Source organism: Oenanthe melanoleuca, chromosome 3 (assembly GCF_029582105.1).
Source record: "Oenanthe melanoleuca isolate GR-GAL-2019-014 chromosome 3, OMel1.0, whole genome shotgun sequence".
Taxonomy (NCBI): Eukaryota; Metazoa; Chordata; class Aves; order Passeriformes; family Muscicapidae; genus Oenanthe; species Oenanthe melanoleuca.
Genome location: NC_079336.1, coordinates 22,046,167 through 22,189,168, shown reverse-complemented (window position 1 = coordinate 22,189,168; position 143,002 = coordinate 22,046,167). Strand labels below are relative to the sequence as shown.

At 40.5% G+C, this 143,002-nt stretch overlaps 7 protein-coding genes across 41 annotated transcripts in view; 5 read left to right on the top strand and 2 right to left on the bottom strand.

The window, feature by feature from the left end:
• The window catches only part of LOC130251609 (glutathione S-transferase-like), a 9,468-nt gene extending 8,037 nt beyond the window's left edge, over nt 1–1,431 (top strand). For both annotated transcript variants that reach the window (XM_056488361.1, XM_056488360.1), the window contains exons 6-7: nt 871–1,002; nt 1,129–1,431. In XM_056488361.1, coding sequence (XP_056344336.1) covers nt 871–1,002; nt 1,129–1,251 — 255 coding nt within the window. In that variant the 3' untranslated portion in view covers nt 1,252–1,431. The remainder of the gene's footprint in view (nt 1–870; nt 1,003–1,128) is intronic.
• A 3,027-nt stretch (nt 1,432–4,458) lies between these two features.
• LOC130251612 (glutathione S-transferase-like) lies at nt 4,459–9,773 on the top strand. Its single transcript, XM_056488393.1, has 7 exons — nt 4,459–4,559; nt 5,630–5,742; nt 6,410–6,461; nt 7,358–7,490; nt 8,368–8,509; nt 8,906–9,037; nt 9,356–9,773. Exons 2-7 carry the CDS (start codon nt 5,656–5,658, stop codon nt 9,473–9,475), a joined length of 666 nt encoding a protein of 221 aa, XP_056344368.1. The 5' UTR covers nt 4,459–4,559; nt 5,630–5,655; the 3' UTR covers nt 9,476–9,773.
• Nucleotides 9,774–11,643: 1,870 nt separating this feature from the next.
• On the top strand, nt 11,644–16,909 carry LOC130251607 (glutathione S-transferase-like). Of its 2 annotated transcripts, none has more exons than XM_056488357.1 (7): nt 11,644–11,662; nt 12,728–12,840; nt 13,505–13,556; nt 14,421–14,553; nt 15,496–15,637; nt 16,038–16,169; nt 16,488–16,909. In XM_056488357.1, exons 2-7 carry the CDS (start codon nt 12,754–12,756, stop codon nt 16,608–16,610), a joined length of 669 nt encoding a protein of 222 aa, XP_056344332.1. In that variant the 5' UTR covers nt 11,644–11,662; nt 12,728–12,753; the 3' UTR covers nt 16,611–16,909. The 2 variants fall into 2 exon arrangements, with proteins under 2 accessions (XP_056344332.1, XP_056344331.1); XM_056488356.1 differs by lacking the exon at nt 11,644–11,662 and adding an exon at nt 12,467–12,557.
• Nucleotides 16,910–18,719: 1,810 nt separating this feature from the next.
• LOC130251606 (glutathione S-transferase-like) lies at nt 18,720–24,496 on the top strand. Of its 2 annotated transcripts, none has more exons than XM_056488355.1 (7): nt 18,720–18,813; nt 19,881–19,993; nt 20,661–20,712; nt 21,609–21,741; nt 22,620–22,761; nt 23,157–23,288; nt 23,607–24,496. In XM_056488355.1, the coding sequence occupies exons 2-7, from the start codon at nt 19,907–19,909 to the stop codon at nt 23,727–23,729; spliced, it is 669 nt and encodes a 222-aa protein (XP_056344330.1). In that variant the 5' UTR covers nt 18,720–18,813; nt 19,881–19,906; the 3' UTR covers nt 23,730–24,496. The 2 variants fall into 2 exon arrangements, with proteins under 2 accessions (XP_056344330.1, XP_056344329.1); XM_056488354.1 differs by lacking the exon at nt 18,720–18,813 and adding an exon at nt 19,692–19,710.
• A 1,078-nt stretch (nt 24,497–25,574) lies between these two features.
• Nucleotides 25,575–36,434, top strand: LOC130251610 (glutathione S-transferase). Of its 28 annotated transcripts, none has more exons than XM_056488367.1 (7): nt 25,575–26,041; nt 29,826–29,932; nt 31,331–31,382; nt 31,615–31,747; nt 32,314–32,455; nt 35,265–35,396; nt 36,094–36,434. In XM_056488367.1, exons 2-7 carry the CDS (start codon nt 29,846–29,848, stop codon nt 36,214–36,216), a joined length of 669 nt encoding a protein of 222 aa, XP_056344342.1. In that variant the 5' UTR covers nt 25,575–26,041; nt 29,826–29,845; the 3' UTR covers nt 36,217–36,434. The 28 variants fall into 28 exon arrangements, with proteins under 28 accessions (XP_056344342.1, XP_056344352.1, XP_056344347.1 ...); XM_056488377.1 differs by having other exon boundaries at nt 25,963–26,018; XM_056488372.1 differs by having other exon boundaries at nt 26,022–26,077.
• TMEM14A (transmembrane protein 14A) lies at nt 33,828–46,082 on the bottom strand. Of its 5 annotated transcripts, none has more exons than XM_056488394.1 (5): nt 45,840–46,082; nt 44,608–44,693; nt 42,878–42,979; nt 39,438–39,525; nt 33,828–38,439 (listed from the first exon to the last, which is right to left on the bottom strand). In XM_056488394.1, the coding sequence occupies exons 2-5, from the start codon at nt 44,681–44,683 to the stop codon at nt 38,400–38,402; spliced, it is 306 nt and encodes a 101-aa protein (XP_056344369.1). In that variant the 5' UTR covers nt 44,684–44,693; nt 45,840–46,082; the 3' UTR covers nt 33,828–38,399. The 5 variants fall into 5 exon arrangements, with proteins under 5 accessions (XP_056344369.1, XP_056344370.1, XP_056344372.1 ...); XM_056488395.1 differs by having other exon boundaries at nt 37,552–38,439; nt 45,877–46,081; XM_056488397.1 differs by lacking the exon at nt 45,840–46,082 and adding an exon at nt 45,767–45,799 and having other exon boundaries at nt 37,552–38,439.
• A 36,557-nt stretch (nt 46,083–82,639) lies between these two features.
• On the bottom strand, nt 82,640–135,503 carry AGPAT5 (1-acylglycerol-3-phosphate O-acyltransferase 5). Its single transcript, XM_056488353.1, has 8 exons — nt 135,002–135,503; nt 120,359–120,428; nt 120,030–120,145; nt 114,891–114,980; nt 107,398–107,488; nt 100,568–100,729; nt 86,360–86,483; nt 82,640–84,638 (listed from the first exon to the last, which is right to left on the bottom strand). The coding sequence occupies exons 1-8, from the start codon at nt 135,218–135,220 to the stop codon at nt 84,413–84,415; spliced, it is 1,098 nt and encodes a 365-aa protein (XP_056344328.1). The 5' UTR covers nt 135,221–135,503; the 3' UTR covers nt 82,640–84,412.
• Nucleotides 135,504–143,002: the final 7,499 nt, after the last annotated feature.

Here is a 143,002-nt window from a genome sequence, read left to right as displayed (position 1 = left end):
TAAGGGTGTGGTATTTGAACATCTGCAAAGCAGTATGTTTTCAGCTGTACAGAAAAACTTTTCAGTAATGTGCAAGCGAGCACATGTGATTATTTTTTGTGAAGGAATAGTTCTATACTGATATTTGTTTAAAGCCCATCTCATTACCATACTTAAATTAATTTGGAAAAGTTTCACTGGAGGAATGCAAAAATCCCTTGCACGCAAGTCAGGTAGAGAGATTAGGAGTGCTTTAATAAAACAACAATCACAGATTTATAAAACAACAAACCCAACCCATATGATTCATACATCTGGCAGTATTTCCCACTTTTGTAATATTTATCTAGTTTTCTTGGAAAAAAATGATAAAGGCTGAACATCACACAAGTTCTTAGCACTAAAATAACCTTTTGCCAAAGGCAGGGGTTTTCTTTACTTAGCTGTTGCAATTCTGCATTTCTAAGTTTGCTTCCTTATACCAGCATTGGACATCACTTCACATGAAATATCTAAATGGGAGTTCTATGAATTCCTTAAATTGCTTGTTGCTTCCTCCATTACCCCTATTTCTAATTCTAGGACTGTTACTAATCTACTTAAGCACATGGTTTTGTTTCTGTTCTGGGTGCCCATCATCATTCATTATTATCAAGTGACCAAAGTTTGTAGTCTGTGTACTGGAACACAAAATGAACAAAACTTCATTTTTTCCCAGCAATAATGAGATTATTTAGGCCCAGCTACAGTTGAAAAGTCCACCCTGAAATTTCAGGATTCAGGAATATAGAATTGCTGCTGAGCTCTGCAGCTGAGCTGTGAGGCTTAGCTGCCAAGGATGCCCATGTGTCCCAGTCTCATCTGTGGCTCATGTTTTCTTGTCTTCTCCAGGTTTTGAAACAACATGGCCAAGATTTTCTGGTGGGCAACAAATTCAGCTGGGCAGATGTTCAGCTAATGGAAGCCATTTTAGCAGTGGAGGAGAAAGTTCCTGCTGTGCTCTCAGGGTTTCCTCAGTTGCAGGTAATTTAATTACTGAGCATGCTGTATTCAGGAGCTAGAGGTCAGTCTTGAAGGCTGGGTAAACCACATTTTTGTGGCCAGAATTTCTCTCTTGTTCTGTTTCTTATTTTTTATTTTTTTTCTTAGGTGTTTAAAACCAAAATGAGCAATATGCCTACAATTAAGAAGTTCCTTCAGCCTGGAAGCCCAAGGAAACCCCCACCAGATGCCCATTATGTAGAAACTGTGTTGAAGGTTTTTAAGAAATGAAACCCTTGCCCTTTGGTGAGACCCAAAATGCTGGGGGAGTGGGGGAAAGCAGAGCAGCAACCCCATACCCTGAGCCAAAGGAGAAGGAAGCTCAGCAAATTAGTGTTGTTTTAGTTAAAACCAGTGCTAGAGAAACAAAGCAACCCATACTAGAAATAAAGCATTCTATTACACTGGCAATGTGATAGCAGCTTTGTCTTTATTATCAAATGCTTGGCAAAACATGAAAACAAAGGCAAAGAACTATTTGTAGGGTAGGGAATTTGTTAAGCTGGAGAAAGAAAAATGCAGTGTTAGTATTGTCAGAATGTAACTTATTGGAGAAGATATTTTCTACATGAAAAGAAGTTCAGAGTAAGAGCTATGGAAGAGAAGAGAGAAGACTCACAGGACCACTTTACTCTTTAAAGAAGTAGATTTGTTTCAAGTTGCCATTCTTAAATTTAAAGCTTGTGGGTAAATTGGATTTTTAAGGTCTCTCAGCAAAGATTTTGCAAAATTGTTCCTTTTTTCTCTATAAATCAGGTATTTCAAACCTTGTGAATGATCATACCAGCTACTCACAATCTTGAGGGCAAAGTGTTGTGAAAGAAAGGTGCAGTCTGTTTTGCATTCTCTGGCAAGGCAAGGAGGTATTTAGGATAGAACACAGAGCAACAGATACTCAGATTCCATTGAATTCCAAATAAAAATATTTGCAGCAGACAATAACAGTCTTGTGAAGTGGCCTAATGCAACAGAGAAGCAGCTCCTTAGAAGGAAACTGTTCCAACAACTGTCAGTAACCAGATCTGATGCTTAATAGTCTGTGACATGAATGGAAAAAAAAAAACAACAAAAACAAACTAGAAAAAATATGGGGAAATGAAACCTGAGGGAGAAAACAGAAGAACACCATTTTCCAGAATAGCTCAGTGAAGTGACATTTCTGAAAGTCAAGTTAGGAGACAGATTGTATTGGACTTAGTTGCCTGAAATCTCAGTGAACACTTGTGACAGGACAAGAAATGTCAGTGTTGGGATAAATCACAATCTGAAGAGTTGTACTCCTCTCCCCTGTAAATGTAGTAACTGCATCATTTACCAGTTGCTTGTCTTCATTTTCTTCTGTCTTCACTCAGAGTCAGGATTTAAAACTTGAAGGAGACGAATTTTCTTGTGTTCGGACTCGGTTGTTTATTAAATCTTATCTAAAGTACAGGGATTCTGCAACATTTCTAGCTACCAGCTAAAAGCAAGCAGAATGGAGACAAATCTAGCTAGTTACAAGGTCTTTTAAAGCCAAACACTCTAATAAAGAACTAACACCTACATTAGCTATACTTCTGACCCAATAACCAAACTCCCCTGACCCGCAGTGCAGCACTAACTATCCAACTAGAAACTATTATCTGAAAACAGGGGGAAGAAGACAGAAAAAGACAACACCCAAACCCCTCCATCCTGTCCCATACCTATTACCATATTCTAAAACCTTCAAATTCAAAACCCTTCACCATGTGAAATCACACACTTTTATTTTAACTACACGCTTGTGTCTCTAACTCCATCACCCAAACTTAGAAGCCTTCTCCAAGGTCTCAAGCCAAAAGCAGTGCTCTCCTGCAGGTCAGTGTCAGAAAGCTCAAAACTCCCAGGTTTCTGGATTCCACACTCTCCCCTATCTCTAAGTGAAGGCTGAAGGGACTGGCTTCATCTAAACTTTTAACTACCTCAGCTGAGATATTTTGAGTCATTCAGCTATAACTGAAGAGCATGCTGAGGGATTCCTCCTGAATTTGGACCTATTGGAAGGAGAGTAGACAGCTAGACCAGATGTGGGTGTCTACAAAGTTAGGTGAGATGAGTTTCCCCCAGCTGTCTACACTATTGTTAGCTGTCAGGCTTGAACTCATGTTTTCCTACCAGGTGGGCACTAGACCCATGATTTCTCCTGAAATTTATCAGAGGCAGGCCTACGAATGGTAAATCCAGACAAGCTGCCTAAGAGGGAGTTTGAGTTTGTGAAATTGCCAGATGCACCTTGGTGCAAGTGTCGCTGCATGAAGAACTTCAGTCTCGTCCTACATTATCCTAGGTTCTGTGTCATAAGTCATACGTGTCCAGAAGTGTGGGAAACGCTATTTCCAGCAGTGTCAGAGGCTGGACAGAAGACCTTCCCAAAATGTAAGGAGAGGGCAGAGGGACACAGAGCCCTAACTAGAATGGGGTGCTACAAGCAGTGCTCTCAGTAAGGGGGCACCTTTGGTGAAGCCTGGCTCCCCCTTACGTGCCATATGGGCTAGAATGTTCCACCTGGGGACAAAGAACCTGCTAAAAGACAACACATTGCAGCAGTAACTCTTTAGATGCCCTTTCCTTTTCTAGTGCTATCTCTAAATAAATTATTAAGCTTATTTTATTGTCAAGAATGGAACACATTGATGTAACAGGTACCAACAGTGAGGACTAATAGGATAAGGATCAATTCCAGCTACCAAGCAATGAAGCATGCACAGGAGGGACAGGGAGACAGCGTGCTGTACTGTAACAGCATGTGATGGTTACATAAATATTAACCACATAGATTAGATAGGCTGGAAGGTGCATGAGAGTGTATGCTCAATTGATTTTCTGAATTCCATTCAGTTGTCCAAAGAAAGCTGTCAGGAGTGCAGAGTACAGTTTGCCTTCTGGCGCTACACTTCATTCGCTGTCCCTTACAGTTGTCTTTGGTGTGTATTTTCACTGAGCCATAATCAGGGAAACATTCTTCACAGAAAAAAAAATTCAAAACTGACCTCAATCGCAGAGGTGAAATTCAGCAGAAGTGTCCTGCAGGAATATACACTAAGGCAGAGAAGCTTGTGAAAGATCCTAGCTGAATTAGTTGATGTGTCTTGTGTAAAGTGGCAATATGTTAAAAGTAAAAAAAACCCATAAAATATTTGAATAAAACTGTGATTGGTGTAGAAGGTTGTTTTTTTGTAAAACTGAGTTTTCAGCTGTTATAACTGTTTTTAACTAGGATGGTACCAAGCAATGAAAATAGGAGGCATATTACCATATTGTGCTGGCACAGATGATTCGTTTCTAATGATTATGATCTCTCATCTGTCTTACATTTCTACATAATCAGCATTATTCAGGAATTAATTTTCTGTAGGTGAGAAATAACTAAACTGAGATAGCTGATTTTGTTTGCTTAAGAGAGACGTTTCCAGTTTGCAGAGAAGGGTTTGGAACATTCGGTGTAGGAGGGGCTACAGAGTTATATAATCTCAAGGCAGAACTGCTGAGAGCTTAGACTGAGTTACACTGTGCACAAGGTGAGGGTTTTTTTCTTTACTTCCCCCTAAAAATGCAGGGAATTGTTGTACATGAAACTTAGTCAGTGGATGTGTTTTATAGATTAAATGTGTGAATGTACTTTCTCTCTTAACATGGTTATGTGTACCAAATGTTAAATTCTTAATCAGCTGCTTTTGAGTTGTACAGAATAAAGAAAAAGAAATGTAGATCTCAGATGTGGGGAGTGTTTTCTCTCACCTCCTCCTTCCTACAGTAGAGAAGCTGACATGTCATTTACAAGGGGAGTGTGGTGGGGTTTGTGTTTTCCTTTAGCTGCTGTTAATGCTTCAGCTTTGTTGCTGGCAGGGTGTCCAGAGCTGTGAGGCTGGTATAGGCTGGGCACTGTGTGTGTGTTTGGTGCTGATGTGCCCGTGGTTCTGAGTGGGGTGGGTGACAGTCTGCCTAGAAATGTTGATGCTGAGGTTCCTGCCTAGAAATTGTTGCTGCTTGAAATTTGGGCAGAGTTGCAACTGGATCAAGCAAACATTGCCCTGTGGCTGTGCCTGTGGTAAAGGCAACTCTGATGTTACCAGAGGCAAAATTAATTTCCATGTCTTTGAATGCTTGTCTAAAGAAATTACAGAAGCAAAGGGTGTTGTAAAAGAGGTTGACTGGGGGAAAGAATTCCTTCCTGGCTGATTATAATGGAGTATAATGGGTGCTGGAGAAGGCACAGCAATTGCTGAGTTTATAGCATGTATCTGATTAAACACTAAACTGTGTTCTGAGCTCATGCCAAAACACACAGAGAGCACGCTCAGCTCTTTGGTCAGAACAGAGCACTTTGGATGTAAATGGTTTTGATTCACAGGTTCTCTGACTCTCTGACTGGACCAATTGCTCTAAGTGCAGAGTTCTGCTTAACTGTTCTGCACGTGTAAGAAGCATTTGAAGGCAGAATGATTCAAGGCATCTCTCAATATAATCTAACTTTTTTACCTCCTCTATTAATTTGATTATAGACTTGAACTATAAGTGACAGTTTTAAAGAAGATAATTTTGAAACCAGTTTAGGCACTCAAAACTGCAAAACTTTTTTTCACTGCAGATAGAGGGGAATCAGGCACTGGAAGCATGTCTGGAAAACCCAAGCTTCACTACTTCAATGGACGAGGCCGAATGGAGCCGATTCGGTGGCTCTTGGCAGCAGCTGGGGTTGAGGTTTGCATCTGGTCTGTTATACTGAGGGCATGTGACAAATATGTGCTCCTACTCTTCCTTATGAAAAGTGTGACAATGTGTGACTGAGCAGCAGTTTCAAACTCTGCATTTAGTGTGTTGCTGAGTAAGCCAACAGTGACCACAAACTCACCCTGAGCAGGGGGCAAGTTCCTGTCTCCCTTCCACACATCATGTGCAATGCCCACTGGTAGCACCACAAATGCTTCTCCCCTGTAGCTAGTGAAGGAAGAGATTTAAAGCCCCAGCAGCAGAACCTGGCTTCTTATCTTCTGATTGCAAAAGTCAAGCACCTGCAATTCTGAATAACCTTCAGTTTAATTCCAATGTACAAAGTAGCGAGAGTTTATTATTGCTACTACAGTGTTCTTTACCCTTGAAGGTAGTGCATATTGTAAAACGCAGAGGGTTCTGGTTTTTTTCACCTCTGACATAATTTGATACGAAACCAGAGTTGGATTATGGGAATCTGTTTTTTTAAAGAGACGTGGGGTTTTATTACAGGCATGGCCAATGTGCCTGAAAGGATGTTTTTTTGTTTTTTTTTAAATAAAATTCAGCAAAGCACATCTATTTAGGTCACCTTTATCTAAATCAGGAAGAGGCTAAAACATGGAATGACAGAAAATTTCTATTGTATTTCCTGCAGTTTGATGAATGTTTCATAGAAAAAAAGGAGGATTTGACAAAGTTGCAGAATGGTAAGTTTTCTTCGCCTTTAAAAAATAACAGCAGCAATACTACAACTACTAATAATAAGAGTAATAATAGCAATAGTAATAGTAATAATAATAATAATAACAACAAGAAGAAGAAGAAGAAGAAGAAGAATTGGAATTAGAATTGAGATTGGAATTACTTGCCTGAGAATACCTAAGGATTTTTAAGGCTCAGTGTCTTAAAAAGAAATTCTCTTAGCTGATTGTACATGAGGAATCAGAGGTGCACACTGCAGTGTGTTAGGTTGTATCATCCATTCAGTTGCTTCAATTCACTGGATCACAGAAAGCTGAAGTGAGAAGGGACCTCTCATGATTGTCTGCTCCATGTCCCCTCTTCAAGCAAGGCCAGATCCAGCCAGTTACCCAGGAGCATGTCCAGCTGGCTTTTGAGTATCTGCAAGGATGGAGAATTTACAGCTTCCCTGGACAGCCCACAGTCAAAGAGCCTTTCTTTAATTCAAATGGTTGACTCTCCTTTGATTCAGCTTGTGTCCATTGCCTTCCATCCTATGGCAATAGAGGCTTTTGTCATCAGATCATCTTTAAATTCATTAGCATTTTAGGTAGCTTATAAAGCTATTGTTTTATAATCCTAGTGAAAACAGAGTTCCAGATTTCTGAGTTTACCTGTACCTCTGCTGCATTCCTGCCTCCCAAGGCAGCTGTGCACCATGTTGCTTCAGCTTCCATCTTTCTAGACAGGATGATCCTGTTTCCTCCAAACCAAATTACATGTCGGTGCTCATTGCCTGGCCTGTCCAGCCTAAATGATTCAGATTCCAAATAAAAATAATACATGTTGTTACATTGCCTAACACACTTAGGTGGTATTCATTCAGATACTGAGTCTCCTTTTGTCATTCCCTTTCTCCTAGATGGATCCCTGCTCTTCCAGCAAGTGCCAATGGTAGAGATTGACGGGATGAAGCTGGTGCAGACCAGAGCTATCATGAACTACATAGCAACAAAATACAACCTCTGTGGGAAGGACCTGAAGGAGAGAGCCCTGTACTGTAACAGTTCCACCTTTGCTTGTTAGAGCCCAGCTCACACTGTAGCTGAGTGTAACACAAGGAAATCCCAGCTCACAGCTAGATTCAGTGGGAGAGAGCAGTGCTTTGTGAGCATGATATGACTGTGACTGCAGGTGATGTCTACAGCAGTGATAGCCAGCTAGATGAGATAGGACAAGCCAGCCCATGGATCATCAATCAGAGGTCAATGCAGACATCAGAAGAAACTAGTCAGGGAGGCAGATTGTTTATCTGAGTCTGCTTTTCATTTTCTCCAGCAGTAATCAGCAGCATCATTTTCTACTCATCACATTCAGGGCAGTGTCTTTTGAGGAAACATAAAAAATCTTTCCTCTCTAAGAACCAGGAATTATTATAGAATTAGAACTAATAACTGGTTATTAAAGGACAGGACTCCTAGGGCACATGTTTTCACCTGAGGTATGTTTGAATGCTTCAAATTAATAAGCAGTGGGAAACGCATGTCGAGATATTTGCTAGGTATTCGTATGGAAGTGCTGTTAAATTTACCCTGTCTGATTGGATTTTTAGCACAAGTTTGGATGGCACACATGACAATATTTTAGTCAGGTTGAAAAACCCATAGTCCAGAGAAGTGTCAGTCCTAGTGAGAAGTGAAAGGGGTGCAGTGTTTAGGTTTTGCCTAGGAATTTTGCATTTGTATTCTACTCAAATACCCTGCTGTGTTCCCCCTGTGCAACTGCATTCCCAGAGGAACTTTGCCAGGGTATATGTGTGGGATGGAAGAGGCAGGGATTTCCCAGCATCTCAGTGAGGTTATGCCAAGAGTTCTTGTGCTGTTCAGACCTACTCAGGTGTTTGACCTGACCAAGTGGATCTAATCCTTTCAGAATCGATATGTATGTGGAAGGACTGTTCGATCTCAATGAGCTCCTCATGAAATATGAATTCCTTCCACCCGACCAAAAAGTGCCACATTTTCCTAATATGATGGACAAGGCTGAAAACAGATACTTCCCTGTCTTTGAGAAGGTATGTGGCAAAGAGGTTGTAGCTCAATTGATACTGTTACCTTGAACCTCCATCCTGTAAGCACACAAGTTTTATGGAAGGAAAACAGAAGAAAAACTACAACTGAAATATAAATGCTCTGGTTTTGGTGGTGCTGGGAGTAAGGTGGAGACAGGACAGTTCAGAGGGGATGGAAGGCACTTCAAGAAGGCACTGCCAGACAGAAATGTAGAAGAGAAAGAGCTGATAGATTATGCCTAGGATGGCAGTGCCAGATCATTGTTTGTACGACAGGTGATTGAATTGCATATCCTTCTTTCACAGACCATTCTGTGCAATGTGTGACCCTGCTTTGATGATACCATATCATGTAACAGAGAGTAAAGACATCATCTCTTTCTGGTTCTCTCTTTTTAGGTTTTGAAAGACCATGGAAAAGACTTTCTGGTTGGCAACCAGCTGAGCAGGGCAGATGTTCAATTACTTGAAGTCATTTTAATGGCAGAGGAGTACAAACCTGATATACTTGCCAAATTTTCTCTCCTGCAGGTAAATGAATGGGGAGTTTGAATGGATAATGAATGGGAAAGGAGCACTGATTTAAACTGGCTGAGAAATATGGGAGAGCGGGAGGGTCAGAAGTGACATGCAAAATAAACAGATACCCTAAGAACTTTCAGCTGGCCTCACATACTCATTGTTATTGCCACATTCTGTCACTACAATCCCAGAAACATAAGAGGGGGAAGCATATCGTTTCTTGTGCAGCATCAAGCCATGATGTGACTTTGAGGCATGGATGACATTGAAATGTCTGCCAGTTGCAATGATTCTTAAGCCCTGTGTTGTTTTGGTTTTGTTTTGTAGAGCTTCAAAGCAAGAATGAGTGCTATCCCCAACATAAAGAAATTCCTGCAGCCTGGCAGCCAGAGGAAACCACTAGCAGATAAGAATGCTGTGGCCAAAGTGATGAAAATTTTCTACTGAGCTGCACTCAAAAGCCACGGAACTTCATTTCACTGGATTTGCAGATAGTAGCAGAGTGAAATTAATGAAAGGAGTGGCAAAGTCAAATTAATTGAAAGAGTGAAAAAAGATTTTTGATCTCTCTTTCCTTAACTAGAGGATTGGTTTTAGCCTACTGCCGACATTTCCACCTAAAGCTACATGAGCCTCCTTGCAAAGGAAATAGTTCAGTGATTAGGATGTATATTGGACAAACACAGGATGCCTTAATTAACTAAAGAGAATACCTGAAATAAAGTTTCACTTTTGATATTCAAAACCTGGCTGTTCATTGATTTTCTAGTGCTACTTCAATGCCTAAGATCTATCTGGGTTTGTTTTTCTGGCATTCCCAAGAATTGTTGGAAAATTAGGAGAGATTACCCCAAACAGTAGGTCATGTATATTTTCTGGGAGATGCCAGGAAAAGCCTGCAGGTTCTGCTTAGATCAGGATGAAAGGTTTGGATGCAGCTTTGCTCTGAGCTCACCTGTGAGTACGCTTGGACCAGAGGTCCTATTGCACCTCCATTTTGTCACTAGACACATAAACTCTTGTACTGCAGCTTCCCCAATGTTTCCTTTATCAGAAGGGAGCAGCTAAAAGCACTTTGAGACTCTGAGCAACAAATGCTTGTCACCAGCTTACAGCTTATTGACAAAGGTGGAATCAGGATGGTGTCAGGTGTTACTTGGAATGTAGGAATCCATATTGACTTACATCACTTTCTATTAAACCAAGTTTTATACAAGTTGTACTAGAGTTGTTTGTTCTCATCACTTAAATCAAGCTCCACTGCTGAGGTTAGCAAGAGTGTTGAACTTTGATAAACATGCACATTTATGTAGTGAAATGCATTCCTGTCCAGGGCAGGAGGGATGGAGCTTGATGATCTTTAAGGTCCCTTCTAACCCAAACCATTCTATGATTCTGTGATATTATTTAAATACAAAATCCACCAAGTTTGTAAATGAAAGAGCCAGTGCCCTAAATCCAGCTAAAACTAAAGCACTGGCAGTTTTCAGCTGGGCAAACTCAGGGCACTGTAGCTCTTGCTGAAGCCAACAGCTCCTTTATAAGAAAAGCCATGTAGATGGAGCTGGTTTTTGTCATCAAGAAAAGAAATAAAGCCATGTTTTTCACCAGCAAATCATGTATTAAAGAGAGTTGTTGCCCAAGCTGCTTCCCTCCCACCTCACTGAATTGTTCAGATAACACTTGCAGCAAGAGTACAGGAAGGATCTGAAGGAGAAAGTCCCTCCAACTGTTGCAATCTTTTTTTTTAAAGTGACACACTTCAATTTATACCTGTGTAACACAGGAGCAATAACCTAGCTCACAGTTATGTTCATAGCAATTCAGCAACATTTTGCATGTATACATTGGCCTTGACTGCAGGTAATACCTACATCAATATTAACCACGCAGATTAGATAGGCACGATGGTGCATGGCAGTTCTTTCTGTACTGACTTCTTGAAATCAGTACATTTGACCAAAGGAAGCAGTCAGGAGTGCAGAATGCAGTTTGCCTTCTGGTGCTACACTTTATTCACTGTGCTTTACAGTTGTCTTTGTGTGTATTTTCACTGTCATATTCAGAGAAACATTCTTCACAGATAAAAAAATTCAAAATCACCCCCAATGTCCAGAGATAAAATTCAGCAGAAGTCCTTTGCAGGAAAATACAATAACTAAGGCATAGAAGGTTGTAAATGATCCTAGCTGAATTAATTGATATCACTTGTGTAAAGTAGCAATATATGAAAAGTGAAAAAAACACATAAAATATTTGAATAAAATTGTGATGGGTGTAAAAGTATATTTATTTCAACGGAGTGAGTTTTCAGATGTTATAATTATTTTTAATTAGGATGGTACCAAGCAATGAAAATAGGAGGCATATTACCATTTTGTGCTGGCAGAGATGTTTCTAAGGATCATGACTTCTCATCTATCTTACATTTGTGCATAGTCAGTAATAGTCAAGAATTTATTTTCTGTAGGTAAGAAGTAACTAAACAGAGCTAATTGATTTTGTTTGCTTTAAGAGAGAGGTTTCCGGTTTGCAGGGAAGTGTTTGGAACATTCGGTGTAGGAGGGGCTACAGAGTTATATAATCTCATGGCAGAACTGCTGAGAGCTTAGACTGAGCTACACTGTGCACAAGGTGAGGCTTTGTTTTTATTTTGCCCTAAAAATGCAGGCAATTTGACATGAATCTCAGTCAGTGAATGGGTTTTGCAGATGAAATGTGTAAATGTACTTTCTTTCCTAACATGGTTATGTGTACCAAATGTTAAATTCTTAATCAGCTGCTTTTGAGTTGTACAGAATAAAGAAAAAGAAATGTAGATCTCAGATGTGGGGAGTGTTTTCTCTCACCTCCTCCTTCCTACAGTAGAGAAGCTGACATGTCATTTACAAGGGGAGTGTGGTGGGGTTTGTGTTTTCCTTTGGTTGCTGTTAATGCTTCAGCTTTGTTGCTGGCAGGGTGTCCAGAGCTGTGAGGCTGGTATAGGCTGGGCACTGTGTGTGTGTTTGGTGCTGATGTGCCCGTGGTTCTGAGTGGGGTGGGTGACAGTCTGCCTAGAAACTGTTGATGCTGAGGTTCCTGCCTAGAAGTTGTTGCTGCTTGAAATTTGGGCAGAGTTGCAACTGGATCAAGCAAACATTGCCCTGTGGCTGTGCCTGTGGTAAAGGCAACTCTGATGTTACCAGAGGCAAAATTAATTTCCATGTCTTTGAATGCTTGTCTAAAGAAATTACAGAAGCAAAGGGTGTTGTAAAAGAGGTTGACTGGGGGAAAGAATTCCTTCCTGGCTGATTATAATGGAGTATAATGGGTGCTGGAGAAGGCACAGCAATTGCTGAGTTTATAGCATGTATCTGATTAAACACTAAACTGTGTTCTGAGCTCATGCCAAAACACACAGAGAGCACGCTCAGCTCTTTGGTCAGAACAGAGCACTTTGGATGTAAATGGTTTTGATTCACAGGTTCTCTGACTCTCTGACTGGACCAATTGCTCTAAGTGCAGAGTTCTGCTTAACTGTTCTGCATGTGTAAGAAGCATTTGAAGGCAGAATGATTCAAGGCATCTCTCAATATAATCTAACTTTTACCTCCTCTATTAATTTGATTATAGACTTGAACTATAAATGACAGTTTTAAAAGATAACTTTGAAAGCCAGTTTAGACACTCAAAACTGCAAAACTTATTTTTTCACTGCAGATAGAGGGGAATCAGGCACTGGAAGCATGTCTGGAAAACCCAAGCTTCACTACTTCAATGGACGAGGCCGAATGGAAACAATTCGGTGGCTCTTGGCAGCAGCTGGGGTTGAGGTTTGCATCTGGTCTGTTATACTGAGGGCATGTGACAAATATGTGCTCCTACTCTTCCTTATGAAAAGTGTGACAATGTGTGACTGAGCAGCAGTTTCAAACTCTGCATTTAGTGTGTTGCTGAGTAAGCCAACAGTGACCACAAACTCACCCTGAGCAGGGGGCAAGTTCCTGTCTCCCTTCCACACATCATGTGCAATGCCCACTGGTAGCACCACAAATGCTTCTCCCCTGTAGCTAGTGAAGGAAGAGATTTAAAGCCCCAGCAGCAGAACCTGGCTTCTTATCTTCTGATTGCAAAAGTCAAGCACCTGCAATTCTGAATAACCTTCAGTTTAATTCCAATGTACAAAGTAGCAAGAGTTTATTATTGCTACTACAGTGTTCTTTACCCTTGAAGGTAGTGCATATTGTAAAACACAGTGGGTTTTTTTAAACTCTGATATATTATGATACTAAATCAGAGTAGGAGTATATGAGTTTTTCTGTTTCAATAGCCATGGGTTTCTGTTACAATGATGGCAAATGTGCCTGAAAGCTTTCAAACATGATACATGTTGCAAAAAATCCAATTCCCCAAAACACATCTCTTTAGGCCTTATTCATCTAAATGAGGAAGAGGCTAAAACATGAAATGGTAACTTTTCCTCTCTCCTTCCCACAGTTTGAAGAATCCTACTTGGAAAAAAAGGAGGATCTGATAAAGTTACAGAATGGTAAGTTTAGATTCCTTCGACTTTAATCATTAACAGCTGAGATAGTAATCATAATAATAATAATAATAATAATAATGAGAATGAGAATAGGAATTAGAACTATAGTTAAAATTAGAATAGGAATTATTTGCCGGAGAACTCCTAAGAATTCTTAGTGATCCCTGTCTGAAAAAGAAATTCTCTTAGCTGATTGTACATGAGAAATCAGAGGTGCACACTGCTGTGTGTTAGGTTGTATCATCCACTCAGTTGCTTCAATCACTGAATCACAGAAGGCTGAAGTGAGAAGGGACCTCTCATGATTGTCTGCTCCATGTCCCCTCTTCAAGCAAGGCCAGATCCAGCCAGTTACCCAGGAGCATGTCCAGCTGGCTTTTGAGTATCTGCAAGGATGGAGAATTTACAGCTTCCCTGGACAGCCCACAGTCAAAGAGCCTTTGTTTAATTCAAATGGTTGACTCTCCTTTGATTCAGCTTGTGTCCATTGCCTTCCATCCTATGGCAATAGAGGCTTTTGTCATCACGGCATCTTTAAATTCATTAGCATTTTAGGTTGCTTATGAAGTTTTTTTTTTATAATCCTAGTGAAAACAGAGTTCCAGATTTCTGAGTTTACCTGTACCTCTGCTGCATTCCTGCCTCCCAAGGCAGATGTGCACCATGTTGCTTCAGCTTCCATCTTTCTGGACAGGATGATCCTGTTTCCTCCAAACCAAATTACATGTCGGTGCTCATTGCCTGGCCTGTCCAGCCTAAATGATTCAGATTCCAAATAAAAATAATACATGTTGTTACATTGCCTAACACACTTTGGTGGTATTCATTCAGATATTGAGTCTCCTTTTGTCATTCCCTTTCCCCTAGATGGATCCCTGCTCTTCCAGCAAGTGCCAATGGTAGAGATTGATGGGATGAAGCTGGTGCAGACCAGAGCCATTGCCAACTACATATCAACGAAATACAACCTCTATGGGAAGGACCTGAAGGAGAGAGCCCTGTACTGTAACAGTTCCACCTTTGCTTGTTAGAGCCCAGCTCACACTGTAGCTGAGTGTAACACAAGGAAATCCCAGCTCACAGCTAGATTCAGTGGGAGAGAGCAGTGCTTTGTGAGCATGATATGACTGTGACTGCAGGTGATGTCTACAGCAGTTATAGCCAGCTAGATGAGATAGGACAAGCCAGCCCATGGATCATCAATCAGAGGTCAATGCAGACATCAGAAGAAAGCAGCCAGGGAGGCAGATCATTTACCTGAGGCTGCTTTTCATTTTCTCCAGCAGTAATCAGCAGCATCATTTTCTACTCATCGCATTCAGGGCAGTGTCTTTTGAGGAAACATAAAAAATCTTTCCTCTCTAAGAACCAGGAATCAGTATAGAATTAGAATTAGAATTAGAATTAGAATTAGAATTAGAATTAGAATTAGAATTAGAATTAGAATTAGAATTAGAAATAATAACTGGTTATTAAAGGACAGGACTCCTAGGGCACATGTTTTCACCTGAGGTATGTTTGAATGCTTCAAATTAATAAGCACTGGGAAACACATGTCGAGATATTTGCTAGGTATTCATATGGAACTGCTGTTAAATTTACCCTGTCTGATTGGATTTTTAGCACAAGTTTGGATGGCACACATGACAATATTTTAGTCAGGCTGAAAAACCCATAGTCCAGAGAAGTGTCAGTCCTAGTGAAAAGTGAAAGGGGTGCAGTGTTTAGGTTTTGCCTAGGAATTTTGCATTTGTTTTCTGCTCAAATACCCTGCTGTGTTCCCCCTGTGCAACTGCATTCCCAGGGGAACTTTGCCAGGGTATATGTGTGGGATGGAAGATGCAGGGATTTCCCAGCATCTCAGTGAGGTTATGCCAGGAGTTCTGTGCTGTTCAGACCTACTCAGGTGTTTGACCTGACCAAGTGGATCTAATCCTTTCAGAATCGATATGTATGTGGAAGGACTGTTCGATCTCAATGATATACTCATGACATATGAAATCCAACCAGCAGACAAAAAAGAGCAACATTTTGCTAATATGATGGACAAAACTGAAAACAGATACTTCCCTGTCTTTGAGAAGGTATGTGGCAAAGAGGTTGTAGCTCAATTGATACTGTTACCTTGAACCTCCATCCTGTAAGCACACAAGATTTATGGAAGAAAACAGAAGAAAAACTACGACTGAAATATAAATGCTCTGGTTTTGATGGTGCTGGGAGTAAGGTGGAGGCAGGACATTTCACAGGGGATGGAAGGCACTTCAAGAAGGCACTGCCAGACAGAAATGTAGAAGAGAAAGAACTGATAGATTATGCCTGGGATGGCAGTGCCAGATCATTGTTTGTACTACAGGTGATTGAATTGCATATCCTTCTTTCACAGACCATTCCGTGTAATGTGTGACCCTGCTTTGATGATATCACATCATATCATGTAACAGAGAGTAAAGACATCATCTCTTTCTGGTTCTCTCTTTTTAGGTTTTGAAAGACCATGGAAAAGACTTTCTGGTTGGCAACCAGCTGAGCAGGGCAGATGTTCAATTACTTGAAGTCATTTTAATGATTGAAGAGTGGAAGCCAGATATGTTTTCCAAATTCCCTCTCTTGCAGGTAAATGAATGGGGAGTTTGAATGGATAATGAATGGGAAAGGAGCACTGATTTAAACTGGCTGAGAAATATGGGAGAGTGGGAGGGTCAGAAGTGACATGCAAAATAATCAGATACCCTAAGAACTTTCAGCTGGCCTCACATACTCATTGTTATTGCCACATTCTGTCACTACAATCCCAGAAACATAAGAGGGGGAAGCATATCGTTTCTTGTGCAGCATCAAGCCATGATGTGACTTTGAGGCATGGATGACATTGAAATGTCTGCCAGTTGCAATGATTCTTAAGCCCTGTGTTGTTTTGGTTTTGTTTTGTAGAGCTTCAAAGCAAGAATGAGTGCTATCCCCAACATAAAGAAATTCCTGCAGCCTGGCAGCCAGAGGAAACCACCATCAGATGATGAGGTTGTGGACAAAGTGATGAAAATTTTCTACTCCTGAGCTGCACTCAAAAGCCACAGGAACTTCATTTCACTGGATTTGCAGATAGTAGCAGAGTGAAATTAATGAAAGGAGTGGCAAAGTCAAATTAATTGAAAGAGTGAAAAAAGATTTTTGATCTCTCTTTCCTTAACTAGAGGATTGGTTTTAGCCTACTGCCGACATTTCCACCTAAAGCTACATGAGCCTCCTTGCAAAGGAAATAGTTCAGTGATTAGGATGTATATTGGACAAACACAGGATGCCTTAATTAACTAAAGAGAATACCTGAAATAAAGTTTCACTTTTGATATTCAAAACCTGGCTGTTCATTGATTTTCTAGTGCTACTTCAATGCCTAAGATCTATCTGGGTTTGTTTTTCTGGCATTCCCAAGAATTGTTGGAAAATTAGGAGAGATTACCCCAAACAGTAGGTCATGTATATTTTCTGGGAGATGCCAGGAAAAGCCTGCAGGTTCTGCTTAGATCAGGATGAAAGGTTTGGATGCAGCTTTGCTCTGAGCTCACCTGTGAGTACGCTTGGACCAGAGGTCCTATTGCACCTCCATTTTGTCACTAGACACGTAAACTCTTGTACTGCAGCTTCCCCAATGTTTCCTTTATCAGAAGGGAGCAGCTAAAAGCACTTTGAGACTCTGAGCAACAAATGCTTGTCACCAGCTTACAGCTTATTGACAAAGGTGGAATCAGGATGGTGTCAGATGTTACTTGGAGTGTAGGAATCCATATTGACTTACATCACTTTCTATTAAACCAAGTTTTATACAAGTTGTACTAGAGTTGTTTGTTCTCATCACTTAAATCAAGCTCCACTGCTGAGGTTAGCAAGAGTGTTGAACTTTGATAAACATGCACATTTATGTAGTGAAATGCATTCCTGTCCAGGGCAGGAGGGATGGAGCTTGATGATCTTTAAGGTCCCTTCTAACCCAAACCATTCTATGATTCTGTGATACTATTTAAATACAAAATAAACCAAGTTTGTAAATGAAAGAGCCAGTGCCCTAAATCCAGCTAAAACTAAAGCACTGGCAGTTTTCAGCTGGGCAAACTCAGGGCACTGTAGCTCTTGCTGAAGCCAACAGCTCCTTTATAAGAAAAGCCATGTAGATGGAGCTGGTTTTTGTCATCAAGAAAGGAAATAAAGCCATGTTTTTCAGCAGCAAATCATGTATTAAAGAGAGTTGTTGCACAAGCTTCTTCCTTCCCTCCCACCTCACTGAAGCATTCAGACAACACTTGCAGCAAGAGTACAGGAAGGATCTGAAGGAGTAAGTCCCTCCAACTGTTGCAATCTTTTTTTTAAAGTGATACACTTCAATTTATACCTGTGTAACACAGGAGCAATAACCTAGCTCACAGTTATGTTCATAGCAATTCAGCAACATTTTGCATGTATACATTGTAGGTATTACCTACATCAATATTAACCACGCAGATTAGATAGGCACGATGGTGCATGGCAGTTCTTTCTGTACTGACTTCTTGAAATCAGTACATTTGACCAAAGGAAGCAGTCAGGAGTGCAGAATGCAGTTTGCCTTCTGGTGCTACACTTTATTCACTGTGCCTTACAGTTGTCTTTGGTGTGTATTTTCACTGAATCTTATATATGATAATGTTCTTGACTAAACATAACATTTGATATCATTGTTAAAAAAAAAATTCAAATCAGTGCCAATATCCAGAGAGGAAATTCAGCAAAATTGCCCTGCAGGAATATACACTAACTAAGGCAGAGAAACTTGTAAATGATTTTATCTGAATTGGTTGATGTGATTTAAATAAAATGGCAATGTGCAAAAAGTAAAGAAACCTCATAAAATATTTGAATAAAAGTTTGATTAGTGTAGAAGAATTTTTAAAAACCAAGTGGGATTTCAGCTGTTATAATTATTTGTAACCAGGATGGTACCAAGTAATGAAAATAGTCAATATATTACCATTTTCTGCTAGCACAGATGTTTCTAAGGATCACGACTTCTCATCTATCTTACATTTGTACATAGTCAGCATTAGTCAGGAAATTAATTTCTGTAGGTGAGAAGTAACTAAACAGAGCTAATTGGTTTTGTTTGCTTAAGAGAGACGTTTCCTATTTGCAGAGAAGTGTTTGCAAATCCCTATAGGAGGGGCTACAGAGTTATATAATCTCAAGGTAGAACTGCTGAGAGCTTAGACTGAGTTACACTGTGCACAAGGTAAGTTTATTTTTCTTTATTTCTCCCTAAAAATGAAGGGATTTCATAGTGAAACTCAGTCAGTGAATGGGTTTTGCAGATGAAATGTGTAAATGTACTTTCTTTCCTAACATGGTTATGTGTACCAAATGTTAAATTCTTAATCAGCTGCTTTTGAGTTGTACAGAATAAAGAAAAAGAAATGTAGATCTCAGATGTGGGGAGTGTTTTCTCTCACCTCCTCCTTCCTACAGTAGAGAAGCTGACATGTCATTTACAAGGGGAGTGTGGTGGGGTTTGTGTTTTCCTTTGGTTGCTGTTAATGCTTCAGCTTTGTTGCTGGCAGGGTGTCCAGAGCTGTGAGGCTGGTATAGGCTGGGCACTGTGTGTGTGTTTGGTGCTGATGTGCCCGTGGTTCTGAGTGGGGTGGGTGACAGTCTGCCTAGAAACTGTTGATGCTGAGGTTCCTGCCTAGAAGTTGTTGCTGCTTGAAATTTGGGCAGAGTTGCAACTGGATCAAGCAAACATTGCCCTGTGGCTGTGCCTGTGGTAAAGGCAACTCTAATGTTACCAGAGGCAAAATTAATTTCCATGTCTTTGAATGCTTGTCTAAAGAAATTACAGAAGCAAAGGGTGTTGTAAAAAAGGTTGACTGGGGGAAAGAATTCCTTCCTGGCTGGTTATAATGGAGTATAATGGGTGCTGGAGAAGGCACAGCAATTGCTGAGTTTATAGCATGTATCTGATTAAACACTAAACTGTGTTCTGAGCTCATGCCAAAACACACAGAGAGCACGCTCAGCTCTTTGGTCAGAACAGAGCACTTTGGATGTAAATGGTTTTGATTCACAGGTTCTCTGACTCTCTGACTGGACCAATTGCTCTAAGTGCAGAGTTCTGCTTAACTGTTCTGCATGTGTAAGAAACATTTGAAGGCAGAATGATTCAAGGCATCTCTCAATATAATCTAACTTTTACCTCCTCTATTAATTTGATTATAGACTTGAACTATAAATGATGGTTTTAAAGAAGATAACTTTGAAAGCCAGTTTAGACACTCAAAACTGCAAAACTTTTTTTCACTGCAGATAGAGGGGAATCAGGCACTGGAAGCATGTCTGGAAAACCCAAGCTTCACTACTTCAATGGACGAGGCCGAATGGAAACAATTCGGTGGCTCTTGGCAGCAGCTGGGGTTGAGGTTTGCATCTGGTCTGTTATACTGAGGGCATGTGACAAATATGTGCTCCTACTCTTCCTTATGAAAAGTGTGACAATGTGTGACTGAGCAGCAGTTTCAAACTCTGCATTTAGTGTGTTGCTGAGTAAGCCAACAGTGACCACAAACTCACCCTGAGCAGGGGGCAAGTTCCTGTCTCCCTTCCACACATCATGTGCAATGCCCACTGGTAGCACCACAAATGCTTCTCCCCTGTAGCTAGTGAAGGAAGAGATTTAAAGCCCCAGCAGCAGAACCTGGCTTCTTATCTTCTGATTGCAAAAGTCAAGCACCTGCAATTCTGAATAACCTTCAGTTTAATTCCAATGTACAAAGTAGCGAGAGTTTATTATTGCTACTACAGTGTTCTTTACCCTTGAAGGTAGTGCATATTGTAAAACGCAGAGGGTTCTGGTTTTTTTCACCTCTGACATAATTTGATACGAAACCAGAGTTGGATTATGGGAATCTGTTTTTTTAAAGAGACGTGGGGTTTTATTACAGGCATGGCCAATGTGCCTGAAAGGATGTTTTTTTGTTTTTTTTTAAATAAAATTCAGCAAAGCACATCTATTTAGGTCACCTTTATCTAAATCAGGAAGAGGCTAAAACATGGAATGACAGAAAATTTCTATTGTATTTCCTGCAGTTTGATGAATGTTTCATAGAAAAAAAGGAGGATTTGACAAAGTTGCAGAATGGTAAGTTTTCTTCGCCTTTAAAAAATAACAGCAGCAATACTACAACTACTAATAATAAGAGTAATAATAGCAATAGTAATAGTAATAATAATAATAATAACAACAAGAAGAAGAAGAAGAAGAAGAAGAATTGGAATTAGAATTGAGATTGGAATTACTTGCCTGAGAATACCTAAGGATTTTTAAGGCTCAGTGTCTTAAAAAGAAATTCTCTTAGCTGATTGTACATGAGGAATCAGAGGTGCACACTGCAGTGTGTTAGGTTGTATCATCCATTCAGTTGCTTCAATTCACTGGATCACAGAAAGCTGAAGTGAGAAGGGACCTCTCATGATTGTCTGCTCCATGTCCCCTCTTCAAGCAAGGCCAGATCCAGCCAGTTACCCAGGAGCATGTCCAGCTGGCTTTTGAGTATCTGCAAGGATGGAGAATTTACAGCTTCCCTGGACAGCCCACAGTCAAAGAGCCTTTCTTTAATTCAAATGGTTGACTCTCCTTTGATTCAGCTTGTGTCCATTGCCTTCCATCCTATGGCAATAGAGGCTTTTGTCATCAGATCATCTTTAAATTCATTAGCATTTTAGGTAGCTTATAAAGCTATTGTTTTATAATCCTAGTGAAAACAGAGTTCCAGATTTCTGAGTTTACCTGTACCTCTGCTGCATTCCTGCCTCCCAAGGCAGCTGTGCACCATGTTGCTTCAGCTTCCATCTTTCTAGACAGGATGATCCTGTTTCCTCCAAACCAAATTACATGTCGGTGCTCATTGCCTGGCCTGTCCAGCCTAAATGATTCAGATTCCAAATAAAAATAATACATGTTGTTACATTGCCTAACACACTTAGGTGGTATTCATTCAGATACTGAGTCTCCTTTTGTCATTCCCTTTCTCCTAGATGGATCCCTGCTCTTCCAGCAAGTGCCAATGGTAGAGATTGACGGGATGAAGCTGGTGCAGACCAGAGCTATCATGAACTACATAGCAACAAAATACAACCTCTGTGGGAAGGACCTGAAGGAGAGAGCCCTGTACTGTAACAGTTCCACCTTTGCTTGTTAGAGCCCAGCTCACACTGTAGCTGAGTGTAACACAAGGAAATCCCAGCTCACAGCTAGATTCAGTGGGAGAGAGCAGTGCTTTGTGAGCATGATATGACTGTGACTGCAGGTGATGTCTACAGCAGTGATAGCCAGCTAGATGAGATAGGACAAGCCAGCCCATGGATCATCAATCAGAGGTCAATGCAGACATCAGAAGAAACTAGTCAGGGAGGCAGATTGTTTACCTGAGGCCAGTTTTCATTTTTCTCCAGCAGTAATCAGCAGCATCATTTTCTACTCATCACATTCAGGGCAGTGTCTTTTGAGGAAATATAAAAAATCTTTCCTCTCTAAGAACCAGGAATTATTATAGAATTAGAACTAATAACTGGTTATTAAAGGACAGGACTCCTAGGGCACATGTTTTCACCTGAGGTATGTTTGAATGCTTCAAATTAATAAGCAGTGGGAAACGCATGTCGAGATATTTGCTAGGTATTCGTATGGAACTGCTGTTAAATTTACCCTGTCTGATTGGATTTTTAGCACAAGTTTGGATGGCACACATGACAATATTTTAGTCAGGTTGAAAAACCCATAGTCCAGAGAAGTGTCAGTCCTAGTGAGAAGTGAAAGGGGTGCAGTGTTTAGGTTTTGCCTAGGAATTTTGCATTTGTATTCTACTCAAATACCCTGCTGTGTTCCCCCTGTGCAACTGCATTCCCAGGGGAACTTTGCCAGGGTATGTGTGTGGGATGGAAGAGGCAGGGATTTCCCAGCATTTCAGTGAGGTTATGCCAAGAGTTCTTGTGCTGTTCAGACCTACTCAGGTGTTTGACTTGACCAAGTGGATCTAATCCTTTCAGAATCGATATGTATGTGGAAGGACTGTTCGATCTGAATGAGCTGCTACTGATGCATGTTCTCCAACCAGCAGACCAAAAGGAGCAGTATTTTGCTAATATGATGGACAAGGCTGAAAACAGATACTTCCCTGTCTTTGAGAAGGTATGTGGCAAAGAGGTTGTAGCTCAATTGATACTGTTACCTTGAACCTCCATCCTGTAAGCACACAAGATTTATGGAAGAAAACAGAAGAAAAACTATGACTGAAATATAAATGCTCTGGTTTTGGTGGTGCTGAGAGTAAGGTGGAGACAGGACACTTCAGAGGGGATGGAAGGCACTTCAAGAAGGCACTGCCAGACAGAAATGTAGAAGAGAAAGAGCTGATAGATTATGCCTGGGATGGTAGGGCCAGATCATTGTTTGTACTACAGGTGATTGAATTGCATATCCTTCTTTCACAGACCATTCTGTGCAATGTGTGACCCTGCTTTGATGATATCATATCAAGTAACAGAGAGTAAAGACATCATCTCTTTCTGGTTCTCTCTTTTTAGGTTTTGAAAGATCATGGAAAAGACTTTCTGGTTGGCAACCAGCTAAGCAGGGCAGATGTTCAATTACTTGAAGTCATTTTAATGGCAGAGGAGTACAAACCTGATATACTTGCCAAATTTTCTCTCCTGCAGGTAAATGAATGGGGAGTTTGAATGGATAATGAATGGGAAAGGAGCACTGATTTAAACTGGCTGAGAAATATGGGAGAGCGGGAGGGTCAGAAGTGACATGCAAAATAAACAGATACCCTAAGAACTTTCAGCTGGCCTCACATACTCATTGTTATTGCCACATTCTGTCACTACAATCCCAGAAACATAAGAGGGGGAAGCATATCGTTTCTTGTGCAGCATCAAGCCATGATGTGACTTTGAGGCATGGATGACATTGAAATGTCTGCCAGTTGCAATGATTCTTAAGCCCTGTGTTGTTTTGGTTTTGTTTTGTAGAGCTTCAAAGCAAGAATGAGTGCTATCCCCAACATAAAGAAATTCCTGCAGCCTGGCAGCCAGAGGAAACCACGAGCGCGAGAGGAAGATATTGCCAAAGCAATAAAAATATTCCGCTCCTGAGCACCACCCTAAAGCCACAGAACCTATATTTCATTGTGTTGGCTGACAGTGACAAAGCCAAATTAATGGAAAGTGTGAAAAAACCCATTTTTTAGATCTCTCTTTCCTTAACTACAGGATTGGTTTTAGCCTACTGTAGATATTTTCAGGTAAAGCTACATATACCTACATGAAAAGGAAATAGTTCAGTGATTAGGATGTATATTGGACAACATAGGATGCCTTAAATAAAAAAAAAATTAAAAAATAATAAAAAAGAGAATACATGAAATAACGTTTCACTTTTGATATTCAAAACCTAGCTGTTCATTGATTTTCTAGTGCTACTTCAATGCCTAAGATCTATCTGGGTTTGTTTTTCTGGCATTCCCAAGAATTGTTGGAAAATTAGGAGAGATTACCCCAAACAGTAGGTCATGTATATTTTCTGGGAGATGCCAGGAAAAGCCTGCAGGTTCTGCTTAGATCAGGATGAAAGGTTTGGATGCAGCTTTGCTCTGAGCTCACCTGTGAGTACGCTTGGACCAGAGGTCCTATTGCACCTCCATTTTTCACTAGACACGTAAACTCTTGTACTGCAGCTTCCCCAATGTTTCCTTTATCAGAAGGGAGCAGCTAAAAGCACTTTGAGACTCTGAGCAACAAATGCTTGTCACCAGCTTACAGCTTATTGACAAAGGTGGAATCAGGATGGTGTCAGGTGTTACTTGGAATGTAGGAATCCATATTGACTTACATCACTTTCTATTAAACCAAGTTTTATACAAGTTGTACTAGAGTTGTTTGTTCTCATCACTTAAATCAAGCTCCACTGCTGAGGTTAGCAAGAGTGTTGAACTTTGATAAACATGCACATTTATGTAGTGAAATGCATTCCTGTCCAGGGCAGGAGGGATGGAGCTTGATGATCTTTAAGGTCCCTTCTAACCCAAACCATTCTATGAATCAGTGATATTATTTAACACCAAATCCACCAAGTTTGTAAATGAAAGAGCCAGTGCCCTAAATCCAGCTAAAACTAAAGCACTGGCAGTTTTCAGCTGGGCAAACTCAGGGCACTGTAGCTCTTGCTGAAGCCAACAGCTCCTTTATAAGAAAAGCCATGTAGATGGAGCTAGGTTTTGTCATCAAGAAAGGAAATAAAGCCATGTTTTTCAGCAGCAAATCATGTATTAAAGAGAGTTGTTGCACAAGCTTCTTCCTTCCCTCCCACCTCACTGAAGCATTCAGACAACACTTGCAGCTGCTGCTTGCTGTCAGTATCTGTAGCCAGGTACTTGGCTGTGGGTACTGGCTCCTTGCCAGGAGGAGCTCCGGGCATGGCCATGTGTTTTCAGGATCCCCCAGAGAGATCCCAGCACTTGGCCACACAGAGCCAGAGCCCCTGCCACAGGGTCTGCAGCCCCAGCCTCCCCATGTGACAGCATCGCTGCTGCCTGGGGGCCTCCAAGCCTGTCCTCTGCCCACTGTGTCCTGGCCATGACCCTGAGCTGTTACTGCCTTGTAGCCAGCCCTGTATAAATGTTGTCCAGTAAACCTGGGTTTGTTACCCAGTGCACAACAAACCAATAATTACACACTTAAGAGAGACATTGACCATTAATTTCAGAGTTGTGCAAGCCTGGTTGCTCAGTGGTATTCCAAAAATCAAGGACAAGTTTTTACTATTTATTCATTTTAGCAAGCAAAGGCATTAATGTTCACTGACTATAAGTTGCCTAGTTCTCTTAATAATTAGTATTCTATCTTCTATTGGTTAATGATTCTCCCTTCTCTCAGTACTTCTCTTCTTTTGAGGTCGGCTTCTTGCAGGAATCTCTCCCTGACTGAATTACCTTTTATCCACTTAGAGCTGATCTCAGCACAGTTGCTGAGTGGGCTTTATTAGTTTCTTCCTTATCTTGGGAGTTCTGCCAAATGCCCTTGTGGATCATAAATTCTGTATTTTATGTATCCACTATTAGACGTACATTCTGCTTCCCAAGCCTTGTTAAACTCCCCCTAGGTCTGAGATCATAAAAACAAGTTCAACCGTAAAGAATGCAATTCTCCTGATAAGCAATTTCTCTTTCCCACGCCTAGACATCACTTAGACCTTGTTTGGTGGCTGCTCTGTGTTTCACGGGTTAGAACTTCTTTCCTGTTGATCAGACTTGAAAGTATCAAACATCAAAGCACAGCTTTTCTCAAGAAAGTGTTTACATATTCCATATTTTGCTACAGAAACCCCGCAGCCGAGGCGGCAGCCGAGACGAGGAGTAGCCGCCGGATAGGGCGGGAGAGCCGCGGGTCAGGGCCGGGCGCTGTGTGAGGTGGGGCCGGGCGCTGTGTGAGGGGCCGGGCGCTGTGTGAGGGGGGCCGGGCGCTGTGTGAGGAGGGCCGGGCGCTGTGTGAGGGGGGGCCGGGCGCTGTGTGAGTGGGGCCGGGCGCTGTGTGAGGGGGGCCGAGCGCTGTGTGAGGAGGGCCGGGCGCTGTGTGAGGGGGGCCGAGCGCTGTGTGAGGAGGGCCGAGCGCTGTGTGAGGAGGGCCGGGCGCTGTGTGAGGGGGGGCCGGGCGCTGTGTGAGTGGGGCCGGGCGCTGTGTGAGGGGGGCCGGGCGCTGTGTGAGGGGGGCCGGGCGCTGTGTGAGTGGGGCCGGGCACTGTGTGAGGGGCCGTGCCCTGTGAGGGGGGGCCGGGCGCTGTGTGAGTGGGGCCGAGCGCTATGTGAGGGGGGCCGGGCGCTGTGTGAGGGGCCGGGCGCTGTGCGAGGGGCCGGGCGCTGTGTGAGGGGGGCCGGGCGCTGTGTGAGGGGGGCCGGGTGCTGTGTGAGGGGCCGGGCGCTGTGTGAGTGGGGCCGGGCGCTGTGTGAGGGGGGCCGGGCGCTGTGTGAGGGGGGCCGAGCGCTGTGTGAGGAGGGCCGGGCGCTGTGTGAGGGGGGCCGAGCGCTGTGTGAGGAGGGCCGGGCGCTGTGTGAGGGGGGGCCGGGCGCTGTGTGAGTGGGGCCGGGCGCTGTGTGAGGGGGGCCGGGCGCTGTGTGAGGGGGGCCGGGCGCTGTGTGAGGGGGGCCGGGCGCTGTGTGAGGGGCCGTGCCCTGTGAGGGGGGGCCGGGCGCTGTGTGAGTGGGGCCGAGCGCTATGTGAGGGGGGCCGGGCGCTGTGTGAGTGGAGCCGGGCGCTGTGAGGTGGGGCCGGGCGCTGTGTCGGTTCTGTGTCGGTGCTGAGGCGGCGGAGGGGCGCGGGCAGACGGTGCTGAGGCGGCGGAGGGGCGCGGGCAGACGGTACTGAGGCGGCGGAGGGGCGCGGGCAGGCGGTGCTGAGACGGCGGAGGGGCGCGGGCAGGCGGTTCTGAGGCGGCGGAGGGGCGCGGGCAGGCGGTATTGCGGCAGCGGGAGTGGATGGTGGCGGGCGGTGCCAGCCCGGTGCAGTGTGTGGGTTTTGCTGGGATCAGGGCTCCTGCCCGGAGGGCAAAGGGCGAGGTGCGTCACAGACCGGCTGGCCCTCGAGGAACGTCCTGCCGTGCTGCTCCAGGGACGTTGGCCAGGGGTTATTCCCCAGCCTCTCTCCTGCAGCAGGCACCAAGACGGGCGGCTGGGTGGGCACAGAGGGGGTTTGTGTTTAGCTCTGGGTAGAATCGGGGCGGCGGGGAAGCTGAGGAGGAACTGCTCTTTGGAGTGCAAGTTTTGCTTTCTCTGGGAGTCCTTTGCGTTTCCCCTCGTCCAGACGCTCCTCCTGGCTCGGGCTGTGGAAGCTGTTCGGCTCCGGGCTTGGCCCGAGCCCCAGTGGAAAGCAGCCGCCGGTGAGCAGCTGCAGCTGCAGGCGGTGCGGAGCCGAGCCGGGCGTGCGGCGCTCTGCTGTGGGGCTGTCCTGTGAACTGCCCCTGCGGGACGGGCTCGAGCAACGGAGCGTCGCGGGAACTGCTACGGGGCACATGTCGAATTAGGAAGGAAGTTTAAGATCCTGCATCAGATTATGAGCTTGCTGCAAAATTCGTTTACTTGTTTCTCACTGAAAACCTGGTGCCTGAATTGTTTTCCACCAAACAGTGTGGGGTGGTTTTAATACAGCGATCACAGCAGTAGCTGCTTCTCTGACACTGTGTGCTTGCAGTACAGGGAAGGTCTGATGCACTAAAATACTTAGAAAGTTTGTGATTAATTTTCAGGTCCATTATTGCTGTTCAAGAGAGACAATTTACCAATTTTGCAACTCTTATGTCACTTCTCACTATTTTACAAAGTGATATTCATTACAGAGCCATAACATGGTCACCAAAATAGTTTGCTGTCCTATGTAAGTGTTCAGCCTAAACCCCAAATTCGGACCTTTAGCAGTGCATTTGCTGGAAGATATTCCTGGCTTTTTTGAGTGGAGCACTGAGTTTAAATTGGCAGTCAGGGCTTTGGGTGGGCTAAATTTTTCCAGCTCTCCTTTGTAGAGAGATCAAGAATGTTTGCTTTTTCTGCTTATGGTAGCCTGTCCTTAGAGTGTGTTTATCAGCTTTGATCCCACATGCTGGAGGTTAGAGTGTTTGTCCATCTGTGAGGGCTTAAGTGCAATTCTCTCTGATGAAGTTGAGACCAACACCTACTTTCTGAACATCAGGGAATGGAGTATTTTTGAACTATAGATCAGGAGCTCTCTTACTTGTATAGTGTAAGTCATACACAGGAAATAGGTTATGGTCTTATGTGTAAGGGCCTGGTAAGGGAGCTGTGCGAAGTCACTTCTCTGAGTGCCTTGCTGCTGGGCAGGTGTCAGGAATCTAGTTAGGCATCTGGCAGCGCTAGATTAGATGTCAGCTCCACTCAAAACATAATCTGTTGACAAGCACATCTTTTTGTATCAGGGGAACTTTGCTACAAGAGACTGAGGTGTCTGGAGACACAAACACTGCCAGGGCTAGGTGGAAGCTGAGCAGTGGTTTGGAAGAGCTGAATTTTGGATGGGGGCACCTCTTTCTCCTGTGAGTTCAGTTTTTAAGTGAGTGATAGCTGTGTGCTGTAGAGCCTGTGGAAAATAGCACCCAGCACAAAGGACTTCAGTGGAGAGAGCCAAGTCTCCCCTGTCACTGTTGTGCTGTTTGTGCCTCTTTATTGATGCCTTGGGATTATGGCCAAGATTTTTACTCTGTGGTTCAGCTATGTATTGTGAAGTCTATGGAAGCATAAATAAGACTGCCAGTGAACAAATAGAACTTTGGCTTAACAATGAAGCATTCTGCTAGTCTGTGCCTCTGTCCTCTTATGAAATTTGCTTCATTCTTCTGTGACCCATTAGTGATAAGAGTACAGAGTTAGCTTTGTTTCCAAAATCAGGCAAGCTCACATCAGCTGCCAGTGTCATACAGTGGCATGTGACTGCACATGGTAGGGAAATTTGAAAGGACAAAGTGTTTCATCCTAGTGCCATCATCTGATGGGCTGACTTGTGCCCCCTGCTGCCAGGGGCATTGCCCAGGCCTTATCTGCCCAACAGAGGTCAGTCCTGTCCGTTTGGTTTCTGATTTTAAAGTTAAGTTTTCAGGGCAGATAGAATATAAATTCCTGTTACAGTTTGACTGTGGCAGAACTAGCTAAATAGGGAACGCAGTAGGCCTGGTGAAATATGTTACTTTTAAAAGCATAATTACAAAGTCACAGGAGCACAGGGCTCTGAATTGTCATATCAGAGAGGTGGGAATAGTACTGGTGACACTAATTTTGGTGTTCTTTGGAAGCCATTCATTTGATATAGTACATTTTTCAAGTATGGTATGATGTACGGCAAAATCTAACACCCACTGAAGAGATTGCATCACTGCAAGGTTAAAAATGTGTTACTTCAGAAATACCCTAGTTCTGTCATTACAGTCAGCTGTTAAAACAACAATAATATGTTATTTAGGAGATGCTTATTGTCATGATGTGGTTGAATGGCTGCATATTCTGGTAGTATGCAGTTGTTTTTTTTATTCCATTAATCCACAGGAAATTTGGTTGCATCAAGCACAAGTGTGTAGGACTTGATTGTTCTTCTACCTTCATGTTCATCCAACTTTATTTAGTATTTTGTAGTGGGACATTCAAAATGCTAATTTAAAGCATGCTTCCTATAAAATTATTATCTTGATTTTATCAGGTAACAAGAATTCTGAAATCATGGCGGGAAAGCCCAAGCTGCACTACACCAAGGGAAGGGGGAAGATGGAGTCAATTCGATGGCTGTTAGCAGCAGCTGGGGTTGAGGTTTGTACTTTTTTTTATAAAGTGATTTATGATAAAAATAGGTATTCTCTAGAAGGGTTTCCCAATTGCATCTGTGCTTAGGGATATGTACATCATCCCATATTGTTATGCAGAATGCTTAGATTGAGTGAGACATTCTTATGTTGTATTTCATGTATTCCTTGAGCAATAGTTGCACAGTAAAGAGATTTTAACATAGAAAAAGAATTGATGGGTGTAATTTTTGAAACATACTATAAGCTGAGATTGTAAACTCCGGCTACAGAAAAAACTGTGACTTTTTCTCAATGCTTATAGCTTCCTTGTATCTCACGAGTCTTCTCCACTGAAACACCATGTGTAGCACATGAAAAGTTTTGAACATTCCCTCCAAACAAAGTGCCTTTTGTTCCTTGGGTCAGGACCTGAATAGAATAAATCAGAAGATCTACCCCAAAGGCAGTGTTAGTGGATCTGTCTAGATTCACATAAGGTGGAGGCCATCCTAAGACATCTTAATTTCTACATTAAGTTTTTGTTTGAATATGTTTTTTTGAAACTATTTATACTCTGTTGGAAATAAAAGGCTTTTTAATGGTGTTCACTTGAGAATGTTGTTGACAGAGAATTTGCAGAGCACAAGTGCTGAGAAAACCGAGATCTTGTCCTCATTCAAATGTCCTCATTCAAAAACACATAAAAAATCCAGTGGATTGAAGAGAGAGATAAATGCCCTGTAAGAGAGGCATAATGTACAAGAAGTTTTTCAATATTTCATGTAGCATCAGCTGCTTTTTAAGTGAGTAATTTAGTATCCATTTATGGTTCATGCAGGTGACTCTGGTCTTTATAATGAGAATGTTCTTTCTGGAGCATAATGCATTGTACAGCTCTGTGGGGTTGAAGACACCAAAGTCTTGGGTTATTTGCTGGAGCAGAGATGAAGTAGGGGGTCTGTTAAGAAAACTCTCCTGTGTGACCATCCAGAAGCCTTTCCATTGGCACTTAAAATAATTTATTTTAATTGTGGTGCAACAACAGAGTAACAGGTCAAACAAGCTTCAGGGAGGGACCCAGAACAAAGGAAACCTTGGATCTACAACCTCACAGTCTAAGTGAAGGTTTGGGTTTATGGGCTCCTGCTGTGTCTCACCTGGCCAGTGCCACAGGTCCCCGTGCCCTTTGTTGTACAAAGGGAGGCAGTTCCCAGTTCTTGCCTTGGGCTCCCAGAGCTCCAGGAGCAGCTGGAACTGCAGCTGCTCACCCAGCTACTGGAACTGAATGGATTCCTCGACAGGGTAAACACAATGAGAAAAGTATGGAGAACAGTGTGGAGAGGTGGACTCTAACTCCCAGACTTCCTTCCTCTCCTCCACTGCCTTTGGAGTGACAGTGTTGTTTTCTATTGTTGCTTTTCAGTTTGAGGAAGAATTCATAGAAACGAAAGAAGACTTAGAAAAATTGCGCAGTGGTGAGTCTGTAAACTGTACCCTAAACATAAAGTCACACAAATATAACAAAAGAGGAACAAGAGATATTTTTTTAAGACCTGCAATATGATGTGACCTGTAAAGCAAAGCTGTTTCTTTGTGGATGCATTCATCCCTGAGAATGGGAAATGTCTTGGTCTCTTACCAGTCTCTCCCTTATTTTCAGTGTAGTACTTTAGCAGTCTGAGTAGCTTGCTCCTTTTTCTTCCCTAGATGGAGTCCTGCTTTTTCAGCAGGTGCCCATGGTAGAGATGGATGGGATGAGGATGGTGCAGACCAGAGCCATCCTCAGCTACATTGCAGCAAAGTACAACCTCTATGGGAAGGACCTGAAGGAAAGAGCCTGGTATGGTAACAGTGTAGCACTTACTAACACTCCTCCATGACTGTTAATATTTATGGAAAAAATGTTGCTGTGAAGTATCTGCAGGTAAAGGTGAGTGTACCTAACAGACTGTCACTTACTGTAGAGGGATTATTTTGTGAGCCTGGAAGGGCAGCTCCAGAGATTATGGAGATTATTATGGACTGGCAGTTGGTAGCCAGCATAATCTCATCATTAGACCTTAAAACTATTATTTTTTCTTAAAGTGATTTGCATATGCAGTCTTTTCTCTTACAGCATAAATTAATAGATTACCAACAGAAAACAGCATTAATTCCACTTCAAATACATTAATTGCAGCCTTTTATCTTGCTTATTGCAAACACTGTGAGCCTGTTTTATGCTCTGTAATTTGAACAAAACCGGAAGCTTTCTTGAAGTGGAAGAACCAAGAAAATAAACCAGTGTCTTACGTTACTTTCACTAATAAACGTTTTACTCTGTGATCACTTCAGCATTGTATTTCAGGAAAATAACTAAAATGGAAAGTTTGAGTGATATATGTGGAATGAAAACATTTGTTTCAGGATTGATATGTACGTGGAGGGAACTACAGACCTAATGGGAATGATCATGTATCTCCCTTTTCAACCAGCTGATACAAAACAAAAGAATCTTGCCTTAATCATTGAACGAGCTACAACCAGGTACTTTCCTGTTTATGAAAAGGTAAGTGATGAATCACCAGCAGTTCACAAAGATCATGAGTTTCCAGGCTCCCCCTCCTACCCCACTCCCCTGTCCCCACAAATGTGCTTTCCAGAAGACAAGTGATAGTACAACTCTAGAAATGTATCAAGGAGCCAGTATCCAGCAACGGGAAAGGAGGGTCACAAAATAATTTTTGACTAGTTTCAGTACTGGCTCTCTGCTGCCTTTCTTTTCCAACCTAGCTTAGTGGCTGATGGCTCCCATTGCTTTGCCTAAATGCACCATTTCAATACTTGTGCCAGCCTTCAGTACTTATTGTCTGGAAGTGTAATGTGTTACAGAATTTTTAAGGTTTAGAAGACATTCTAAAGATCATTAAGTCCAATTGTCAACCCAGCACCACCAGCATATTCACCATTAAACTGTGCCCTCCTGTGACATATCCACATGTTGAACACTTTCAGGGATGGTGAGTCTACCAATTTCCTAGACAGTCTGTTCCAGTGCTTTACAACCCTTTACATGAATAAAAAATTGTCCTAAGATCTAATCTAAACCTCCCCTGGTGCAACTTGAGTCCATTTTCCCTTGTCCTGTCACTGGTTACTTGGGAGAAAAGGCCGACCCCCACCCTACTACAACCTCCTGTTAGGGTGTTGTAGAGAGCAATAAGGTCTCCCACTCAGCCTCCTTTATTCTTGCTATTCAAAGTTAAATATATTTGCACTTTGCTAGTTTACTAGCTAACGATCCAATTCTGTGATCTTCCTTAAATCCATTGCTTAAATGTAATATACTTCGAGACTATGATTTTCATTCTCTGAATTGATACTTGGGCATCCTTAGGTGTACACAGAGAGGCTCTGCAAGCCAGATACACGTAGCATAGAAAGCATAAAGCAATTATTTACTGGCCAGTTAGTTTGAGCTGTGAGGGAAGGCATTGGTATGCCTGCCATCCCCTTAGAGCACATGAAGAGGCTTTCTTGGCTAGGGAGAAGTTGGTCAGGAGGCGATGGATTGTTCTTCTCCCTGGAAAATTGCCTGGGTGTTACAGAATTCCCATTTTCTACCAGCTTGCTGTTTATTCTGTTGTTTTATTTCTCCTGTAAGGTTTGGTGTTTTTTTTTTTTTTTTCTGTTAAAATTTTTCGGTTTGAATTGAGCCAGCTGTGATGCTTATCTCACAAGTTTGCTTCCGTTTGTAACTTTTCCTTTTGTGCCATGTGTGGTTGTGCTGTACAGATTTTCTCACAGTGCTTTTTCAGGGCATAGTGGTCTCCTCAGAAATCTGCCAAGAGTACAAAACTGTGTTGTTTCAGAGTTGAGCTGGGTTTCCAGCTGGAAGCCTTGGCAGCTGAAGTCCATTCAGAAAAATACAGTACTTGATGCAATTTCATGTCCCACTTTATTAGAGCCTTAAATTGCACAAACAAAATCCACAGAGGCTGTCCTTTGAAATAATGGTGTAAATGACATAATCCAGCACTTCTGTAATCAGCATTCATATATATCCACTGCCATACCAATGGGGGGCTGTGCTGAGCAATATTGATTACACACAAAAATCTTTCAAATATTAGGAGTTTGATATGTATTTTAAGTTATTAAACAATAAAAGAATGCACCAAAATTCTCTAAGCCTATCCCTAGGTGGCATTAACTACTGTTGTGATATGTTTTAGCATGTATGCTCCATGTAGGAGAGTCTTTAAAGTAATCCTTGTTTGCTTATGGTAAAGAGACAACTGAACTTTTCCATTATTTAATCCTAGTTAATTTTTGTTAAAATGGTTAATAATTTTCTTTCTGTACCAGGTGTTTAATATGTCTATTGATTGAGTTTATCAGGGTTTGTAGTCTATGTCTTATTCGTCAAGTGGACAGGAAAACATACCTAGCTGGGAGTCTTCACTTAAAACACTCAGCAGTCAGATGGAGCAGCAAAAGGCAATATAAAAACCCTGCAGGCAGTCAGATTCCGTGCTAAGTTTGGGAGTTTCCATGCAGTCTGATACAAGCCGTGGTGGACCTTGTTCAAGCAGAGTAGGAAACAATTATGTGAAGGTGTGAGCTGTGACTCTGCCTGTGATTGCTGCTTCTATGGTAGAACTGGCAGATGGGTCTGGAGAAGCATTTGGCTTCCAGAGTCACAGACTGATGTCTTAATGCACATTTATTACTTAAGAGTAGCCTTGGTGTGCTTTAGGCACAGACATGCCCTTCTCTTGCTCCTGATAGGAGGGTGATAGTCTTCAGGACAAAGGTAGTTGCAGAGCTGGTAGCTGCTCTGAAGCTGTGCTGCAGCATTCATCCCAACTTGTCTGCTAGTTCTTAGTAGCTTTGGCAGGCTGTGATTCTTGCATCAGCAGTTTGCCATGAAGGAGTCCTTTCTTATGGGATAAAGGGTGGGAAGGTTGTATTCCTTCATTCTGGACTTATTTCAAACTAATCAGCAGTCTCAAATATTGCTGAAACATCTGGAAATTCACTTTTTTATTAAAAAATTGAGGTGTGCTTACATGTAAACTGGCCTGACTACCTCTTCCAATTACTTTAGTCCTGTTTCTTTTGTTTGATTAAGTCTTTCTTGTGGTACTGGACTTGGCATACAGCTACCTGGTGCAGTAGGCTGGAGATGGGATCACACACACTGAAACATGAATTCTGATTTAATTTTTTTTTGTTTAAAGAATATTTTTCACTTTCTAAATTCATACGTTCTTGCATGGTTTTTCTCTGCTGTGTTTTTTTCAGAAATCTGTCTGCAATGAAATAAAATTGTTACATACCATGTGAATTTTTAAGAATTCGTTCATACTTTATAGGCCTTAAAAGATCATGGACAGGATTACCTTGTTGGCAACAAATTAAGCTGGGCAGATGTCCATCTGCTGGAAGCCATTTTAATGGCAGAAGAATGTAAGCCTGATGTACTGTCTGCATTTCCTCTGCTACAGGTTAGTAATCATCTGGTGTCAACATGGAAGGTTACAGATTTCACTGTTGTTAAAAGTTTAATGGATGTTTACATCTTTTGTGCTATTGTACTGACACTTCTGTGGTCTGTTTGACTACAAAAACCTGTGTTCAGTGTTTACCTTTCTCCAGTTCTGCTTTTCCCAGCTGTTCTCAGCTGGCAGCAATTCACTCACTAGTGCTATCAATTTGGTCCTTTAACTGCTACTTCCACGTCTTCAAACACAGCAACAGCATCTGGAAGGAAAGTCTGTGGCCTGGTGTGTCTGAAGTTCCTGTCCTTGTCTTTCTGGCAGCAAAATTAAATTTTTCAGAAAAAATATACAAAGAGCAGTTAAGTTTTGTATGTCTTGACTTCTGTAGTGTTTTGCAGTGAGGTATTCCTGTCCTTGCCTCCTTTTTTTTCTCTTCAAATACATCTGCAGGACTGGAATCCAGGATGTGGATTTTTTTTTTCCCACTTTTTACTAGATGAATCTTAACTCTTTCATATTAATTTCTCCCATTTACATCTGGGAAACTAAGGTATAGCACCAGCATTACAGATCAGAAAAAGCTACTACCTTTTTCTTTTTAGTATGTCTGACAAGTAAAAATCCAGGTCACCTGATCTTTAAGATATAAAGGATGGAATTATAATTTCCTTAATTTCACTGGCTTTACTGTTGCTTCTTACAGGCTTTTAAAGGAAGAATCAGCAACATTCCAACAATCAAAAAATTCTTACAGCCTGGCAGCCAGAGGAAGCCACCAACAGATGACAAGTTTGTTGCTGTTGTGAGGAAAATATTCAATATCTAATCTGATGAAGATAACCCAGCTGTAGTATATTACCAGAGCTTGCCTTGTAAGTGTAAATTGCATAGATGTGCTCTGTAACTTGCATCATGTGGCCAGTGTTGAAACAGTACACTGTGAGTACACTTTTAAATTAAGAGTAAAATGCTAATTTGGACCTGTTGAGTCCAGAAAGAAGACCTTTATAAAGCAGTTACATGAAATAAAATATGCTGACACTTTGTGTGTGTTCAATTCCAGTGCATGCCTGGTAGGGTCATATGTTTAACTGTAGCTTCCGGAGTACTGTAGAAAAGCCACATGATCCACAACCCCCTTTTTATAAGCTGCAGGAGAGAGGAGCCAGACTGTGAAAAATGAGAAGTCATTTAAATTCAGGCATAAAATCTTCTGGGTTGGTTCTCTAGGTGGTCTAGAAAGTTGAGTTTCCCTGCTGTATTGCACAGCTTAAAAAATAAGTAAATAAAACCTTTAAAAAAATTAAAATTCATGATCTTTTTAAGTTTACAGGCAGAATAAGAAACTTTTCTAATCCCCACATGAATCTTTTAGGAGCGATTTTTTTGACTGAAAGATCAAAGTCCTTGTGTTTAATCAGCCTGCTGTAGTTTTCATCCACTGAAAGCACCTATTCCCTTGCTCTTCTTTTTGCAGCTTGGCTGGATGGTCACTGAGGCAAATGCCCCAAGTGGTTTTTTGTAAGGTTTTGCCTTCTGCAGTCACTTCCCACAATTATAAAGCCAAGTGCACTGGCTGCTTACCTTTTCAATGTGAGTTTTACCTCAATAGTGCTTAAAGCATGCACTACTATGTCAGATTCTTTACCCTAATTTCATGGGAACCATCACTGTTTTTTTAAGAACATTGCTATAAACCATCCTTTGCACTTAGTTGTTTCTCCTCAGTAGGATTCCAACTGCTTAGGCAAACAGTCAGCCAGTGTACAGGAGGAACTGCTGCCCAGCAAAGTTCATGACTTGTGCCTAAGAAGAACCACGTGCATCTCAGAGGTACAAACCACAAGTGCCCCAGTAACTAGGGCACTGCTGAGTTCCAAACAGGTTTATATTAAAATTACCTCAGTGGCTGGAAGCAGTGCTTTGCCATGCCCAGCACAGCACTTGTTTCACTGGGCTGTTCCTCTCTTACAAACAAGGGCTGTGATTTAAGACCATCACAAAGGTGGTATCACGATACATAACTTCATAAGCAGCCTTTGTTATGAAAAAAAGTGAAAAGCAGCAAAATTTGTTTGTCTTCAAGAGTGCACCCACCCAGACTGCTTCCTAATGATTTTGCTGATATTCCCTGTACACCAGAAGACAGTCTTAGCCAAGCTTTGAAACCCCAAGAATATTTATTTTGTACATAAATCAAAGCAACTTCAATCCCTGAACAGTTTTTATGACTGAATGGTCTCTTCTACTTATGGGGGGTGGGGGGACTTCAGCAAGATAATCTGTGTGAGACTGGAATGGCAAACCATTTCCAGAATACTGAGAGCTTGGAACCTCTCTGTGCAGCATGATAAACCTCAGCCACGGTTCATGTCACTGGTCATTTACAGCACAGTATGTGCTTTAAACCACTACTGAATAAAAAGCACACTCTTCCATTGACAAACTGGCTCACTCATCTGCTTAAAAAAACCGATAAACTTCAAATATTTTACATTTTATTTGTACACTGATTTTTTATATTTTAAACCAGGGAAACGTGTCTTGGAAAGGAAGTTGGTTTTCTAGTGCAACACAGTACAAGCACAAGACTTTTTTGATTTAGAGCTGATTATTTAATCTCAGAAACTACAAAATTATACTTCAATATAAGATACCTTTTTAACATAAACATGTATTTATATATATTCTTTCAGAGATACAGTGCAGAGTAATTCAATTTCCTGGGGCACTCTGCACCCCTAAAAGAGCTTAAACTTACAGAAAAAGATCCCATGAGTTAACAGACTGCTTAAATGAAAGTAGATCAAAACATACCAGCAAAACCCTTGCTTTAGTTTTTTTAAAAAGCTTTTGAAATATCAGCACATGTCAATAACCAAATAACAGGTACAGATCTTTTATAGAAAATATAAATGCAGTTTAAGACTTGTGTTCAAACTTGTCTTTCAAGTATGGAGAATATGTCTGTTTGATGGGTATGGCAGTCATATTTGGTTCTAAATTCTCCTACAGCAGCATAAAAACGAGCCTCAAAATCATCAAAAGGCTGGAAAAAAACCCCAAAACAAGAAAACATAAATATGGCTGTCATTAATAAAATCAGTGAAAGTCATTAAGTATCAGTTAATTCATAGATAACTGGCACTAGAGTCTCTATTAAGCCATCTTTTCAGGTGTCTAAATCTACAGTCTCAGTGTCTTGAAAACCAAAGCCCACCTAGGTTGGAAAAGCAATCCACAATGGACAATAACATTTTCCAGTGTAATAACTCCTGATTCTTAAATTTTGCATCTTGAAAATTTGCTTCTGATTTTTTCCGCCCTGTATGTAACTGAAGTAAAATTGGATGGTGTTATATTAAATCTGGTAACAACAAAACAACAGTTACTATTCCTTCAGAAGATGAGGATTCTGATTTACACTTGGAAAATGTAAATTTTTGCATTACAGACTCATTGAGAAAGAAGTTTTGAACTTGCTCCATAATTTAATTCCAAATTAGTTCAGAAGATTATATTTTCCAGAATGCCAAACAGCAACAATAAAGCAGTTAGAACAGCCAGAATATTTTTTAAAATTTGCATTAATACTGGCCAAAGTTCTTAGGTCAGGTCAAAATGTCCTGGTTTTCAGCAGTACTGTGATTCCAGTAATTTTGAATGGAGCACTTCTAAACCAAAGTGTTGTCCTTTTTTTTAAGATGATTGTGTCGTATGAAATTAGACTAATTTTATGTGTATGTGTTTGAAAGCACTAAGGCTTATCTAGGTTGTTCCAAAAGCCTTATCAATATTCATTAATATTTAATTGCTGACCTCTCCTTTCTGTGCTGAGAAAGTCACTTTTTATCAGCTATCTAGTCTAGAAAGATGAAAAAACGGTTCACTGGAAACAGGACTATGACCTCCGAACTAATTTCACCTGAGCTGTATAGTTGCTGAATGACGGTGACTTCCACCAATACTGACTTGAATCGGGTGGGAAATGGCAACTATTTGAAAACCAGGGAAACCTTTACATTAAGATCTGCAATATGTATTTACCTCAGGCATGCTACTAGTCCAGCTGGCATTAATTTCTTGGACCTCTTGAACCTCATTCCCATTATAATGGTCAAAAGAAAAGATGAAACTGTAAAAGACAATCCAATATATTTATGTTCTCACTTTTCTCAGTGAACACACAGAGTTATCAAAGGTCAGTGCTATTTTCCGATGAACTGTAATTTATTGAAACATTAAATCTGAAATAAGAGTTTATAAAAACATTCTTGCTTTTCCAAAATACACCATTATGATTTCTTTTAGCTACAAATAAAGTTTCCATGTGCAGCAGAATGCTAACTCCTATTCCATGAAGACTAGGTAAGTTTGTCAGTCAGTCAGTTCTACTCACCCATATCTAAATTCATGGGGATACCAACAAAGTAGAAAGAATCTTGGCCATAGCACTAACATGAATTACAGAATAGTGTCTCATAAATCCTACCACCCTAGATTGTTACAGCTGTTTTCTAACTATTCAAGGAGCTAGAGCATTCAACTTTTTTTTTTATTTTTAGAATATTAGCTCTTTTTTCTGAGCCTTAAAAACTATATTGGAAGGTTTGCTACCTGTTTTTGCTACAGAATATGGCTATTAATATATTTTTCATGACTACAATTCCTTTGGAGCCTTTTGCTACGAGAGAATCATCCTTGCCTGTGACAAGAGGTGGGCAGCCCAAGGGAACAATAAATGCAGCACAAGCAGCTGAGAACAAAGATGAAAGAAATTGCATCTTCTTCCTGGAGTAGTCTAATCTAAAAATGGAGGCAGCAATGAACTCCTCAGACATAGGGATTTCACCTTGAACTATGGCTGCAGAGTGCCACATAATTGAGAAGACTGAGGAGAACACATAAAACTGCAAAGATAGCTACCTTCCTTAAAGAACTGTCACTTGAAATGCTGCCTAGAAGTGGGCAGAGAGGCAGGGCTTATAAGCAGCTGGCCTTTGTCACTCTCACAGCTAAAATAATGGCAGTTACACAGATCCCTTTCTGTGGAGCAGTTAAACCATCTGGCTAATTCTCTTCAAATTCCACTGTCTAGTCCTGGGGCCAGCCCTGTGTTCATAGATGTAAAAAATTAATTTCAAACTCACTTCAGCATTACAAAACAAGCCCTGACAGTTACAAGTATCTTACAGAACTCTACCAACTATGGCCACTCATTAAAGATACCTTGCCAAAAAAATATCATGCTCCATTATCCATTGCTGTTATTTTCTGGTCATGTAGCCTTGATCCACTCAGGAACATCTCGAGAGCGAACTATTCCATAGCATGTGTTTGGCCAGAGTCCTGAGTATATTTACAGTTTATTAAAAGCTACAAAGGATATTCACTCTGTAATGTTCTTTTTTTTCCCCCATTTGCTAGTACCTGGCTTTTCACAGGTTCCAGAGACTTTTTAACACATTCAACTTTTAGACCAGATTTTAGAAAGTGCTATACATTTACTGTTTCACCTTAAGCCAGTCAAAGAAATTCAATCAATCAAGACAAATTCAACCCAATGAATAATATTCAGATCAGAACTTGTTTTGTGGATGCTATTAACTCTTGCATACTGAGATTTGAATTTTTACATCTACTTCAAACACATAAAAATGCATTAAAGTATCCAAGAAAGCACAGAGCTTATTTCAGGTGAAATAGGAAAATGCCTGAAATAACAGTTTATAAAACAACTAAGAGAATTTGCCTGGAGTACCCATAGGCTACATATTCGGCAAGTTACAACCTTATTATCAAGGTCTTGTACTAAAATATTATCTAAATTACTGTAAGAGAGTCTTGCATAGGTGAAAAATACTGTCAATAATTATGGTTCGGATGGATGGACTGTTTTTAGATTTCCTAACCTTTTAAACGTTTGGGTGCTTTATTTTACATTGTAATTTACTGTAGTGATTTCTAAGTTCAGAGTGGTCACTTTCTTCCATGCACCTAATTTCCATCTTTCATCTGTGCCCTAGCTGCTTTTCACATTTTGGCCTGTTAGGCATAAGTGAAGAATTCTAGTTTTCCACAAAAGCAATGCACATTTATAATAAAAAGCAATTAAAAGATTTCTTTGTAAACATCTTATACTAAGACTGCTTTTGAAAGTCTTTGTTCCTTTTACTTTAGGTAAGAAGAACTTTCTAAGGCAGGTGTAGTGAACTTTATCTCATCTCATTGCTATAGCTTCTACTAAGTAAGCAATATACATTTCTCCAGTTGAGAAAGTTCTCACATGCCTACAACTACATGAAATGAAAAACACTGACTATTTTAGATATCAGATATTCGAAATTATGTTAATGGAAAATTTTCTATTAGTCCCTTCAAAACCTGGGAATTGGGAAACAGGAAACATATATTAAGTTTTAATGAGTCTTCCATAAATTCTGTATCTAACTGAGTGACTTAACTGAACCATAGAAGTATAATACCATACGCTACTTAAAAGCATCTCAAACTAATGATTATAAACTTGCATATATTTAAGGCTATGTCTTCATTCCAAAAATAGTTTGGGGTTTTTTTTAAACAGTGGAATAACTGAATCTGAGCAAAACTGGAAATCCAACTTAAGGCTATCTAGGAGCAGATCAGATTCACAATTACCATCTTTACTAAAGAACTTGCTGGGAACTTGCTGTCAATACTACAACTTTTTTTTTAAATGGAAATTTTTATAACTGTGATTGGTGCAAAGCACAAAGCCAAAATGAACAATCCACAATACCACAAATTCTAAGCTGAGAAAAAACAATTGTGTAGTCACATAATCTGGATTAAATGTATTTTAAGTGCATTTCTGCATGTGAAACTACAGCCTAATCCACCTTTGCTAAAACCTTGAGTGAGACAAGCTCCAAACAGCTCTTATTACAAATCACTTGTGTGAGGTTTATGCCCCCCTTAGGGATTGTAGTTTTTTGCCTCCATGAGGGTTTCATGGTAAACTAGCTACCATGACCATTATTGCACAGTTTATATCCTGTCTTTCTTAGCAGCAAAGGAAAAACACTAAGTCAAACTCTTTCATTCACTGGGAGCTGAGGATACCTTACATTATGCAACACTGGATCTCACACCTACTTTACTGCTCAAATTGAAAAATTCCAATGTGTAACACTAATGCTTTTATTGTAGTACTATCTCCTGTTTCTCAACTGGATTTCACAATATGTGCAATGTTAGGCAACCATCTCATGAAAGGAGGTGCTGCCAGGTGGTAACATACACCTGGCTGGCTTTGTGTCAATGATCTGCCTTACCTTGAAAACGGCTCCTGAATTTTGCAAGCTAAGCTGAACTGCTAAGCTCTATTTAAAACCCAACATTTAAGCTAAAGCAATACCCAAAATTTTACTAAAAAGAAAATTTTACATGCAGTTCAGAATGCTGCCTTTTTTTTTTTTTGTTGTTTACTGTAGTGAAACACTTACACAATGATATCTTCACATTTCTTGGATCACATGTTACACAGTAAGCTCCATAAGCAGCCACGGAGCCAAAGGTGAGTCCAGCAGCTAAAGAGATTTTACTACCTGCAAGAAATTATTCAAGTGTTATTTCTCAATACAATGTCTTTAAGCTCAGTCTTTATACAGCAGTTGTCTCTCTACACAGTATTATCCAAATATATTAAAAACATAACTGATTTTGCCACATTACAGCTTACCTCACCCAGTGTGAATAGAGAGATAATATTTCTGTAACTGGGTCATTCTAATGTGAGGCATTAGAAGCAAAGTCAACTAAGTTAGAGGAAGATGATCAGGGTAAAGTAATACTTGCAACTTGGGAAAAATACAACCCTAAACTTGGCTATTTTCTCTACCATACTTAAGAAGGAAATATAATTTCTCTGAACTGTCTGTTCATTTTAATTATATCTTACAGCACTTGGGAGTCTCCAAAAATGGTAGAAATGTGTCAATATATATAAAGAGTAAATTGGAAAACATGTGTGGTCATAATGTTAGGCCTTTCAGTATGCCATCAGTCCTGGACAAAGAAATGCTATCACCAACATCACACTTAATGAATAAAGAATGAAAAAAACAAATAAATGGCAGTGAGGATGAAAACAGGGCTTCTAAAAGTAACTTGACATCTTCTGGCAGTGCTACTGAAAAACTGGTTCATAAATCCTGGATATATCCCTAATATATTTAGATTTCTGAACAGACATTTGTCTTGGTACCATATGATAAAAGTGTAGAATCTGCACAGCAGACATTATTTGAATTAAGTTGATCTCCAGATGTTTATAAATAAAGAATCCAGACCCCTGATGTCATTTCGGTCCCAATCCTTTTGAGTATTTTTAATCACAACTTTGCAAGAAAATGTAAATCATAACCAATAAAAAATAACCTAGATTTGCCACGAGGATTGACCAATGAGTGAAGTGAACAGAATGGGATAGTCAGTGAGTGCAGCTGGCTGCAAACACAAAACCACCGTGTCTCCAAGAGCAGACCTTGTGCACACCGCGAAGGAAGTCGGTGATCCTAACCCACGAGAATGGTGACACAATGAACAGGGACGGAGACCGAGGCGCCGCTGGGGCTCAGCGGAGAGCGGACGGGAACCCGCCCGCAGCTCCGCCCGCCCGTCCCCGGTACCGCTGCGACCTCTGCCGGGGGCTGAGCTCGGGCACGGCGCTGCCGCCCGCGGGACCGCAAAAATCCCTGAACACCGCAACTGCGCCATGTGCCACACTGCCACTTAAACCCTGACTCGTTATCTTACTGTGAAAAGGCACAATTCTACCAGAGAATTAACCACCAACTCAGAGCACACAGATAAAGGGTTTTTTCCCCACCGTGATTCTGGAAATGTCAGAATCGAGACTGAATTTCTCTGTAGAAAATAAGCTTTAATCAAGGATATACTGTGCTCAACATAGGAATGGTTAAAAGAAGATCAGAAAGTTCAAAATGCATTTAAGGTTAAAGATAACATGACAACCCCCACTCTTTGTCCTGAAAACAAACTCACTTAAATGCTTAAGCTGGCCCAAGATCATCTCATGAGACTCAGTGCATTTACAGCAGCACATGATGGATGCAAAAAGCGGCTGTGTTCATTACAGCAAAATTTTCATGTCTTGCACTGCATAGAAGAAATCGAATGCTTGATTTCCAAACCCTTCTGTCCCAGTACTAACCTTTACGATTGTATGCTATCAGACCTCCAAGCACCAGCAATGAAGCGTATGCAAAACCAATCCAGTCAACAGCCATGGTCCCAACTCTGGAAAAAAACCAAACCATATTGCAACTGAAGGCAAACAAATTCCTTTCTCCTGGTAAAAAAAGAGATCATGATTTAAAGGGTTCTAAATAACACTACACTCTGCTAAGTCATGTTTGACTACTGTGTCAAAACATTCAGACGGTGAAGGTGTGCCTGTTGGTACTGTACCATCATTTCACAACTGCTGCCCTTCCTTACACCCCGTATCTGAGTATACCATATTTCCATTAGGGGATTTTTGGGACATATGTGGCATACATTTTCCCTAGTCACAAATATATGTATGCAGGCAAAAAGCTTGACACCATCCAAAGCATGCTCTGTTGCACTTGGGCCATGTGGCTGAGCTGAGTGCACACTGTGGACACATACAGGTCTTGAGTGCTCAGCTCAGTGCTTTCATCTCCTTTTAACCATGCTGCACCTGGAGCATTCCAGCGGCATGTAACAAACCCTGCATCAGGCAAAAATACGAATTTTCAGAGTCTACTCAAAGTCTCCAGACAGAAACTTAGGCCGTTTTGGGAAGCTATACCTACAAATACTTTATCCTGTATCAATGCCCCTTTTATTTCACAGTTACATTTTGATGTGTGAAGTCAGGCTTCTGTTCCACAGGAAGCATCTGAGGTTCTGCTGTGATGCTGGCCCCTACTTCCCTGGCAGTGCTGTGTCAAGGCACGAATGGCAGCGCTGTGCAGCACCACGGCCGCTCTCCCATCAGACGGTGGGACACACCTTTTCCCTCCCCCTCCCAAATTAAGCGTACACGTAATTAAGCACACCCTTCTTTTAATTAAGCACACAGCGCGCGTGTCCTTGACCACAGTGTTAAAGGCTGGTAGCAAAGAGCGCTCACTCAGTATTTCACGTCAAGCTTTTACTATTAAAAGTAAGCAACTCGCAGTTAGCCCACTCCTCCCCAAGTCGTAACCCGTCAGGACAAAAGGCAGGTTTAGGGGGCCATGGCACCCCGGAGAACGAGGTTTGCAGAGGCGGGGGCCAGGGATCCCCAGGCCTTTGATGCGCCTGGCCTTCGAGGCCCACTCCCGCCCGGGCCCGCAGCTCACATCTCGCCTCCCAGGGCCGCGGCGCAGCCCCCGGCCCAGGCAGGCCCCGGGCCCCGCCCAGCCGTCCGCTCACCGCCCGCTCGCCTCGCCGCAGCTCAGCCCCGCCGTACCTCGTCCCGCCGCGCCGCCCGGCCCCGGCCCCGCCTCCCGCGCCCGCCGGGCTCCGTGGGGCGCAGCCGGGCCGAGCCGCCGCGCCCCCGGCTCAGCCCCTGGGCGGCGGAAGGAGGGCGCCCGTCGCCGTCATGGCGGCGGCGCGGCCCGGGCTGCCCGCAGCGCCGCTGGCGGAGCCGGCCGCGGCGACAAGGGGATCACCGTGAGGCGGCAGTGCCCTTGCGGCCGGGAGGGCAGTGGTACACTGAGCGTGCCCAACGGGAGGTGATCCCCCCTTCCCCCTGCTCGGCCCTGGGGGAGTGCCGTGTCCAGTTCTGGGCTCCGCAGTAAAAGAGAGACATGGAACTACTGGAGAGTCCAGCGGAGGCCACAAGGATGACTGGGGATCTGGAGGGTCACTTTTTTAAGGAGAGACTTCAGGAGTTGGGTCTGTTCTGTCTAGAGAAGATTGAGAGAGGATCTCATTCATGCATATAAATCAAAGCTGAGTGTGGAGTGGGTGGTGCCAGACTTTCTGATAGTGCACAGCAACAGGACAAGGAGCAATCGCCATAAACTAAACCAGACGAAGTTTCTGCTCAGTTTGACAGAGCATGGTGCTAATAATGGATTAGATGATCTGCATGGGTTCCTTCCACCCCCGGCAGTTCTGCCATTCTGTGAGTCGTGGCTGTGCTGGTGCAGGTGCAGGGCAGCACTCTCTGTTGGGACCCTGTGTGACTGTGCCCCGCTCCAGGGTGGGCATCTGCCACTTGAGACTCCTTATCCAGCCCTTCAGGCTTTGGAAAGGTCCGTGGATATTTTACTCTTTTAAGGCCAAACCCCCTTGCCTTGCCGTGTTTGGGATGAAAGAACTCAGGAATGAAGGAGTCCCATCTGCAGATCCGCTTGTCCCCAAAGCACGCCCGTCCCGCGGAGACCTGGGCAGGGGCAGGGTCTGCCTGCAGCCCCCACAGTCACCCTGTGGCCCAGCAGTGGGCGCTCATTGCTGTGCCAGGCACTCTCCTGCCCCTGCCCCTCTCATAAGCAGGTTCCTCGCTCTCCTTGCTTGTGTTTTTTCAGTCTGAGGGCTGCTGCATGAAGTCAGGTGAGCAGGCACGTAGGCTGAATGCTCGGATGTGTTTGTCAGGGAAAACTTCAGGCACAAGCCCCAACACTCTGATAGTAAACACGTAGCTAATTCATGAAACTGCTTGATGTGGTTATTTTAACACCCCGACTTCTTGTCTGCTAGTCCTGTTTGCTGGACCTATTCCACCACAAGCTATTTTTGTCCATATTTTGTCCTGCTCCCTAGTGTTTCTTTAGCTTTTTCTCAAGTGAGTGATTCTTGACCAGCACAGGACGTGTCCTTCAGGGGTGATACAGGGGTGCCTGTGTGCGACATTCCCCACACTTCCCTTGTTCTCACAAACAGGCTGAGCATAAATATGGCCACAACAGGGAGAGACACACAATGCCATGTGATAGGACTTGGATACCTGCCTTCTTCAGGGGTCATTTGAAAATCTCTGCCAAAATCCTGTGTTTCCTTTAGATTTCTTTGCTTAAAGGTGTGGGAGTTTTCCGCTCCAAAGAGCTAACTGGAAAGCAAATCAGCATTCTCATTAGGGTTAATGTATCTAATTTCCACTCCTAACATTCCATTTGTTTTTTTCTGGTAGTGTTTAACTGCTACAGCACAAACCCACTCCATGTGAGCTGTCCAAGTCTGTCTGCTCAGTGGAAAACAGAACTGCTCTCCTTATCTCCCCACAGTGTCTGTGGGAAGGAAGACTGAAGGTACAGCTTGGAAAACAAACATAGGACACTTGAGGGCAGGATGGCTCCAAAATACAAACAAAAAGTGGATTCATAAGCTGAAATCCAGAAATCTTGGATTTCTTGATGAAGTATTATGAGACTTGCGGCTCTTGAAGAACACAGTAAAATAAACAGAGAATTAAATGGAGCAGAGCCATGCAACTCTATTTGAGGGGATTCCAAAGTGCAACAAATACAGTATCTTTTGGTACCTCTAGGATAATGACCAGTTGTGGTTACTGATTCAATGATACTCATCACTTAAACAGGCTGGGTAACCCTGAAGTCTGGGTAAAATTTGAATTCACATAATTATGTGCTGCATGTTATGTTCCCTTCGATTTTCAATTACAAAAAGTGTTTGGTACTGTTTTCCCTAAGGTTTTACTTAACTGTTGTCTGATGTGAAATGGTTGCTGTATTTTACAGCACAGATGGGAGGTTTTGAGTAGAAGGAGAATTAATTAAATTAGATTTTTGGTAACATGACAAATCAAATACCTCAGTCCTTACAGTGAGCTATAAAAATACATAAATATAAATATAAATATAAATATAAATATAAATATAAATATAAATATAAATATAAATATAAATATATACAGTGAGCTAGCAGCATAGCCAGTGTTACTGTTGCTGTGTGCTTTTTAGTATAGTTTTCACTTGCTTGTTACTACCAGCCTGAGCTGAAATTCCCGTTGGGTGTTTGCTTCCAGCTGTTTTATTTTAGTTTGTTTTAGTTATTTTGTTTTATATTATGACTTGTTTGCTTTGGTTTTGGAAAGTTCCATTTACAATAATTGAGCCAACTACAAGGATGAATTTAGGCAAAAATACACGTTTTTGTCCATTATAAACATAACCATTTCACTGAACAGCCTGTAGCATCTCTTTGCTTTGGAAAAACAAACTTTGAAATTTGGCAAGCAAATTGTCATAGTTTAAGGGATATATTTTTCCGTCTTCAGGAAAATGTGACCTGAAGAGAAAAATAGTTAAAAGTGTTGAATGGAGGCTTTTTAAAATTGTGAAGCCCTGTCTCTAGGAAATTTTACCTGTATTGATTATGTGTGACCTTATGTTAGCCCCAGCTACATTCTCACCTGAATGTAGGCATTCTTCCCTGAGGAAGTCTGAGCTTGTCCTTGCTTTGTCGTGTCTAAAACAAGAAACTTCTAAGGGGCTTGTATAACACAATCTCCCTCCCCTGGAACATTTTTGCTGAGGCTGCCTGTTGTTAGAGAAGGTGTTGGCAGGATGAAGCACATAAAAGACCCCTCTCTGCAGTAGGTCTTCCTCTGTTAACACCAAGGGCTACTCATAGTCATAAGCCTCAATTAAGATTTAATGCTAATTGCTATCCCAGAATGTAATGTGATACCAGAAGGGTTCTGTGGAATGGAAGAGTGCCTCTGAAATCCCACAGACAGAAGAAAAGGTGCTGAGATGGGGAGAAGAAAGCAGCTAAGTGCTCTGAGACAGGCATAGTTCTGGAATGTTTTTATGCAAAGGTTGTTCTCCTCATTGGGTAGGATTATGGAAAAGGAAGAGGAGACAAAATACTGTTTCTGAAATGCAGGTTCAGAGGCTTCAGGTTTTAATAATCTGTAGTTAGGTTGTTATGTTCCAGTATAAAAAAGTGACTGTTAAAGATAAATTTTGTAAGCTTTTATATACACACACGTATACAGTTAAGCAGTGAGAAGGACAGTGGTGTCAAAGTAACAGGAGGTTGTTTTAAAAAGCTTAGGAGGTTGATGTACTTTGTGGGTCATTACTCTGCACTTCTAAGGTGTCACTTCCTTGAAAATTCAGTATGAAAGCTTAGATCTGGAATCATCAATCAAATAGTAAAAGGCAGAGATACTGCTTATAATAACTATGAAGTAATCTGACCGGCAGCCACACAAATTTAAGGCATTTTCTATGAATTAAACATATATGAACACAGACTAAAGCCTGCAAAGGAAAAATAGATGGATTCTTGGGCAGTGCTTTCATAGGAGATGATGCTCAAGTTTAACAGGTCACTGCTGCCAAAAGGGCGTCATCATTTCCAGTTTTGTGTTCCAGTCTGTTATTTTGTGAAGTAATTGGTGAGTTTTGCTTCATCTCTCCCAGTTCTCAATGACTGAGTCAACTCAGTAGCCCAGCAGGAAAATGTATCACTTTTTGCTGAATTCATTCAATCAGTCATTTGTTTAAATTAGTTAAGTCAGGAGTGTCTACAAAGCATCTGAACACAAAGGAAGAGATGGGATTGCATGACCAGGTGGGAGGCTGGGGAGAGTGTCTGTAGGCATCAGCCAAAAAAAGGGAGATAACCTGAAGCTGTGCATTTTCTTTGACTTGTCAGGAAACTTTGCCTGCAAGAAACCATTAGGTATGGCACCAACAGAAATTCTTGGTAAATTTGGGGAAATGCAATCATAAGCATGTGGATTTTAAAGTAGTTCATGAAGTCAGAGTGAAACTAAGGGCTTTCTAAGTTATTTGAAGTGGCTTATTAGTCATTGTTTGGTGTTTTCTGCTGATTGAAAATAACTCATGAGGATGAAAGTTTCTTGGGTCAAGGGAGGGATTTTTGTGCATGTGTATATTTTCAGACCCTTTCCCTAATATTTGTCATCCTGTGACAGACAGCAGGTCTCTGATACCTCTCACCACAATGTGCTTGTACAGAAGGGTGTGTTTTCATCTGCACATACTGAGAGACAAGTTTTTCAGACAGCTGCTCGCTGAAGGACAGAGGCACAGGGTCCCTTGACCTTTTCAGATTTACCAGATACACTGAGAATTACCTAAAACATGTATGTGCCTCAAAGCTTCATGGTCTGCAAAACAGTTTGAAGCTAGGGAAGCTTTAAGGTGAAAGTTCATATATACATGCCCTGCCCTTACTCTTTCTCAGCCATCAGTTCATGCCCACTGTTCTAACTCTTTCTCTCCTGCTCATGGCCATTGACCAAGACAGGAGCATGAGCTGGCTGAACCTTTTTCAGGTCCAGTATGAGCAGGTTTGTGGACAGGAGCATCCACATCATAGGCATCCTTCAGATCATTCTCACATTAAAAAAGAAGGGAAAGTAAAATACAACGTTCCTCACAGAAGGACAGGGTCTCTTGAGATCCTATCTTTTATGGGGTACAGGGAGTGGCTCAGGCTGTGATTGTGCAATAGCTTACTTCAATTGCTGAATTCCCCATTCTCAGTCACTTCCTTGAACCATGCCTGGCACTGAGTGAACTCTGTGCTGAGCCATGATGACAAATCATTAGAAAATTTAGCTCACTGCTGATATTTTTGTTCTGAAACTACAATCTTAGATCTGATCCTTGCTTATGTATTGAAGAAGGGAGTGAAAGGTGGAGGGATAGTCCCACTCAAACCCACATTCCATACTCTCAGGGATTAAATACGAGAAAGTGAAGCTACCCACAGCATGATTTATAAAATCAAGGCAGTGGGTAGAATGAATAAAAATTGGTGTTTTCCAAATCCTGCAGAACTAGAAGTAGGGGCAGTCATTGAAACCAGTAGGAAATTTTGGAAACTATAGTTTGGAAACTATAAAAGTGAATGTGTATATATATTTTTTTTTAATGTAGCAGATATAGTGAACTTTTGGAATTTACTCTTGGCAGAGGTTTTGGAAGTAAATGGGCCACCACACTGGAAAGGAGACTAAACAGACTGCATATTCATAGAGAGATGCAAAAATAATTTAGTAGGGATATGCTCCCTAGCATCCCTAATGCAGTGGTTGTTGGTGCTGGAGGAGAATAAAGGAGATGTGTATGCCTGTCTTGTTCTTTTTAAATAGTATCTCTTGTTATTAAAGGAAGAATACTGGGGATAGCTGGATGTTGGTCTAACCCACCAGGACATCCTTTATGTTCTTTTCAGGGCTTTGATTTTGTGTCCACAGATATGTGAGGATAAATGCAATGTTGGTAGGAGTTTGTATTTTAATTTTTGGAGATGATACCTCAGGGTTCTCTTCCTTCAGTGAGACCAAACCATAGGTCACTAACACTGCTTTCCTATAAAGGAAACATACACTTTTAGGACAGTCCACATAGTAACAGTGCTTAGATAGGGATTCTTAGACTGAACTATGGCCCTCCTGATGTTGCACTTTCCCCTGAGATCCTTCTGCTTTGTCTGCATAGAACATATTGATGAATACTCATGTCTCAGGAAAGATTTTGTAAGCTATGATAGAATTTCCCTCAGGATATCAGTGTATTTTGGAAATATTTGAGAGTCATTGCTGGAACACATCTACTGCAGCTGAAGGAAAGAGAGTGCCAGATTAGACAGATTACTAGGCATGAATCCCAGCCCTTTTTTGTATGAGTACTTTTTCTGCCTTTAGATAATCACATTAACATCACGAGTATTGCTTACACAAGTACTACTGAGAAAAAGTGGTGAACAGGCTTGGGCCTTCAAAACAATATTTTTGTTCCAACACTTTCATATCGAGATTCTGACCTTTTCCTCATCAGAGCTCATTAGAGTTGGTACATCCACTAAGGAGGACCACCCACTACTAAGCAACCTCTGGTAATGATTACCAACCCATTTTTACATCTATTAGAAGTAACATTTTTAACAGTTCAGATGTTGTTTTCCTTCCCTTTCCTAAGCTCTTCCCACACTTAGAGATACACAAGTACTGTGTTTCATGCTTGATTGATTATGAAGCCAGATCTTTTGTCTCCTCTGAGGGTTTTTTTGGTGCTCCTCCAGTGCAGATGAGCCAGGAACCTTCCACAAACATGTGCTAGAGGAGCCCCCAGTGGGTGGTGAGACTGGTATCTCATGGTGGTTGTCATCAGGCAGCGTGGGTTAGGATATGTCTTGCCAAGCCTGCCTGGAGAAGCACAGCTCAGTGAGACCTTAGGGATCTTGCCTAATAACAGCAGTAACCTAATTTGAAAAAAGGAGAAAAAAGCTGTCTCCATTTTTTTTTTTTGTGGCTGATGATACCCAAAGGAGTACCACTGTAAGTACAAAGGGAAGATTATAAACATCAGATGATAAAAAGTGTTTACATATTTACTGTTGGGTGTAATTACTCAAGCTTGGAAAAGATGAAGTAACCTTTATTTGTGCACCTAAAAGAAGAAGCCAAGTTAAAGTACTTATATAGATCAGCCTCAAACGTGAAAGTGTGAGATAAACAATGCCAACAAAACTGCAACATAAAATCCAGATTTCAAGCCAAACATCCATGAAGAAAAAAGTGTTCCATGGAAAATATCATATTCTTGTAGTCTTTCTGACCACAGAGTTACACTCATTATGGTAAATTTATAATTGCAGCCTTGTGAATACAGTGCCACAGACAATGGCCTGTCAGTATTTTTCCCCTATAAACTCTCATGTGAGGTTTGCAGTTTTGTGAAATACAATTATCTTTGGCTGGGATATTCAGCTACATTCTCATCCCAGAAACTGACCTTTTTTGTGTGCATGTTTGTTTCCTTTACAGAGTTGTTCAAAGTTCATTGTTTGGTAAGTGTTTGAGCCTTTCTGATTGCTTGGCTGCTTGTGCCTTATCTGTACTGTGAGGATGTGTGGAGAGTTTGCTGTCACTGGTAATGCATCAATGCTTTGTAATATTTAGGGCTCTGTCAGGCTGTTGCAGGGTCCACACTTTGGACCAAACTCCCTACAATTGTAGTGATGTGGTTTGGGAAGTCAGAGCAGCAGGATTATAGCAAATTAGCACTGGCTAGCATACCCAGGCACACACACAGCAAAATGTGCTTTAGGGAATACTAGAGTATATTATTACAGCTATGGAAGGAAGGAGAGTTGGCCAGGCCAGTTAAATGGGTAAAATTGTAAAGATTTGTCTGTCTTAAAGACAAAAGAAATTCTGAATTGGTGTTTCAAAAAAAACTCCTAAAACCTGTAAGATTAGTGAACCCCTGCAACATGCAAAAACCATTTGTACAGTTCTGGTTTTGATTCTTTGTTTGGCTTAGCTAAGGGTCTTCTGAGGGTCTCCTTCTCACAACTGTGTGAGACTGTGGTAATAGAAATCCAAATCGGCCCAGTTTGCTTTTTTCACAGATAACTCAAGGGGAAAATATGGTGCCAACGTTGAATGTTGATCCCCAGATTGAAGTATGTTTAGTTACAAATGCTAACCATGTAACACCTGCATGTGAACTCCTGTATGAAGTAGGACATCTGAAATAACTGTACGTGTAATGCCTTACTTGAAAATAATTATTTTGAGACAAGTACTACATGCACTTAAGGGATCTCACCTATAGTAAGATACAGTTCACTAAATATGAATTTATTCAGTGTCAATCAGTGCTCTGGAAGAAAACGTTAAATCCTTGTGCTGCAGAGATCTCCGGTTGCTCAGCAACTTGTTACATATTACAGGGAAAAACTGCTGAGTTCACATAGTTTAAAACAAATACAAATCAAAGCAGTTTATTGCTTTATTAGCAGAGTGTAATTATCAAGCAATCAGTGAACTATGGAAATGAGATCAGTAATACAAATAGGCAAACCATGCTAGACATTTCTAAACAGTCTGCTATAACTAATCCCAGAACACACAGGCGCACATATGCAGAGTTGTATGCACCCCCTCAACTCATGGACAGTATGGGTTACAAAAACAACCCCCTTCCCAAAGACTGCAGATTTCCATTTGCATGTCTCCTGTGGGAGATGTGGATCCTCTACCTTTTTACATATCCCTGCATTTCCCTACAAGTCATGGGCTGAACCACACACCCTTGAGACAATTGTTTCCCTTCCAAGGTCTGTCCTGTTACTAGTTTTCACATTCTTTTATATTTTTTTTTTCCAGTCTTGCTTCTGCTTTGTGTCAAGTCTTTGTAATTCCCCAGTAACCATTTACACACAGAACCACACACAGAATCACTAGGTTGGAAGAGACCTCCAAGATCATCGAGTCCAACCCATGCCCAAACACCTTTACTAGACCGTGGCACCGAGTGCCACATCCAGTCTGTTTTTAAACACATCCAGGGATGGTTTAATCTGACTGATGATCATCTTCTGTAACATGATCAGTTTGGGCAAATGCTGACCGGGCAGTTTGGTGTGTTTCATCTGCAGACGCACACAGATACTCAATTCACACACATCTTTATCTTCAGGGATGACATTTCCATTTGTTGAGGGTGTGCTGTGCATCCCTGCCAGGTCCATAGTGAGGGAGAGCCCTCCTTGGGGACCTTGGCAGGTGCATGGGCCACAGGAGCAGGGAGAGCAAGGGGCATGGCTGAGCAGCTGCCTGCAGCCATGTGGCTGACACTGTTCAAGCCAGAGTGGCTTGTGTTCCGGATGCATCCCACGCAGTTGAAGGTAATAATAAGTGGGCAAGCAAACCTATTCCCAGACTCACTTCATGCTCCAAAATCCAAGAATAAAATTAACAGTTGCTTTACTAAATGTATTTTGAACACCTATTATGATTCTCAATAAAGTCTTCATAAATGGGATGGAAACAGCAAATTGGATCATTGGAAAAACTGCAGAGAGACCATCTGGGCCTGGAGTTTTAATGGATGGTAAAGAATTTACATTTCACACTCCCACAGTTTACATTTTTCGAGGTGATAAAGACATTTGGATCATTTTATTTTTTGGATGTTTTACATAAAATGAAGAGCCATGATTGAAACTGGAACTGGAGTCAGGGAATAACCAGATTGTGTACAACGTGGTGAAGTGCTAACAAATACCCATATGCTACATGATTAATTTAGTATAAAATGCCAGTTGTGGATTTGAATTGTCAGCAGTTGGCTTGGGTTTTGTGATTACTGGCCAATAATTTAACTGATGATTTGATCTATAACAGAATCCTCAACTTTTGGGAATGAAGGAGAGTTGCAGTGATAGTGAAATGCATTAACTATACACAGAGCTGCTAGAATGGATACTGATACCTTCTGGGCTCTTCATGCAGCTGATGAATAGCCTTGTCTCACTGCTGTATGATTAATGGTGGTAAATCAGGACAGAGGATAAAACCAAGTGACTGCTATTGTTTCAATATGTCTTCATGCAGTGTTTTTGAATTGCATATTCAGAGGCAAAGAACACTCTGGGTCTGACTATAAATACAGCTGCAAAGTATGGCACCACTCTGCCTCTGAGTCACCCTCTAATCTCTGTTCTTGGCATATCAGCACTGGGCCGTAGGGAAGGGCCATCTGTCAGGCGTAATTGAAAATGGAGGCACTGACCATCTGTAGGTATTTAAAGTCTCCTGACATTTTTTGCAAGCTGAAGGATAATTCAGTGTTTTAATTTATAGTGTGTCTACCTGTTATCCCCTACATTTTTCAAGGGAATACATTATTCTTGGTCTGTTGTCTTTCACTTCTGTCACCTATCTCTTTATGTCACAACTTATTTTTCACCCTTCTCAGCAATTAACTGTTGACAGGAGTGACTCCTGTAAATCTTCGTAAGTTTGAGAATTTTTCAGAAGATGTGCCATGTAAATTACAGGTCACTGTTATTGGTGGACCAAGCAGAAGCTTCCCTTAAAGCTTTAAGATTTGACTAGGCTAAAATGGAATTCAGATCTGGTTTCTACTTTGCACAAGTCAATCAATGCTATATTACATTGATTTCCTATTGTCCGTGTGGTGTAAATGATTTAGCAAATGGAAAGGCCAGCTCTATTCCAAAGAAAAAATGTATAAATGTATAAAGATGCCTGCAGACTTCCTGTATGTGCACAGCTATAGCTGTTAACAGCAAATAATAATGTACACTGCTTGTGGGATCAAACTCTTGATTACATTGAGAAATTAATAAAGATTTGTAATGCTTATTTTACATGTTGAATCGTTGAGTTTTATTTAAACATTTATTGGGTGTGTCTGTGTGAAGGAAACCAGCTCTTTCAGATGTACACACACAAAGAGTAAGTGTTCTTCCAGAAAAAAAAAAAAAAAGGTTGTTGGAATATTTTTGTTAATTTTCCTTCTAATCCAGGCATTCAAATACTGTACTTATGCTGAGCTCACATGAAGAGAAAGGAAAGATGCAGAGAATTTTTAATAAAAATGCACTCCCAGCAGGATTTGCAGTATAATACTTTGAAATACAAAGCTAGAAGCTTTTTATCAAAGCTAAGCAAATTTTCTGAACATAATCAATGTACTGTTATGGTAAGTGAAGGAAGCCTGTGAAGTTGCTTGGAGTTTTATAGAATAAAAAGTAAAAAACATTTATGTTTCAGGAGATGGCTGGCAGAAATCAGAACAGAGACTGATTTTTCTGAGCAGGATCTGCATGTACACAGACTATAGAGAGGGGAGACTAAAGGCTCATTTTCTGCACAGCCTTGTGCTCTTTCTGGGCAAACACTCCATCACATTAGGCAGTGGGGTCCTGAGTATGTGATGCAGTAAGGAGCACAGAGCAGCTGAGTATGAAAGCTGTGTATATGCGTCCCAGGGAGGCCAGGCAGGGAATATGCAAGGGTATCCCACCCTTTCCTCAAACATCCTCCTCTCCCATTTGATCTTAATTCTGCAGTGCCAGGAGAAGAGTGCAGGATATAGGAGCTGCAGAGTAGAGGAAGCAGAGACTGCCTATGGCATGCTCATCCCTGACACCATAGAGTAATGGTGATGTTGGCAGCCCTGGCTCCTGCTGCAGTGCTCTGCACACCTGCATGAAGCAGTGTGATTTGGACCAGGAGAGCTGTGACCATCTGCCTCTATATTTTCATAGTTGGAAGCTGGCAGCTGGCTGTAGAGCTGAGAGAAAGGTGACTTTGTCACCTCCCTTTTCTTGCCACCTCCAGACCCTGCCTCTAAAGGCCTGAAATGAGTTGCCAAAAAAATTGCTGAAAGACTCACTCTTTCTTAGAATGGAAGTGTTCTTCTCCACCACCAGAATATATAGACCAACTGGTTTTGCTTTCCAACCGAAAAAAAAAAAAAATCTATTTGAATTTTAGTGGTATTTTTCTTCCCTCAGAAGGCTTTTGAGGTGGAAATGACAGTGTGAATCCTAGAATAATTATTAGAATAGTACCGAAAGTAGTTATCAAATTTGTTGTTGGAGTGAGTATCTGAGCTATTCTTGGGTATCATATTGCCTCACAGAAGCTACCCTTGTCTATTGCATTCCTGCTGCTGTTTACTGGCTCCAAGGAAAGGAAGGAATTTGCACTTTTTTAGGATTGGTTTGGAAGCTTTATAGAGGGAGGAGGTAAAATTGGTTCAGAGCCTTCAACCACAGACTCTACGAAATGCTTGTATTTCCAGCATGGACATGGTGCTCCTGGTCAGATTCACACTTCTAATATTACACTGAAGGAATGTGCTTCTGCAACTTCTAAGGCTCTACCACTGTTTTCTCTAAGTCACCATCATCTTCTGGGACTAGAAGTGTCTAACTTCAGCCCAGTCTGTTAAAACCTCTGGTGATCTGAATTCCCTTTTCATGCCTTTGCATAGGGCAACATCTTAGCTGCATATGATGACACTGGTTTTGAAAAATAAGGAAGAAAACTCTCACTCTTGTTTATGATTTCAGACTCTTTTAGAGAAAAGGTTCAGTGCACCCACATTTAAATGTAACTTAGTGTTTTTCCTTCCTATTTTTGAAACTTACTGTGTATGTGTATTATGGAAGACGGATGTTACTAGCACAAAACAGTGTGCTTGTTCTCTATTATACCGTGATATATTTACTGAGAAAATTTTAATAAATAAACCACAGGCTTGAACCTCTGAACCCTTCTTAACCAGCTGATTCCCATGGGGGGTTCAGAAGTTTTTATGGATGGATACTGTGTTCTCATGAGAATTTTACTGGAGCTCATAGACTTGAAACTGACTAGCAAGAGAATTTATGAGGTTACATGGGAACGATCACATCTTTCATTCCAACACCCTATGAGTTTATAAAATGAACCCTTCCTTAAACTGTGTTAGAAGAGTGCTAATATAACTTTAATAAAATTTCTAGTGTTATAAATTATTTCTCATCAGTCAGAACAGCTGATTAATTTTACCAACTTTTCAGTTTTCAGTTATTCTAGATTAGAGAATTGGGTAAAGGGTTTTAGCTAAAAAGTGTGGGAAAAGAAAGAAGGGGAGAAGGTCATAATTTATTAAAGCCATCCAAGAATCCTTGTCAAGATGGATAATAGAAAGGGTGTATAGTGTCCTCTATGCATTTGCTTAGCCTCTATTCTGTTTACCCTCTTGAATACCCTCTAAAATTCTTGTGATTTTTTTTAAATTTAGAACAATGTTGAATTTCTGTAGTTGCTCATTATCCCACTTGAAATTTAACTTAAAATGTTATTTTGCATCCTATAGTTGAGCTGGAAAGTTGCCTAAGCCAGGATTTGAGGTCTGTGCTAGTGAACTACAGAGGAAGTGGTCTAAGCAAGACTCCGTTCTGGGGATATTCCAACATTTTATTACATTGTGTGTACTAATGAGTAGAGAAAAGGACTGTGAGCCAGGAAGGGTTTTAATCAAATGACTCATGATACAGCCTTCAGCAAAATACGTGACCTTGTGTTTCAGTCATCTTAGCAGTAACAGTGGGTAAAAATAGGGGTTCAGTGTGGTGTTCAGGCAGAGATACAGATGTGGCTTCAGCTGCATTCAAGGTCTGCAGTCTTTTCCTCTTATGGAATAGATACAATGGGAAGACAGAAGATCTCCTTTCAGCTGCCCCAGAGAAGCTCAGATCCAATCTGACATATTTTTCCTTGAACAAGAGCTTTTAAAACTGTCAGATGGAGACCAGTCCTTTGCTCAGTCTAATTCACGTGGGAGTGATCAAATTTGTTGGTCACAGTGGTGATCAGTGCCAGGGAAATCTGGCACAAGGAGGATGAAGATGCACATTTTGAATGTTGGTTCAAAATGGGTACGTTGCTGGTGCAGTTTGCCCAACCAGACAGAGCTAGAAGCCTGTCTGGACTGCACAGTTTGGGACACTGATGCCCAAAGGTTCTTTAATTGGTACATGAAGTGCATTGGATTTCCAAGTGACACTGGAAATGCCAGCTTGGTCATCATCCCAACAAACTGTGGTTAAGATGTCACAGGCATCTTGTTTTAAATCAAGGGTAGATCTTTGGTACTTGGCTAGCACTGCTCTAGTTAACAGCAGCCAGTTTCTTCTGCTGCTTCCTTCAGCTCTGTGTGTTAGTCCTTATGGCTGTCTTGGATCATGGCCCCAGAAGTCCACCTGGGAAGCTTCAGGCTCTCAGCAGTGTGTGAAAGCACTCCCCTGTCCCCAAGATCCTGTCAGATAGAAGGTGCCATACAGAAAAATCAAGGAAACTTAGCTGTTGTATGTCTAAATATTTCAATCCCTAAAAAAGGAAAAGGACTGGCTCACTTAGCTAGATTTGGAACCATCCATTTTATTCCAGTGTCACATTAAGCATTGCATTCTCACTGTCTTTCAGAAATGTGAGGAAGAAAACCTGGGAAGATTTTACTGCTTATCTGATCTGCTTTCATACCTTAAAGACCTGTTGTGATGGCAAAACACAAGAAGTTGAAGTATCCTTGATTTTTAGCCTATAGACTTAGCAGAACTCCATTTTCATATGATTGTTCAAGCATAGGGGAAACATAATAAATATGTCCCATGTCTCTAATCTTTGCTATCTCAGGACAGGAAGGAATGGGAAGGTAGATACTGTACTGCCTTTTGTAAATCAATTGATCTGTGTACTTTCACATGTTTATGCAGAACAGGTTGACTAAGCCTCTGGTGCTTCAGAGGGAAAGTATCCCTGAGCTAACATTTTACTGATCCTGTGAAGATTAAAATAGGAGGAAACTGCATACAAACAGGACTACAAATCATAGAAGTTATTTAATAAGAGAAAGGCACTAGGTTGGCTCAAAACCAATTTGGAAAGGCTCTTTGTTGAAGTTATCAAGGTGACCACATCTGGCCTAATTTTTTAAAAATATCTTACGTACTTTTATGAATTTGTTTATCTTCTCTTTGATATTTCACATTCACTAGGTTTCTTGGTTTTCTGGTTTGGTTCATGTGAGCACAGCACTTTGGAGTTGGATCATTATTCCTCAAGTTCTGCAGCAGTTAAGTTAAGGAGAAAATGCAGGAAACATTGTTTTATTCTTTAATAAGATCTTTTTTTCTCATGTTTATCAGCCCGCAGCATAAGATGAACCAACAGAGAGGCTCATTTTGTATCTCTGAATGACCATTGGGTTCTCATGGGACTACATTGCAAATAATGCAACTGTTAGGAATGGGCAAACAACAGTTTTGGTATTTGCTGCCTCTGGCAGATAAAAAATTGTTCCCCTTGTAATTGTTGCCCTCAGTTATATTGCTGGTTATCTGTATCCTTTTTCTGCCAGCCTCTGCCCAGCAGAGGGGGTGGCTACTGAGCCTGTATCTCTACTAGAACTGCCCTACTTTGCTCTCTGAACAATTATTTCAGGCTTTGGCAAGTGTGTATTTGCACAAACAGCTGGCCTGGTGCTTTTATTGCCTTGTTCAGGTCAGCATCCTGCCCTGCTGCCTGTTTGCCAGCTCTGGTCTGCCAGCTCCTTACACTTACTCAGCCAGTGCTGCAAAACACAAAGCTTACTAGTAATTGTTTAGTGGTTTAAAATTAGTTTTGAATGTAGGAAATCAGATTTGATTGTTGTGAGCTGGCCAGGAATTATGGTTTCAACTTGCGCTTCCAAGTGTGCTTCACTATTTTAGGTATTTTCTGGTAAGATATTGTTTGGCCTTTGTAGTATCTGTCAGTGATGAATCTCTGGCCTAAATGAGGTTTGTGGTGCCCTATTCATCCATCCTGTTTATCTGCTAGCAAGCACTGGCTGTTCTCTACCCATCCACAAAGAAGAAAAAATGCCAAAGGCCTTCTCATTAGCAGAGTTCAGGCTGAGAGAAGGAATGATCTGAGCTGCATTTCAATTTGGAGAACTTCAAATTAAAAAAAAAAAAGAGGAACATCTAAAAGAATATTTTCTAATTAAGTGTTTTTTGGAGTTTGGATTAAAAGAATGGGAGAAGGAACCTCCTTTTGTTGAGCTATTGATGTTGTGGAATAGTACAGAAATGTTTTGGAAATACTACTCAGCCATTTTCCTTCACAGCCAAGGAAAGAAAACCCAAGGGAACTGTTGCTTTCCTAATTGTGGAAAAGTCCAGGCCTGCAACTCCAACGTGCTTTTCCCATCTTCATTTAAATTGTGCATTATAGTTTAAACTTCTTTCCATAGTGTGGAAAACAGTGGATAAATTTGTACTCTAGGTCATGAAAGATATACATAGTAATATTTGCAGAAAATGTTCTCATTGGGTGCTGCTTCAGAGTATCATTTCCATTTTAAAATTCCACATCCTTAGGACAATTATACTGAAGAAAGTTAATTTTGTCAAATATAATTAAATATATAAAATGTTCTTTAGATGTGTTTAAAAATATAGTCTGAGAAAATCTCTTTCCAATGGCACTACCATTTTATTCATCTGTCTTTTCAGGCTTGTTTTTGTTGGCATTTTCATCTGTTTGGCCTCATTTTTAATGAACTTTTAACTGCTTCATTGTGATTATTCGGGACACAAGAATCAAAGGTAGTTAAAGTTCCTCAGACCTAAGAAGAATAGACAGAAGTACTGCTCAGCATTTTATACAGTAAGCTGTGGAACTATGAGCTATAATTACCTCCTGTTAAAACAGCAAAATAAGAAATATGCCAGTTTAGATTTGAAGTTGGCAGCAGTTCAGAAGGCTGAGACAATGAGAAATTGTGGAAATTCACTGCCTTATTTTTCCCTTCATGCCTCTTCTATGTCAGTTTTTTACGTTGTGTATGGATGCTAAAAACTCTAGAAGCTCTGTATTCCATCCCCTCATTGTTACTAGTGGTAGACTGAAACCAATAAAGCTCAAAAAGATGTCAGTTGTCCTTTTCTAGACACCAGGCAAAACACCATTTGCCTAACATAGTGCACACAGTTCAAATAGATGGGAGAAGAAAGAAAGCTGTAGCGTACATTTTACAGATAGGGAATTAAAATAATTTGAAAAGATGGCAAGTGTATGGCTCATCTTACCCACCTGAGCTGCATGCAAGTTAGATGTTTCATGCTGAACTCGCTGCTCAAGCTCCTTCCCTGGTGGAGTCAGGCCTCACTGGTTTATCTCATCTCTCTTTAAAATCTGTATTAGAATTGATAGAATGGATAAGCCTGTGGTAAGGCTCTTGCTCCATCTCTCCACTGACTAGAAGGGAAGCCAAAAGGGAAAGGTTTTGTCCCCAGTCCTCCCATTGCAACTGGAGGGACTTCATGCAGAACTTGGCACTTGGACTTATCAAAACTTCATCTTATTGGGCTCTGCCCATCCATCCAACAATTCCAGGTCTCTCTGCAGAACCATCCTGCCTTCCAACAGATCAACACACACTCCCAGCTTAGTGCCATCTGCAAATTTACTAATTAAAGTCTCAACACCCTCATCCATGTCATCAATGAAAATATTGAACAGGACTGGCCCCAGCACAGACCCCTGAGGGACCCCACTGGTGCTGATCCCCAGCTGGATGCAGCACCATTCACCACTCTCTGGGCCCGGCCATCCAGCCAGTTCTTAACCCAGCCCAGAGTGCTGCTGTCCAAGCCATGGGCTGCCAGCTTCTCCAGGGAATGCTGTGGGAGGCAGTGTCAAAGGCCTTGCTGGGTACACAGCATCCACAGCCTTTCCTGCATCCACCAGGCAGGTCACCTGGTCATAAAAGGAGACCAGGTTGGTCAAACACGACCTGCCCCTCCTAAACCCCTGCTGGCTGGGTCTGACACTCTGGCCATCCTGCACTTTGGCCACAATCACCCCCTGCAGTGTTACAGGATGGGGATGGTCTGGCTGGACAGTGCCCAGGGAGAAAGGGACCTGAGGGGACTGAACATGAGCCAGTGTGTGCCCTGGTGGCCAAGAAGGCCAATGGCCCCTGGCCTGTGTCAGGAATGGTGTGGCAGCAGGAGCAAGGAGGTCATTCTTCCCCTGTACTCAGCACTGGTGAGGTCACACCCTGAGTGCTGTGTCCTGTTCTGTCCCCTCAGTTTGGGAAGGACCTTGAGACACTTGAGGACATCCAGAGGAGGGAACGAGGCTGGAGAGGGGCTGGAACACAAACCCTGTGAGGAATGGCTGAGGGAGCTGGGGGTGTTCAGCCTGGAGAAAAGAGACTCAGGGTGACATTATCACTCTATACAGCTCCCTGAAAGGTGTTTGTAGCCAGGTGGGGTTGGTCTCTTTCTCCAGACAGCAACTGACAGAACGAGAGGACACAGTCTTGAGCTGTGCCAAGGAAAACACAGGTTGGATATTAGGAAAAAGTTTTTTAGAGAATTGTCTGCCTGTGGTGGTTGTGGAGTCACCATCCCTTTCTTTGTTTAGAAAAAGTTTGGGTGTGGCACTTGGTGCCATGGTTTAGTTGAGGTCTTGGGGCATGGGTTGGACTTGATGATCTTGAAGGTCTCGTCCAACCTTGTGATTCTGTGATTCTGTAAATGTGAAACACAGGAGGTGCCATCAGAATACAAGGGAACACTTATTTTCTGTGAATGTGACTAAGCACTGGCACAGATTGCCCAGAGAGGTTAGAGTGTCTTCATCCTTGGAGGTATTCAAAGCCAACTGGACATGCTCCTGGGCAACAAGTTGTAGTTTACCCTGCTTGAGCAAGCAGGTCGAACAGTACCATCTCCAGAGGTCCCTTTGAACCTCAAAAACTCTGTGAATCTGTGAAATAGCAATATTAGTAAATATATAATATCATTAAAATTGTAAGGCTATGCATGTTAAACTACTGAACCTGCCAGGCAGTTCAGCAGTTTCTGAGAAAGAAGGAGGGCTGCTCTCTGTTCAAAGGGAGTTGTCAGCCGTGGTTTTTGACATGACCAATACTGCAGTGCTGTATGTAAACTATTCTTTCATGAGGATTGTCTTCCACTGGACTTGGACTCTTCTTGAGGTAGAGATGGGTGAAATCATAGCTGCCATCCACCAACATTTTCTTTAAAATGTCTCAGCATGGCAGAATACTCCAGAGCGTGTTAGGTGACTGAGCACCGATCTCATGCTCAAAGACAACTGCCTTGCTTGTACAACCATATCTTCTTGTTCAGTTTTGTTGCATTTATCTGGGCAGCTACTCTCAGCTGAGCTCACAAACACAGCTGTATCCAGACAACATGAATTTTATCCCGAGGAGGGAACAGAAGTGTTTGGTGTGTCCATAGCAGCCGTGGACTCCTCAGTGTGCACCTCTCCCTGACTGCTGCTCTGTGCTTGTGCAGAGCAGGTCTGCACTGCAAACACCTCAATGAGTCATTGCCTTGGTACTCAAGCTATCAGTGCAGCATTGCTAATTTGTCTTTCTTTTTACAGGAGCTTTGCAACCTCAGTACATGGAGTTATCACACCTGGTTGTGTCTAAACCCCAGGTTTACATGGATGCCTCTTTATTACACTGCAATCCATATAGCAGATTTCCACAGCTGTACATACAGCATGCCCTTGCTGCTGGCAGGGTTGGCATTCTGCAGGGAATCTGCTTTGCAGTTGAAAGAGTATAAGACAATGCTGGGTTATCCAAAATAACTAGATAGGAAGACAAAAGATACTATTTATTGCTACTCATTAATGAATGAGCCCCCAAACTCTGCAGTTTTCCATTGTCCAGTGTGTAAGATTTTCCATTGCCAGTTCATCTTTTAATTTTATTCCTACCTAAACAGAAAGAAAGGACAATGAGGGGACAATTCACTTTTATCTTGGGCTTTACCCCAAGGCAGAGTTACCAAATAAAATAAATGCCTTGTATACTAAGGCATAGAGATTTGGGTCCAGACAAAAAGAAGACATAGACAAGATTTAGATGGGTCTATGTGAAGCTGCAATTCTAAAAATTACTCTTTTTTCTGCCTCCAAATTTGGAATTCAGCAGGACTGAGCTGTATTAATTTCAAGGCAATACCTATATATACCTATATATACCTATATATACCTATATATATATACCTATATATATATACCTATATATATATATATATATATATATATATAACACCTATATATATACCTATATATGCCTAGAAGCACACATATATATAAAGAAATACATTTACAGACTTTACAAACTTGAGCAGCATCACATTTGACTCAAAGAGTGAGAACAAAAAGTGAGGGCCACTTTCCCTTCTCCTCCAGTGTGGATTCTCATGACCTTCCTTGGCATGGAGTGGGTAGCCCATACCAAACACCAAAGAGAAGTTTTCTTGAGATAATCTTTCTGTATTTGACACAAACACATTAAGGTTAGTTGGAATTTGTGTATCCTATATGAAATATATCCTTATTTAAAAATGATGTTATGTCCTGCATTTTCAATTTTTTAAGATATAAAATAAACCAGGCATTTGGAGGTAGCAAGCTGATGACAGTCTAACAAGACAATGTACAGGTGAGAGGGGAGAGGAGATATAAAGATATAATGCTGATTTTTTGTGCGTTTGGCTCCACGCTGAGCTCTAACATTCTGTTTAATGCTTTAATCTTTGCTTGGTATCTCACTTGTTATTGTAACTTTGCCTAATTTTTGTGTCTCCTTTCTTTATACTACTTCTTCATACAAATACAAAAAACACAGCAGTAAGCATTAAAAACAGAGAGATCAGAATGCCTTCAGTTGGCTTACAGCAGGGATGAATTTTCTCCCCGGCCATAAGCAGAGCAAAGGAGAGAGAAGATGCGAGGAATGGATTTCTTTAATCAGATGCAGACTTCTCACATTCATGCAGTTTTAAACCCATCAAGGCCACACTATTTATCTCTCCACTCTTCCTTATTGTCCTTTGCACTCACCATCAATGCTGTAGCTGTCTTGAGACATACTTTATATCACATTGAAATGATTGAGAGATGGTTTTCTTGGTGCAGTTCAGTGACTAAGAAATGGGTGTTAGTGGCACAGCTCTCTATAGATTTACATGTTTCTTTGGAAAGCAGACATGAAACTTTACAAAGGTGGCACAGTAGCATTACAAGCCTACCTGGCAGCAGTAGTTTCCCAGTTTGAAATGAACAAGAGCAGTGAATGAGGCCCTGAAGTTTAATGACCCGAGCAGCCAAGGGAGAGAGAGTGCCCTTTGTATGCAAGCCAGGAACTGGTTGCCTTGACAGTCAGCGAAAGTCAGATCAAAAGGCTGTTTGAAAACCATGGCTTTTAGAAGCAAAGATGGGAAACAACATCTTTCCTTTTCAGCTCTGGAGTTGGAGATAGAGGAAACAGTAGCTGTTATATAGATAGAGAGCCATTTGAATTCTCCCTGCTACCTCTCTGCACCTGATCAAACAGGCAGCAGCTGAAAGGCTGATGCACCATCAGGCTTCCTGTGTGATACAACCCTCATAAAAATTGTTGCAACTGGAACATCTGAAAGCACAAAGCTTAGAAGAAAACAGATTCCAGGAAGGGAAAGTGAGGTAACACAAAAAGAGTCCTGACCCAGGGACCCTGTCATTCTGGCATGCATGGACTTCAGAGGAAGAACAAGGAGAGGAGAGAAATTGTCTTTTCTCCAAATTTGCCTTGGATGGGCTGCACAAATACACTAAAAACACACTTCCAACCTCACCTTTTCTTTATTATAATCTTATCCCACTACACTAGTACATAAACCCCATGTACCCCTCTCTTCTACAAGCCCACTCTCAGTCCAGGATGATAGTCTTCTACCTGCTACAACTCTGGAATTCCTAACATACCCCAAATTGCCTCCCTCACTTCAGCAGCTGGAATTCCATCTCTTATCTCTCCCCAGTAGCAGAGTAAAGAGGTCTGTCAGCTGCTGGCCTGCATGCAGGGGCTCAGCAAGCACACCAAAGTTTTACACTAAGCCCTAGCACCCATGAACCAGCCTTGGAGATTTTAAAACCCAGCTGGACAGGGTCCTGGGAAACCTGCTGTAAGTGACCCTGCTAGATGATCCTGGACTTGGGCAAGACAATTTTCTGAGGTCCCTTCCCACCTCAACCTTACTGTGATTATGTAAGCCCTGAGCTCCATGAGAGGCAATAGGAATTACAAAACTTAACTGCTGAGAGTCATGGAGGTATCACCAGGTGCCAAGCCTGGTTTTTAACCACTTGAGCACATTTGGTGCCTAAATGAAGCATCTCTGCAAACCTTGGTCAATTTTTCCTTTGAGAAAAGGCAGACAGGGGAAAACATTTCCTTTCCTGATGTGCTTGGCCAAGGACAGCCCCTAGTGACCATCTTGTTCCTGGGCAGTAGGAGCAAGATGCAAGGATCTATGGGCTATGGCATGAGGAATTGTGTAAACTGATGGAACAGTGGGAAATGATGGGGACATGCATGGGGACAGGTGAAAAGCTGGAAGCAAAATTCCAGTTTAGTCAGCATATACAAACAATCCTGATGGCTTTAGATAACAAAATGAAAGTCAATACTGCATCTCCAAGGCAGCATGGGAAAGTCAGGCTGCTGTCTGTGTTCATTAGGAAAACTAAACATGTCTGCTATGAAAAGTATATCCATTGTAAAGTGAAAAGGAGCAATTTATTTTAGTAAAGAAGCTGGCAATTCTATTCAAGGGATGGTATATTAATATGCCCATTACAATCTGCTCTAGGTAAAAGAAACAAAATTACTGCATTTTCACTGAGAATGTTGTCAAGACAACTTTTAGTGCAGCTATTTAGTGCAGCTATGCAATTAAAAAAGATTATTTAATACACTTCTACATTGTATCCTCTTCCACAGCTTTATCTACTTTATCCACTTTTCAGCTTTACAGCAATTTCAGCCATTGACAGCCATTCTGATTTTGTGCTAGCAGCCATGTGAAATACAGAGTGTGATCTCTGATAGTTTCTGTCACCACTGGGGAGGGCTGTGCTCTTTATTTGCAGTGATCAGGGGCTGATGAGAACCCATGGCATGGCACAGCATCCACTGGGCTGGGCTGGGCCACCACAGGCTATTCAGCAGGTCAGCTCTGCAAAGTTAGTCTTACAGGGCCTGCCTCCTAGTTTATGCTGTTCTTTTGCTTTTGGTTTTATTTTGATTTTTAAACCATTATGTTGGAGAGAGCATTTGAACACTAGAAAATCGTTCTTTGACTGGAGCCATCAGAACAGTGAGGGGATATGCTTATCCTGATGTCCTGGGGACTTTGAAGGGGCTTGGAATGACATCTGTGTCAATCAGGGGGCTGTGAACACATCTAATGGGAATTATATAGGATGAGCATGTTTGACATAGTAAAACCATGGCTATATTAGCCATTTAAGAATGCATACTAATAGACTGGAAAGAAGCCTCACCCTACTTGCTGTCACACTGCTGGCAGCATTACCAGCCCTGCATCTCTGTGGTCAGGAAGGTGGCTGAAATGACTGGCAGCCTGGCTCAGAGACTCACTGCTCTTAGGTCTGGTCCTTTAATTTTGGTCTCACGTCTTTTCTTGCACAGTCTAGCAACTGAGCCACTGTCCTGCTGACCCAAGCACAAGGCAAGGAATAAATGATGGCAATGGAAAGTGCTGCTGAGCTGTATAACTGCCTCACACTAGAGACTGGGCTGATAGCACTGTTTCCATAAATATAGTCTCCCTAATCACTTCTCCATCCTTAACAAATTATATCAGATTATTTGAACAAAGGGAGAGATGTTCTTTGTGTTTCACAGCTCAGAGACAAATATAATGAGAAAAAGAAGAGCTCTTCATCACTGACAGAGAAAAAGGCAAATCAGATGACAAGGGGGAAAGGTGATCAAAGGTTATTTAATGTGAGTTTCCCCAGACAGCTGTAGGCCAAAATTCACTTGTAGTGTGGGACTGTGTCTGTGGATGAATACATTGCTCTTCCTTAAGAATGCTGGGAAGTGGTACATGTCATCTGATCCCTGTTGCTTGGCTCTGGAAAGCTCAAGCCATTTTATGGCATGCCCAGCTGCACAGTGCTGCACAGGTCTGCTCCTGGGTCTAGCAGATCCAGGCAGTTTTCCCTTTGCAATCCAGGAACATCTACCTTAAAGATTATTATAAGCTTTCTCTTCCTCATTTTACCACTTTGTACTATCTGGCTTTTGATCTGTTCCAAATGGGATTATCCTCTTATCCATTCCAGTTCCCCTGAAATCAATGAAGTCAGTGTAGTATAAGTAGTGGTGAGATTGTACCAGAGATTAAAGAAATGCAACTGATTTTGCATGCAAAAATAAAGATGCAGTCCAAGAAATAGCATGTAATCTAGGATACAAAAAAAACCAACAACAACAACAACAACAACAACAACAACAAAAAAAAAAAAAAAAAAAAAATACAACAAGGCAAAAAATGCTGGGGAAAGGAGTACTTCAATGTGAAGAGTGGTAAAAGACAGAGGGGAGGGCCAAGATAAAGTAATAGAAGTAGCAAGCACACAAGAAAACAACGCACAAAGAGATACACCGTGTGTCTGGCTAAGAGAGCAGTGTCCCACAAAGCACAAGGAAGGGAACAAAAAGCGGGAAGACAGCATGAAATGAAGATGATAGAAACCATTAGGACAACTGAACAGAGAAATGAAGTTGAAAGCTGAGAATGTGGAGTGCTTTTCCATAAAAAAACCCACAAGCACAGAAAAATGTAATGAAATTGTGTGCTGAATTCATCCTGCTCAGGCTCATTTTCCCAGCAGCAGTGATTACTGCAGCAACCAGAAATGGGAGAGCTCTCAAGGTCATCTCATCTGACTGCCTGCAGAGCAGAGCTTCTCAGAGCCAATAGTGCCTTTTATTTGATTCCCCCAGCTTTTAATAACAACTAAATAGAAACCAAGCTGTTGGCAGGATGAGTTACACTCTCTGTGAGCAGTGAGAGCATGTGCTTGATCTTGATGATGAGGAGGTGAGGGAAGCTGTAAGTTGCAGTGACTGTGTTAGCAAGGACAAAAGTTAGAATAATGGCCTCTTTTGAGAGAGCAATGATGGTTTATCTGTCTTTCCACATTTCACTCAAGAAGATAGGTCCCAGGGAGCTCTGCTAAGCTCTGCACTCACAGACCCCAGTCCTAGACCAATCCCTCCATTTTCTGTTCTTTGGTTCTCATTGACCATGGGCTGCACAGACAGAAAAACACACAGCTGCATGTTGTTGAATACATACCAGGATGCCTTGGACATTCTGATTGCTGCAGGTATTTCATTACAGGAGTTTGAGAAACACTATTATAATGTAATAAAAAACAACCCTGCTTTCATCATGCATCACTCTGCAAGGAGAGTTAAACAACAGGAATGCTTAGGAGATCATTAGCACCACAGAGCAAATGATCTTGCCTGAGAGGAGAAATAAAGCTTGTAACAGTCCGGTGACTTTAAGGCAAGTTTGTTGAAAACCAGATAGGAGTAATTTACTCTGAACCCAATGGGGATGTGTCACAGCTGACCTGCACAGAGCCTCAGCCCCAGCTGTCTCCCTGTGCCAAGCTTTCAGCGTGAATGATGGTGTTAAGCTTCAAGGATTGTTTCTTGATCATCCTCTAAGTGCACTGACCACCTTTAAATGCATTTTAGAAGTTTCTGAAGTAAGTTAGAAATAGGTCTACCCTGGCTTAGATTTTTCCTTCTAAAAGTAGGCACATAATTGCATTTTCTGGGCTTCCTGTTTGCTTGAGCAATAGAAATTTCTGGATCAGAGTATGGCACTTAGCCATGTTGTTCATAGATGCAGTACATCCAACATTGCCTAACAAGAGTGATCTTTTGTATGGGAACATTGCTAAATATAACTCGGCTTCTGTTGGTCTCCACAGGACAAAACAAGTAGCTCCATATCAGCTGGATATCAAGAAAACAAGGAGGCAGAGAAAGCAGAACTGACAAGAGGGCAGATCTCTCTTGAGACCCATCCCCAAAAGGAGAGGGGTGGGGTACCCTGTGAGACACACAAGCCAAACCACACACACATTGCTTTGGCAGCTCAATTTTTAACAACCCCTGAGAGGCTGGCACCCCACGTCAGCCTTTGTGCCACAGGCCAAGGGCAGAGGATGGAGGGAGGTGACCCCTCTGCCGGGGGTGGCTACACTGCCTGCAGCCTTCCCCCTGGCTGCAGGTGCTGGGGCTTCTCTGATGCCCAGTGGAGGCAGAGGGACAGGGATCCCACCTGGCTCCAGGAACTCAACCCCACCACGGTGTCTGCTCAGGCTGGGCTTTCCATGCAGACATGTAGTCAATGTCATGAACCAGGCTGGGCTCTCCTTACAGCCTGCAGACTTGTAGTTAATATCATGAATCCAGCTGGGCTCTGTTTCATCTTGTCCTGGAATTGATATCTAAAATTCTTCAGGTGGAGGAAACACTGGACATGCTTTTGTTTCCCAAGTGACTGTACAGAGAGGTAAAAGGGTCTGGACTCCTCTGTCTGCTATAAGGGAGGCCAGATTTGCTCTAGCTGTGTGTATCATGGATGTCTCAAGTTATCTGAGACAAGTGTGATGCCAAATGCTTTGTCTGCACAGTTATAGCTTGGGGACCTGCTGATCACCACCCACAGATTTAAATCTGACACCCTTTTTCTAGCTGGGACAGCCAAGAATTGAGCAAAGGAATGCAGAGGGCTTGGCATGGGATCCAAAGGCAAAACAGTCCACACTAAGGGTCCCTCAAAAATGAGACAAGAAAGCCTTTTTTTCTGAAGGAGATGGAAGTCAAAGCACTCTTCTCTCTGGTTTTTGCAGCAAACTGGGTGGGTGGAGGGTGGGGGGTGGGAAGGGAAGTATTTTGTTCTGTGAGATTGGCTCATTTGGTCAGAGTATGGTGCTAAAAATGACAGGGTTTGGGTTCAGCTCATGTGTGGGCCATTCTCTTAAGAGCTGGACTCAATGATTTTTGTGGATCCTTTCCAACTCAGAATTCTGGTTGGTCAATACATCGGACCTGAGGCCCAGCTAAGGAGGTCCTGAATGGATGAAACGTGTGGAGCATGAGAAGCACCAGCCTTTGCTCGGATACTTTGTTTTCTGAGGGTGTTCAGCCAGCCTCCCTGGGTTTGCCTTGCCTCGATCGGGCTCAGGTTGCAGCTCACTGATCCCACACCACACCCCGAGACCACTGACCATTCATCATCACACCAGAGAGAATCTCTAATGTACAAATTAGTCCATGGGGCATTAAGGCTTGTTACTGTCACTGGTTTCTAAAAGCAGCTAAACTGAAGCTCCAAACTGCTTCACATATTTGCAGTAGGAAATCATAAATCTCCATCATTTTGGCAGTCCTCTTCCTTTTCTGCCCTCCCGTGAAATTCTGTTCTCTGAACTCATTTTCTTGGTTTCTGCTGTGAACCTGTTTTGCTACTGTCACTGGTTTTGTTTATTTGACCATCCCACAGGGAAAGGAGCAGGTGGGATCTTGTCTTTCTCCCTCAAACAGTATTTATGCCAGTGTTGGAGGAGAGCCTTCCCATCCTCTTGCAGCACCCCTCAGGACAGAGGGCCCTTGGCAGGCAGGGTCCAACCCAGGTGGGCCTGGTGAGTGCAGATGAGCTCAGATCTGTCAGACAGAGCTTTTCGGGTCTGTCCTGCTCTGGGCTCGAACTGCACATCTCCTGGGAATGATCTGTCCTGGGCTGGCACATCCCCTGGGAATGAGCCCGCTGCCGCTTTCCCTCCCCCTCGCTCCATCCCGTTCAGTGATTCCCGGCCTCTCCTCTGCCCCGGAGCTGCCCTGGCTGCGAAATGCGAGCACCATTCTCTGCCCTTCCCTGGCTGCAGGCTGGGAGCGGCCCGGCGCTGGGATCTGCAGCTTCGCCACACGATGGTGGTAAAGGCAAGCGCTGGGCTGGAGCTGCCTTCCCTCCGAGCCCTGCTCTATCCCTTCCCTTCCCTTCCCTTCCCTTCCCTTCCCTTCCCTTCCCTTCCCTTCTTCCCTTCCCTTCCCTTCCCTTCCCTTCCCTTCCCTTCCCTTCCCTTCTTCCCTTCCCTTCCCTTCCCTTCCCTTCCCTTCCCTTCCCTTCCCTTCCCTTCCCTTCCCTTCCCTTCCCTTCCCTTCCCTTCCCTTCCCTTCCCTTCCCTTCCCTTCCCTTCCCTTCCCTTCCCTTCCCTTCCCTTCCTTTCCCTTCCCTTCCCTTCCCTTCCCTTCCCTTCCCTTCCCTTCTTCCCTTCCCTTCCCTTCCCTTCCCTTCCCTTCCCTTCCCTTCCCTTCCCTTCCCTTCCCTTCCCTTCCCTTCCCTTCCCTTCCCTTCCCTTCCCTTCCCTTCCCTTCCCTTCCCTTCGGGCAGCACACTCTGTTCTCGTCAGTGTTTAATTGTCTCCCTTGCTGCCTTTACCTCTCGGCGTTTCCGTGCCTGTCCCCATGTTCGGACCATTGACCCGCGCTGATTCCCGTGCTGCCAGGTGTCCCTGCTGCCCTCCAGGGCCCTTCCAGCCGCCTTTCCCACAGGGAAGAAGGGATGGTGGCGGCTCCAGCAGCGGCTGCGCCGGCGCTTGTTCGGGCAAAGCGGGATTGTCTGCCAAGGGCAGGTGGGAAGAGCCCCTCGCAGCCCAGCTCTGGCACAGGACTCCCGAGGGAACATCTGTCCTACAGAAAGTGCCTTCAATGTGTGCTTCGGCTGCCTCAGGGCAGCCAGCGTGTCACAAAAGCCGGGCATGCAGGGTTTGAAGCTTCGTTATAAACCACACCGAAAGATCTGGGATTGACTTCTCTGCAGTGAAAACCAGCGTGTCCCTTCTGTGTTTGCAGCTCAACGTGGGAAAACACTGGATAAAGGAAAGGAAAGACTCCCAGTCCTTATGCCCAAACACCCATGCATTCATCCCCGGTGTGGGCTGTGCTTGCCGAGGGCACGGGAGGTGTGCTGGCCACAGTCCGGGGCGTGCTGGCAGCAGCATGTGCTGCCGGACAGAACCTACCCCTCACGGCTCCAGCCCCTGGCTGGCACACTGTGACAGCTCTCTGGTCCTCCTGGGCAGCTCCTGAGCTTCTCCCAGGAGAGGAATCAGGTGTGAAATGTTCCAAAAAGCCGAGCTAGCCCATGTCACTGCAGGGGTACTGGGCATGGAAAGTAGGATAAGATGGGACATTCAGCCCCAGGCTCCTGCCTCCCACGGAGACTGAGCTTGGAGGGTGGAATGTCACCTGCTGGTGACTGTGGCTTGCTGAGAGGACAGGTGAGTTTGAGTTGATTTGAGTGCATTTTCAGGGAAAAAAGGTAGCTGGTACCCCAGTACTCAGGGCTGCAGTTTGGTCAGTAATGACAGCAGAAGTAAAAAAAGGCAAAATACACAGAGGATGAAGCCTTACAAGACTGTGGTAGCCAAGTGCCTTGGGAGTGGATATGAGCAAGGGGAGGCTTGTGTCAGACAGTGTGTAAGACAGCATCCACACTGCATGTGTCAGCTGGGCCCAAATTCTGGGGTTTACTCCAAGATGCTGGCTGAGCTGCTGCTGTTGTGAACAAATTACATCTTAACAGACACTGGACAAGCCTCTTGGCTCATACTTGCCTCTTGACCGAGATCTCTGCTGTTTGTCTGAAGCTGCTCCTTGGCTCTGTTCCTGTGCAAACTCAACAGAGTCACTGAGGTGGCAGGTGGTGTAAGAGGAAATCTTGGATCCAGAACAGAGAAGGATATGAGGCTTGGCAGAGTGCTAGGGTCTCACAGCTCTGCCTCTCACAACCAACTCACACAGCATGAAGATGCAAACTCCAGCTGCCCTGGCTGGCCAGCTTGTCTGCAGGGCTAAAGAGGATGCTGAAACTCCCCAAAATGAACCCCATGAGCCTGAACATCCAAGGTGTGTGGCTGTTGCTAACATGTAGTACTGGCTTACTGTATGACTGAAGAACTGTGTGCTGTATGGTCTTCTTCATGACAGGAATTGCTTCTCTTTACCATTAAAGCCTGCATTCTTTCCTTCAGCCTTAAGTCTCATGTTTCTAATGCATTGTTGTAATTAAACTGTCAAAATTCTTCCAGGCAGAAGTTAGTAATATCCCCCATCCAGCTTGGTTATAGCAACACTGAACCCACCTGGGTGGCAGGACTGATTCCAAGCACTTGAGACACATCAGTGCTGGATGATGAAGGTACACTCAGGAACAGTGTTAGAAACTGATACTCAGTGAACAAAACACAGTATTTGCTTACATGAGGAAACAAAACACTTAGATATTCTGCACATGACTTAGCTACTCTCTGCTTCAGCCCTTTGTTTAGTTGGTTTAGTTAAACATTTTTAACCTCATTTGTATAGCCAAGCTTCCTAGGTATATTACTGGGTTTGGCTCAAGTAGCCAAACTTCATTACATGGAAAGCAAATCTGAGATATGTGCAGCCATAAAATGGATCCACTGAAGACATCCAGTTAAAAACAAAGACTGATCCAAACCACAATCAATCCCACATCGATCCTTGAGTCCAAATTTTCTCAAGAGTATGAGGCTGAGGGAGGGAAAGATGCAAGCTCCATACATGGCTGATAGTGCAACCTAAGTTTTGGACTGCCCAATGCATCTTGCCTTCTTCAGCCTGGGGTTAATTTATCATTTATATGTATTCATTATTATTTATTACTTTTGCCTAGTTAGCAAATATTTAAGCCACACTTTGCTTGTCAGGTGTGGGTTGAAGGCTGGGTTTTCTTCAAAGTTTCATCCAAAACACTTCATGTTTCTGAGAGCACCCTTTTTTCCTAACCCAATCATGGCCAGATTGAAGACAAACAAAATCCCATTTTCCCCTCTCAGTACTCTGGAAATCCTTGAAAAGCAGTGGTGCTTTTTTTTCTTATTGGAAGAGGGACTTGGAGCTGGACAAAATTTAACCTTATTGTTGAGATGGAATTTTTATACTCTCAGTGAAAATTTGGCCAATTCATAGAGCTTTGGATAAAAACCAAGCCAGCTGCAGTTCACATGTGCTTGCCAGAGGCCAGCTAGAGATTGCAAGCTTTGTTCTCTGGTGAGTTCATGAGCATGGGACATGCTCCAGGGCCTGGGGTGGGACTTCCCTAGAACTTGCAATTCCTAACTGCTTCAGGCCAAAGCAGCTTTAAATCCAGATACTTGAAAGCATAGATTTTTAGGTTTTTTTTCCAATCTACATGAAGGACATCAGTTGAACTGCACTCAGAGGTGAGACATGCAAGAAAAGGAGATAATTTGGAAAAGCAGACTTGGAACAGATAAAAGGAATCCTGGCAGTGAGCTGGGGGAACCTGAAGTGTGTGAGCACTGAGGTGGAAATCAGGGGATGGAGAGGAGACTGAAGCACAACAAAGCATGGAGGCAACTGGGAAGTGGTGTGTGGGAAAAGGATGTGAAGGATCTCATTTTGGCCTCTCTGCACATTATTCTGAGCTCATTTGAGAACACTTGAGCTCAATCAGATGGTCTTCCCATCCTTTACTGACTCCTTAGTAAATAAATCTGGCTATGAAGACAGAATCACACATTTCTTTCTGATCCTGTCATGGTGAATATTATTAAAAAAACACCAAAAGTTCACAAAATAAAGTGTTTGCTGAACACCTGTAAAGAGGAAGAGCACTGCCATCATATTGCAAACAGAAAACCAGAGCCTGGAAGTACTTCCTGATTATTCAATCCAAGAAGTATATTATACCAGGTGTAGTGATGTGTACATGTTCTTTATGTGCTGCCTTCTCCAGCAGCTACAAGTCCTAAATTCTTCTGTGAACTAGGCTTAATTTAGGTCAGGCATCTTAGGAATAGGGGAAGCTTATAACTGCATGTGGAGAGATTTGACCTGAGCTGAGAAGGAAGAGAGGGATGAGAACCTGCAGCCTGGCAGACGCGTATTAAATTATTCTATGGCATCATTTGATCCCAAAATTACTCCAGGGTTCAGGAGCACTCTTTCCTTTCCAGGATGCCATACAATTTGGAAAATACCTTTTTTTTTTTAAACTTCAAATTTGTTCAACTATTAAAAAAGAAATACAGCTGTTTACTTCAGCTGAGCCTGGTGTGGCCCCCAGAGACAGTGCCTGTGCCATGCATGTGGTGTAACCCACGCTGCTGCCAGTGCCCACCCTTGTGCTGAGACTTGCTCTTCAAACAGGCACGTGCTTGTCTCACCATGACTGCAGCTCCGTGCTGGCCTGAGCTCCCATTCCTGCCTTCTGCAGGGCTCATTGATGGGCTGCCCAGGCTTTATCACAGTGCCCAGCATCCTCGGTGATGGTACACAGCCCTGCTCACACCTCTGTGTTCATATGTGTTTGTGCTGCCAAGAATAATTGTTAGTTTTAAACTGGCTCTGAAAGCAGCAGCCACATTCCAAAGGGATACACAGGATGAGGCAGCGACAGCAGCCACTTGGCATCTCCAACCTGCAGTGCAAAAGGGGATGTGTTCTAAGCACTGAGACTTCTTGAATCTCTTGTGATTTTGTCAGGAATACAATTGACAGCATCAGGATATGTACGCACAATCTCTTATTACTGTTTAAACTTAGAAAACAATGCCATATCCTGTGCCAACAGGACTACTATGTTATGCAGAATTATTTGTCAGTTCTTTGGAATAGCTTTCCTTTTCTGGACAATAAAAACACCATTTCTCCAGCAACTTCTATTTCTCTGTCTTTAAACAGCTGCATGAACCAGGTTATTCACCTATGACTACAACCAAGTCCCAGCTACTAGTGTGGGATTCCAGAAAGAATTTTTAATATTTCTCACTATGTGATGGTAATAATGCAATCCTTTGTGATAAACAGGAATTTATTAAAGCATCCTGATGTCAAATCAACTTTTTTTGTACCTTGTGTGACAAAAAGTGAAGACTTTGTAGTTTATAGAACCCAAAAAATACTCATAGATTATACAGATTAGAGGCAATATTTTATAGCCTGTTAATCGCACAAAATTTTAAAAGACTTGGGTGCAAACTAGCATAAAGGCAATGCCATTTTCTGGATTTACAGTGTTTCTGCTAAAAGTGCAATAGGACACTATAGGAGATGCAAATGCCTGCAAAACCGTGACAGCCTTAACCAGTGACTGTAATGCATACAGCATGAGAAGTAATTTAACTTAATACCTCCAGTTCAGGTTTCAGCCTTGAGAAATCTGCATATTCTCCTATTTGTTCTTAATGATGTTGCACAGCATTTGATACTTTTGGGATCATTACAGTGTCAACTCTCCCATCTTGGCCAACTGGAAATGAGATTCTGTTTCTCTTGTGGTCCCAACTGAAAGAAACAGTTGCAGAGCTGAATAAGGCCGGGATCTGGTTATATCCAGAAATTCAAAACTGCTTTGGCAATTTCAGCCTTTGTGAACTGTCCCTGAAGAAGACAAGGAAGGAGGGTCTTGGTGTGAAGCCTGGGAGGCAACAACTGCAGTGGTGACAAGATCTGCTGCTGCCCGTGGTGTTGGATTCACTCCTAACATGGAAAGGCACTTCAAAAATACAGCACTTCAGGGTGGAACCCTTCCCCTATTCCTCTCTCTGTAAGCTCTGCCTGCAGACTGCTGCGAGCTGTGGGCCATCTCTGCTTCCACCTTGCTCCTAGGACAGTTCAGAAATGCCCCAGGAGCAAATGTGAATGCAGACATCGACGTACCCAGCCAATGCTTTTGGTATCAAATGTAGCTGGCCCTATAAATCTTCAAATCTTTTCCAACCTAGCCAGGTGAAAAACAGCACTGGGGAACTCCCTGAGGGCATGGAATGGTGGGAAAAGTAAACTATCTCTGGTATTTCTCAGGCCAGGAGTTGTTGAGACTGTATCTCCTACTTCTCATCCCAGTGTCTGGGCTTTGATGCCCTAAAGTTGCATAACTCTGCAAGTCATTGCTCATCCATGCTTCAAAGCACCAATGAAGCCCAGCCCACCCTAAGGAGAGAACACCACATCCTGGACACTTTACAAACAAGCCAAGTGGGTTTTAGGACCTACCATTCTGAAACTGTTTGTCCTGGCAGCCCATGGTGATGCCTCTCACAGGCTGTGGTGGTGGGACTGGGATTTGAGGGGCCTGTTTTTGTGTGGAGGTTTTGTGTGGAGCCCAGCAGTTCTGACCAGCAGCTCTGTCACTGCACAGCCAGAAAACTGGCAGCAATTTCTGCCCCTGAACATCTGCATCCTCTGTAGGTTCTCTGGGCCTGTCAGGCAAACAGGTTGAAATGGCTCTGGTTCGAATTAGTCACACAGGGAATACAAAGGCATCAAAATGTCCTTCGAAAACTCAGTTCCCACAGAAAAAAGGCTGTGGAATAGTTTGTACAAGACTCACTAATGGAGCTTTCACAAATATGACCCAGGAACAATCACAGTTTTTCAGGGGAGTGTCTGGCCTTTGCCTTTATTCATTCATGACCAAGTGCCAGTCGGTAAAGGAGCAGGCTCTGGCACAGGCAGGAGGGAGAGAGATCCATATTGGATGTCCAACATAGACTTCACAGAGTAGTTTCTTGGAAGGGACCTTAAAGAGCATCTAGTTCCAAGCTATCAGCCACAGACAGGGACATGTTCCACTAAACCAAGTGGCTCAGAGCTCTACAGCCCCTCTTTCAACAGGAACACCTCCTTCCAGCCCACCAGCAACAGACCCTTGCCTTTCCACTGGCATCTGCCCACCAAATGCCAGCCCTCTAAAGGAGAACATATTAGAAGGAGGTGGGTGGCAGTGGTCTGTCAGCAGTTTATCAGGCTGAAAAATAGGGAAACTCTTCTGTTCCAGAAGAATGAAGGAAACCCAAGATTTACATCAGTCTGAAAAGTGCTGAAGGACTCACTAAAAAAAGAGACTGCAGTCAGCCTAGGGTAAGGCTGCAGATCTGGACAGGTGGGGGAAATATTCACCATGCTGATAGGGAAACTGGTCCTCACGCAGAAAAGACATTTTCCCTGGAATCAGTCAGATGTGGTCATGCCTGACTGGAACTGATGTTTCTAATCTTTGTTTCAGATTATTGCTGCTTTTCCTACTCTGAACTGCTGTGTTTTACTTGTGTGACTTTTGCCATTATACAAACTAAAGTAACAATTTCTTCTTTTGTCTTATGCTCAGTAAATTGTGCAGCACACTTCACTGGGACCACAGAGCTCCAAACTGAGATAGGCAAGAACATGAAAATGAGCTCAAGAGAAACCCCACTGTGTTTGTTCCAAGGCCTGCCACCAGAGCCACTCTGCTAAAAAGTGACCTAGAATTGCAGGTTAGGACCAAGCTCTGGCTTATTTAGAACAGAAAAACATTTATAAAGCAGGGGCCAAGGTCTTGAACCTGTTAGCTGGTTTTCTATAGCACAGTTGAAATTTCTGTCATTAAGTGCTCTTTTATTTGGAGTGGTGAAGGGAAAGGTATCTTTCTTCACTTTTAGCACTAAGCCAAAAATCCCAAACCTGCTTGTGGTCCTCTTCATTATCCAAACACAAAATAGTTACCTCTCTCCCCTTTGAATTAAGTAAATATATTCTCTGCATGTTAAAATACTAAAACAATCAGGGGCCAACTTTTAAGTACTAAAAGAAGTTTTACAGGTATGCTACATTTGACTGAAAGAGAAAAAACAAGTATTACAGTAAAATGCTTCAGAGGAGTTAGCAAAGGACTGCATCTGGGTGGAGCCCCTCGTGTCCTCCTTTACTCCAGTAAAGGTCCTTTCTTTACTCCAGTATCATGCAATGTTTTGTCACTTCACTTTTTGTGTTCTCCATCAAGTAAGTTGATGCTTGCTTAGCTGAATTCCTTCCCCAAAAGTAAACACAAGGATGTCATTGTAGAACTAGCATTTAGTGGTGGTCTTGCAAGTTTTACAGACAGCTTGTGCATATGAACAGAGTGGTACTTGTGGGAGGGAAACAGCTCTTATCAGAGGCACTGATACAGCTGGCAAAGGCAGTTTTTGAACATAAAGGTCCTTCTGAGATTTAACACGTTACTACAACTTTGGTGGCATTGCTATCACAATATGCTTCAGGTACTTGTTTGCAATACCTCCTCCCTGCCCCTGGGTCTGCCCACACTCTGCCAGTGTTGTCAGGCCAAGGCCTATTGCCACTGAGGCCAATTCCTGGACAGAAGCATGGTCCTACACACTAATGAATATCATCAACAAGCAGCACATGCTGCAGGTGCTCAAGGGTGAAAAGCTATAGCAATTTGACTGACCTGGTGGTGTGTTGCATTGGAACAAGCACAGATCAATTCCAACACATTTCTGGCTGCATGGGAAAAAAGGACAAAGTTGTTTTCTTTCAGTTGACTGCTTCTCACACAAGTCCTTTCACAGGGGACTTAAAACCACACTTGTAGCCTTTGTTTAAACAGTTCCAAATTACAAACATGAAAGGGCAGAAAAAATTGAACAAGCAGACAGGACAGAAAAGTTGAATGAGCATTGGCTCTTCTTATTTTAATGAAGAAATATTTCAAGTTAATATCAGTGCATATTTAGAAATAGCATGTGATACTCCCAATGCCAAATACATCAGCAAATTACAGTTTCAAAACTTTATAAATTAATGGTAATGAAAAAAAAAGATTAACATAGAGAATAAGGTTCAAAATAAACATCCTGCTTGTTTGCTGCACTGTGTCAATTATATTCCTGGTACTTAAACAGCACGAGAGATCCAATATTTCATGTAATTAGGCTCTCCAAAATAGCAGTTATTTTTCTATAAATGAATTAAGCAGTTTGCATTTATTTTTGATGTATAATTAAATGTTATTCTTAGCTGTTACAAAGAAATTTAGTCATGTCAGAGTAAAATTTCATTCCATGACTGAAAAAACTCCCACTAACATAGGAACATTGCCTTCTGGTTATACCCACTGGTAGCAGTCAGCTGAGAATAGGAAGAACTACATGTAAGCACATTTGGCCGTTACATAAAATGTTTTGTTTTTTTTTTCACAGCCTCATAACAATACTGTTTTTCAACATTGTTCCCAGTCATTGTTTTTAAAATGGTTCATCGACATATCCTGAATCAATCATTGATATAAATAACTCCAGTGACAAAATCCATTATGAAAGGACACAGAACTGCAAACTGAAAGTTGTACTGAATGATTTTAAGGTGGAACTGTAATTCCTCTGTTAAAAAAAACCAAAAACAACCCCATACAGTAAAACCTTTAATTAACTGGCAATGGTGGAATCTGAAAAACTGAGATATAATTTTAAGAGATGCTTAACTTACAATGGACTCTAAAGCAAGACAAATTATATTGAAGCTATAAAGAGATAGATGCACATTTAAAGCTTGCAAGAGTAATATAAAAATATTCTCTAGTTTTTAAATTTTGATACAGGGAGTCCAATTCCCTAATGGAAGAAGATAAAATACATCTTCTTTCCTACCCCACTGCTGTACATATAGATTTAGATCAGGAAATTGCTTTCCCCAACAAATATACCAGCCTTGGGAATCACAGACTTTCATAGGGATTGTTGATTCTGCATTTTAAAGTATATTTTCAAGCAGGTGAACTACTGATAGGATATGCATTTTGTTGACTAATATCTACTGTGCAAATCATATACACCAACCCCTTAACTTCAACCTAAGTGCAGTCTGCATGGCCTAGAATGACTCAGAGTCTAGTGGGATGCTACAGCACAGAGATGACTGCCAGCCTACGAAACACCAGACTAAATCAGGTTAGTGGGAAAGGCACACACTCTAGATTTAGCAGGAACACCTGAAGGTTCCTCAATACTGCTCCTGAAGTTACAGTGATTCTGTGCACTTCCCAAACAACAAGGGTTGCTTCCAGAAAATTGTGAGGTAACAGGAAACTTCTGCTTATGGCACGTACACATGGGAGAGGGTGAGCTCAGCTGAACACTTATGGTGCTAGGAGTGATGCAGACACAGGGGAGGCTACAGGGGTTCTGGCCAGAAACAAAAACTTCACATTTCCTTACACAGCACACATTCCTTTTATGCACAAATACGAGGTGCGCAAAATAAGCTGTTTGCTCGGTACAATTTAATGTTTTGCATATGTAAAATAATCACCTAATACTGCAATATAATCAAAAATCATGCACTAGATAAACAGAGCTTCTTCCCCATGAACAATAGTTCTCAGGAACATTTTATTCTGCTTCTGGTAACATCTCATGATTTGCCAGCTTACACAGTCCCTTTTAAAGAATACAGTATTTAGTGAAAACTGAAGAGCAACATTAAAAAAAAAAAAAAGTTTTGATTTTAGTTGCGATACAGCTGGGATAGATGCAACTGAGCTGTTGTAATGCACCAAAGAGTAACAAAAATTCAACATGAATATCAGAAGAATAAATATATGCCCTAAATTAATCTCTGTAAATACATTCACAGGTCCACATAAGACACCCTTATGCATAACTCATACTTCTTCAAATCTGCAGAGAGAGATAGATGTTAGTTCACGGGGAAAGCATTTTATCATATGACTCGGTTTATCTGTCATTATTCCAGCAAAAATCAGTAGCAAATTTGAAAATCTACATTTATTTTCCCCAGACCAACCACACAGAGGCTTAAGTCACAAAATCTATTATTTCCAATATTCAATCAATAAGGCTTTATTTACACTTTTTTTCTATAAAGTCAGGAAAAAATTTGGTGCAATGTGCAAGAAAAGACTGCACATTTCACTGATTGGAGACTAACATCTGCTTATGGTTTAATGCTAACCCACAGGCAGCCAATTAAAGTTCCATATATCCATGTTTTTACATAGAGTTTCCTTCCAGATTCTGTCAGAAGCATACTAGCAGTCAGGCCACCTAAAAACAGCAAAGATGGCAAAGTTTTCTTGAGGCTTAGTTTGGAATGAACACTTTTCCCAGGGAACTTATTTCTTCTTTTAGAATCCTTTGCATCGTAAAATTCTATTAGTAACCTATAAGCAGAGAAAAAGGAGATGGTCAAAGTCAGACAGTAGCTTAAGACATTTTAAGCAATCTTACTTTCATCCAGTAACTGCTTCTAACCAAACCCTTTTAACAAATGATCTCATAATATGTAGCAGCTCCTCTGTAACAAGTTCAAACTATGAGTATTGCTTACAAATAGGATGCACACCAAAATACTCAACCTGAACCCTTGTAAGCATTAAGGCCGTATTTTCCTTGTAGACCAACTGCAACAGTGAATATAAAAGTTGACAAGAATTTTTTTCATTCAGCATTTAGCAGAAAAGCCCAGAGCACTGGACAATATTGTAGGACAAAACAATACACTTAGCACCAAAGGAGGAGGAGGAAGAAGAAGTATCTTCATAAAATAAACTAATAAATAACAAGGGCTCACAAGTATAAGGGAAGTTAAACATGCAAGAGTAATATACTACATCACTGGCTTAGTAGTTACTTTTTCCCTCCTAATTTTAAAAAACAATAATAAATGGGTTTGGAAATTCTGAAGTTTTGTTTTAACTACCTCTAAACTTGCCTGACAGACTGCTTTGTTCCCAGGAAAGATGTTCCAGAGAACAGGTGCTTACAGTGACACATAGATGATTCAGTTTTGTTCATCTTCACTAGATAACTAAAGGAACAGGCACTGGACAGCCTTTTATTTTATATATCCTTATCTACTTAAATTAAATTCAGACTTTCTATCTTTCAAAAGTAAAGAAAAGAAAAACTTTTTAGTGATCCTAAATGTCTAAGACACTTTAGTTACAGTGCCATGTTAACTTCTGTTTGAATTTAAAGGTCTCAGGAGAAATGAATACATTTTTTACTTCTGTGGGGTGTGAGACTGGCAGAACAATATTAAAGCAGAACAGAACTGGAGAACCAGGGAAATTTCTGTCTCACTCAAAGTATTCAAGGATTTAGAAAGTAAATAGATTCAGCTCCCTTAAGCAGAACTTCAGATATGGCAAATTAAACCATCATCTCTCAAATAGTACTTAAATCCTACATTTAGGCACAAAGTCCTTCTGGAGAATGAAGTCCCTCAGTATCTGCTGCCTATACTCACTAGTGACCTTATCTGGAGATGCTGGAGGAAGCCAGGTACTTTGTTTCTGCCACAATTCAAAAATGCACAAATGAAACTTCTATTTCACCTTGTTTCCCCAGTGAAGGTAGGAATTTTGGGGTCAACTGTGTTTTTATCCAGTTGTTGTCTGGATGAAAGATTTGTAAACAATTTTGGCAGAAGAGATTAGATCAAGACCTAGCCCTCTATCACTCCACCTTAACACTGATTACAAGGGCAGAATCACATTGCTTTTTCTTGCTTGCCTACCACAGGCATCTTACATTCCTGCACAGGACTTAACTACAAGAAGATGAATGGAAAGTATTCAGATAAATCTTGCCTGGAACATGGAGTCACACTTCTTTAATCTAAAGAAGGTCAAAACTCAAAGAATCTTAACCTCCTGAGCAAAAGGCTTAACCACAAGATTATATTATATTATATTATATTATATTATATTATATTATATTATATTATATTATATTATATTATATTATATTATATTATATTATATTATATTGGGTCCTATGGCTGGCACTGCTGGTAACATAAAAATCATGGGTATATTTGTTAATATAAAAAAAATAAGACAGACTTTTGAAACAGAAAGTTCTACATATTTCTACTCACTTATCCTTTACTTCAAAACGTTCATGAAGCCACCTTCTCATATACATCTGCTCTTCTGGAATGTCCTTCAGTTCAATTCGGTCAATGAAAATATGAACTCTTGGGCATTCCTTACAAAGAAACTCTAAGAAGAGAACAAAACAACATGACTGAGTTACAAAGACATTGAGTTACGAATACACCAAAAAGTTGGACTGTAAGTGCCTTGGAAGCCTAAATTCAGTGCTCAAAAACCTTCCCTCCTTATGTTCAGATCCTGAGCACTTCATTGAACTTAGAAACCATCTGGCCTACACACTTGAAATGGTAGACCACTGTCATATAAAACATGGAAGAACTGTCCTAAAATGCACCTTGCTGACTGTAAAAGGCTGTGCTCAAAAACATTACCCTCTACCTCAGCAGCAATCTACTCCTTCAACAGTGTTGGATGCAGTAACTTTGATGTCATAAAGTTATCCATCCTGCAATTTTGTTTAAAGTTAGTAATCCTATTTGCTTGTCCTTTTTAAAATCTAAATTTTGTTTGTTGCTGTATAACCAAATTGGGATTACAGCAATTTCCCAAAGCATCTCCATGAGAAAGTATGCTTCAATTTAAGCAATAACCTATAATTAAAAAGTGTAATAGGGCAGAAGACTCAGAACAAAATGCTGCTTTCCATTTTGTATCCCTTAATTTTTCTTCTGTCTCACAGAGCTTGAGACAAACTGCAAACTACCTCCCCCCTGGCCCCTCCTCCCCGGCCCAATTTCCTCAATTTGTCCCTAGACAAACTTACCAAGCAAGCATTAAGGACAAACAAAACTCCATTACTCAAATGGCCTTGTGGGAATTCTTACAACTAACAAATGGTAAAAATACTGGGCATGATTACTGTAATATACTGCATGTTCTAAATGTGAAATCCTGTGCAGTGTGATTGGTAACTACTTGCATTTATCAGTGGCAAGGGGTACTGCAGCAACCACAGCATCCCTGGACAGAGATTTGCATGATGTGAGGATAGAAGTCCTCAGACATTTGGACAGTCATCCTGTTTTGAAAAGTGCCTTCCTACAATACATACAGGCAACAAATGTACACAGACTGGGTGGTCCCTTTACGTTGTTGACTTTTTTTGGACAGCAGTGCAGATGCACAGAAGACTTTGACCCTTAACTGTCAGGGGTATCTGGAGGAATGAATGTGCAAATAAATTGTTACAACATGTACATCTTTATTGTAGTCTGCCAAAGCAGATATCCCCCTATTTGTTTTTCATCTTTACAGGATTATTGATTTGTAAGGACTTTGCTGTAAAAACAGTCCTTATCACATACTAGAAATTGCCTTAAGGAATTTTAAAAGCCTGTTCATGCAAATGTGTGTGTGTGTGTGCTTGCAGAGAGGGGAGGGAAGAAGAGATAAAGAGATTCTCTAAGAAATTGAGGTGCTTGGATGCAGAAATCTGTAAGGTGCTGTGTGTGGTTCTGTCTGGACGTCGTGCACAGACCCCTTCACCCAAACACAGCATAAAGGGAACAACATGGCCCCACCATCAGCTGGAGAGCTGGATGAAGGCTCCATCCAGGCACGAGTCCATCTCTTGGCCATGGAGCAGCAAACACAGCTGTTGCCAAGAGGTTTCTGGTAGAACCAGAAATCAGAACCAGTTCTGGTAGAACTTCTCCTAGCTATAGCTATCAGACAGCAGTTAAGTATGTAAGATGGCAAGTTAAGGACTCAGAATGATGGTACATGTAGACATTTTCATGTGCTTTTATTAACCACAAGGAAATCAGTGTTATCTAAAATAATTTTTTTCTCTTGCTTTAATGTGAAGAAAGGATTTTTCAGGAATATTTCTCTAAGGATACTACTCAGGCCACTATGTGAAGGTCATTGACTATATGAGCACGTAAAAGCATACTATTAATATCTTAAAATGACAGATGTATTATCCATGTCTTAAATGCTTATAATGTTCATGTTGTACAAATCCTCTTTTGAGTGACATTACCTATTAAGTGGAACATTCTAACAATATACAAAACTGTATCCAGAAAACAAATGCCTGGAAGCCAGATGATCTGGTCTTTTTCTGTACTAGATTCCTATAAAAAGCATCTATGGTATGCATATGCAGTTAGAGCTGAAGATCCAGCTTTAAAAGATATTTAAAACATTCTGTGCATTATATAGTATATGTTCCTTTTGCTTCATAGCACATGGGCTGTTCTGCATAGGAACAAACAAGTCTTTACTGATGTTACTTATAACTTAGTTATAAATTATTAAGGAAAACTATAAACCAATCAAAATTCAAGACATAAGTGTTTCAAAAGAAACACCTTCCCCCACCAAAGCTGAAGTGTAGCAATTCTACTTGAGGCAACAAAATCCCCTCCTCAAATACCTGAGTGTTGCTGCTGGCTTTCCACCTTAGGCCCAAGTTCCAACGCACACTGATTATGATCACTTCCCAATCTGGTCTTCTTCAAACACTCTAAATTGAATCCCCATATATTTATCTCCTAAACTCTGTCATTATTTCCCCCACTTTTGTGAATCCCAGTGCCTTTCCCAATAACCTCACCCTCCCTTTTGAGTTTGACTGAGTCCAGCCTCACTCAGGGCTGTGTGATCTGCTGCTTTAGGCGCTACCTGGGGAAGGTCATGATTCCCACACATCGATTCTAAGTCCTTTGATCCAAAGCCTGGGTATTCCAGACATCTGCAGATGAAATTGTAGTGCATGCAGTCAACCAAGTCAGGTAATCTGACTAGTATTTAATTATCCAATTCATGTCAGTGTTTAATGCAACTAACCCAACTTTTCTTCCCTCAATCTACAGTGTCACAGCAATCACATAAGAACACCATTGGATAAGGACGACATACTGGAGGTTGAATGTGAGAAGAAACAGCTGGATTTTATCACCATAACCTCCAAAGGTTTGTGGTGGTCCCATGACCCTTAATTTCACATTAGCTTAACTCCCAAAAGACTTATGTAATTAAGCTAAGAAACAAAATCTTATTGAAGCAATTTATTATGCGCAAATTACATCCAACTTCAGGGACACTAGCCCTTAAGGCCAACATCTGACAGGCTTTTCAGATTCCTACACTTGCCAGAATTTGTTATAATTAACAGCAGGAACAAGCAAGTCCGAACTTCCCTTCAAGAGACAAAACAGAAATGCAAATCATGCATTACAAGCAAACATTATGTTGGGGACAGCATTAGTCAAGAACCTTGTACAATTTGGGTTAAATGAACACTAACAACTTGTGTGGGAGCCAAATGGACTGACTTTCGTGTGGGAGATAATTTCCTAATAAAACCTTCTATCTGGCTGAATAACAGATACAAGCAATGAATGTCTATAATGCTTCTAGTGAACAAGCACAGCAGAAGGAAGGAATCGAAAATAATAAAATGGATTGAGCATTTTCTGCTCTTGAGCTGTGACACTGTACCCCTCCTTTTGGTGGGACAGGATTCACACTAACACAGGGCCTCAGAGCAGGAATCACTGCAGCCCTGGGATTAATAAATGAGGTACAACAGCCTCCAGGAAAGGAATTGAATCCATGGAATTTTTAATTGCAAACCAATATTTGGGACTCCCACAAAATTCTACCAGTTCTCAACTCTTCACCTTCAAAAGCCAATTAATTCTCTTTGGAACTACCAGGGAAACTGAGGGAGGAGAGAAGCTCTGAAACTGATATATCTGTAACTGAGAAGGGACAAACAACTGGCCTCAGACCCCCTTCCCCTTCTGAATCACATAAATTCATTCCACCACTCCAAATTATTTGCCTTGTCCCTTAAGAAAGTTGTAACAGCAGTGTCACGCTTAAACAGATATTCCAGTTTTCAATTACTAATGAAGTCTATTTTTATATGCACTTTAAATATGACAGCAATAAAGTAGCTCAGATTTCAGCCTCCTACACTGGCTCTTCTACCGCAATATAATTGTTGTCAAAGTCCTTCAAAATTAAGAATGGACAAACTGAGGCCTGACTTAGTTGTGTCCACTTAAAGAGCCCTCAAATCTCTCCTGTTTTAACAGATTTCATTAATGTTTGATAAATTAATAGTGATATCACAGGAAAATGAAATCTGAATAATGTGCATTTATTCTAAGTAACTAGCATTTCAAATGTGTAAAAATACGTCTCTTCAGTAAGAGAACATTGTGTGTTGTGGTTTGTATAGTTTTACAGGCAAAACCATGACACCAGAGACATTCCTCTGAACTGTAGATTCTTTCTCCACTTCTTGAACTTGCATTAATCTGGACTTCAGCATTCAGCTACCAAAGTGGTTTGTAAACTATCTCCTCTTCAAAGAAAGAAATTCTGTCTCTCCACTTCCATTTACTTTGTACACCAAATTAACAATCAAAGAGCAAAACAAACATAAATTTAAGTGCTGTGTTGTTTCTCAGCTTCATGCTTTCCATCATCCCAAGCTGAGCTGACAGGAAGCTATTTCACGACTTGCTCTAACAAAATAAAGCAGCAGTAGAGCAAAGCAGCCCTAGACAGGAAAGCAAACATCCTGGGCCAGCAGAGGCTGATGGCAGGAGCTGCCCAGGCAGCAGTGGAGGAGCAGCACCAGTACCTGCAAGCACTGCGGATGTAGGGAAATGTGGAAGGGATCCTGTGCAGCCCAGACTGAAGCCTGCAGCCAGGAAACAAGCCTGCACTTGAGGAATAGAGCTCTCAGGAATACTTCCAACCCCTTGTGCAAGGGCTTACATGCACACACAAGGGGCACAGCGTAAGGAGTGTTCAGGAGACAGAGAATGTTTTGAAGTGAGAAACCGGATGTACCTAGCACGCCACAAAAACTGAAACATTAGAGACTGGCAGTTGGGCAAGACTGAAAGTCAGAAAAAGTAACACGTTCAGATGGATATAACAGGAGGTGGATGTAGCTAAAATTCATTGTGAGGGCATGATTCAGAAGTGCCTCTGTACCAACATGAGGAGCCTAAATACGAAGACATTATAAGAATTACTGGCACCTAGAGATCACTTCTTCCTGTAATGCAGGCATCCTGGTGAGCTTGCAGGAGTGGGCAATGTTACCAGACTACCAGGAATGACAGAAGAGGATGTACAAGTGAGGGTAAGGTACTGTGCATGAAAAATTATATGAAGCATATTAGCTTTATATAATAAGGAGACAAAAGCACAATAAAGTCCTTGTGGATGGAAAATCCAGACTTTACTAGAATACATATAAGATAAATAATTAAATGACTTCCAAGTAAGCTTAATAATAATGAGCAGAAACTGTGAAGCCAGACTGAGACCTGCAAGTTCAGGACTGATGGCAGGAGTGTGAGATTCCAGCTACCTTTATTGAACTGCATTGATACTTCAGCAGGATGAGCAGGGGAAAAAAATCCCAAATAAAACCAAACCAAGATGACCCAAGCAACTGGACAAAAACATCAAACGGGGAAAAAATTACTTCCTGGAAGACCTAGTAAGCAAGAAAACCCATAAGAAAAGATGTTCCTGGTGTGGTCTTGCTCTGCAACCACAATACAATTAATTTCAGAGAAAGAATCCAGCACAGAAATGCAGAATTCTTTGGGGTTGGCCTCTTCTCCTAGGCAACTAGTGACAGCACAAGGGAAATGGCCTCAAGTTGCACCACAGGAAGTTCAGATGGACATTAGGAAAACTTTTTTTTCACTGAAAGAGTGGTCATGCATTGGAACAGGCTTCCCCAGAAAAGTGGTGAAGTTGTACTCCCTGGAAGCGTTAAAAAAATAAGCAGATGTAGCACTTTGTGATAAGGTTTAGTGGTGTGGGTGGTGTTTGGTTGAAGGTTGGACTTCATGATTTGGAAGTCTTTTCCAACCTCAATGATTCTATGAATTAAAGGAAGTACACACTGGGAGGGAAGGCAAAATGTCAAAACACCCTAAAGTATACAATCCAAAAGAAGGCAACCTAGAGGCTATTAAAAAACTCACCAAATACCAAATCCCAGAAAAAAAAATGTAATAAAAAGTATACCTTGCATAAAATGTGTAACACTGCAAAAGGAAAAGTCTGTGTGCGTCTGAAAACCATCTGTATGACTTTAATGGGAAAATCAAGGAGGCTACCATGGTACCTTCTTCTCCTCTTTGAGGAATGGAAAGCTTGTCCAAGTAAGGAAAAGTCACAAAACTGCTCATGTCAAATGAAAACATAAACTTAAGAGGACTAAAAATGAACTTGAAAAATAGAAAGAGTGCTCTATTTTAACTTCTTTCAGTATACTAAAAGCAGTAAACTTGATAAGCCACTGGTAGGATTGCTGGATGACAAAAGTGTGAAGAGCAGTGCTTATGGTCGAGTATAAGCCCTTGCAAGAGAAGCTCATACATCTGCTTTCATCATTCTTTCTTCTTGAAAGTGTTTGATTCCTACATCCACTCTTTGTACCAGATCATTCAAAGGAACTAGATCAATAAGTAAACAGACAGAAAATATTAGACTAAATATAAATAAACAAGTCAGATGTCAGGAAGTCACCAAGACCAGACAGCATTCATCCAGAAGCTCCCAAATGTGAAATTTAAAAACAAAGATGTGTAACCTATGATCATAAACAGCCATTGTGCCAGAAAAATGGGGAGTTTCCCTTCTACAGATGAGACTTTAGAGATGATGCTGGGAAACACAGAAATACAGACCAGAGCTGTACATCACTGGGTAAGATAAATCACTGAGAACACAGATAATCACAGTCTGTTGAAAAAGATTTGGTGTGGATTCTGTAAAGGGAAATCCCGTCCCATTAACTTGCTGGATTTCTACAACAGTGTCAAGGACCAGGCGGATAAAGAGGATTCAGTGGACATGATATTTTTGAATTTCCATAAAGCCTCTGACTGGGTTCCACACTGAAGGCTATTTAAGAAATTAAGCTGCCACAGGATTAGAGGAAATGATGTTTTATAAACCGAAAGCTGCTTAAAGGAGAGGAAGCAAATGGAAGGACTTAGGGATGGAAAAGACTTGGTGACTGGGGTCCTCTGAGGATTGATGCCAGGACTGGTTTTACTCTGTCTCATGACTGATGAGTTGAAGAAGGGAGCAAACTGTGAATGCTCCAATTTTTCACATCTCTTTGAGAAGACCCTGAGCTCTTTTGGGTAGTCAAACGTTGGCTGAACTTCAAAAAACCCTCAAAGCTGAACAAACAGGGTGAAAATGTGGCAGCCAAGCTTCAGTGTAAACAAACATGGGGAAAAAAATAACTGAAACCCTGATTACATGATGCTTAACTTGGAATTGGTGGTTACAATCTGGGAGTTGCTGACCCTTCCCAAAATCCAACCCCTCAGCAGCAGGCCCAAATCCCCCAAATATTGGGTAGCTTGAGGAAGGACATCAAGAACAAGGAAAAGAGAGTCACTCTATAGGTAATGATTATTAATCCACATTTTAAATACTGTGTGCACTTCTGGTCTCAGCATCTGAAGGAGGATGTAATGGACTCAGAGAAGGCCACAGAAAAGACCAACTAAAACATTTAAGGAGGAAAAGTACCTCCATTACAAACAAGGAGACCTTAAAAAGGCCAAATTTTCAGTTTGAAGAAGGGAAACAGAAGAAAGGATATGATAGCTTAAAAAAAAAATATCCTGAAGATGGCAGATAAGAACTATAGCTCCACAAATCCTGCAAATTCAAGGGTAAATAATCACTTGCCCGTATATTCCTGAAGATGCTGAGATCTAAAGAATCTTTAAAAATTATTATTATTAAAAAATGATATCTATAGTTTGCTATACTGATATTAGCAATGGAGAGCAGCATAGTGTCACTGTAAGTTGTCTTCCTGTTCCAAGATGGTCTCTGATTAAGACCCACAGTACTTGCACATTATAGCTCATTAGCTATATAGCTATATATATATATATATATATATATATATATATATATAGCTATATAGCTCATATAGCACATTATAGCTGAAACAATCTTTAAGTGGCTTTAATCTGTTATTCTAATAGATGCACTCTGGCCTTTGTACTAGTCTGTAAGAATATGTGAATATTGTATGTTGGCTGAGTTAACAGGAGGTTTCCAACAAAAGCATAACAGTTTTGATTAATAGGCTGCCAGGAACAGAACCTAGATCATGTTAGGTCTGTGGATTACATCTAAAGGGTATCCCACCACTGGTAACTGAAAATTAACAAATTCAGGTGACACCTGTGTCTTCCCTGGAACATTTTTAAAGTTTCAGAAGTGAAAAAAAAAATTCAAACTATGCAATTAAGAAAAAAAGGCAACAAAAGATATGAGGAGTGGACCAATTCAAAACTATGTTCTCTATAGCAAAAAACCAGGATCTGTTTGGAACTATGCCAGTACTGCTAATATTGATGTTTTTGCCTTTCTTTCACACAGTCTCTTTTGATAAACAGAGAACAGCACCACAGAGTAGAAGAAAAGGACTCTAATGCATAAAACCCCCAAAAATAAACACAGACTCTCAAAGCAGCAACATATTTTTGGCCAAACCTGACAGTGTGAAGAAGTTAAAAGTTGTTTTTGTTATCCTCAGGATTTAGATACACTTTTGCATAAGGATCAGGAGTTCCTTTAGCTTTTGTAAATAAATGGCTGCTTGGGGAGTGGAATGCTTCCTCTCACATGTGCATGAGGTCTAGGGTGCAGGGTAATTTTATGAATCTCTAGTGTAAATACTTTCAAGAGTCTCTTGTGTAGCAGAGGTTTCCTGATGACCATGTGTTTTCAGATCACAAATACCCAGGAAGGCTACAGATGCACTACAGATGCTTACCTTCAGCAAGAGCTGCTTGGGAATAACTGAAATACACAATAATCTGGTTTTCAATCAGAGGAACACATGCCTGGGGCTCAGAAGGAGCTGCAGAGGGTCACTACCCCCACCAAGGGGGTATGAGCACACAGATATAGTGCCATAGGTGTCTGTGATTTGGGAGAAGTTAGACACATTTAGGGTTGCCTGAATCTTGCATTCTTCCTTAGGCATCCAAGACTGGCTGATGGTGAAGACAAACTGAGCTACAGGAATTCCAAACATCTTTGAGCGTGAGCAGCACCTCTGCTTCTTTATCCATCCAAAAACAAGGACACAGACTGACCTTCATTTTCTCAGAACTACATCAAGGCTTTCAAACACTCCCATAAATTGATATTGCACTTTGGTGATATGTGGTTTTTGACCAGAAGTACAATGTTTAATTCTTACAGTATGAAAATACTTTGCATTTACCCAGACTGTCCTTATCTGCAGAATATTTAAATATACGCCCACATCTGTGTTGTAAGTGCCACTACGAATAAGTAATTCCCAAATTAACAGACAGATTTTCATGTCACTCAAACTACTTCTAATAGGGAATTACAGAGGGTCTAAAATAATAGCTCTAGTCCTAGGGAAGACAAGTGAAAAAGCATTTAGTTAAAACTGAACGATAGTTGACCTCGGTACCTGGTAAAATCATGTTAATAAAGAAGTTTTATTTTAAATTTTGCACAAAATAACCAGGGTATTCTTTGAAAAGAAAATGTCTTATAGAATATCACAGAATTCTCAAGGTTTGAAGGGACCTTTGGAGATCATCTAGTCCAACCCCCACAGAACAATGTTGCCAGCTAGTGTTGTTATAAAAATTCCTCCAAACACCTCAATGTAAATTTTACATATTGAAATACGAAAGGTAATTATCACTTAAACTCTGCTTGAACAGATGCAGAATGACAAGCTTTTGATGTGAAGCTTACTGTACATGCTAAAATGCCATCCTACACATGATACAAATTTCACCAATGCTTATGTCCAGCCTGAGATCTAATCTACATCCTTTCTTTGATTACTCTAAAATAAATGATATTTACTCTTCAATATTCTTTCATGCAATAGAAGATGACAACTACCAGAGATCTGAAGAGATTATTAATCACTTTTATCTATAAAACTTACTTTGGACTGCTTTATACTTCTGCTAATGTTTATCTGCTTAATAATTTACCTTTTCAATTCTTTCAACACATCTGTAACCATGTGCTTGTTATCATTCTTTCGACCTTGAGAGACAAATGGATGTGAACGAATTTGGGCCACAGTTCAGAAAGACTGTTTTCTATTGCTCCAGTTTATTTTCTATAGTCTTGTACTTCCCTGTCTAACTGGGTCCTAACAAAAGTGCAAGCTTTTGGAAAAGTGTATCTTCCCCAAGGGCAGTTAGGCCAGCCTGACCTCCTTAAATTATACTGATCAAAGTGATGCACAGATTTTCAGAAATGCACATATACACAGGCTTTCAAAGTGTTTGTTCTGGAACTGATATACAGCAGAGTCAATAGCTCTCAAGAATTCCTCTGACTTCTTTAAGACAGAGTCTATATGTACTTGCTATTTTTATTCAGTGTTTATCATTGTCACATGCTGCTATTTCACACACTCTTTCATCTACAATGGCCAGATAAATACCATCTGGTTATGCTAAAGCCTTCAGGCAGAATAATAAAGATGTAGATGTGTACATAACGCTCTTTCAGGTGCAAGAATGATAACAGTTCCCACATCCTATGAGACCTGCCCCTTAACACTAGACAAAGCTGGATGTGAACACTTAGCACATTTATTCAGAAGAGGGGAAAGCTACATTCTCATCCTTTCTTCCCAAGCTTATTTCTGCTTTTCACTTGATGACAGTGTAGTAAAACAGTATCAACAAATTCAGCACAGATTTCTCCCCCTCCTTTTCCCTTCTAAATAGTTCTTCCAGACTTCAGTACCTGAGATGTTGTTCAAATGTGCCACAGTACCCATATGATTATTTGCATTTTATCCTAATGACCACACATAAATACTGCCTAGCAGCATGGTCCTCCCCAAGCAGGACCAAGATGTTCTGTCATTAATGATCTGGATGAGCCATCTCCAGGACTAGAGAGAGGGGAGAAACCTGTGGGAAACTGCTATGTTTGAGAAAGGCTGCCATGTGCCAGATGAACTTCCACTGGAAATGTACCAAGATCCAAACTTGTAATAAAGGGAATGAATAAATGGTAGGAAAAAGATTCCATCCATTGGTTACAATTGGATGTGAAGCAACAGCAGAAAGCAACATATCTGTGTAAAGCTAATCCAACCTTAGTCACTGATGAAGACTAATCAAATCTGATGTCTCCTAAAACAAACCTGCCACTGGAAAGCGCCAAAAAATAATAACATGCATAAGTAGTGACAAAAAGCTCAACACATTTGAAAGTATATATACAATAATTTGCCTGCTCTAAAATGGCACCATGCTATATCAGGTATATCTGGCATTTACTGTTCTTATGGTGAAATGTCTGTCTTCCAGCTGCTAATATATTATGTTGTGTTTTAATCCTATTGAGCAACTCAACAGTATATTTAATATTGCTGGAGGTAAAAAAATTAATAAAAAAATTGAATTTTGTTAAGAAAGACTATTTAGACTAAAAGTTACATACTACAAAATTTAAAAACAGTTCATTTCTTCTTCAGTATTTTTTCCCCATTCACATTTTGTTAACACAATTTCTCAGACGAAGTGTGCTACTACTCCTCACACTCACTAAAATGTTCTTTTTAACACACTTTGTTTACTACTGAAGACAACAGCCAAGAGCTGATGATATCCCAGGTAAGTATGGGTTTTTCCTGAAATGGCAGAGGCTCTTCTGAGGAAGTAAGATTTATAGAACTAAAAGCAAAATGCATTTCAAGAAACACTATCTGTGTGGAATTCAGATTTCATTCACATGGGAAATGTCATAGTATGGGAAATAAAGTCCTCAAGTAAAGTTGTGTTTATCAGAAGTTTGTTTTCCATGCAATAAATTTCAATCAGTGTTGCTAGATTGAAAAAGACATGTCAACCTTATCTTTTAAAAATTACCAGGATTGCACTGCCATTTTATTCCGATGAGAATGAAAAACAAAATTCTCAACCAGCACTGACACAAATATGAAATGTTCATATGAAATAAGATGTCCCTTTCATGTGTGCATAACTCATTTTAGCACTGTGAAAGAGAAATAATGCTAAAAAATGTTAAATGCATAAGTATGCCTAATTCAATTCTTGTTATGTTCCTGACAGACCAGTTGCTGAACTTCTGCATAACAAATGGTGAAATGATCTTGATCCCTTAGAACAGAAATTGTTTGTCTGTCACTCTGTGTCTGGAGAGCCTAAAAGAATGACAACTACGATCCACGCTATTCATAAAGTGTGCTTAATCTATATAATTTATATTATATGGAATACATGTGACTGCCACAATAGCATGGAATGCAATGTTGATCTATCAAGGATATATCATTTATCTTCTCTGTAAGGGGTAACAGCTGGTTGGCTGCACTTCATTCTGTATTACTGCTTTATTTTTACCCCAAGGCTGAGACAGTAATTACCCCAGCCCTAACAGTAAGCCTGGCTGAAAGATATGCCTGGACTGCTGCCATGGAGGCTCCAAAAGGCTGGATGTGGAGTGGCCACCCCAAAGCATCTAATTCCTTCTTGACACCAACACAAAAAACAGCCAACAGGGAAATTCAGCTTGTTGGTTACCCTTCTGTAATTATATCATGCTTCATGTAAACCATAAGGTTCAATAGGTGAAGAGGTCTTGTAAGGAATTTGAACATTTGCCATCTTATCATTAGGTAATGACATTTTAATAGTTTAATTAACCATTAGGCAGTGAGAAGTTCAGCATGAGAATGGCTGAAACTGCCTAGTAATTAAGTCATGAAACAAGATATGCTGCAGGGAAGGAGAAACAATCCTATTTGTTTTGAAGAGGGTCTTAGAAAGGGTTGGGTGATGGGATAAGAAGGAGGCTGCTCAGTCTCCAAAGGTACTGTAAAAGGATCAGAAGACATTTAAGAAAATAAAATAACTTTAAATAATAAAAAGAACCCTTGACATAAAGAACTGCCCATTAGGAACAAAATGTACATAAAATAAAACCATCCTAAGACATTTCAGTACAATACAAATGTTGAGCTAATATAGTGTTGACAATTTTGCTTCCCACCTACCAAAAGAATTTTAAACCGGATGAAAATGTAAAAATAGACAATTTCAGAACTTCTAATCAACTAGCACCTGGGAAGCAGTGCATGTGACTCAAGGAGTTACACCTGCTAATGAAGTAACATGGAAACAGCTGCACTACAAATTATTTTTAGCAGCAGAAGGAACAAGTCCCAGTGACACTGGGTAAGCTGAGGAGCAGAGAGTTAGATAAATACCCTGCAGGTCCTCAGTTGACACTGATCCCTTGCCCAAAAGTTTGGAGAGCTCTGTGGAAGTACTGTAGCTGTTTTTTCTCACTTGGTATTTGTAGTGCAAGAGACTCAAGAGTGTCACTTTGATCCAACCAGCAACAAACAATCAGTCACAGATACAGCTGAGTAATACAGCAACTACAAATGGAAAGAAAGGTGATAGCTGGCACTCTAGTAACAGTGCAGGCAAATTATTTACTTAAGAATAAATTATAAGTCTAGCACCAAGCATAATAAACAGCAAACCCTGAAGCTCTCTGTCCCTGAGTCTTCCCCAGCAGAAACTCCAGAACATATTTTCTGGTTAGATTATTCAAAGAATGTAAAACCAATCTATCTGACTTTCTTAAGGTCCTATAGGTCGTTTAAAATACTAAAGCAAGTAAAGCCCACTTGCATAAAATGCTGTTGAATGTTTGTAAGATTACTGGCTGTGTGCAGCAATTTCAAAATTTGTCAGTAAAATACTACTTCTATGCATTTCCCTTTAAAACATGTGCACTTCAGCAATTAGATGTGCATGTGTTCATGTACATATATGTAGCACAGCAGAGGAAGAGAGAGAGAATTTAAGATGCCAATCCCAGTGCTAGAAGAAACATGAAGATAATTAGAATCTGCTGCCTATGGCTCCAAGCTCCCTTTAACAGCAAAAGGCACTTGTGTTTAGAATTGGAATAGGGAAGCAGAGGGCAGGAGTGTCACAGGTAACTCCTGTAAAGCTCAGTGACTAGAAGAATGCCTTACCAGGGGGCTGTAGGATGGCTGAAGTGCTGTGGAGATTATCTTCAGAGCATTTCAGAGCACCTGAAGTTGGTTCTGTATATGAACAAGCATATGGCTACAGCATCTCTCACAGGCCTTGACTCACCTGTCATAGATGGTGCCAGCTTTCTTTGCCCTTTGTGGTCCACAGTACCTTCATAAGCCACAGTCACATCATACACTGCATCCAGATAGTCTTTCATTGTGTCAATGGCTACATGAGTTGCCTTCACCCGTGGAGTCAGCACATGCTTTAATATAGCAAGTCCTACATGGGAAAAAAATAAAAAAGAATTACAGTGTTTGAAAGTAAACAGGACTTTTACATTTACAAAAGGAATGTCAGCATCTCCATCCAAAATCACAAGAGGTTTATTCTCAAACTCAATTCTCAGTTGAGAGATTGTGCATGTGTATTCACTGCTTATTCTCTACTGAACACATTAGAAAATTAAACAGAAATCCTAAAGGACATTAACAATAGGAAGACTGCTCAGTAAGTGGGCCTTTTTTACAACTTCTCACTAGAAGCAGAGATGGTTTCAATGTGGCTCATGAGTGATGAAACAACACCTCTCTTTACTGCTTATGTGAGACCAACTGAGGTTAAGTAAAAAAGAAAATTATCTGAGAAATACTAAACACACATAGCATCACCTTCTGAAATTCTGTATCAGTAACAGATTTGACAGATATTTAAGCACACCTAATTAAGAGAATTTTAAGCACACCTAATGCTCATCCAGCATTTTACTTCCCAAGGACAAACCAATTTAGTGAACATACTGAATCCTAACCTAGTCACTATTCCAGCAGAAAACTTAGCAGCAATAGGGGGAAATACAGCACTGAGAGCCAAAACCAAGGAGGAAATCTGTGCTTCTCTGCAAACAACTTGTTACAATTCACTTGGCTGCTGACAAACTCATAGTGACAGAAATCAACCTTTGTCTTTAACTTTTCCAGGCCAAGCCACAGAGATTGGTATGTCAAGGACACAACAACATCAGGTTTAACATCACTTCACACATCTTAACAACAGTATTTCATACCCATGTTTATTTCAGTTGACCACTTCCACTTAGAGCATACTTGAGAACATAAAAACACACTGGGCTCAATAGTGTAAACCTGGTTTTCTTTCCAGAATTTTAATATACAATGACATTCAAAATTCAAACAAGCAAACAAACTCCAAGCCTTTTCTTGACCTGAACACAGATCTTCCACATTTACTTGAAAGGACTTTCAGGAAAAAAAAAAAGCATGCTATGGAAAATTTTTCACTATTTTTCTATGTGTATCTTTCTCACAGGGAAGTATCAGAATAAAATGGTGGTTTTTAATTTCTAGCCTATTTTTCATTGGCTTACTCTTCAATCCATTTTTAAAGAACCATCCATTGGTAAATCCACTGGTTCCTGGTGGGTGAACAGGAAATTTTTCTAAATCAAAGTATTGTGGCATTGCTTTTGATACTTTTCTGCTTGCAAAATCAATTCAAAAGATTATATATTATGTCCTGATTTTGTACTGAACTCCTGTGCTGGGTAAAACATACTTTGATCTAAAACTATGAAAATATCTAGTGAACACTGTAAGGTCATGCTAGTTTCTACACCACTTTAACATTCTTAAGAGTTGAAAATATTAATATAAATCACTATCTTGATCTTAATATTTGCTAAGAATCTCCTTGTCTGAATGCAAAGATAAAAGGCTGTTTATCAGCACTCCTTCTGAAGCCATTGTTCCATGCCTTACCGGCAATAGTGATAACTGTCTATGCAAAATGTTATATGGATCATGTAAATATTTTGAAGCATAACACAGTGGTAGTGTTTTCTTAGCTTGTGAACTGTTACATCAAACAGCTAATTATGTTATGTTATGTTTCAAAATGTTTACTCTATAAATGAAGCAATGAATATTCTCGTGCTGTGTCAGCAATGATATTAGTGTGGACATGACACTCAACACAACTCTTGCTGAGCCGAATTTCGAAACATATTCTAAAAACAGTTATTCCTTTCCTGCCCAACTCATCTTCCCCTTCATCAAACTATTACTGTGAAGAAGAAAAAGGAAAAATTCAGTGAGAATTGAATCATCTAGAAAAATTATTAAATTAGGTATCTATGACTATTAACTGCTGATTTTTTTTTAATCCATGGCCAGTTCTGGTGATGAAGATGGTCAGTGACAAGCTGTGAAGTGCAAATGTAGAATAAGCCACTCTTATTCCACATGCTGTCAGTGAACTCTTGATAATTTAAGTACAATATGAGTATGCATCTAAATCAATAAAGTCCATAATCCATTATTCAAAAATACTACAGTGAATGATAAAGATGCAGTAACACCAGTTCAGCACATACTTTTAAAGAATATGTTTTATAAAAACATTGCCACATATTCTTGCAATTACTTATGATCTTTGCTAAAATCAACATAATACAATTTAAATCCAAGTAGTTACAGTATAGTTACCTTGGCAAGCTGCCTGCATCCAATTCACAAAACACACTGGGCTTAAACTGTTTTTAATGTTGTGCAATACAGTTAGGACCCTCTGTCAAAGTATTTAAGGTCATGAGATTTTATTTTAAATGCCAAAGAAAATGAACCAGATACTACTAATATTGTAATGTTCTACCTTAAAAAGCTGTAACTTTGCTCTTCGAATTTTTGAATGATAGACATTAAAAAAAAAGAAAATCTGAAGAAATATGATAAGCAAAGATACTTCAAGTACTATCTATTTACTACATTATTGTAAGATGCAGAAATTACTTCAGAAAGTCTGCAAGAAAACCAAATAAAGTAATTACTTTGGCAAGTACAAAGACCGAAATCATTAACATCTATAGAACTGAATTTTTCATCTAAACACAAAATAACAAAAAGATGCTAAACAAAACATCATTTATCTAACTTCATCAGCGTGAAGTAACGTATAAGAGTAGCTAAGTACAACTCTGTGCAGAAGACTGGCATTCTCTTCACTTCATCCAGGCCAAAAACTCAAAAGAGCTGCTCAGTACAGGCAGGCCATTCACATTTTCAGAGTTGGACTTTGTTAGCTGTATTTCTATCCCTAATGTGTACACACAATATTTTAAAAGAAAACAGTAAAATTTCTCAGCTCTAATTTAAAAATACTCTATGTGAACTCTACATTAGCTTTAACCACATTTCATCCACAGAAGTTAATTGCTCACTGAACGTGGATGTCAGAATTAGCTTGAGGTCTTCACACCTCTCTCCCCTCCCTATGAAACCAGGTACTTGAAACTCAACTTTCAAGTACACAAAAACTGAAACCAGGGTGAAAACCAATGAATTGATTTCAAGACTAATTAGATCTTTCCTTTTCCATGTGAATGTGTGCAGTGAAGATAGAAAGCTCTGCAGTTACGTGCAGTGTCCCAAGTACTCACCCAACTCTTGAGTTCCCACCAGCTTTCTGGAATGCCTCCAGTGATTCAGAGCTTTACATATTGAAACCAGAGACTTACAAAACAACAAATGGTGGGAGAGCTCACCCGTTTGCATGCTAGTATTCCATGGACTTACAGAAACACGACTCAGCTGATACCAGTATTAAAAAACTGCATGCACTTCTTGAAAGTGTTTTTCTGTTACCATGAGCTAAAGTATACAGGAAATGTAACTAGTCTCCTCAGGAAGAGCAGGACCAGCCCACAGCAAGACACAACACATTGATACACTTTCTTTCATCATGGATATCTACAGAATACCTACAGTGTAGATTCTTGTTTTCCTAACTTAAATTCCTAAGGATAACTTTTAATAACACAGACTCTTACTTCATTCAAATGATCAATCTCAAATGCTACTCAAGGCCCACACCCTGCTCATTTTTAAAACTATATTCTTTGTCCACATCTCACTGAGCACTTTTAGACCAAGCCTGCTTTCATGAAAGTGTAGAATAAATACCACCAAAATCTATTTTCTTTAGAGACAATTCTAAATAACTTTTATGGATATTGAATACTTTGAATTACTTTAGAATACAATTGAAAACTAATGCCAAGATCTAGAAGGGAAACATTTTCAATTAACTCAATCGAAACACTTCTTTTATACATGATCTGCAAAACAATTTTGAGATAAGCATATCCTGCATACACAAACATCTCAGCAGAAAGCATATTTGTCACGATAAACTTAGCATTAAAAAATATTTACATTAGCAACTTTTCTGCATAAAACCAAAGAGGATAATAAATGCATACCTTAAATGTTTACTTGATGAAATGACCTTTGTTAGAAATCAAACATTAATACAAAATTCCAAAAACGCCTTTCACCAGGGAAGATTTTTTTGTTTTCATTCAGCATAAACAAGCCAAGTTAAATTTTAGAAGTTTCTCGTCCCTTTGGCTTTGACTTTTCAGAGTTAGTAATATTAGGAGTAGAAGGGCTTTGGATTACTTCTACTTATTTTCAAATTTTTAAAACACCATTTGTTAACGTTTTGATAAAATTTATATTCTACTAAACCAAATAAATTTGTGGTGTTTGGGGTATCCTGTGCAGGACCATGATTCAGACCTAAACCAATGAATCTTCCCTAGAAGAGGATGCAGCTCACAGGGAGTAAAAGTAAAATACCACAAAAACCTTTTTATACTTCCTCTCTGCAAAACTAGTAAAACATATATACACACACTAATGTCAAAACCAGTATTTCAGACAGCATAATAAACATTGAGTTATGCTTGTACTCTAGGAATAGCTTTTTTATCTTTGGGGGTAATAGCTCTGGTTCTAACATGGGTTTCTTGTTTAATTCTTCTTAATGAAACCACTTTTTGCAATATTACACTTGCAGTATTTTCTCAATGTAAAATTGAGCAAAAATGTAGGGAAAAAATAATTTCAAGGTACAAAACAAACAAACAAACAAATTCCCCTACATTTTGGTAAGGCCCACACTGAAGCACTGTGCTCTGTAACAAATTTACTAAGTTGGCAAGACTAAATTATTAGACTTCATTATATCCCCAAAAAGAATGAAGTATAATTTTATTTAAAGCATAGGTTAAAGTATATCCTTCTCATTCCTATGACTGGCAGAACTACTGCATGTTACTACCCTTCCAAAAAGTGTAGGAAGTAAGGAGTCTCCTGGATCTTTAGAAGGCAAGGTTTATTTTTGATGGAGCTCAGCAGTGTCCTCAGCCTGCCCGTGGGCCATGGCTCCCACGCTGCAGCCCCAGCACCCAGCCACCACCGTGGGGACACTGGGGCTGCTGAGGGCAAGCCACAAGCCAGGGCCAGCAGCACTGCACAGCAGCAGGGTGGGACCCTGGGGAGCTGTAATCACATCCTGCCAGCAGCCATGTGGAGCTCCCCATCCCGTGCTGGGATGTGTCCTGGACTGGTACGTGCTCCAGGCTCAGCCTTCAGAACAGTCTGGTTCTGCTCTCAGTGTCAGCCACTGCTTCTCAACACTTGCACGAGGGATGCTCCAGTTCCCATGAGTATCCTGTGTGGGCATGCAGGGCAGCAGGGCCCCAGGGTAGCACAGACTTCCCATTCTCCCCACATAAAAAGTGGGGCAGTGGCCAACAACAAATTAATTTAGCAGTGGGGAGAATGAGATAGTGAGGATTCTGCAACAGAATTGGAGATGCTTCTTGTTTAATAACTTTTTCTAGTCAGAGTTTTTAAAAGGAGTAATTACTGCAAAATAAGAACAGACCAGTAACAGAGAGAAAAACAGTAGAACAAACAAACGGGTGCTCTGAAAGCACAAAAACAGTGTTTTCCATTTTGCAGACTGCAGAGATATAATTAAAAGGTGAAATAAAATAACAGTAAAACAATGAGAGCCTTTTCCCTGAAAAAGAAGGTGAGAAAAAACCCCCTATTGAACAGCCCCCTCCCTCTGAACTCTCAAAGAACCACCAACCTAAATGAAACATTTGACTTTCATTTCCGACAGGAAACTGAAGCGATGAACAAATACATTATGACTTCAGCTCTCCTGCTCTTACACGCAAACAAATTCCATTCTTCCCAAGGAGAAGAAAAGCATATATCCTTTTGGACAAGAGTTAACAATACTTAATAGCTTGATTATATCAACAGGCTGATTCACAGACTTGTGAATTCATTTCAGTATGTCACAGAGATGAATTTACCAGACCTATTTGTTATTCTTTGTTTACTTTTAGAGTGAATTATTTCACTTTTGGTCAACAGGAAAAAACAAAAACAGGAAACATGTTCACTGAACTGTTGGATTTAAAGTTTATGTGCATATGATGTGAGAAAATATGAAAAATCTTGGGACTCTTGGGTTTTTTGCAAGCCTTTCTGAAGATGAAGTAATTCCATCTGTGATTACAGAGACAATGCCAACAATCAAAGCTACTCCAGAATAAAGTTCAACCAAGGAACAGTGAGAGTGGAAGGTGAGAGAGGAACAAAACCAAAATGCCATAAGAGTATTAACACTAATTAAAAGTGAAATGATGGAAGACACTTTCTTTTAAGGCACAACAAGCTCTATGCAAAATACTCTTTATATCAACTAACAACTATAATTGCAGCTACAATATCGACCTAATGGACTAGTGCCCTGATTCAGTGAAGGCAATTCTTACAACCTCAAGTAGCAAGAAAATAAGTAAATACACAGCTGTAGATAGGAACTACAGTGAGCCTTCTGGAGAACTGTTACTATTGTATATTGAGAAATGCATGAAATGTCTGTATATTAACTACTACAATCTTACTCTGTAAGAGAAACAGTCATTTATACTATTCTAATAGTATATATTTACTACAAATATCAACCACGCAGGTCCAGTTGAGGTGAGATGATCTTCATATTAGGTATCAATTTTATATATGTTAGCACTGTAAGAAAAGAATTCTTTCCAAAATGTTTTTGCTTACCCTCCTTTTCAGCAAATGATTGACTATCCGCAATGACTTTTGGTATTTCTGGATTGTAACGAGTCCCCTCTGGAAAAATCACTAAATACATCTGTGGAATTAAAAAAGAAACAAAACAGACAAGTGAATAATGGATGTAAACTGACTGCTCTTACAGAAATTATCAACACTTTATAGGTACATATTTTATTTAGCTCACATCACTGACTATTGTAAGGATCAAAAGAAAAATCAGGATACTTGAGATAAAATTTCTTAGCTCTAAGAAACTTACTGTTCAAGGTTCAAAACATTTTTGTTTGAAAATACACCATAGAAAATACTCCATGTGATTTAGGAAGGGAGATAGCCTGTGTCAACACAAGTCAGCAAGTCAGGAGCAGCAGATATCAACAAGAATATCAGTTTTAAGAGATTTTGAAAAAAACAAATACATCACAAAGTGACCGATTTTTTTTCAAAAATTAATTTTTTAAAAATAGCAATCTTGCCTCTAGTCTTTCCTTATGCTGAAATATACAATAAGTCATTAATTATTAGAAATACTATTAATTAAAGCAATGATAGACCTTACGTGCCTCTATGTTTCTCACTGAATTGGATATTAAATATATTAGGAACTCAAACTCATAGTTTAGTGTAATTTGAACTTTAAAGTCACATTCCTTTAAGCAAGGTTATATTTCCTAAGTAAATTCATTTGCTTGCCTGTTCAGCACCAAACTATCTATGGGTTCTCAAATCACAACACAGGCAAAGGTTGCCTAACTATCTGTATATCTGACTAAGATTATGTACCTAAATAGAAGAAGTCAAATTTGACAATTTTCCATTTTCTTTTGAAACAGAACAGAAGGCTTTTTTTTTTTTTTTTTTTTCTGTGTGTGTGCCTTGCATAATCTCCTACAAAAAAAGCTGATACAAAACATCACTTAAATAGTGAAAATTTCATACTGGGGGCTCATCTGCAGAAGCAACTATGGCCACAAATGATAACTGCTAGTGTTGAAGATGACATATTCATAGTAAAATGCCTACTGTAAATACTTAATTTATTAACTTTTCAGAAAGCAGTCTCGAGAAACATCTGAAAGAAAGCAAGATAATGGATTTACAAAACAAGACTGATAATATCTAAGGAATATTATCAGTGATTGGACAGAGACTGATAATTGGGAGTGCACATCACATAAAGATGCAAAGTTAAATAAAAAAACTCAAAAAGAGACACAGGAATGCAACTTTGTGCTTCTGGCCCACTAAACATCAGAGTGTGTTGGTATTTGCACTTAATTATTGAGGAACAGCTACAGAAAGGGCTGAATGCCAAAAGAGAAGCCCCAGCAAATGACCTCTCCAGAACCACCCTGCAGTGAAGAAGGTTGAAAGATGCACTAAAATGCAGAGGTGGGAAGAAATCTAGGAAATGTGCCAACCATAGAAGCCAGCTGGAGATCAAGAAAAAAGGAGAACTGAGTATATAGCCCAGAACCTGGCAGAGAAAAAAACAAACAAAAAAAACCCCAACCAAAAACCATTAAAAATAGCAAAATTGAGCTAGGAGAAAGACTGTACTTGTCACAATATGTTTGGGGGAAACTGGAAGAGACAGATGAAGTACAAGAATGTTCAAGGACCAAGAGAAGTCCAAGATGCATATAGATTTCATGGTGAGGGAACAAAAGAAAATGGGTTTAAGAGTTAAGGTGCTTACTTTTTCATATATAACAGTAGCATGAGTACAGGGACAAGTACAGGAATCCTTAGACCTTAGATGTAGCCCACACTTTCCCCAGTCATCTATACATCTATGAAGTATAATGTTGAGATATTTAAGTGACTAAGTAAAACTTTTAAGAGGTAGCTGGAAAGGACATAATATTCAAACCCAGATGCTTTTTTTTTTCTTTTCATAAATGTGCTTATGTTCAAATCTTGTAATTTGGATGCTTAAAATGGTACTTCAAGATGAGGTGTTCCAGTTTTACCTCTCCATCCTCATTTAAGACTGCATTGCTCAGCTCTAAAGGGCAATACAGTGACAGTAACAGGTCATCGAGCAAAGAAATGAAGCACACAGGACAGGAACACCATCCTTGGTACATAGCTCAGCACTTAGAAGCAGGCAATGTTGTTACTGGTCTTTAAAGCAGATAATCATCCCCAAAAGCTGATTACACAACAGGGAACAGTATCTACTTACTCCAGTCCTATGTGTGTAATACAAACCAGAGACTGAAAATGTATTTTACTTATTCTAGTAAACCTTTAAATACACAAGCAGTCAAACAGGTCTGTTGACCAGAATCTGAGTATCTCTGGGTTGAAAGCACACCAACAAGGCAGAGAAGAGGCTTTTGCTTTAAATTCAGCATATAATAACCTGCTATATAGCTAATCAGGAGTGTTTTCACAGTAGAATTCATGAATGTAAATAGATGACCTACTTATCCTCACACACAGTCCTGCACAAGACAAAGATATCCTTCCAGTACAGTTTAGCCTACCAGAACCACTTGTATGACTGGCTTTTCTTCCACCATGGGTAGCAGAAGTTAAATCCTTAAGCAGTTTTTCCAAAGACTGTAAGAACTACAAATCTCTAAGATTTTAATAACTAAATAAGCTCCGTGAACTTGGGATAAGAACTTGTAGAAACATTTTAATTGCCTAGAAACACTAGCTGCAGTTTAGGCCATTTTTAATACAGATTTTTCAATTAGGGCAATTAGCTCCATAAAAGTTACACACTTTATTGCTGCAAAATACAGTGCTCATGTTCAAAATGGCAGAGACAGTTTTGGATTACCACAGTCCCTAATTCATTGAGACACCAATTTTAACCAATAGGTCCCTATGCTTAGGTATGTGGTATTTTCATTCATTCTGTGGAAAGGGTGGGTGTCAATAAACTTGGTATCTCTCATCAGTTTGAAAGCTTGAAGGAGTGAATCAGGATTCATGTAGTAGAACCCTACTGATTCTTGTTGGAGCCAGAACATCAACAAATATGCAAATCTTCATTTTGCCGATCAGGAGCTACCTGAAGAGTCCCCAGTGGAATGTCAGTGCACTTGCCACAGCCCACAAATGAAATGAATGGAAGTTAGTAACTGCATTGGCCTAAATAGCAATGCTTCATTTGCCCAGCACTGTCAAGGTCTCACAGGCAAAAAGAAACAGCAATGGCACTAAGGGGAGGCTGTGCTTCCAGAGAGGGGATAGGGGGACAGGGCAGCTGTGGAAATCTCTGAGATAGATCAGAGCACCACAAATTGAGCTGGTAGGGGTGGAGCAGGGGAAAGCAGCAAAGCAATACAGAGTCCCTGGAATACAGAACAACCATAAACATACTGCAAGAAAAGGTGGCCAAGAGCTTTGGAGAACATCCTGGACTAAGTAGATGCTACTCTGTAGAAGAACATAGGGCATCAAGAAGTAGTAACTCTGACTAAAGTATCTTGCATTTACTGTGCTGTTCTCAAGTGACAAAGGGAAAACAAATATTTTAATTTACAAAATTCAAAACTGTCTTAAACAATGCACTTGCTTAATTTTAATATTATTATTACTGCTATTGTATCCTGACAGCTAGACATATTCATATCTATATCCATTTAGACCACTGCCTAGAAAGTATGCTTCCAGTGAACTGGATGAGAAACATCACCACTCAGATCAATAACTGAAAGGGATATGGTATGAGAAAGCTTATCTGTTATAATTGGAACAAAATACAAAAGGTTATGTGGGAAAAGCAGCATGGACACCCGTGATTTACAGTTGTCAGGGACTTGCAAATTAGTAAATATATCACAAAATTATAACTTTAAACTCATAGCAGTTGTATTAATGAATCCATACCCTCTATGTTCTTATTGTTTGATTGGCATTTCTTCCCATCACAGTGATTTATTCTATGAGTGAATGAATGTCAAAACCAAAACACATAATAATCAGCTAAATATTGGTTGTACAGGGTTAAATCCCACATCTCAGAATGCATATTTCCTACTCTCGATGCATGATAAAAAAAAAGAAGTGACATTTTCAGTTATCAAATTGAATTGTTTGCTCTTCAGAAGAATTAACTTTATAAATCAAGCAGATTAAGAATATCAACACCTGGATACCCATTCATTTGGCTTACATTCATCTATGGCTTACATTAGAACAACATTAACACAAAAGTGTTCTTTAAACACTGTGACAGTCTCTGCTCTCACAACAAGACATAAGATTGCAATTTGTTAGCAATCAGTCAAATTTTTCAGAATTTTAAACCAAATCACACAATCTTGAGAGATTTTTATCAACAAAAGTGCCAATAACGCACCATTCAAACATATAATTCAATGGGAATTTGAAAAGCAAAGCAACTTCCAGAAATAAGTAAGAAAACATATTAGTTCAAGATCCCCACTGAGAAAACACGGGTGCAACAGTGTTTCAGCCTGCCATCAGTTTTGTGCCAGTCTGACACTGCTGTGCTGAATCTGGGAAGAAGCGTGGACCAGCTGCAGACCTGAGGGCAGGAAAAGGGGCTGTTTATAGCAGACAGGTGGGTGGAACTCATAAGACAAGGTGAGCAAGGAGAATCACACAGTCCAATGCTGTCTGCACAGAAGGAGACAGAGCACTAATCAAATGGTACTGTGCATGTAAGAGGCCAAGAGGCAGCCTTACTTTGCCTGTCAGTTTAAACTCCAATTTACTTGTCATAATTTAAAAAAACAGTTCACAGTGAAGCAGTAAAGAGCTTGCTATGCTAAGGAGAAGACTGGTTCTGTCTTCAATCTTCACATCTTCAATTTCTTAATGGGAAAAGGGATGGCTCCAGACAGACTGAGCATTAATCATCTGGATTCTTTTGTTTAAATTGTGTGTGGAGAGAAACTGTAAATAACAACGTGACCCTTAACACAGATTCCTGTCCATCTCTTCTTTATTGGTACATAAATCTTTCCTGAGCAGCTGAAAGGCCAGCTCATCTCTACATTAAAGAAAGAACTCTACCACGTTCACAAAAAATGACTAAGCTACACCAGCTGCCCACTGAACTGAGGAAAGTCCACCCTGAGCTGTAGCATACAGCCCATGAAAATTCCGGAGTCATAGATTAGTTATTTTTGCATGAAGCTGATGAGTTCAGGGCATACTTGATCAAAATGTCTTCATTTTAAAAGCAATATGGTTGCTCATAAATGTCAAGCTAAGTTGCAGAACTGCAAGAATAATGCAATAAGGACACAGGTTATCATGTTCTTCTCACACTAGTAACTATAGGTTAAAGGCCATTAATAGCATCTATATTTAAATTCTCAGATAAAGTGGGCTGTATAAGAAGTTTAGTCTTCCCTCAAATGAGAGCTCAACAGTCTGTGTCTGGTACCTCTGCAGATGCAAACATTTGCCTCAGTAAATAAGCTTTTGATGACTTTGGTTTTGTAAATTTAAATGTCACTAACCTATATGGTTTGATTGAGAGATTTTAAAAAATTATTTTCTGCAGCAGTTACACTTATTTCTCTTCTATACTGCAACACTTGATAATATAAGGCAAATGGCAACAACAACAACTGCCTGGTATGCATGTCTGTGCTCATTTCCAATGCCACCAAACTCCTAGAGAGCTAAACTGCATCAAAAAACAAGTGTATCCAAGTGGTCCCATATTTATTAGGCATAAATTTTTATAGGTTAGGTATAGGCTTTCAATCTACATCTAGCTCAGTAGGGAGAAGAAAGATGATTCCACAAACAAAGAATTCTGGATTTATTTTACTTACTAACCACATGGAAAGCAGAACCCACATCAGTTGTATCTTTAAAGAAAAGATTTTTGCTTAAACCTCTCCTCACATTCCCACTGTGCTAAAATGACACACTGCAGCAAGGCTGAACACCATTTGCAGCTTTCCAAGGACATAATGAGATGAGTTTCTAGGCACATCTTCCCAAGATTGTATTAAAAGAAAAAATAGACATTTTTATAAAGGAGATTAATTTAACACAGACTTGAAATTAAGACTCATCACAATGAAAACCTTATAATAACAACAAACCCCTGCTTTTTAGGGGGTGCAGAGGGAAGCCAGACTCAAACAGAACCTGTCCCTTTAGCTAGCAAGAAACCCAAGGGCCTATGCCGGAAAACGCCTCGCTAGCTAATTTCATCCAGACTAACTACAATGAACTTAACCAGCACTCTGCTTAGGGGGATGACTACAATGTTTCATACATCCTGCAAACAGCCTTTGCTTATTCCATTACACCACAAGTTTTACAGCAAGTAGAGTCTTTACCACTGACATTTGGCAAATATTGAGGCAACACAAACTCTTTACATCCCAGGACCCTCCTTGAGTTAGGGTGAAGATTGCCACCACTGAACATGACCATCCTCTCTGTGGACATCATTGATTAGGTACTGTTTATTTGTTGTATTTCTGGCCTAATTTGTATCCCAACAATTGGAATTTTCTTTGCTTAATTAAAACAAAAAAAATCATATTAAATCTTAGTTGAAGACAAAATGAGTTTGAGCACTGTCTGAAATAAGGACACTTTACTCATTTAAATTTCTCAGTAAGCACACGGTCAATTTACTTTTTCAACACAGATACATGCACAAATATAAACTCACTACCTCCAAATAAGAAAAAAAAAATAGTATTATGAATGTCAGAACAACCTATGAACTCTTTTTACCCAAGTCTCAGCTTATAAAAGATTTGACAATATGAGGAATCTAAGTCCTAATAACACAATTTTTAAAAAAATGGAAGTTTAACTGTTCTTTATCAAGGCTTGCTTAGTTGTTTTTTTTTTTTAGCTTGGCAAAAAAGGAGGAAAAAAATTTAATGCACAGCAAGTAATGGAAGCAAAGCACAGTGATTCTAACCACTGAGCCACAAACCATACAGGGAGTCATGAGAAAAGTCACTTGGCAGTAAAAGTCATTCTTCAAATAGAAAATTATCAAGAGTTTGTTTTGGGTTTTTTTCCTTCCTCCAGGCATAGCAGACAAAGTTATTCAATTCTAAGATGTCATTGCCATTAAAAATGATTGATCATTGTGATGACTAATTAACATTTGGTAGGAAAGGTTCTTGACTTTTAGAAGTCAAGCATATTAGTCTCTGAAAAGCACACAGTAGTCAAAATGCTGTCGTTTGAAACAAGAGGGTTTCTCTTTTGAAATAGTGGTTTCTCCAGGAAGGTACTACAGTTCATGTTCTAAGTTCGGATCCCCCCTGTACTCTATAGAGAGGATCATGAAGTTCCTGTCAACCATAAAGAACCAGTCAAATTTTCCTCAGTTTAATTGGAGGTAACACTCTAATTACAGAAAGTAACTGTAAAAACACAGAAAGAAAACAAATCCATGATTACCATCTTAGTAGTTTGTGGATATCGGGCATGGCTCTTGTCTCCAACAAGCCTTTGCCATTAAAAAAGTCAAAGAAATGAGAAGGAAGGTATAAGCTTACTGGAGTCTCAGCTTTCATCTGGGTCCGCAACTTCTCTCTCATTTCTTTCTCATTGAATTTGGCACTTCTTTTAACATAGACTCCTCCATGCTATCAGAGAGAGAAAAGAAAGGGAAAACATTAAATATTTAAGTAGTTTAACGTAGAATAGCTCAAACAAGAGACAATGACAAGTCATCTTTATGACTCACGCTGCAAATTGCCTACAAGACATTTTCTCCTATCACAAAAACATGTGAAACTAATTTTACATTTGCATATACTTCAGTTCACAAAATCTGTTTAAATAAAAATCAGACACAAAAAACCCCTAATGCATAAGACACTTGAAGTGTCTTGTTTAAAGGTGTTAAATAATTAACTAGAAGATGGCATTAGAAGTGACCCCAGGGTATTTATTCCCAACAATGCGGACATGCAGCTTCATTTGTGTACCAAGGGAAAATCACAGAACTGAAGTTACTCACAAGTACTTACACATCAATGCTTTCAATTCTATGTGCCTGCTATTAAATAGTAACTAATGCAAATACTGGGAATGCAAATATCATACTTCTACATACAAAATTTATGAATAGCACAAAAGTGACTAGCGTAGGTCTTGAAAACCTCCGTGCACTTCACTAGAGAATCAAACTTTTAATAAAGAAGATATAAACCAAGATAATAATTGAATAAACCAAAATCTTCACAAGGCAAAGAATTTTCTATAACTGTTTTTACTGAAAATTATTATTAAAAGTTAAACTATGTCCTTGAAGAGATTTATTTTATAACTTTTTGCACACAATTTATGACAAAACTTCAGTAAAAGTACACACAAAGAAAAATTTCCCCTATCATTTCCCTCTTCTGTTTTTTTATCTACAGAGAAAGAGGATGTAAACAAACAAGCACCAGCTATGAACTACTGATACAATGAAGTCTGGAAAAAACAAAATTAGCTTCCAAATAACAGAATTTCATGTTTAAGGTACATTATTTTCATAGGTTTTCCAGCTGACTCCATAACTTGGTAATACTCTTTTCTGTTCACCATGACAATTGGCATTAGGATTTGTCAGACAACTTCTGTCCATTTATGGTTTTACACACTCTTAACAGAAAGGTGACAGTAAGACTAAACCAAGAGCTGAGCCTCATTCAAATACCTGATCTCATGAAAAGATAAAGTACATTGTAGAAACAGGGGAGGTGGCTGTGTGCAGAGCTATGTCAATGGCATGGACAGGAATAAAATTTGAGAGGCTAGGAGGAGGCAGGCAAAAGAGGTGGTTATGCAAAGTGATTTGAGCCTTTGCTTTTCATGGTGTGGAGAGACGGCTGCTTAGCTAGTGGTGTTTGATGTGACTTTTGAGTTGTACTTCAAAAGCTGCAGTGAAAGGGAACAGAAAGCCAATTATGCATTAACTGCATACTAAATATTCTGTCTTAAGTTCATCATCTGTGGTTCCCTCCCAAGGTGAAGTAGCCAGCATACTCAGTTCTGCTGCTGTGACTGGCAGGAGACCAAAAACCACCAACAGAATTCCCCAGCTCACTGAGCTTGGCTGTGGCATGATATTGGGACCATCCCACATGCAGTTTAACAGTCCCAGACAGAAAGCAGCATGAACAGAAAAAGGCTTCTTCAGCTGTGTAGTAAACAGAGAGCCTCATGTTATCTCCATACTCCACATATAAGACCGTTTTCAAGATCTGACACTATTAAAGGAAAACAGAAGTCTTAAGCAGACTTAAGGACAGTTGTATTCAGACACTCAACACAACCACCCCTTCCAGGAAAGGCAAACTCAGTTTGAGGGATTAGAAAAAATTCATCTACTATATAAGACTTCCATGTAATGGGTAAGTCATTGTTCTCTCTGAGCTCAGCTAGGTCAAGCTTGATAAATAAGAGAAACCTGGAATTGAGACATTCCCTTGTCATAAAATTACTAATCAGCAATAAACTGGAAAAATTCTGAAGCAACTTTTCCTTGTTTAATTTGTCAACTTGGACAAATGAAGTTACTGTTGGACTGTTTGGTCAGGGACACACACCATGAAACCAAAGATAGATGTGGTGTCGCACACCAGACATTTTAATGCTCAGAAATAGATTTGCACTTCTCAAGTAAATGAGTACAGAGTCATGTAACATAAGAACAGACAAAGTATCACAAGATCAGGTTCGCTGCATTCATCACCCCAACTCCACCACTATGTCAGGTCCCTGTGGCTCAGGGGTACAAAGCTAAAGAGAGGCAGGATACATGGCTAAAACTCAGGAATAACCAAAACAGTGCACAAGCTGATGCTGGTAAACAGAGAAGATAAAGACATACTTCCTATGTTAAAAAGTCAAGCAAGCTGTGGGCTATCAAAAATACTTTTCAAAATACATCCCAGCTGCATTGGGGTATAAGATAAATAGGAATGAATTGGATGGTATAAGCAAACAGGAGTCATAGGATGAATTTGTAGCAAATGATAGGGGCAAAAAAAATATTTCAGATCCACCCAAAAATAATAAAGACAGTTTTATGAAAAGAAATCGGTACTACCTAATAAATCACACTTGGAACATAATAGGTTAATTTAAGTGTTTCTTTTCTTTCCTTGCTATTAGATAGCTGCCTCAAAGAAGAATGCTAGTTATGTGACTGTATATAGCTCAAATTCCCCAATTTGTATTGCATTTCCTTTTCAGTAAGAGATCAAATATATGAACACTCTTCAAAACAGATTTCTGGAAGTACTGTTTTTAAGGTTATAATATTTTTCCGCTGTACTTTAAAAGCCCCTCTCTCAGTCAACAATGGATTGTGTTTACAAATATACTTCCTTTGTGCCTGAATTTTGCTCTCCTGGACATCCAGACCACGTTTATTTCCAAACAGGATGTTTACCTGAGGAAGGGAATATGAATTCCGTAAGCATGGCGTAATTATGTGGCTCTGGAAACTTTTAGTGGAGTGTAAGTGACATCACTGACAGAACATCAACAGGAAGGGCAGGAAGTGTTTTATGTTTTTGCACTGTTTGGTGTGATAAAAACAATAAAAATACCTATTAGCTTGCACTGCAGGCCTTCTGCATCCCGTCTCAGTCATTTAAGCATATATGTGTCATCCCTGCCTGTCAATTGTGTCACTGATTTAAATATATATATAAAAATATATATAATCACCCCCCACTAAATCTTGAAGAAATGTTATTTTTTGAGTAGTCCAAAGCTGAATAGATTTTATTAGATTAAAATATTTATTTGATTAAAAATGTTTTGGTTAAAAATGTAAGTGTCATTCAGGTTAATTTCCACAGGAACCTCCTTTTAACAGTCAATATACCACTCAGGAAACTAGCACCGGATATTCCTCATAGCAAAAGTAATTTTCCAAAATCTTGAAAAAAAAAATTCTGGACACCTAGTGATACTGGATGGAATATATATCCTGTTTGTAGTTTAATTAAAGCAGACTTAAATCACCACCATTGTAATGACTAAAGGCTAGGACAAAGAGTAAAATATTTCCATGCAGCAGATCACCCACTTCTGTGGACAAAAAACGTAGAAAAGCATTAATGGCAAGCATTAGACAACTGAGAATTCAATTTTCTCCTAATGCACACAGGGTCTGACAGTTTGTAGTTATTTAGGGGACTGGGACAGCAGATCTACCAACAAAAGAAATTGTGACCAGCTTTCTCATTTTCTCTGCAGCATATACTTCTCTAAACATACCAATTTTAGTAGAAACAATGGCAACCACCCATGCTCCAGCCTAGATCTATAGCCTACTCACTAAGGTACTCATCCAGAAGACAACAAAGATTTTCAACCATCAAGCTGAAGACATTGGATGTGCTGCAAATATGAGGGGAAAAAGTAAATCCTCTTATTTGAACATACACCTGTAGTTACCTATTCTTCATATACTCCTTTACAAATTAATATGTAGTTCCAGTCATATCCAGCATAATATTTCTCTCAGTGTTCTCCACCTTCTTGCCCTCTTGGACAGGACTGGCAGCCAATTCAATCAAACTGTCGAATTCTATTACAAGTATTTTCTTAAGCATGTGTTTGTTTTTTTTTTCTTTTCCTTGCCTGGGCAATGGGGTGAGGGACATAAAGCAAACTAATATTCAGAGAACACATTAAGATGAAATGGAGAAGACAAAGGAGAAAAGTCTTACTGAATAACCACTACCAAAAACACTACCCATTTCTATTCTAATAATTAAGCACCCATCTAAACCCTGAGATAAGTACCATGAAGCCATTTCTGCTCACCAAAAAAAAGGCCAGTACTTCTAAAACCATCCACCACTACATTTTATTTTGTTTCAAATAGAAATAGTTCTGCTTTCAGAAAAAGCAAACCACAAATGTGGTAAATTCACAGAGGATTTTAGGGAAGTAAGCTATCTGCTCTCCACCATTTTAGACTGCAGATCATATCCACTCAGTATGTTGGCTGTTCAGTGACAGTGTCCCACTATTTCTCAGTAATTGAATAAATTTGAGTCAAATGAGGTTGAGCTCTCAGATTAGAAGGAATAAAAGGAATATTATGCAGAAAGAGGAGAAAGAAAAAGGTGGAAATACTGTTAGACTCAGGTTTTTGCTTGACTGAAGTCCAAACATTTTCATGGAGGCAGAATCTATCTGCCTTTCCTCCACACTATACTAAGATCCAAATTTTCTCTTTTATATTGAGCTAAAACCAAAACAACTGAAAAACAAAGAAGTACATCAAACAGTAATGCAAATTTTCTCCCCATTTGTAGCATGATACACAGCAAAAAAATCTATTTGCACCTTCTGCCAACCTTCTGAGAGCATGACTACAAACTGGAGTTTTGGACTGTATAAAGAACAAAGTTTTAGAATATTCTGAAATACTCTGAACAGACTCTACACTTAATTCTATCCGTAATAAGTATCCATTTGGAAAAGTAAACTGCATTTTTAGTAACTGTCTCTCAACTAAAAGACACATCTAACTACACTGAGTGAAACCAGCTGCTTTCATGTTCAAAGAACCGAATGCCAGCTCAGAACTATATCTTCACAGCATGCATGGAAAACAGAGGGTGGGTACATCTTACATATTGGCTCACAAACAGCAAGGAAAGAGGGAAGTGGCTCACCTGTGAAAAGTACCAGCCGTACAGTGGAAGCCACTTTAAGCCGTCCTTCAGGACGTACCGGACGTGGCCGAGCGCGTTCTGCCTGATCGCCAGCATGTCCGCGATAATCCAATCAACTGCAACGACAAAAGCCAAAAGTAATCACTAAATTGCCTCTTCATTGCCACTGATGAAACAAAAACTACATGTGGGATGTACAAATGTCATTAAAGGTTTTTGAACTAGAAGTTCTTGCTTGTTAGGGCAAGCCTGGAAAGAGACACAGTAAACAGACAAGTAGATTTTTTTAAATCTATAAAAGTGTTAAGACAAGCAAAAAAAATACAAACCTGTACACTGATGATTTGATAAATATATTACATTTTCTTTATTTTTTGGCAAATCCCCGTAGATAATTACCTAAAAAAAAATTAAAAAATATGCAGTATTACTTTATAATTTTTCATTGCATTAGGCAGTGATGAGATCCAATGCAGTAACTGGCTTTTTACTAGGAAAACTGTCAGCAAGCTAGCATCATCAACAGACAAAGTACCCCTACACAAACAACTGACTTATCAACAAAGCTATAAATATTAATTAATGAGGGCTTAAAAAACTTATTCAGTTCTTGTGCCATAGTCTTAGAACTGGATCCATGGAAGGTGACCTTCAGCCACATTAATATAACTGAAGTTAATGAGGAATCACAGACATGTGCAAAATCACCATTTAATTTATACATCTAATGAACAAGACATGCTTTAGCCGCACACTTGATATCATTCAATCTAAAATGGTAAATTTTTCCTGGATTAGATCAAGAACAAAATCTCAACCATTTGCCATGATTTTAACCATCAAGAGTGAACAAAAAAAGCATGAGATTGACGGGTGCCTTTAAATTAGTCTGTGGCTTCTAAACAGCAGGTTTTCAAATATCTTTTCCTCTACTATAATAAAAACACACTTTCACCTTGTAGTTTCTCACCCCTGAAAGGTACTGGTCTACTAGTGAAACAACCTTCTGAGAGCATGACTACAAAACAAGATGCTGATGCTAGAATCTAGGTCACTCTTTTAAAATGGATTCATTCAGTTATTTTCAAATATAAAATGAGAAATTAAATAATTCTAATTTTGAAGAACCAATGTTGCTGTTCAATTACCTTTAATAAACTCTTTCATTACTTAATGAAACCTAGCTTTTCTAGCACATTCTAGGTAGGCTTTCACCAGTGTTCTGCCAATGGACATACTCCTTGTTTCTAGAAGATGGCTGCATCAGACATACACATTACTTTGAAATTATTCCATTTACCAAAAAAGTGAAGTGCTATATGGAAGGTTTACCCACCTATTATCATCACTTCCCTAGTCTGGGCAATACTGGAATTTCATCAGGAAGAACTAACATCCATACCTTAATTGGTATAATTTAGTATACCAAATCTCATATTGATCCTTATAGAAGGTCTCTACCAGCACCTCTCGAAACTCTGTCCATCTCTCAGGTAACCTGTGATACTGGATGGCTAATATTGTTAACTCTAGGCAAAAAACCCACAAAAACACTGTATTTTTTACATTCATGCTGTTTCTTCTTTGAAAATACAACCACATTGTTGATCAAGTTTTGTTTTCAAGGCCGAAACCAGATATCGGTGAACTGAGATACTCAGTCAATATGTGATCATTCAGCATACAGTAAAAGAGGATATAACTTGAGTTATTTTTTTCCAAAAAAAAGAAAAAGGCATGCATGCACAATAAATTCTAACTGAACAATATTTGTAACAAGTCAGTTGACAAGTATATTCTGAAAAGTATCTGAGAAATTTGAAGACGATTCTGCTAAAGGAGTAGTCTTCTCATTGAAATACCAGAATTTATAACCTTACTGCTGACACTAGGTACCACACACAGTTTAGAGTAAGGTAGCAATTGGAGGATTGACCTTACAGTTCAAATTCCTCCAAAACAAATCCTCCTACTCTTACAGAGTTAAAATTTCATTTTACAAGCGTGTGCTTTCCCAGCACTGTTATGCACAACATCCATAAATACTGTTTTCTTTAATTTCAAGTTAAGACTCCACTATGCAGTTTCTGGCAAAGAGAATTTCAGAGTAAGAGAGAAGGCCCAGTAGAGGAAACCATTAAACCAGAAGGTCCTGAATGTTATTTGAGCTTTTCTAAAATGTAGAAGAAAAATAAGAACAAGAGGAAAACAAAACCTGCCCTCGACCCCAAGGGCTGCTCCACACAAGAAACAGGGCTTGAAATGTACAATTTATAACTTCAACTTGTAAATATTTCCACTTTAATGTATCAAGTCAGAATCTCAAGTGCAATCAAACCCACAATTTAAAGCACTTGCTTTGGACTACTGCATGGGTAAAAACAAATATAAAGGATCATTCCCACTAAAAAATGCATGCCGGTGTTTGCCAAATATAACAGTTAATCTGTGTAATTTTTTAGTTCAGTAAGATTGGATCTAGTTAACTTTTTAACCCCAGAGGAACACCCACTCACTGTTCCTGTAAACAACTTCTATTCACAACATGATGGCCTACCCTAAGGCTTAGATATGTTTACATGCAATGGACTACAATCTTTTACTCATGATAAAACACATGGCCAGAACTAAAAACAGAAAGCTGTACAGAAGTTGTACAGAACTAAAAAAGAAAAAAAAAATCTTATTTATATCAGTTCTCATTAAACACACAAAACCTAGATGTTTTATTTCAAAGTGAAGGTAAGAATGAGAAAATCTGAAAGCTCTATTTTGTTTGCTCAGAAGGCTCAGCCTAAGAGGATGCACCAGCTTTATCTGCAGCATCATCAACTTCAGCACTGCCCATTTCACTGATCTCGAGGAAAGGCTTATACAGTTCATCAAAGGCCAGCAGCTATTCACCTTAGACACTCTCAGTTAAAGAACTGAGCTACAAACTTACAACTGTTACTACAAGTAGCTAAGAATGGCAACTTCCAGCCTGCAGCCCCAGGAGACACCTACTCTGTGGGCACCCACGCAGCTCTCCTTCAGAGACCAAAGCATTTTTTACTTCATTTGACTTCTGAAAATATTCACCATAGACAACATAAGGGTAACAATTAAGAGCTTTGAATCCTACAGAAATGTCCTTTTTCCTTTGAGATGGTGTGTGAGGAATTAACCTGTGGATAAAGAGGAGAAAAGTCTGCTCAGGACAAGACTCCAAATTCTGGCCATCTGATGTGTTTAGGTAAACCAGAGCACCTAATGTATTTAATAGCTGCAGAAGAAAACAATACAGTAGTCTTCTTCATGGCCCCCAGAAAACCTCTGATTCCCTGCTATTTTTCTTAGCTAACTTTGCAGAATTCCTTGCTGCAGAGGCTGTGCAGCCCCTGATTCTTGAGTTTGCTGGTGCCGAAGATGTTGGGGGGCCACAGTGAATTACAGAGTCACAGGATATTCTGGGTTGGAAGAGACCCACGAGGATCCTCGAGTCCACCTGTTAAGCAAATGCCCTTATGGTGATCAAACCCATGACCTTGGTGCTCCTAGCACAGTGCTCAGGGCAGCACTTGAGTGACTCGCCAGGGACAGCAGGGTACAAACAAGAGTCCACAGCACCCACCTGTATTCAAGCCCCTTTGGAAGCAACCTGAAGATATCAGAGTGGCTTAAAGACTCCCAGCCCTCCTAGAGGAGCAGGGCTGCTCCCAGGGTGTGCAGAGCATAAGCAGGGATGGGAAGCAAGGTAGGACATGCAGGACATGCTTGGCAGGTAATTTGAATGTCAGCATAGGTGTTTCATTTACTTCATGCATGGCTCCCCAGACACTACAGTATACATATATTCTACCTATCAGCTTAATGAACTGATTAGTGCCCTGTCAGCCACAGCAAAGCAAGTGAGGAACCTGTTCATTTAGAATAGAATCTGCTGTTAAAAAAAAAAAAAAAAAAGGCACAATGAAGTCAAGCAAAGAAAACAAGTCAAAAGGAAGAGCAACACAGCAAGCCAAAGTAAGCAAAGATTTGAGGGAAAATGTTTAAAATGCAGATTTACAGTCTAACACTGCAAACACCACTTGTGTACACAACACTGAAATGTGTGCTTTTAGCCATGTTTTGGTTGCTTCACAGCCCAGTTTACAGTAATGGGTAATACAGTTAGTGTTAATGTGGGCCTTTCAGGTCTGTTTACACAGCAGCACTGTCAAACTCAATACAGTGAGGTCTCAAATAAAGAAAACTGGATGCTATTAGATCCCTTCTGCAGGAAGGCTGGAACCCAGCTTCCATGGATGCCATACACCAAGCTGTTCACAGGCTCAGCAGCCAAAAGACACACCTCAGGGTGTCCTGTCCAGGTGAAGCTTTGCTGAATTAGCAGGAAGTTACAAGTAGTTCTGCAGGGAGAATGTACTAATTCAGTGATAGGCTGATCTAGGCATGCAAATGGGAGCTCCTGGGTGATCTGGTGACACCAGTTTCAGCTTCCCTACCAGACTGCTTTTTCCAGTGCAACATACTCAGCTACGGCTGTGCTAATATGGTAGGTCACGTAGCAATGTGAAACAGTCCAGCACAGCAGCCACACCCAAACAACCCATAATTTGCACAAAGGTTTTCACTGAAACAAGGTGGACACTCCTAATTTAGGGTTTAAAATTTTTATTTCCTTCTTATGAAATCTTTACATACCAAAGAAAATTAAATAGATCATTTCATCATGTCATAGCAATATTAGCTCAGTAAACACTGCCATGGCAAAAAATAACTAGGTAAAAGTAATCATAGTATCAGAAGATCTGCTTGATTTGGTGATCACATCAAACTCCTAGCAAGGAGATCACGTTAATATTGTAATTGGATGTGGCTGATAATGGGAGCAATTAGAAGTTGATCTGGAAGCAGATCTTCTGATTAGCGTGACCTGCTTCAGCAGCATTAAGGCAAGGCAACTGGTTGCTGCTGGTAAAAACCTGGGCCATCTCATCTGATGTCTATCAGTCTACCAGCACACTCAGTCTTGGTTCCTCAGACTTCTTAACTCTCCTCCCTTCCCCATTCAAAGAAAACAGGTGTGAATTGAAGAATGATGTTCCCATCTTTGCTGTTACTTAAACAAAACTAATGTTCACTGGAGTACTTTTTGAAAGCAGAGCACTGTGTTCAGGAAAAACATCAGCTCATAAGTACAGGCAATAGCAACCAGAAAGAGGGATAAAAGCAGGACAACAGGGGGAGAACATTTCTTCCCTCTTCTGCAGAAAAAGTCAAGACATCATCACTTCAAAAGAACCACATGGACTTCCTACTCAGCTGTACTATCCTCACAAAATTCACCTCTCTCCACTTCACTATTCCTTCACGATTAATAAAAGGGACTGTGTGCTCTTTGGGACAAGAGAATCTGTTAGATGGGCACTACGACAACAGGTCTACTAAAATAAATAGTATCCTAAGACATATTTCTGGTCTGTTTGTTACAAAATCTGGATACAATTTTCTGGTGCAAGGGGTGGAGCTTGCATGAACAACCAAAACGACTACCAGGTAGCAGCTTCTGAAGTCAACACACACCCTGTGCAAGCTGAACTCTGCAGCACTGCTGCAGGCATCTTCAGTCAAGTTCTTTCAATTCTCTTGGACTAAAAACCTGCCTCATGTCACAAGTCCTTTGAGTTTTCTGAGAAACCACCTCACGCCATAGAATCTATTTACCTGATTGACTAGAAGCAGACTCAAGAATAGGAGACAGAGAGTGAATCTGTACTTGGGGCTGACAAATTTCTCAGGTTCTCAGGTGTCTTACTATAAGGATATTAAATGTTTATTTTTTTTCACAGAAGACAGAGAAGCACTTTTATTCACATTTAACAGATACAGGCTTCACTTGCCTACAGCATAAGGAATATGAATAGAACAGAAGAGGAAGGACTTTCATGTTTTTAGTTGCGTTTTCTCTAAATCTGAAAAAAAAAAAGGTTATAAATTTTCTAAAAATACCTTTAGGACACACAGCTTTAAGGTAACAATCATACTACTGCTACATGCCATAACCTCTTTAGGGACTATCTGCTCAACACAGAATTGCACAAGTCTGAAGTCTGCTGCTCAGACAGCTCTAGCAAGCTCAGCAGCAAACCATAAAATCACAAAGCAATCCATTTTATTGAAGCAGAGTTCATTCAAACATTCTGTATTTTACTGGGGTTCAGCAAAAAAAAAAAAAAAAAAAAAAAAACATTGCTAAGAGATTAAGCTCTGGAGAATATTGAAAAGATTCCTATATGTAATGTAATTAAAAATTTTTTTAAAAAATATTTTTCACTTAATTAAATCAGAGAGCACAGAACTTCAGAAAATACACTTACTGGCATTTAACTTTCTTTTTGTAAAAAAACTATAGTAGCAACCTATTTAGATTAAGTAGGACTAAATAATACCATCAGATGTTAAATATGAAGTCTGTACATTCTTATTTCATACTACCTTTTAGCCTTATGGTCTAAATTGACAGACTTTCATGAATGGCTATACTTCCTCCATGTACCAGATACATGTATAGAAGTAATTTTGTTCTGATGCTGACTGTAAAGGCTTTACAGTTTCTGAGCTGAATTAAAGGTAATGTCCCCTGTACTCCTTAGATCTCTGATGAATCCTTAACAAAATTTTTAAAAGGCATCTGTATACCTTCAATGTTCCAGTCCTGGTAACAGGAAAAAACCCCAAGATTTATCATGATTTTAATTTTAAGATTCTGACATCTTAAGTCTGAAAAAGTCTTGTTTTCAGCGCCCAAATAATTTCTTGCTTTTGACTGAACTGCAGTTCAATGGCATGAACCCACCATTACAGTCAGAGACCGTCTGGAAAAATCAAAATTAGAGCATCTAACTTTCATCATAAATCACCGAGAACAATTTTTTTTTAAATAGTAATTGCACATACTTCAGGACATACATGAAAGATGATTATTTATATGATGAGATTTCAACAGGAGTGTTTTTCTGAACATCTGGCATCTTGGTATTACATAAAACCTGAGCATGTCTTCTAGTGCAAGAGTGGAAGTAAGTATTTCACCTGTTTCAATAGGAGAAAGTCTCTTTATAAGCCTTTTGCATCTCTGGAGACCTCTTCACGCACATTTTTGTAATTTCCTTAAAAGAAGGGAAAAAGCAACCCACACTTTATGTAGCCATTGTTTACTTTATAACCCTTCTGTAGTGGAAAATATACGCAATGTCCATGAAAGCTCACTCTGGAAATACCCTTTGCCCACCAGACATGAGCAGGAAACCTTGGGGCAGTTTGCAGCGTTTCCTCCAGCCAGAGCTCTTTGTAATAGGAACTTTGCTTCTAAATGCCTTGGACTCCACGGAGTTGTTTGCATCTTTATTTGTAATATCCTTACAACTATTTGTATCAAGTACAGTCTGAAAGCTCCTGTGAAGCTCTCAGTGAGTTGACATGAATGAGGATGATTATGAAACATCTCTAGTCTCTGCTTGTGATTGTGGAAGAGGATTTTTGAAAGCTTCTCCATACACTGCCAGTAAGTATTTAGAATTTAAGCATAAGAACATGTAGGGAGGTATCTGCAATAATTCTGCCTCCAGAATTGAACACAGTAAACTGATTAGCCTCAAAAATCACCACATTAAAATCACTCTCATCTGCTCACCACCACAGCATGTGAATGAGCCAGTTCACCTGCAGCTTGCTGGGAACTATGTACTGTTTGCTTACTCAAAAAGAAACAGGCATGCCCTCAGATTCCCAAGTAGCCCTAGGAAATGGAACATAGAAGTCTTCGAGTCAATCCGTAAGTTCATCAGGTAAAATTATTTCAACTACCACAATACAGTTCAAAGCAATCCAAACTAATATCTTTTTATACCTAGTCATGAGCTAAAATACAAATTTGACCAAATCATGTGCAGTTTACTTTATATTTAAAAATCAAACTAGCATAAATGCTATTTTCTACTTCCACAGAGGATCTTGTTGTAACAGAGAAAATGACAAGTAGTATTTGACAGAAATGAAACAAACAAAAGAAAATAATTTCCCTGTTTTTTTATACCAAATCCCTTCACAGGATAAATTCAAAGTGACTGAAGATAGATTAAAGAGTATTTTCCCCCCAAGAAGATATGCTTTCTCATAACTGTAATGTCAAAATCCCTGACATCTGAGCTTACTTTATCCAACACAGCTAAAACTGAGAAAAAAAGGATATCCCACCTGCAAGCCTAAGGCAAAAAGTTTGAAATAACTGCACTCAAATGTTTAACTATGAACAGAATCTTCTCTTAGTAAGAACAGTGTCTGATGGTAGAGTACCAGGAGAAAAAAACATCTAAATTAACAATCACCCTTACATAAAGTATCCAAACATATTATGTAAGCAGAAGAAAAGGGCATGGAAGAGCACTGTGGAACTCCATGGCCCAGCATCTATCAGAACAGTTAAATACAAAAAGAGTAAAGGGTATAAAAATCAGGTTAAAATGCAGGTTAAAACCAAAAAGTGATAAATAAAACTTTTATTTTCAAATGTAACAAATTATGCTAAGTCAGGACAAATTGTATTGAAAAATCCATATACCAAAAATCTTAAGATATTAAAGTAATAGAAAGAAATAGAAAATAGAAAATTTTAAGAAAAAAAGAGAAAATTTTAAAGAAATAGAAAGAAATAGAAAATTTTAAAAATAAACCATGAGACTTGAAAACTTACTGGTCAAATAGTTGGAATTAGAATTTGTAAGAGCATTCAAACTTGTCATTTGACTCCTTAGCTTTTCCTACCTGACACACACTTTCTAATATTTTTGTAAGTACATGCAGCTAACCTAAAAATGTAAACATACATTTTTTAAATTGTGGACTGCAACAGACAAGCCTGATATAAAATTCAGATTCAGTTGTGACTTGCCATTTAGAAAACATATACTAGGCAAATCTCCACACAAAGTTGCTAATTTATGAACCCAAACAGCAGTTTTGGCTCAGGTAGCTGATACTTGATTTTAAGAATGCTAACAAGACCTCGGGTTTTATTTATTTATTTTATTTTTCATATATCAGGCAATAAGGGGAGGATGATCAGGACCACACTGAATGTGGAACCTCTCCATTATAAACTCTTCCCACATTGCCCCAAAGCCAGGTCTGCAGTAGACTGGAACTCTAGATGGTACACTGTAGGACAAGAGTCCTGAAGGACATCACTTTCACCTTCAGATCTACAGTCAAAGGCACAGAATAAAAATTAAGATATATGCAAATATCTGGTTTGCAATACCTAAGACAGAAAGAGCACAAAGTTAACATACCTAATCTATCTATTTTTGCTGCCTCATACCACAGTTGAATGTAAGAGTCTAAAATTAAGCATACATCTCAATTTGAAAGTTGTATCTCTCGGGCTGAGCAGGTATCACTTATTTCTGTTCTAATAACACAAAAAACTTAGCTGTATACTACAAAAGACATATAAGCCTGGAGACAGCTGTACACTGAAATCTCTAATGAAATGGAGCAGGGTAAACCCTCTCAATGGAGACAGAAAAATTTCACTGGGCATCTTTCAAAAGTCTACCACACAAACGTGATACACTTCATTACCTTCTCCTAGTTTCTTTTCAGTCTTTGCATTGCACCAGTTCCCAAATTTCTATCACTCCCCCAAGACCTTCACTTCATTATTTGTACCATCACAATTAAATTACAAGTATGATTATTTTTACGTCTTAACATGCCTTGTAATAGCTAACACTGTTTCACAAAGCAGCAACGTAAGCAGGTACTAACTGGGGTTACTGCTGCAAGCTACAGGACTGAGGAAAGCTCAAGCCCTCAAGGCTGCTCTGCTCCAACCTGTGCTTAGAGGTTTGCCTTGATGGCAGCTCTGCACCTTCCCACTCAACTCCCACACCATTCCAGTGTCCTCCCACCCCTGAGCTGCCACACAGTGGGGAGAGCTCAGGAAACTCAAGTGCAGGTTTATGCACCCAGGCTCATGGGCAAAATGCAACTGCCAGCACTTTCCTTCCAAACAGAATGGAAGAAGGGTGAAAAGTTATGTTTCCTTTGGACTTTCTGGTTATGTCATTTGCCTGGGAAATGGGTCCTCATCTATAGAAAAGCCAAACCCTGTCACTCACACCTGCCAAGAGGAAGCAGTCAGAAGCCAAACCTTCACCCTGCCATGATGCAGCCTGGTTATGATGCCTCCCCCGGTGCAGAGAGGGAAGAACAGGTTTCTAAGAGATGACAAACCACCCAATCAACAGCAACCAAAAGCACCTCCCTGTATGCTGCAACTTGGCTGTCAAACTTGCACTGCCTCTTGCCTTCCCACTGCCACCTTGGGCCCTCAAAAATTACTTGCCAGACAGCTGAACAGCTTCAAAACGAAAAGCAAAAATTAAGTAAAGATAATCTTGTCTGGTAAGGCTGCTGTCCTGGGAACAGAGATCAGCACAAACACTCACTGCCAACATCTCCAAGACTAAGCATCCATCCCAACCTCAGACATCCAGTTCTCCTCACACATTTCCTAGAAAGCCAAGACAGGAAAAAAATCCCAGGCTTTTTATTGTCAAGAGATCAGCAACACATTTGCCCCACAAAGTTTTCTTAGTTTGCTCTAAACCTAAGTAGTTTTCAAACCTATTGAGACACAGCAAGTCCAAACTTCACTATCAATCCAGGAAACGCACCACACTGTTTAACAAGCATCTCTTGTATTTTATAAAATAATTGTTTAGCTCTACTAAACAACACCGAGGTATTAGCTGATTCTCACAGCCTTTCCAGAGCTCTGTAAAGACGACGAAAACCAGACTTTCATAATGTCTTTAATAAAAACACCGCTTCCAAAAAATTCTACTCTTCAGGAAGTGGGGGTAGGGCACACAGCTGACACAAGTACTGAACAAAATCCATGCACATTAATTCAATTATGGATTTCATTCAATTGTCGAAACCTTTCAGATGAAAATGATCCTTTAGGAAGCAGTCTGAGTGATGATTTATTATTTCTTCACCAGCATTCAGTACAAAATATCAAACACAATTACAACAAAAAAGTTGAAGAACATTTAGTCCTCATCTCATCTGAAACATGTGCACAAACACAATAGGCATTAATTTCATTACCCTGACAGCAACAGGGATAAGATGCTCAGGGTCAGAGAGAGATGAGAGCATTCATCATATTGAATTACTAGTCCTTTCAGCCCTTCAACCGTTCCAATCACAGGCTTATTTGCAGCTATCCTGGTTTTCACACTCTATGGTAAGATTCAGCTGTTTATAGTCTGTTTGAAATGGAAGAGACCAGACTTCCCTGACACACTGAAGAGAAAAGCAGTAACACAATCAGAATTTATCAGCTACTTGATGATTCAGAAACCTGGGGCCAAACCAACTATGCAGATGCAAGTCTTCCGAAGGGAATGAATTGCACCTGTTTGTACTAGGGACTGCTTTAGCTCATCACTGATTAAACTAACATCCTTTGCTCTCTGAGACTCTTTACATAGAATTCTTCTCATTTCATACAATGTTCAAGCACCTGGTTTATATTCCTCCTAGACAACTGTGCTGTAGGGCACCTGCATCTTACCTGCAGCACAGGTGCAATGCAACACAGGACCAAAGCAGGGACATTCTCTCTGTGCCACTTTCCAATACCACATCTACACATTTTTATTATCAGATTAACTAATTTCAAATATTATTACTAGAATTCATGGATGCCCACTAAACTGTAATTGCACTAACAAATTTACACAGCATTATAGGACTTCACTATATAGTCACACTGGCTTTGTCAAGTTTACCTCACAGCACTGGGATGTTGTGGCTGCTTTCTGTACTATCAGTACTGGTTCTTCAGTCTTCTACTGCCAACTCTTGCATGACAGTCAGCAAAAAGCACTATTTTTGGCAATTCATTAATGAATTCTAGTATTATTGGAAAACTTAAACTGATGCCAAGTTAGCTTGAGTTCTCTTAGGCTTTGTAAAACAAAATCGTTTCAGTGGAAAAAAATCGAGTCTGACCCAAAATTTTAAAAGAGAAAGTATTTACAAGTAAATACTTTTTTACTTACCAATTAAAAAACTTCTACAGTTATTTCATGAGCCACTCTCTAGGACCTAAAGTATCCAGAGTTCACAGCAATTATAGCTCTGCAATTATATCTCATGTCAAATACTTAAGAGAAAGGGAAATACTAGTATTTCAAGATTTTCTATCAAGCAAATCAGGTTATCACCTTCCTTAGATACATTTCAAAACAGAGAGGTTTGCTACAAAGATAAAAATCCTTCCTAGCATGAACTACAGCTTTTGTTTTTAAAGAATTAGCTAAGAACATCCAAGTCAAGAACAAAAAAAAAGAAGAAAAATACACTTGCGCATGCAAGTAAGGGGGAGACACATTTAGATACTTAATGGATTAACAACAAAAGACAGAGAGAAACATCACCTCTTGGCAGATAAATAAATAGAATACAAATATCATAATACACTAGTATTTGAGTCATCTATGTTTATGATCGTAATACCCACTCACATTACTGGGAATTTTGGCAAATTATTTTAAGATCAGACACCTCAAATACCCACAACTGGTACAGTGTTCTTGCACTTAAAAACCACACATACTTTAAGTGTAAAACCAAAGAACGCTAAACAGTACATAAAAGACATCTTAAACACACTAAGATAGCAACAGTGCTAACAAAAAGTCACTTAAGCATCTGTAGAGTCCTAACTACTTGAGTGAGACTACAACAAGTTCCAGTATTCTGATGGATGAAGTTGTTGTCTTCTATTTATCCAGTGACAAAAATAAATACCCCAACACACTTCAATAGGTTGAATAAATTAATGGACCTTAAAGAGATGCAGAATTCCTCCCTCCCATAGCTCTTATGGTGCCTTAACAGTAGAGCCCTATAGCTGCCTTTATGAAGCCACTATTTTTGCTTGTTTCTTGGAATTAAGTTTAAAGATGCTACACTTCTGCACCTAATTGCATGCCTTAAGACAGCCCATCCACAGTAGCTCTCAGGTTACCATCCCAATCTCACACACTCAGGCACATGGTTAACTTTCCACTGTGAGTTTCAAGTTAAAACACATGCAGCAGTCACAAGAATACCCTGTTTCTCTCCCTTAAACAAATGGGGACTATCTTCCAGTGAAACGACACATGGATTTTAAGGGTTATAGCTCTTATCTCTCTACACATTGTGTTTTCCAAGCTTTTATTTACCTTCAAGTCATGGTTATTATTTTATTTATCCTATGATATATGACTCCTCTTCCACCATTTCTTAGCATTATCTGTTGCTTACTGTGACAAAGCATCTCCAGTTCAATATTATTTTAATTGATCTCCTGCTAGTGGCCTGTAATTGATCATCACCATTTTTGTGTTTGTATGAAGTTTATCAATACAATGAAACAGAGGTCAACAGATGATGTCTGCCTTGTGTTTCTTTTGGTTAGCATTTTCTTTTCTTTAATGTCACAAGCATTTTTTGGATAAAAGTTATTTTTAAAAATTCTAAGTGTTTGCTACTGTCTGCATACAAGTTGTAGGCAGCTTGGGTAGCTTTTCCATTACAATTTATATATTCATTTTTGGCTCTCATTCTCTGACAAGTTAAGTTAAACTTCTATGCAGCTACTTTCAGCAGTTAACGACCAAGGTGCGCTACTACACATCAAGGTATCTGCACAAGAGATACTACATAAAACAAAAGGCAACTAAACTATAAGTACCTGTGAACTACTGCTCCATCTTCCTTTTTTTTTTTTTTTTTTTTTTTTTTTTCCCTAATATATCAAGCACAATACAAGTTAGCTTATTTGGACAAGAGGTAAGACAAAGTTAAATAAATTACAAGCTAGATCAAAAACTACCACTAAAAGAAGATCTTGCTTTGTATTCGTTCTATTTACTCTGATGTCAAACAGCAACTGTTGTATCTTGAGTTGGCTTTGTGGGTTTCCCAAGAGTCAGTATGAAAGCAAGGCCTACAACTGCACTCAAGAGGAGAAACCAGGGGAGATCAAGCCTGATTCTGAAATAAATGCTTCATTAGTGAGTGGGAAAAGGTCTTAGCTGTAAATATAAGAAGACCTTATTTGTCTGAGCTCCTTTATCTGTTAGCACGTATTGGTATTCTTCACTCTCAAGCACCTAGAGCCGACTCTAACTTCAAACAGCCTTCTGTCTATTCAAAAAATTTTGAAGGTCACGTTTAGGCACAGGAAGCACCTGCCATTTATTATTTTTACATGCAGAATTAAAAGTCTCCTTGCCTACTTTCCAAATTACAGACAAATATATAACCTCTCAAACACTAAGCACTTTGTGAGTTATTATTACCTGAATACAAATACCTCTCTGATCATACAACAGAGGCCTCCAATTCCAACTTATTAACCTGAAAATGAGATCCTGAATAATCACTATCCATGGCCGATACAAAATTTAAGGGCCAAAGAGTGACACGAGGCAGACTGCACGAAAACCGAAAATCTGTAATAACTGAGAGATTAAGCAATCTATTTATTAAAAACTTGTACGTGTATTATGCACAATTATAGCTGACGACAGCTTTCTCATCTGCTGCCAATTTAATACTACAGATGTGCAGCACAGGCCACAGAGGTTCAAAGTGTGCAAAGGCGGCTGCCATTCAAGTGCTGACAGAGCACGACCGGTGTCGCATCTCTTCCGTTTCCCCGACCTGCAAAACGAACACAACACCAACACTCCGTGAAAAGCATCACCAGAGGAGCAGCGGCGGCTGCGGAACGAGGCGGATCCTCTGCGGTCCCGGGCACAGGCCACGGCCGCACCTGCCCGTGGGCGGCCCGAGCCCAGAGCCGCTCCCGGCCCGCCGGAGCCCCCTGCCCTGCCGATCCGGCCCGGCCGGCTCACCTGCACGCCCGTGTAGTTCTCGAAGAAGAAGAGCACCATGCTCTGGTAGATGGTGTACAGCCGGTCATCCACCTCGCGGTAGAAGCGGGAGGGCAGCACGGCGGAGAGCAAGCGCCAGGCGCCCCAGGCCAGCACGTAGGTGGGCGCCGTGCCCATCATGACGGCGGCGGGCAGCACGTAGCGCATGGAGTAGGTGTGCAGCACCAGCGACAGCAGCATCTTCCCGCTGCCCCCGGCCTCACCGGGACACCCACATGGGCTCACGCTCAGCTCACACACAGCCCCGCGGCCCCGCCGCCCGCATCGCCCGCCGCGCCGGGCACACCCGCCAGGCGGCCGCCAAGCAGCAGCGGCGGCGGCGACCGCGGCCGGGAGGGACGGGGAGAGACAGAGAGAGAGAGAGCAGGAGAGGGCACCGGCTCACGGCTCCTGCAGCGCCGCCGCCGCCACCATCTTGCCCGGCGGAGGCGGAGCCGCGCCGCAGGAAGGCGGCCCCGGGCCCGCGGCGCTTCCGGGCGGGCGGGAGGGGCCGCGCTGGCGCCGGGCCGGGCCGGGACTGGGATCGGGACCGGGACCGGGACCGGCCCCGCGAGCAGCCTGGGCTGTGGCACCGGCACTGTCCGTGTCCGCGTCCCCATCCCCCGCTCCAGCCCGGCTCCATCCCCATCGCTCCCCAGCCAGCAGCGGCTGCAGCGAGGGCCGGGCTCCTCGGCCCCGTGCAAAACGAGGCGCGCGCGTTTATAACTGATGAGCTTAGTTTGGATGAATTGTATCCTAGCGTAGGTCGGAAGAAAATGTACTCCTTTCTCCTGGCAGTCCCCGTCCCTCTCCCCACCCCCGCACTTTGGGCCTGTGAGTCCGAAGCGGAGCACTATAGGAATGGCAGCTCTCCCTTTGCCAGCTCCCGGCCCAGCCGTGCCCAGGCTTTAGGCTTTGGGAGGCATTTCAGTGCCCAGCCTGCGCCTGGGCGCGTTCTCGCACCAGCAGCTGCCTGCCTCGCCTCCTCTTTCCCGGACCCCAGCTCTGCCCACAGCCCGGCGGCAGCAGAGGCACCAGCTGCTTTTGAAGGAATTGCAAGAGGTCTTGCAGAAAACAGTCTAATAACCTCCCCAGAAGAAATTCTTTATTGAGCTCTAGGCTGTAGTGGAGTATTTATTCCTAGTCTTAAAAAATTTCGATTTATCCTGAAGCTTGTGGAGATCTTGTTTCGAAAAAAGTGGATGCGCACTACCTTCTGCTAAGATCCTTTGCCAGGTTTTAACTGGGACAAGCTTTGTCCTTTGCTGTTGGTGACCTCGCGCTAGCAGGTTTTTAGTGTGTGTTGAAAATGGCATCCTTCAGTTCATTAGTCTTAGGTATAAAAAGACATGTCTTTACCAGTTTTAGAATGTTTTATTTTATTCCTTTGAATGCTTTTCTCCCATATTGCAAAGACTGCCCGTATTTTCTTTGCTGTATTTTACATGTTTTCATTTCGTTACTGTTTGAATTTTATTTTTTAGCATTCTTAATCTTTTACCATCCCATACCACACACACATGCCCACGTTCACACACTTTGTTTCTCTTTTTCAAAACTGGATATTTTCTGCAGGTTGTTTTAATGTACTTTCTCTCTTTGTAGAGTATATGTTATCTGACATAGATACCATTTTATTTACATAAAAAGTACAGAGTCCTTGTACTTGGGCTTAGGGCTTAATTTACTAGTGTAATTATATCAGTATGATGTTGTAATATGGGGTTGTAATATCTGCAACGGAATGAAACTCAAACTTTTCCATTCAAGAAATGAATATACCACAGTGATTAGATCTGGGACGCTGCCACCAAGTCCTTGCTTTTCTTGAATCATAGATGCTTTTTACTGTAGATCCCTCTGAATTGTGCCACAGGAATTTGAATACTGAATACACATTATAGACCACAAAGGCAGAATAAGAAGAATGTTCTGATATTCTCTACTATTTGTCATTTCTTGTCTTATGAAAGCATAGGCCCCAATTATACTTCCTTTAAGCAAATTGCTTCCTGGGCATTTTACTTTCAACTGTAAGAAGAAAAATCACCCAATTTAAGGCAATTAGATCTCCAGTTCAGATATTAAGACTTCAAACCTGTTTTTATTTTCTTCTATAGAGCAACCTTGACATTTAAAATAATGAGTCTGAAATTTTTGGGGAAAAGCATTGGTGAGCCATGTGAAAGGTGCTCAGTCTGTTTTGTGTGATCAAAATTATTTGATATGAACCTGATTATTCTTGTGTTAGGTTAGTCCTAAAGTGGCCAAGCTCACCAGGCTTTGGGGAAAAAAAATCAGATGTTAATCTGATAGTGAAAAGTACCTGTAATTGAGGCAGGTTTCAGTTCTTCTCTGCCTCCCAGGAGATTCCTTCTTATGGATTTGGTTATACTTTTTGCCTCTACAAGTCAGAAAGAATGGCAGATACAGAACTAGTAAGGATGGGGCAAGTTTCTCCCAGGCTCTCCCTGCTTTCTCTAAACCCGCCTTTGTGGTTCAGGGTCTGGAGCCAGGTCTAATTCACCAACAGATTTAGTCTGCATATGTTTACCCGTTTTTCCCTTTACCTGTATTGGTTTTTAGCCCCACTGCAGTTTGTGACAAGCAGTATAATCTTGTGTTTTTGAACCTGCCTCATTGTAATTTCATTTCATGTACCTTAGAGCTTATATTAAAAGACACAGAAACCCTCTTTCTTTCTAAAGAGATGATTCCACTCATGATTTTTAGAGATCTCCATAACATCCCCTTTAGGCGATCTGTTTTCATTCTGAATTTTACTCAGTTTTACCCCATATGAAAGCTGTTGTTGCAAGCTTCTCACTTGCAGGCATAGGCAGGATTACTCATGGCATTTGCTAACTTTTAAAGTTTCATTTTGCAAGTCATTCTTCTTTTACAAAAATAAATCTCAAAACTTCATGTGAGATATTATGTTCACTCATAAGATTTTAACCATAAAAATAACTTGCAGAATCTCTGATACTTGCCTTGCATAATATGTTGTAATTTAATAAACCAAACTAGGAGAAGAATACCCAACCTAAATGAGGTGAAGCACATTTTTTCCAATGGTTCTAAAATGTATCTGCTGACACCAGAGATGTGGTGATTTTCAAGACTCTGTAGATTGTGGAGGAAACAGTTTTCAGGAACACAGACTCTTTTGCATCAAGCTGGATCACTATCATCTTTCATCTGCCTCCAAATTTTCTCTTTCCTCTGTTTCCAGTCTTCACCCACCAAACTCTTAGTCTCCCTTCCAAAATACATCTTTTGGTTCTCAGCTTCTCTACATATTTTTTTCCAATCTCCTTCCCAGGCAAGCCTAGCTAATTCTACTCCCATGACTCTGTGCATCCCATTCACATTTCTCACACAATGTCCATCTCTTTTTTTTCCTAGTGAATCCTGGTTTGCTCTTAATTTCCCCTGAGAGCTCCTAATCCTGTTATCCACTCTTCTTTATGTCAAATTCTCTTTGCCAGAGCAATTCTAATTTTTACTTCCTGCCTACTTGGTCTCAGTCCAGTCTTTCCTCAATAACTCTCAGCCACAACATCACCCTAGACCAGCAGTTCTGGCTCGGCCTTTCCCCCCTTGTTTGGTAAAGCTCTCAGTCCCTTTGTATGTACCTTGGGTGGCCTCTGCTTCTGTGGCACTTGGGTGCAGGCAGGGACAGCACTGAGAGAATGGCAGAAATAAGGTACTGTAGTCCCCCCATCTGGTCCTTGGATGGCCTGAAGGGTTCAAAGCATGCTGTCTCTCAGGAAGGACAGCATCCATACAGCCTGTTCAGTGAGCCAGGATTTGTGCATTGTAGCTGGTAAACTCGAGTTCTGTGTTATGCAGTTATGCAGATTTGTGGCTTTGCCAAATTTGAGCCCATTTTCACAGTCAGAGGAGAAGTTGTGTCCATAGCTCAAATGCTACTTATGACCTTATCAAACAAATCCCCACTCTAAGGACAAAAGTGGTAAGAATTCAAAGGATTATGAACAGCATAGCAGAACAGAAGGTTTTCTATAGCTATATTCCCTAAAAGAATGCAGTTTAGGAAATTTCAGCTCTCAGTTTTAAAATAAGCAGGGGCAAGACAACAAAGACAAGCTCTTTGAAATTTGAAATTAAAATCTACTAATAAAAAATGGACTTTCATACCAGGTAATGCTACAGTTCTTCCCTAAAATTAAGACTGTGTTCACAGTGGAAAACCAGCTGAAGGAAGAGTTAATATTTATATAGAGAAGTCTGAGAAACCTGGGATCATGAAAGACATGGGAAGAGAATTAATGTGATGTGCCTAGACACAGATATACCTGCTTGTGTTTTGCAGAGCTAGGAATACTGGTTGAACTGTACATAGGAGTGTTTAGGGAAAAATAAGTTGCCTCCTTCTATCTAAAGTATTAGTTCTATACTATCCACAACCACCTACAAGGGTTTTAATCATAGTAAACCAACATCTTTGCATGGGCAGTATGGCTTCAGTATAAGAAGTGGCACAGGGGTATTTTTCTGCAGGAATTTATACCATTGCTGCAAAGTTATCTGTTTGACTGAATCTTATCTGTGTACCTTGTCCACAAAAGAAACAGGTAGGCTTGCTACTGAAGTTCTGCAGCTTTAGGAATACTGGGTTCAAGCACATCTGCTGTTGTACAAGTTATTTTGGTTTCCCATTTATAAAATTAAAGTAATACTTATCTCACAATTGTAATGGCAGATTAAGTTTAAAGAGACTCTTGTGATCAAGGGATGGCATGAAATTGAAGTTTTCCTCAGGACTGCAGACCTGACATTATGTATCTGTGACTCAGTACCCTTAGTGTAAAATAAGGATAATATTTCCTCCCCACACCCTTTATTTGTTTAGATTGTCAGTAGAGCTGGTTGGAAAAAGTCTGACATGTTTTTAATTGAGCATTTGCTGACTCATCAAAATCTAGTGTTTCAATGAGAGCCCTACTCAGCTTCCTGACAGCTTGCTGACCTGGATCCTTGGCAGAGATCTGGGAAGTGCTGGGAGCTGTGGCTCTCAGGGCTTCCAGGCTCATTCTTCCTTGATAGCTGGAGCTCTCAGTGTCCACAGCTGTGGGCCAGCCTGCTGTGCAGGGACTCCCATTGCTCACAGCTCTGGGGCAGTCCACCTCCAGTTCCCTGGAGCTGCACTTTCACACCTTTTTTTTCTAAATAGGGTATTGTTCCCAACAGAAAGACATTGTATTATGAAGTAACAGAATTTTTTTGCAAAACAAAGTTATCCTTCTCTATTGAACTTTTCAGAGCAGGAGTGTTTTGCTTTAATGCTGGTACGTTGCATAAGACAAAGTACAGCCCTCTGCTTAAAAGCAGTAAACTATGTAGAAGGAAGAGTGACACAGCAGTTAGTTAGTCCTTTTGCTGCCTCCCACAATAATTTTGTCACAGTTTCCAGTCTCACAGCACTGGAAACTGCTCAAGCTATTTGCCTGCAGATGAGACACTGGTGTGAGATCATGGCTAGAAGTAGTTGTCTGATCTTTTTCTACTCCTTCTTCCTGTAAAGAGTAGGTGATACCCTTACCCTGTAAAGGGAAGGTGATGTCCTTATCTGACATTGTAACACCAAGGAAAAAGGGTAATAATGTCTGAGTAATATATCCAGCATCAGCAAAACGAGTCCCTCCAAAGGAATAATCTGAGACATAAAACAGTCAATGACTTAATAGAAGATATGCAAGCCATCCTGGAAGTACCCTAAGGAAGGACAATCTCCCATATACGCTGTGGACTGTAAAAGTGAGGACATAATATGCTGTAGATTTACTGTTTTTGAGATACATCTAGCTCCTCCCTGCAGATGTAATAATTCTGTTCAGAGTTCTGGAGAGAAGTTAGAAACAGAGCTGGGAATCAACATCACAGCCTGCAGAAATTATGTTCTTATTCCAAAGGGGCCTGAGGGGAGATGTCCCACTGGTACAAGAGGGATTGCTAATATAATCCAGAGTAAATGCAAATTATCCAGTTCTACCTTGGGCAATATAAAATTGTATTCTTTTCATATTAACCTACTTGAAATGTCTGAATGGAGGAATTTATTGACTTAAAATTACTGCTCATCTACCAGAAGTGCTTTCATGGTCCACTGAGAATAGGCAAAATGTGCTGTGTGCATGAAGAAAACAGATAACATTGATTCTGCATCTTGCAAGGTTTCAATTCTATTAATCCATGCTATATTTAGGAAGAGAATTCTAGATAGTCTTTCAGTCTGACTTCACAGGACTTAAAAATCTATTTTTGACAGAAAAAAGTACCAAACAGACTAAAATTGCTGTAAAAGAGGATAAAATGTGAATTGCATTTTTATGTTCTTTAGTAAGATAAGTGAAAAATTGCAATAAGAGTTATCATATTCTCTAAAGGATTTGATACAGTGCCAAATGGAAAATTAGTAATTAATGTGAAGAACTTGAAGATCAGCATTAGAACTGTAAGCAAGGTGAGGAACTGGCCAAAGAGAAAAGAGAAACTAGTGTGAAATCAGAGTTCCTCAAAGACTGGTCTTGAGCCTGATATTCTTTAATGGTTTCTTTATTGACTTTGCAAAAAAAAGTAGATGTGTGCTATTGTTTTTTCTCAGTGGCACAAAGCTGGATATCTGGTGAGGACAGAGGAGCTAGAAACACGTGACAGTAATGACAGACTAGTGCCTGGGGTGTGCTGGTTCATGTGTAGACACAGTGAAATTATTATCAAAGCTCCATGCTTACTTACAGAGAAATAAAGTCATCATTACTGTTCAGTTGCTTGTCTTGCTCATTTCGACATGGCTGACAGTTAAGCTGGAGGCAGTTTCCAGAAACACAGTTGATGGAAGGCTGCAAAAAATTAGCCTTACTTATGTTTTTTATCTTCTTGTCTCTTTACCAGTTCTTTTTTCTAGTATTTTATAACCATACTGATTCTTACATGAATACATTAATATATAATAGATAATACAATGCATTTAATATATTATTATATATTGATACATCAATATATTAATATACATTTATATATATTAATATAAGTTATACTTTTTTGTTTATATTGTGGAATTATTTTTGGCTACACAATAACATTTGTGAAAATTACCCTCAATACTCCTTTCATAATCCTGTGGTGTTGTATTATTGTGATTTAACATTGGCTTTCACTTCTAGCAGAAGACACCAGCACTCTCCTTTATGGAATGTGTACATATTTTTCTTTCTGAGCTAACAAGCAAGGTCACTCTAACCTTGCTAGGAAAGTAGAGCCTTTTCTGTTTATTGGCAGAACGATAATGCAGTTCTTGTGTATCAAATGTCTTAAAATTACATCCTTCCCAATGCAGCTCTGTAAAGGCAAAACACTGAAAGTTAGCAGGGTAGATGAAAACTGGAGAAATGGAAGTGGAATTAAAGGTAATTGTGCAAAATGCAAGTCAATGCACTAGAAGATTAATACCAGGTAATTCTGTTAGATGGCAGAAGCTTATCACTTGGGAATGAGATCTTCCTTACAGGTTCAGGGAGGCAACAAAGCCTAAGTAGTTTTAAGATTGAGCTTGATAATTTTATAAATGGGTTATGACATGGTCCTGAGATAGCAGACGGCTGGGATTTGATGACCCAGATAGTTCTTTCCTACTCTGTGTTCCCTTTTTGGTGGTGCTGCTGCTGCTGTGACAAGAGCCAGTTGTCTCTGGTAGGATGGAGAGGTGCATGTAAGGAGCTGTGAATCAGGTTTCACATGTCTTTTTAAAGTCTGGGGACTACTTAAAAACCCAAAGAAATGAAATTTTCAGACATATGTGAAGGAAAAAGTTTCTGGTGTTATGTAATAAATCTGTCTTGTCCTTGTGATGCATATTAAGGAACGGATCTTGATACCTAGGCCTGACTATCTGGGAACCAAATTAAGAATACCTGGTAAGAGCATGTGGTGTGGTGTCTGGTGTGGAGCAGGAGC

Coding starts and splice junctions, on each gene's coding strand:
- LOC130251612 (XM_056488393.1), top strand. CDS start 5,656: ATGTCTGGAAAACCCAAGCTTCACTACTTCAATGGACGAGGCCGAATG. Junction 5,743..6,409: donor TGGCAGCAGCTGGGGTTGAG/GTTTGCATCTGG, acceptor TATTTCCTGCAG/TTTGATGAATGTTTCATAGA. Junction 6,462..7,357: donor TTTGACAAAGTTGCAGAATG/GTAAGTTTTCTT, acceptor CCTTTCTCCTAG/ATGGATCCCTGCTCTTCCAG.
- LOC130251606 (XM_056488354.1), top strand. Junction 19,994..20,660: donor TGGCAGCAGCTGGGGTTGAG/GTTTGCATCTGG, acceptor TATTTCCTGCAG/TTTGATGAATGTTTCATAGA. Junction 23,289..23,606: donor CCAAATTTTCTCTCCTGCAG/GTAAATGAATGG, acceptor TTTGTTTTGTAG/AGCTTCAAAGCAAGAATGAG.
- TMEM14A (XM_056488394.1), bottom strand. CDS start 44,683: ATGGCTGTTGACTGGATTGGTTTTGCATACGCTTCATTGCTGGTGCTT. Junction 42,980..44,607: donor GATAGCATACAATCGTAAAG/GTTAGTACTGGG, acceptor AATTTCTTGCAG/GTAGTAAAATCTCTTTAGCT. Junction 38,440..39,437: donor GGACTAGTAGCATGCCTGAG/GTAAATACATAT, acceptor GTTTTTTTCCAG/CCTTTTGATGATTTTGAGGC.
- AGPAT5 (XM_056488353.1), bottom strand. CDS start 135,220: ATGCTGCTGTCGCTGGTGCTGCACACCTACTCCATGCGCTACGTGCTG. Junction 120,429..135,001: donor AGAACTACACGGGCGTGCAG/GTGAGCCGGCCG, acceptor ATTTTTTTTTAG/GTAATTATCTACGGGGATTT. Junction 100,730..107,397: donor ATCATTTGCTGAAAAGGAGG/GTAAGCAAAAAC, acceptor TTTCCCATGTAG/GACTTGCTATATTAAAGCAT.
- LOC130251607 (XM_056488356.1), top strand. Junction 14,554..15,495: donor GACCTGAAGGAGAGAGCCCT/GTACTGTAACAG, acceptor TAATCCTTTCAG/AATCGATATGTATGTGGAAG. Junction 16,170..16,487: donor CCAAATTCCCTCTCTTGCAG/GTAAATGAATGG, acceptor TTTGTTTTGTAG/AGCTTCAAAGCAAGAATGAG.
- LOC130251610 (XM_056488367.1), top strand. CDS start 29,846: ATGGCGGGAAAGCCCAAGCTGCACTACACCAAGGGAAGGGGGAAGATG. Junction 29,933..31,330: donor TAGCAGCAGCTGGGGTTGAG/GTTTGTACTTTT, acceptor GTTGCTTTTCAG/TTTGAGGAAGAATTCATAGA. Junction 31,383..31,614: donor CTTAGAAAAATTGCGCAGTG/GTGAGTCTGTAA, acceptor TTTCTTCCCTAG/ATGGAGTCCTGCTTTTTCAG.